Source organism: Pinus tabuliformis, chromosome 1_1 (genome assembly GCF_031772625.1).
Source record: "Pinus tabuliformis cultivar Carrire ecotype Pingquan chromosome 1_1, CPIR1, whole genome shotgun sequence".
In the NCBI taxonomy this organism is placed as follows: domain Eukaryota; kingdom Viridiplantae; phylum Streptophyta; class Pinopsida; order Pinales; family Pinaceae; genus Pinus; species Pinus tabuliformis.
Genome location: NC_142297.1, coordinates 831535449 through 831679627, shown reverse-complemented (window position 1 = coordinate 831679627; position 144179 = coordinate 831535449). Strand labels below are relative to the sequence as shown.

Here is a 144179-nt window from a genome sequence, read left to right as displayed (position 1 = left end):
ACGTGAAAACATAGGAAGCCTGGGAGCATTCTAACTATAATTTTCTCAATTTTTAATTGGATTGCGCATAAAATGGACCAAAATACACCTAGAAAAGGGCCAAAGGAAGCCTAATTTACATTCATTTATTGACATAAGGTGGCCTGATTTAAATTGACATTTTCGATGTTTAGAAAAAAAATCTAAATTCTGATAATATGATATGACATGCGATCCTATCAGTCGCGGACATTTTCAAAGTCACCCTTTTTTAAGTGGTCTAGCCCGAGTAGTGAATTCTGATCAGTATGATAGGATTGAAATGTTAAAGTCATTTGGAAATTTACATGGTTTGTTCAAAGCAAGTAAGATGGTTTGGTTGTACAAGATATGCAACATGGTTTGAATAGCTTCACTTGTCACTTCAAAGGCTGTATAAGATATGTAAGCCTTGCGTTTCAATCCATCACTCTCTGTACCATATATGTGCAGGAACTGGATTTTAATCCATACATACATTTGTGTTGTTGGCTCCACTGGTAGCCGAAGTTGTCGAGATGTCATTTTCGGCTGTTATAGCTGCGACCATCATGATTGCAGTAGCTTTGGCTGCCGCCGACGATCTTTCCCTCGAATAGTGAATGTAGGAATTGGATAATCTCGCTCATTTGTTAACCTCATTCCACGTAAGTTCCTACCACACCCCTTGCACAAAATCCCTAGGACCTTTATAGAGCCCAATATACACTTAAAAGGGACCTCGTACATAGAAAGCATCTTTGAGAGACCCTCTTTTCCTATTTTCCATATGGGAATTTTGAGATATTAAATGAATTTTTTATACAGGGACATAGAAAGCATCTTTGAGAGACCCTCTTTTCCTATTTTCCATATGGGAATTTTGAGATATTAAATGAACTTCTTAAACTTTCTTTAAAATTAATAAAATAACTGTAAGAATAATAAAATAAGAATTATGGATTTTAAAAAGAAAAGAAAGAAAATTATCTTTTTTATATTATATCTTTGATTTATCGGTTTATTTAAAGTGTAGGCACTCAATGCAAAATACAACTCTACATGCAAAGAGTATTCAAATTTTGAGTAAACCTATGAAGTGATAAGTCAAAAATACAATTAAAAAATACTCCCCACTCCCTCCAAAAAAGAAAAAAAAATAATCACCCCGGGGATGACATCATCATCATGAATCTTATTGGTTCTTTTAAAGTTTGATTTTGTTAGTACATTTTTCATTTTGAGGCCTATTTTCTACTTCAAAATTCCCCTAATGAGACCTTCAAAGTTTGACTTAAGGTATAGTTGCCCAAGGATAAAGCTTCATCTCTTTTAATTTGATGGGGTAAGATTCATAAACAGTGGGTAGGAAACCATAATGAGACCTTCAGAGTTTGACTTAAGGTATAGTTGCCTAAGGATAAAGTTTTGACTTAAGGTATAGTTGCCTAAGGATAAAGCTTCATCTCTTTTAATTTGATGGGGTAAGATTCATAAACAGAGGGTAGGAAACCATAGTGATTTAACAATTCATTAGACTATGAATGACCTCATTAGTCATCATATTACTAGTCTTCACCTTCATTCCCTTAGTGGTTAGCAACAACATGATCAAATTTATCCTCTTGGATTTTCCTTTTGGTGCATCATATATGTCCCTTTCCCCCTTAAGGATAACATTTGTTATTGAATCCATGGGGTCTTAATGTTGGATTTGTAGATCCACATTTTAAATCCATATACAAATATAGATCCACATAGGATTCACCATGTAAAGAGATCCTTCAAACATGGAAACAGATCCCATGTTCTTGAAATAGAGGATGTGCCAACTAGCTATCATAGGCCATATCCTAAGTCAAGGATATTTTCCCCCTGTTTGAAACATTGAGTAGTACCTATTCAGCTAGATTACTTATCACTAATTTATAGGTTTTATTATTTTACTTCCCCAACCCCAAAAAAATGAAAAAAACCTTCAAGTGATTACAAAAATCTCTCTCCTTGGATTAAACCCTAAGTTTTCACTTTTATTTGGGTGTTGGCATGAATAACGTAGAATAGGTTCATTGTGTAATGTTTGTGGTTAGCAGATCAATGTAATATCTAAGGAGACTTTGGTCTCACTCTATTGCTTTCACTTTCCAAACTTTATTGTTCCCCATTCATTATTTTACCACAACACTTCATTGATTCCCACCATAAGCACAAAGAACCCTACATATGATTAAAAAGATCACAAGAATAATAAGGTTTGTGAAATAAAAGGTTTTAAGAATCAAGACTAAATGTATAAGTCGCATGGCAATATCATCTACATTATACATGTAACATCTCTACCAAAATCATGACCATAACTTTAACCTCACCAAAATTTTTATAAAAATCTAATATATTTATAAGTGAAATAATTTTATCCTACAAAATATGAGAAAAAATAAGTTAAAAAAAATAAAATCTAATAATTAAATTACTTCAACCTCACCAAAATTTATATAAAAATCTGATACATTTACAAGTGAAATAATTTTATCCAACAAAATATGGAAAAAAAAAATTAAATTTAAATCTAATAATTAAATTTGACTCCTAAGATTTTCATGTGAATAAAATTTATTTGTCCCATATTTACTAAATCTTTATATTTCAAATATACAATTATATACATAAACCATGAGTTAAATAATTACGAATCAACAGCCCATCTTCCTAAAACATAATGTTCTTAATCATAGGATTCTATGCACTTTACCAAATCTTCAATCTAAGAGGTGTTCAATGTACTCCTAGACCGTCATCATAATGAAGACAAGGCTCACATTTAGCCATCCTGTAACAAGACTCCACTAAAGGAAAATTGGATACATCCACGTGTATCACTATTTTTATAATTATAATGGTCAAGCCTCATTACAAATTTGTAACAAGACTCCACTAAAGGAAAATTGGATACATCCACGTGTATCACTATTTTTATAATTATAATGGTCAAGCCTCATTACAAATTTCCCTTGGGCTAGTTGAGAGGAATGCTCAATGGACTCCTATTATTGTGTGCAAGAGAATTTTTCACTGTATATCGGTGAGTTTAAAGTTTTTTAAAAATTTAATTCTAAAAAACTATTAATATTAATTAAACAACTGAAGAAATTCAGAATAATCATCCAAACATACATGAACAATCAAGAACTTCTTCTATACTCATTCTTATTATTCTCAGCAATATTTAAAATACAGTCTTGTGCCTTATCACTGCAGCAATCACAGTAGGCAACTATAGCAAATAAATATTCTTCTGAATAAATAAATGTCTATCGAAACAGACCACCAGCAATATATTTATTCATGTACGGTAGATTTACGTCGATTGCATATTCAATATGCATGTCGAATGATATAAATGTGCATGCCGCATACATTGTCTTTTCTTATAATACCCACAACCAACGAGAATGCTGTAATTTATTTAATAAAAAATAACTACAACCAAATTCCAGATTAAAAAGGGCAAGGCACAGAGGAAATGATCAGGGGCAGAAATATATCCAACAAAGGATAGGTGCGTCTGAATATATCCAACAAAGGATAGGTGCGTCTGAGATCCAAACCAATAACCTTGGAAATTTGTGAAACAAGAAAAGCATCAAAGAGCACCCATAATGTAGTTTCTGATAATGAGTATAAAGAACAAAATGAATTAGATCAATTGGCAATAAAGTCACACTCAAATATCAGGGCCTAGAAATATTTCTAGCAAAGCATAGGTATGCAAGAGACCTAAATCAAGACCCTTATATGCTGGGGAAATTGTGAAACGAGGGGGCTCAAAAGCTAACTTGACACTTTTCAAACCCATGGTGTAGTTTCTGACAACAAATTTAAAGAATAAAATGATTCAAACTTCAAAAAACTGACCAAATTGTCAGAAAAATACTATTAAACAGAAAATTTCTACATGGTAAACTGGCAAATGGGGACAGGGTGGTAGATCACACAAATAACAACAAAGCAGAGAAAATACTTTTTAATAACTTTTTTTATTTATAAATATTATTGATTGAAATTATGACCAAGAATATATGCTAGTATGCTAGATAGACTAACAATGTCCACACTGACGTTCATAATATTTACAAATGTTTCATTATAGAAATAGACTTAACAATGTCCACACTGACGTTCATAATATTTACAAATGTTTCACTATAGAAATAGAGAGATTTCCCCATTGACTAAGGAACCATCAAAATAATTAGCTTTCCCTCAATCTACCGTAGAAGAGAAACGTCAATGTTAACAACAGGTTAACGCTAACGCATAGAAGTGATTTCCTTACCATATACAAATGGATGTCAAGGTGCAATATAAATGGATGTCAAGGTGCAATAAAGTATATATATATATATAGAGGTTGAAAGTAGGTTTTAAAAAAAGTATATTGAAAAAGTAAAATCGGTTGAGAAATTTAGGATAGCTATATTAAGGTGATTTTTCTTATTTTGATAAGTGCTTGAAATGTTTTTTTACTTAATTTGATGTACTTGTAATTGGCTTTTCCTTTCACTTGATTATTATTGTGCTCTTATCATCAAACAACTACCAAATTATGAAGATCAACGAGACAAGAGGACACAAAGTACAAGCTGCTAGCCAGGGCCAAAACCTCTCCTTTGAGAGAAAAACCCACTAAGAATTTTTCTCTTTTTATAAATTTTTCAAATGACGAATTCCAAGACCTAAGACTCAATACAAAGACCCCTCCAAGACCAAGTCAAACTTTTCCTTAATGAACTTGCTTCTAACAAAGTCAACCCAAGTCAAAATTGCTTCACAATTGTTGCAACTTGTCCTTCGACCTCAATTTCGGACCTGCAATTTATGACTGCAATTTTCAGCCTAAATCTAGAAACCCTATTTTGCACGTGTGGATGGTATATGGTAAAACAAGTCTCATTTCTCCTTTGCTTGGGAATTTCCTTTCTCCTTAGCAACTCAGCCTTCAAACTTGATCTTTATGAACCCAAACTTCGGCTTCTCTTGGCTAGTCTGCAATTCGGTCTTGTTGCAATAAGATGACGCCCTAACTCTTTCACACATGGAAGATTGTAGCCCAAAAACAATTCTCTAAAATTTGGTTTGTCTTCCTTTTATTCTCCTCTTCTTCACTGGTTATTCTTGTCCTTCTTGTAATGAGCTAGATGGATACTCCTTTGATGAGGTTGAGTTCTTCCTTATATATAGGATTCCTTGTGTTGCTCGAACAACCCTAATGAGGCTGACTGGTGTTCCTTGATGGCCCAGCCCTCCAACGTGGCGTAGGTTGGTTCAACTGTGCGGCATTTAATGTGATAAACGTTGGTAATAACGCGAATATACAGGCCCTCTCGATCTTTCGGAGAGTTAACTTACGGTACAGGTCATGAAACGCCACCTTCCGGTACTCCTTGTCAAGCCGCTCCCGCCTTTTGACAACCCTATTCTCGGTTATTGGTCATTTTCACCTGTTCACTGTGTTAGACTCTTGCTCTACTCTGTTGAGGGTTATTTGCGCCTCCGGCTTCCTCGTTCTGGTGTTGAGTTTCGTTGGTGTTTCCGGCCTCCCGCTGTTCTGTGCGTTGGGTTCCTATGAGGGCGATAGCGTCGTCCGCTCCTGCACTGTAATTTGTTATATTGGCTGTTTCTTTAAATATTCTCTGTTGAATGGGTTCGTTTCTCGCACTGTCAATTTGTGGCTCCACCTGTGACAGGGTTCCCTTCAGTTCCGCGCTTCTGGCTCGTTGTGTTTCAACTTTGCCTCTAAGGTAAGCTCTGGTTCGATGCCAGACTTTGCTTCCGCATCTATTATAGACTCTGACCCTCTCGTTCCTTGTCTTCAGGCTATGGTTATCGGTTTGGTTTCGCAGTGCCGCCTTTTCAACTTCAGGTGAGAACCAATGTAGGTTGTGACTCGTTCGTTTGCTGGTTTTTATTTGTTTTCTTGCTTCAGCTTGTGCTAACCCGCATCCACCTTCGTTTTGCAGGTTGTTTAAGGTGGCTGGCCGCCGAGGGTTTGTGCTCTCTGCAATCTCTGGAAACAGCTCGAAACCCTCCCAACCTTATACAACAGGTAGGGTCTTTCCGGCGTTGATTCGTTTGTTAACTTATAGAGGGGTTTGAGGTTCTTGTTTGTAAATAATCGCAGTCACCTGAATGGTAGACGAACTGTGCTCCTCTCTGTCGTTTGTGGCTCTTATAACCTGTTCTGTTGTATCTATATTTTTTTTTAAAAGCTTCGTTTGTAAGGGAACTCGTTTTGGGTGAGCGTTATATGCTCAGAAAACTCTTTTGTGCGCCTTGGTTGTAATGGACTAATTAGATTAAACTACTTTGCTTTCAATTCCAGCATTTGCATTATTTGTAATTAGTATGAGGGTTTATATTTCGTTACCTGGTCGTTTGTCAGCGACTGTAGTTGCTCTCCTTTCTTTGCTGGAAGTAGTTTTCTATAGCAGCGCTTTACTCTTCTTGTTACTGCTTGCTGTCTTACTATTTCAAATGTAATTTAATCACATAGAAAATAACATCAATGTATGAACTAATTTAGCAGTGGTGCTTCAATTGGCAAGATAAAAATAATTTTTTTTATTACAGAGGACTGTATCTTCTCTTCACTCCGGAGGGATCTCTTCACTATCTTTTTTCTCGTTTTTAACATCTGGAAGGCATAACTGCTTCCATTTCCGGTTGAACTATCCAACCAGAATTTGTACAACTGCCCACCAATTTCTTTTACCAAAATGTTAATTTACTGTTAATTATTTCCTAAACTAAAAACAATTCACAGTTTGTAATTTCTATGGTCTCTAACGACCTTCTGGGAAATGAAACAAATAATAAAGAAAAGTAAAACAAATGACAAGTCTAATAACCTATCCAGCTATGCATGTAGTCTTTGCTTGTTCTTGTTCTCTCCACGAGACCGTCAACCACCTTCTGTCTCCTCGGAGCTGGATGCTCCTGCATCAGGCTCCCGGGGTGGCAAAAAGTCATGGCTCCGTTCCATGAGGTCGTCGACAGAATAGCCTGCTTTCTGTATCTGCGTTGCGTTAAGCCACGAACTGTCCTCTATCAGACGGTCCTTCCACTTGACCAAGTACCGCAGATATTCTTTCCTGCGTGTGCGCCTAGCTACCTGTGTGTCAAGGATCCTCTCGATCTCAAGGGGTTGTGCCACTGGCATCTGTCTCATCCATGAACTTTCCTCACAACTGGTGTCCCGCGGTGGCTTTGTTGCTGTATCATCTCTCAGATCAGCGACATAAGGAAACAGATCTGCCACGTTAAAAATGGGAGAAATACCGATCCCTGGTGGCAACTGTAGCTCATAGGCATTTGCAGGAAATTTGCGAATGATTTTGCAGGGACCGATCTTTTTATACTTCAACTTGCTGTACTCCCATTTTGGAAACCGCTCCTTTCGTAAATACGCAAGAACTTCATCTCCAACGTTAAACTGAACTTCCCGACGTTTTGAATCAGCCCGCTGCTTATACTTTTGACTGTTGTCCTGTAATTTCAGCTTTACCTGCTCATGTAAGTTACTCATTGCTTGGGCGAAATCTTCCCCATCAGCACTTCGTTTTTCGAGCTTCCCCAAATCTCGTAACTCATGCACTCCGCGTGGATGCATGCCGTACAAAATCTGGAAAGGACTATAACCGGTGCTGCGATTAGGTGAATCGTTATATGCGAATTCCGCCTGAGCTAGTACACGGTCCCACGTCCGTGCATTCTCGCCTATTAAGCTCCGAAGCAAATTTCCTAAACTCCTGTTTACCACTTCAGTCTGGCCATCAGTCTGCGAGTGATAAGCGGAGCTGAACTGTAACTGGGTGTTCAACTTTTTCCACAGGGTTCGCCAAAAATGACCGGTGAACTTTACGTCCCTGTCGGAAATGATGGACCTTGGAAGCCCATGTAGTCGAACGATCTCAGTGAAAAACAAATGTGCTATATAAGTAGCATCACTGGTCTTCTTGCAAGGTACAAAGTGCGCCATCTTTGAAAATCGATCTACCACAACCATTACTGAATCGAAACCCTGCTGTGTCTTAGGCAAGCCCAGAACAAAATCTAAGCTGACGGAGTCCCATGGTCGGCTCGAAATGGGTAATGGTAAATAAAGACCTGTATTCTGACTATGACCCTTTGCCAATTGACAAACCTTGCACCTACTCACGTACCTTTGCACATCCCGCTGCAATTTTGGCCAAAAATAGAAATGCCGTACCTGTGCAATTGTCTTGTCTATACCAAAGTGTCCAGCCAGACCCCCACTGTGTTTTTCCTGAATAATGTTCTCTCGCATAGAACAGTTGGGAATACATAACTGTCCTCCCTTAAACAGCAATCCTTCCTGTAAATTATAGTCCAACCACAGGCTGCTGTTTCTCAACAGAGGGTTTTGGCAAGCCTCATAGGCCTCCTTAAAATCGGCATCTGTTTGATACAGCTCCTTCAGGTGCTCAAAGCCCAAAACCTGCATCGTACTTTCCTGTAAGAGTAGGGTCCTTCTACTCAGCGCATCTGCCACCTTGTTTGCTTGCCCACTAATATGTTTTAGTACAAACGTGAAATTCTGCAGGTACTCAACCCATGCTGCATGCTTATGGTTCAATTTATGTTGCTGCATAATGTACTGCAATGCAGAGTTATCCGTAAATAAAACAAACTCATTACCCAACAGATAATGTCTCCAGTGCTTTAATGCTTGTATAATTGCGTAGAACTCTTTGTCATAGGTTGAGTATTTCTGTCTACTCTCGTTCAGCTTTTCACTGAAATATGCGACTGGTCTATCCTCCTGACTAAGTACTGCCCCAATGGCTGTACTACTGGCATCACAACGAACCTGAAAGGGTTTGTTGAAGTCAGGCAGCCTCAATATCGGCCTTTCGGTAATCTTCCTTTTCAAAATCTGAAAACCTCTTTCCGCTGCTTCAGTCCAGTGAAAAGGCTGATTTGTCTTCTTGATCGTATCCAGCATAGGTGCGCAGATCTCACTGAAATTCCTGATGAATTTCCTGTAAAAACTTGCTAGTCCGTGGAAGCTTCGGACTTCAAATAAACTTCCCGGAGAAGGCCAGCTAACTATAGCTGCCACCTTTTCTGGGTCCATCTTTAATTCATTTTCTGCAATTACAAAACCCAGATACACTAACTCCCGCTGAAAAAAAGTACACTTTTTCAGATTGATCAGCAACTTGTTTTGCTGCAGCTTCCTCAACACACTTCGAACATGCCTGAAATGTTCTTCCTTAGTCTTACTAAAAATCAAAATGTCATCCAGGTAAACTATTACGAACTTCCCAATGAATTCCTTCAGTACCTCATTCATCAAGCGCATGAACGTACTGGGGGCATTGCTCAACCCAAATGGCATCACCAGCCACTCATATAAGCCTTCATTCATCTTGAAAGCTGTCTTCCATTCATCTCCTTCCCGAATTCGGATCTGGTGATATCCACTTTTCAAGTCAATCTTCGAGAAATAAGCCGCCCCACTCAAACAGTCCATCATATCATCCATTCTCGGTAAGGGAAACCTGTACCTAACCGTAATTTTGTTAATGGCTCTAGAGTCCGTGCACATTCGCCATTCTCCTCCTTTCTTTGGAGCCAAAACGGTTGGTACTGCACAGGGGCTCATGCTCTCTCTAATCAATCCTTTGTCTAACAACTCCTGGACATGTTTCCTGATTTCTTCATGGTCCTTAGGGCTCATACGATAAGCTGCTTTATTTGGCAGACTTGCCCCTGGTATAAAGTCAATGCAGTGACTAATACCTCTCCTGGGTGGTAGTTCATCCGGAAGGTCATCCACCACGATGTCTCCAAATTCCTGCAACATCTTTTGGATTTCCTCGGGCAAATCTGAAATCTGTGTATGCAATATCACTGCCTTTGGTCTTCTTATGACAGCGAAATTTACATCACTGTCCTCAATCTGTTTTATAAATTCTTTTCCTGCCATCAACAGTGCTTTTACCCCACTGGTTTCAGCTGCACTTTCCTCTTTGATGGGTACAAGCGTGTGCTTGATCCCGTCTTTGACAAACTTATAACAATTTGTTTTCCCGTCACGAACTGCACTTCTGTCAAACTGCCAGGGTCGTCCTAGCAATATATGACAGACATCCATTGGCATAACATCGCAGATAATTTTGTCCTTATACCTGCCTATCTGAAACTCCACCTCACACTGTTCATCAACTAACAGTTGATGTCCTTTCTGCAGCCATGACACTTTATATGGAGTGGGGTGTTTCAACTTCTTCAATCCCAGTTTCTCCACCATCTCTACTGCCACTAAATTGTCGGTACTTCCACTATCGATGATCAGCTTGCAGCACTTACCCTGTGACTTGCAAACAGTTCGGAACAAAGCCTTTCGCTGGTCAGGTTCTGCATTTTCCTTTGCTGGTTTTAACAACACTTTATTCAACACCAAAGCTTCACCCGTCTCTGGTGTGTTCTCCACTTCCTGAGGTGTTGCCTCAGCATCCTCTGGCTGAGCAACATAAGCTCCTCTTCCACCTACCGGTTCACCTTCAGGACAGTCATACGACTTGTGTCCTAACTTGTGGCAACGATAGCACTGGACAGTTCCCCTGCCCCGACCACTTCCTCGCCCTTGCTGAGCTGGTCGTCCTCCTCTAGTGCTATTGTCCCTTTCTGCTGTGCCAGCAGACTTAGAACTGCTGCCTTCTTCACTGGAACCTGTACTTCTACCTCTGCCAAAAACCTTACCTTTCCCTCTGCCAGTTCCGCCTCCTCTCCTGGCATTTTGTTTTCTGTTAATTTTCTCCTCCGCCTTTAGTGCAAACTGATAAGCTTCGTCCAAAGTTCTGGGCGAGAGGATACCGATTTCATCCAGTATTTCCCCCCTCAACCCATTTACAAACCGGGCTGTCTTTTATGGGGTATCTTCCACGTACCCTGCTCGCAGGTTCAACTTATAAAATTCTTCTGTAAATTCCTTAACAGTCATCCCTCTTTGTTTCAAATTCTGCACTTGCCTATACAACATGATCTGATAGTCTTTCGGCAGAAACTTCTCCTTCAGTTTTGCCTCCATCCTGGCCCACTTCTTTATAGGCTATTTGTGTAGCCTTTTCCTTTCCGCCTGAATGCTGTCCCACCACAAGGACGCATGTCCTTTTAGCTTTGTGGCGGCGAACTTCACCTGTTTGTCCTCACTGGTTTCCTCTAACTCAAAATATTTATTCACTTCACTCAACCAATCCAGTAACACATCTGCAGACAAACTTCCGTCATAAGTGGGTAGCTCATGCTTTGGCTTATGATTGGACAGCAAAACTGATTTTAATAACCGGAGTTCCGGTGTCACCCCTTCAACCTCATCTTTTGGTTCTGCCACATCTTCATCACTATCATCTGCTGGGTTCCTCCTTCCCCCAGCTTCTACCACTGCCAATCTTTCACGCAAAACGCGAATCTCCTCACGGAGTCCCTCTTCTGCTATCCTCCGGATCGCTCTTCCTCTTCCTCTTCCTCCTCTACCACCCTCCATTTTCTCCTATTCGACAACCTGCTCTGATACCACTTTTGATGGCCCAGCCCTCCAACGTGGCGTAGGTTGGTTCAACTGTGCGGCATTTAATGTGATAAACGTTGGTAATAGTGCGAATGTACAGGCCCTCTCGATCTTTCAGAGAGTTAACTTACGGTACAGGTCATGAAACGCCACCTGCCGGTACTCCTTGTCAAGCCGCTCCCGCCTTTTGACAACCCTATTCTCGGTTATTGGTCATTTTCACCTGTTCACTGTGTTAGACTCTTGCTCTGCTCTGTTGAGGGTTATTTGCGCCTCCGGCTTCCTCGCTCTGGCGTTGAGTTTCGTTGGTGTTTCCGGCCTCCCGCTGTTCTGTGCATTGGGTTCCTATGAGGGCGACAGCGCCGTCCGCTCCTGCACTGTAATTTGTTATATTGGTTGTTTCTTTAAATATTCTCTGTTGAATGGGTTCGTTTCTCGCACTGTTAATTTGTGGCTCCAACTGTGACAGGGTTCCCTTCAGTTCCGCGCTTCTGGCTCGTTGCGTTTCAACTTTGCCTCTGAGGTAAGCTCTGGTTCGATGCCAGACTCTGCTTCCGCATCTATTATAGACTCTGACCCTCTCGTTCCTTGTCTTCAGGCTATGGTTATCGGTTTGGTTTCGCAGTGCCGCCTTTTCAACTTCAGGTGAGAACCAATGTAGGTTGTGACTCGTTCGTTTGCTGGTTTTTATTTGTTTTCTTGCTTCAGCTTGTGCTAACCCGCATCCACCTCCGTTTTGCAGGTTGTTTAAGGTGGCTGGCCGCCGAGGGTTTGTGCTCTCTGCAATCTCTGGAAACAGCTCGAAACCCTCCCAACCTTATACAACGGGTAGGGTCTTTCCGGCGTTGATTCGTTTGTTAACTTATAGAGGGGTTTGAGGTTCTTGTTTGTAAATAATCGCAGTCACCTGAATGGTAGACAAACTGTGCTCCTCTCTGTCATTTGTGGCTCTTATAACCTGTTCTGTTGTATCTATATTTTTTTTTAAAGCTTCGTTTGTAAGGGAACTCGTTCTGGGTGAGCGTTATATGCTCAGAAAACTCTTTTGTGCGCCTTGGTTGTAATGGACTAATTAGATTAAACTACTTTGCTTTCAATTCCAGCATTTGCATTATTTGTAAATAGTATGAGGGTTTATATTTCGTTACCTGGTCGTTTGTCAGCGACTGTAGTTGCTCTCCTTTCTTTGCTGGAAGTAGTTTTCTATAGCAGCGCTTTACTCTTCTTGTTACCGCTTGCTGTCTTACTATTTCAAATGTAATTTAATCACATAGAAAATAACATCAACGTATGAACTAATTTAGCAGTGGTGCTTCAATTGGCAAGATAAAAATAATTTTTTTTATTACAGAGGACTGTATCTTCTCTTCACTCCGGAGGGATCTCTTCACTATCTTTTTTTCTCGTTTTTAACATCTGGAAGGCATAACTGCTTCCATTTCCGGTTGAACTGTCCAACCAGAATTTGTACAACTGTCCACCAGTTTCTTTTACCAAAATGCTAATTTACTGTTAATTATTTCCTAAACTAAAAACAATTCACAGTTTGTAATTTCTATGGTCTCTAACGACCTTCTGGGAAATGAAACAAATAATAAAGAAAAGTAAAACAAATGACAAGTCTAATAACCTGTCCAGCTATGCATGTAGTCTTTGCTTGTTCTTGTTCTCTCCACGAGACCGTCAACCACCTTCTGTCTCCTCGGAGCTGGATGCTCCTGCATCATTCCTGTAGGCCAACTTGGTCTTGGGGGGAGTCTTTTGACACAATAAATTTCTTTGACTTGATACATAATGCCCAATAGAGTCTTTACATATGACAACAATGTCTTCTTTGACTTCATGACAAAGCCCTAAATGCACACAATAGGTGCTTGACCTATAAATAAAATGACCTTGAACATGAAACCAATGCTATAAAAATGATAATAATAATTTTCTTTTCTCTTTACATCAAATACATAAAATCAATAAGATATTATGAAGACTGAACCTAGTCACATTTTCCAACAAAATCAAGTGTACTAACTTGATAAACCAAACAAAACTTCTTACATTTCCACGAGATAAGAAAACAAAGTATTATGATATATTATTTCAAAAGCTTCAAAATGATAAATTATTCCACGAAGACTTGTAAGAACAATGGCTATAATAGGTTTAACCTATAAGAGCAAAGGCCACAATAAATGTTTGTGAATGTTGGGGCACAAAATTAGTGCAGCCTATATAATTCAATTTCAAAAGTTGACAAGTTGTTCAGTTTAAACTTTTAACTTTTGGTAACCAAAATCAGAATTTAGTAGTGATGTGTTGCATATATTGATCACTAAATTTAAAGACACTGGTCCAAAAGCAAAAAAAATCTTATAAGGATATCTAGTTTATCCTTGCACACTGTTTTTAAAAAACTTATAACAAAAATATATAGTTCATCCTTGTAGCCTATTTGATTTAACGATATTTGATTTAAGGGATGCCAAGGCAAAAATGCTATAGGTTATATGTAAGATTTTTTGGAGGGTTTTTTTTTTTACACTTTTTCTTGTCAAAATTGCCCAGAATCTTGCAAGGATTAGCTGGAATCACAAGTTTGAATTGTGAACTCTTCATAATCCAAGTGCCTCGGGGATTTTTCATAGTGTTGAATTCATATATCTAGTCAAAACCCAGTTTAAACAATAAAAATTAAGATTTGACCCAAAAAAAAATCACCTAATTCTAATTAAAATATCAAAAATGTCTAGTAGTTAAACAAGGCAAAAAATAAATTGAGGCAATGGAATGTAAGTTAATTCCCAAAGTCTCATGAGCAACCAAATGCATTGCGACATAATAGTCAATTTATCCATTATAAAAAATGGATATTCAAATGTGCTCACAGATTTTGAAACAAAGCATTTCACCATAATTTAATTTCAATAAAAAAACAATTACTAAATTTTATTCTGAACATTTATAGACTATTTTCTTTTAATTCTAGAAGTTCTAAACATGTAAAAACTTTTTTTGATTTTATTCATTTTGTTTTATAAACAATAGCTGTACGCAGTGGTAGTCCCTGCCGGCTCTGAAATATTTATATGGTCTGAAATCCTTATATGTAAGATTTAAGACAAAAGACTAGTTAAAAGCAATAATAGCAATCCATGATGAGATGAGCTTTGGGAAGATAATACCTGCCAGTTTTTATATACACACGTGCAAAAGCAGGGATAGGGTGATTTTTAGAATTTTAACCCATAGTGATTGTGATTATAATTTAAAATTTTCAGTGATTTTATTAAAAATTATGTAATGATGGAGAACTCAACCTTCCAGCAAAAATACTAACTTACCAGAACATACTAGCAACCTAGCAATTTTACCAGATCATCAAGCCTTATAATATTGTGATAAACATGTAGCGAAACTTATTGCATGTAGACAGTGAGCTCATGTAAATGGCAAGGAATTAAATATTGCAACCTTAAATATGCAATCTCAAGGATGCATATTAGAAATGGATTAAAATTAAAATAGAAACATTAATATTCCCAAAAAGAAATAAGAAAACTCCAAAATTACATATTTTTTCAGTGTTACCAGATTACTTCAGATGTTGGTGCATGTTACAGCAAGTTTGAAAGTTAAGGGATTAAATGTACTGTCATCAACATCTAAAACAAAAGATTGGAATTATAAATGAATAAATACATAGCGTTTATATCATTGAAGGGGAAGGAGATTTAAAAAAAAAAAAAAAATTGTAGTTGGTTATATATCACAACATTTAGCAATTACACTATACACAGATGATATGATAGTCTCGACTATCATGTAATCACACTATACACAAATGATATGATAGTCTCGACTATCGAGGTACAAAGTCAATAAAAATACTACTTAAAACATCCTAATACACACACAATTTGCCATTGACTATTTCAAGTTGCCATAGACCTGCATTGTGGTGATTATTTAAGTATCTTTTATGATTTCATTTTTTATGAACCAAATCCATTGTGAAAACTAAAGTGGTATGATCATAGACAAGGTGCTCTTTAGTGGTATAATCACAAACAAAGTGGTCTCTCATATGTTAATTTGATAACTTGAAACTAGTAAGATTTGATTTTATTAATATCGTTTCATCTGCCCATAAATGGCCAATCCAACATGGTACACAATACAGTGCCTAAGGGAGAGTGATACTTCCAAACGTTAGTTGATACAGTTTTCTTTTGTTATGTGAAATTGCATATAAAAGTTTAATCTCCCTAGGCTTGGTCATTCTCATCGATTATGTAATCGATGGAATCTTTATCTAAACTAGTTATAATTCTTTCTTGGAATGTTTTGGAATGTTTTAACTAGTTATAATTCTTTCTTGGAATGTTTTGGAATGTTTTTTTCAAGACTGAATATCGAAAATTATCGAGAGTACTTCAGTTGTCGATATTCAACTTCGTTGTGACTATGGAAGACATCTCATTTCTGAGCTTCAATTTTCACCCTGAATCGAAAACGTATTAGGATAAACCACAACGAACATTTATTCCATGTATGGATCTACAGTAGGTGTTAGAAGTATAAATTTCAAAGATTTTTTATTTCAAGCATGTTAAAGATGCATAAAGAATATGTATATTCTTTGTTTCTTTTGGTGTTCTATCCCAACTGGGATATACAACAACCCCATATTCCTCAGGGGGAATAAAAAACTAATGTTCATTTCTCATGGTGAAATTAAGGATACCAGTAACATACAAAGATAAGGTGTACAATCTAGTAAATTCCAGGCAACCCCGTATTCCCCAGGGGAAATAAAAAACTAATGTTCATTTCTCATGGTGAAATTAAGGATACAAGCAACATACAAAGATAAGGTGTACGATCTAGTAAATTCCAGTCAGCTGAGGGGAAAGGAAATCAATAACTTCTATATCAATGAGGGAAAAAGAGATTAGTAAACTTTATATAGTTGTACATTCCAACATTTCATAACAACTATCATTTACACCATGGGTAGATAATTTGATAGGTACAAACACAATTTTGAATATTGATCCCATGCCGTGTAAACTAGAAAAAACAAAACAAAATTAATTCAATGCTTTAAAAATGTAGGTGGTCCATACCTTTCCGTGTGATAAGGCTTGAAGTAACGTTGAGCAAATAGATCTATCCCCTCCAAGTTCTCTCTTCCTAGTATTGCGCTAATGGTGAGATAACGTTGCTGTGGAAGGCCACCTTGGACAGTACAAAACATGGAATTGGTATATCCATCAGGCTTCTTTGATGGGGCCTCAAGAAATCACAAATGTGGTTGTGGTTTCATAATCAATCTACATCCAAAACTATCATATCAAGTCTCTTGGGGGTCTGGCACTGGAACAAACACTAAGGCGGAAGTTGTAGCCCTCTGGGGATTACTTTGGTTCACAAATTTTCTGGACATCCCAAATTTACATGTTTTTGGTGACTCCAAGGTAGTCATTGACCATGTTTGTCTACAGGACAATATCCAAGTATCTTCACTATAAGGTTGGCTAAAGCAAATCAAAAACATTTGGTGTTCCCTCAAAAATCCCACTATCTAGCATATCAGCAGAACTTTAAATTCTGAGGCCAACACTCTATCAAAAAATGCTCTGGACTTGGAGCTTGATGGGTTTCATATAACTATCAAATGGATGGAGACTTGGATCGATGCTGAAAACTTCTCAATCCCTTGTTAGTTCTTAGATCAATTCTCGCTAAATTTTTCCTAATTATCAACTGCATACTTTTTAAGAGGCTGCTGGCAACACACTTTTTGTTTAAAACTGATTGCGATATCCAGTCAGTTTTTTGGTGCTTCTGCGATTTTCCATAACAGGAGTTATAGGCTTGGCCACTGGGCTTACAGTGTCCTCTACCAGGAATAACTGCTCTAAACTTGTAAAATATTGCACTCCGTTTCCTCCTGGTAGATGGTGTTTTAGTTATTACACAAATACTCCCTTTTTATCCTCCACTGGAGTTCTTGCAACCAGATTCAGCACAATTCTCCTCAGATGATACAAAATATGCCCTTCTGATGCTACAGGCACCTATACATCGGCAGAACTTCCTATCTGGTATACACTTCCAACAATACAACATCAACACAGGTTTCCGGTCTATGACACAGGATTATTTTGGGTGAAACAAAAAATAGACTAATCCTGTAATTATATACTGTGCTGAAAAACGCATTGTATATCCTCAACTTGTCCTGATTATCTCAGGGACACAGTATATATTTCTGTATTCAAGAACTCCACTAGATTTCCCATTTTGTCAAATGGAGCATCTGATAAATATGATGATTTGTAATACAATTGCCAATATAATATATATATCGCTTTTTTCTTTTGAAAAAAAATGTTGCTGTGGAAGGCAACTATTCTTCACATACCATTTACCATCTCTACAGTTCTGCGGAATGCATATTTTTCACATAAATTTTACCATCTCTCAATCAATTAACATGTTTGATTAGTTGGGTATGGTTGCTATACATGTGGGCATCAACACCACTTATCCTTTTTACCATGACTTGTAACTAGTGTTTCGTGCCTTTGCCCAAACAAATACATCGCCCCACTATAGACAAATTTCTAAACGTCAGATAGGGATAATTTCCAAACACTGATAATTTCAGCTTGTATAGATGACAGTGCCCTAAATTCAATTCTAAGGAAGATGAATTTGGAATAGTTAACAAAACAAATAAATTAAAAATGTAATTTCCTTGCTCTCAAAAAATGAAGGAAAACTTTATGTTCGAAGAGACCTGCAACACGAGAAAAATCCCTCGCACACAAAAGTAACTAACTGAAACTAAAATTATCATTGTGAGGGATCCAACTAAATCTTAAATAGATGGATATGTAGTAATATCATCTAGACAACAACCAAGTTTTGCAGATAAGTTACCACCGATACCAAGTCTCTGTGTTAAACGTAGTGACATGTGGAACGTAGTGAGATGTGGGACCCTAGTATCCATGAGTAACAACAAACACAATATGTGTCGGATGTCAAATTTGCAAACTATTAACCACCCATAATTAGTAAGAGCACCCTTATATGGTATCATAAATGAATTGCATGAAGTTGTAATATGAATATTTAATGAAACTGGACCACCTCAACCAATGGATTATTTATATTGTCACCATAAAATTGATTAGTTGCAATAGGAAAAACATAAGTGAAGCATTGAATGTCGAACATGGCTCAATTAAGCTGAGAAATGGATTGCAACTCTCAATTATTTCAAACATGGTTAGCAAATGTATCAATGAATCAGTACAAATGTGACAAACTCTTACCGTTACTTATAAAGAATTGTTGGACTGGAACAGGGCCACACAAAAATGCAGTCATATCAAGACCTCTGGTTTGATAGGTGTTTATTGTCATCTAGTACCATTATCAATCACTCTACAATACATATACCCAAAAATTATCAGTAGTTTGTTTGCTAGTTAGTGGTTGTTGTGTCATTGCCAAATTTAGAAGCTTAAAAACCAAAAATAGAGATAGAGTCAGAGGAGGTAACATAGATATATGAATCTAAAAGCTCTGCATCACTGCATCATTAGTCAATGGGGGTCCGTGTCGACCATCCAACACCTGCAAGCATTGTATGACTATTTAAATTAAGGACTGCAAGTAGGAAACATCTATTTCTGAACAGATACTCCTTCGACATGCCTTTGTTTCATCACCTAAGAGAGCCTACGTAGAAAAAATTTCATAACAGGGTGCATCAGTCGATGGCTTCTTTTGCTTCGTTACTTTATGGATGGAGAAAATTTGGAGAGGGACAAGTTACTCTATGGATGAAGCACCTTTGGAGAATGACAAAGACAGGTATGAGGAACACGTGGAAGGAAAAAGATACACATGCATGGTCATGCTATGTCAGTGTGGACAAGTGGTCAACAGATGGGCGCATGCAAGACATCTCCTGTCACCTAATTTTGTGATCTTCATCGTTGGTTGATGGTTAATTAAGGGTTGCGATAATTTGAGGTACATGCATAGTCAATTCCAGCCATGTATTACGGTTTTTCTCCATCCCTGTTCTCTTACGACACCCACACCAAGCCCCTTAATCAAAATCAACAAGAGGAGGTCACGAAGACCGTCTGAGAATCCCATAGGAAGAAGATCCACTGGTTTAGGGGCTATGGTAGCAACTGATATGGAGGTTGGATTGGAATAAAGGTGGAGGCATCAAGGAAACTTGTTGCGGTAAATGCTAGTGGATCAATTTGACCAGTGAAAAGATACAAGTGTGTGGGGGTAAGCTCAACGAGGTTGCACTCGCCAGGTTACTGTATTTGGAGAAAAATGAAATATAAAAATCATGCAGGAGCCCTAGCAGAAAAAACTACTTTTAACCTTGCAATGGCACGAATTTATCAATATGGAATTTATCACTATGGAACTTAGGGATTCTGCAGCAGAGGCTCTAAGGGGTTCATATTTACATCTAGTCAGCACAATGGAAGCTCCCCCATGACGATTCTTTGCACTTTCTTCCACTAGCATTTCCATGGACTTTGTGCCACTGTCTTCTGCATTACTCACCCTCCTGCTCTACTCTTTCTCCTTATCATCTTGGGGAACCACAACAGGTCGCCTCACAAAGTCTTCCTTGGATACCTACGTCTCACTGGAGATCTCCAAAGAAAGCTTCGACTCAAACATCATTAGTAGCAGTGCATTAGGTAATTTTTTTGCAATCTCTGCTTCTCTTCCTACCTCTGCCTCTCTCTGTATTATCCGAGCTTCCCCTGAGGCTGTGCCTTTCTCTAAACCTGTTTATACATCCAAACCTTCTGAGAATAAATTGTGCAATGATTCCTCAATCTCTTTTTCTATGTCTTAAGAGATTATAGAGGGTATTGCAATCTCAGCTATTTACTGTTGATTTCTAGTAGCATCGGATGTGCTCTAAGTCTCAAATTTTGCAGGGAGGCCTGGGCACATGTATTCCAAAGAACCCAAAAAGCGTTTTGGGAAATTCCACCCGGAGAGAGTTTTATTAAAATAATTAATTATTTTTAATGGGACCCTAAGTCTAAATTTAGGAAAATTAAAATAATTAATGAGTATTAATCTAACTGTGTGTGTAACTTCTAGAAGACGACGAGGATCAAGCAGAAATGATCTTAGTCATTGATTAGCTTCTAATATGGGCCGTTGAATGTCAATGAGGATATTATTTAAGAAAGCTTGAGGATCACTTGGAAAACACACAGAGAGTTGATCTGTCATATCGAATTGCTAAAGCTAGAGGCAACGCAACGATTTGTAGTGATCACGCAAAGAGGTGAAGAGGGAGTTTTGGTTGGAGGATCTTCTTCGGAGCCAAGAATACTCAGCAGAGAGGCAGAGAGACACACAAAGGAGGCAACGCAGAGGGAAAAAAGGGTGACGCAGAGCCAGGAAGGGCTCACACAGGACCTGCGCAAAGCAGCGCAGAAGTCTAAGTTTGCGGAGGAGGTTGACGTTTCTGAGCCGCGAGAGCTGGAAAAGGCTTCTGAGGGAAAATCAATTCTCAATTGAGTTGACGCATTGCCCACGCAGGGGCAGGGACAACACAGAAGTAGCTGGGGAACTAGTCGTTCAGCTATTGGATCATCCGAGACTTGTAGTGTAGAGTGAGGTAATGTCACCAGTTTCTTCTGCTAAGTGATTTTCTCTATCACTGGATTGTCGGGAGGGCATCCAGTAGTTGTATGAAAAAATACTTCAGCGTAATAATAAAAACCCTCAAATCTGTTGCACTGGTTTTCCTGCATTGGGTTTTTCCAAGGACGTTTGTCCAAAAACAACTGTGTCATTTGTGTGTATCTTTCTCTATTGTTCAGTTTCTTGTTTCGGCATATTATCTAATTCGTGTAGGCTGCAGTGTATGTATTTCAATGTTTGTTGTAGAAAACCACAAATAACTTTTTCATGCAAATCTAACAAGTAGAAGAAATATCATCAATGCTACAGTAGGAATTCTCGGGTTTAAGGAATTTTCACATGGTATCAGAGCAGTGTAGGTGAGACAAGAAGAACAATGCCAGAGAACCCAACGCTGAGCAGAGAAAGAGGTCAAAATAGCTGCAAGAGGCAGCAGTTCGAATCCCCAAAGGGTTTTGCACAGTCCAAGCCAGGAGGGTTGAATTTCGAGGCAATCTCTCTCTGAGTGAGTCGACAGAGAAGGACTTCCAGATCGAAAGCTTATCGTGGCAGAGGGAGGAGCGTTGAGCCTCAAGCGTGAGGAAGAGTTGGTGGGACACATTTTTTTTCTGCAGACCATTTTTCTGGGCAGAAATACATCAAAAGAGAGAAGATAAGCACAATGAGGGAATTTTTCCTCAAAGAATTCCTGCGAAGAAGCCTGTTTCGTTATTGCTTGCGCAGTAGCAGTAAGAAACAGAGAGGAGCAGTTCGACATTTTCGTGGCAGAGATGGAAACCAGTGGGCTGAGAGATCAGGACAAGTTGGATGGGGCATCCAACTACGTCATCTGGAAGGCAATAATATCATTCCTTATAGATGAGCACTCTCTCAAGACCTATGTTGACAGCGTGGTGGTTGTGCATGCAGATCAAGATCCGCTGAAGAAATACAGAGCAGAAATGGCGAAGGCCAAGAGGATGATCTTAGATGAAGTAAAAGATCACGTGGTTTGTTGCATTGCTAACAGAGGGACGGCTAAGGAGATGTGGGATGCCTTGGCAACACTGTATCAAGGATCTTCCAAGCAGCAGAAGATGAACTTAGAGTAGAAACTGTGATCTGCACAGATGCAGAAGGGGGAGCCCATAGATCCGTTCCTCACGAAGCTTCACGAGACCCGTGACGAGTTAGCAGTTGTGGTGTCTACACCTCAAGGATCCAAGTTGGTTAGACCAGACCTCAATTCACTCTCAGATCCTGGGCAAAGAAGGAGGTCTTTGTCCAAAGTATCCTAGGCAGGGTGACTTTGCCAAATTGGGATGAGATGTGGGCCACTCTTAAGCAAGAGGAGCTGAGGAGAGACTTAGTCAAGTGAAAACTTGATGGAAGTAGCGACAGTGGGTTGAAGCCCAAGGAGGAGGAAGAGAATGCATCCCTTGCATCCAAGGGGCAACAGGAGCATCGGAGGCAGAAGAGGCAGGTGGGTTGATTTGGAGCAATAGTTCGAAAGAGCTACAGATGGGCAAGATCCTTGAGAGGCCCACCTCTCGGATCAATTCCTTGCTACGGGAGCCCAGATCAAGAGTAGCAGGATGGACGAAGTGTCAGATGGTGCAGAAGGGTGGTGGAGCGACAGATTCAATGGCTAGAACACTAAGTCTGAGCAACGTAGAGCATAGTTGCAACAATGCAGGGAGGCATAGTGCAATAGCAGCAGCAACGCAGTGGCTTCAGAGGGACAACGTGGGACTAGCAGCAGTCAGATCTTTAGTATCGAGATGCATCTATGTTGAACACATGTTCAGTAATTTGGTATGTTTTTCCATTACTGATGAAGTCGCAGCAACAGTGTGCAGTGCAGTGGCAGTTGGCAATGCCAACAGCAGCACAGATGAAGAAATTCAGCGGGAGTTGCAGTACGAATGCAGCATTGACACTGGCAGGGTCAGCAGTAGTATAGATGCATCAATTACGTAGAGGTTGATGGATAGCATGTCAGACATCAGCAGTGCAGAGGATGATGTTATGAAATCAAAGTGATGCTTCAGTAAGAGGCATTGCTAGAGCACATTCCTCGCTAAGAAGGAGTGTTGATTTCTGGTAGCATCGAATGTGCTCTAAGTTTCAAATTTTACAAGGAGGCTTGGGCACATGCATTCCAAAGAACCCAGAAAGCGTTTTGGGAAATTCCACCCGGAGACAGTTTTATTAAAATAATTAATTATTTTTAATGGGACCCTAAGTCTAAACTTAGGAAAATTAAAATAATTATTGAGTATTAATCTAACTGTGGGTGTAACTTCTAAAAGAAAACGAGGATCAAGCAGAAATGATCTTAGCCATTGATTAGCTTCTAATCTGGGTCGTTGAATTTTAACGAGGAGATTATTTAAGGAAGCTTGAGGTTCACTTGGAAGACACACAAAGAGTTTATCAGTCAAATCGAATTGTTGAAGCTAGAGGCAACGCAGTGATTTTTAACGATCACGAAAAGAGGGGTAGAGGGAGTTTTGGCTGGAGGATCTTCTCTGGAGCCAAGAATACTCAACAAAGAGGTAGAGAGACACACAGAGGAGGCAGCACAAAGGGCAGAGAGGGCGACGCAGAGCCAGGAAGGGCTCACGCAGAGCAGCACAGAGGCCTCCAGCGCAGAAGTCTGAGTTTGTTAAGGAGGCTGACGTTTCTGAGCCGGGAGGGCTGGAAAAGGGTTCTGAGGGAAAATCAATTCTCAGTTGAGTTGACGGAGGGCCCACACAGGGGCAGTGCAGAAGTAGTCGGGGAACTAGTGGTTCCGCTGCTAGATCAGTCGGGACTTGTAGTGTAGAGTGAGGCAATCTCACTAATTTCTTCTGCTAAGTGATTTTCTCTATAACTGGATTTCCGAGAGGGCATCCAGTAGTTTTATTCAGAAATACTTCAGCTTAATAATAAAAACGCTTAGATCTGGTGCACCAGTTTTCCCGCATTGGGTTTTTCTAGGGACGTTTGTCCAAAAACAACTGTGTCATTTCTGTGTATCTTTCTCTATTGTTCAGTTTCTTGTTTTGGCATATTATTTAATTGGCGTAGGCTACAGTGTATGTATTTCGATGTTTTCCGTAAGAAATTGCAAATAACCTGTTCATGCAAACCTAACAAGTAGAAGAAATATCGTCAGTGTTGCAGTAGGAATTCCCAGGTTTAAGGAATTTTCACAATTACCACCCTCCTCTCCAATAAGAACGCATAAAGGACTGAGGAAATGGCTCAGATATGGATAAATTTGAAGCGTGGACAAGTGGTGGAGCAACAGAGCACATTGTGTGGCAGTAGCAAAAAGGTGTGGTTGCTGCAGAATTAAAGATTCACATATTAATAGGGAAGTGACAGCTTCAATCATAAGAAATGTTATTGTGAAACTTTGGTTAAAAGACAAATTACCTTACGAATAGGCAACTTCTCAAGGAAACTGTGTAATAAGACCTCAAATTTCATCATCATAAGAAATGTTATTGTCAAACTTTGGTTAAAAGACACAATTTACCTGACGAATAGGCAACTGCTCAAGAAAACTGTGCAATAAGACCTCAAATTTCATCAGCCAATAATCTGTCAAATAAATAGTATTTAAAATTTAAGTTTAATTAATATTTTTTGAAACTTTGGTTTAGAAAGTGGACATGTCTAAATTAATAAGCGAGTCAATGTGGGTCAACGATCGAGTGATTGCTATAGTCCCTGAAGCCAAAGGCAAAGACTAATAATGGTATGTTATAAAAAGTTAACAAAGAATAAATGAAAAATATGTATTAACTGGCTGCCTACTTTGTGTAAAGGAAATGAATGATGAGAATCATTCTCATACGTTATTCTTGTCCTCTGAACTCTACATGTCATTTGATAATTTCTTAAACTGCAAGGCAAGCCAACACCGCCTTGTAAAGATTAAGACAACTCTTGAATAATTTACGCTATGTTATGAAATAAATTTCCTATAAAAACGCAAAATGTACACTTACTCATGTAGAGAGAAAGGGTGAGGAAACTCCACGGCTCTTCTCTTCCCAATACAAATGATGAGCTCACTGTTAGAACAAATGGCATTCAACGGGGAGAATGCTCTTCTTCCTTCTCTTCATTCCATGAAAAGGAAACTGTTAATTTATAGAAGCAAACATAAATATTAGCATCGTTGACTAGAATGAATAAATTTATGCTATTATATTAGCATCCATTGCTGATTCCTACAGTTGGGCAGTGAAACACTCAGTAACTGCCTTTGCACTGGACATCAGAGTCTTGATTAGAGGTGCAATCCATTGTTGATTCTAACAGTTGGGAAGTGAAACACTCAGTGACTATTTTGGAAGGCTTCTTTTGATTTTAAATGGTATTCATGTTCATCTTTGTAGGGAATGCTTCATGCTTGTAATCTGTTGTGTGATCCATGAATTAAATTGTTAATGAATAAATTATGTTTATAAAATAGTTATGTAGATAATATTGATGACATTCTCCTAAGTCATGCTTGTGATTAAATCTGATTGTAAACAAAGTAGAGTGCCTCAATGGCCAAGGAAGGCTCTGGGTATGCGAGAACTCAATTGGAGGATTAAAAAACAACATAACTTATTTGATAATATGAGCTGGTGCCTTTTCAAAACAATGTTTTAAAGGATTAGTCTGTTTTCTTAAGCTTAAGAGTGGTTGCATACCATAAAGATTCGACTCACAACATAATAGAAAATTACTCAAGAGTCAATACATACTTAAACCTGATAAATGATTTTGTTTCTCAATAACATAAAAGACTTGACTGTTAGTTCGCTTATTGATTGAAACACCATGTGTAAATGCCTAGGAGATAAACAATATTTTAAGAAAACCAAATAGATAATAATGGATGAGGGGTTGACTCTATAGATCCCTGGCACTTCCTTTCTGAACAAGGAAGGTCATTTCTTTCTTTATTTTGAGATATTACATGTTGGATGTTATTTTTTTTAATTATCTTAGCCACATATGGCATACAGACACGAAGATTCATCCACCCTACATTGCAAGACCAATTTACTTCTCTCAATGCACTAATACAATTTTTTAATATGGGCAAAACTTTTATTACATTAAAAAACATCCTACATCTTTGGCTTGTGACATTTGACCAACATAGACAATAACCCCCATTATCTTGGTATGCACTCCATTAAAGACTTCACCCATTCGCCACACTATAAGCTACTTGTTAACTCCACCCATCTCTCACTTGCCAATAAGTTTCACAAATAACTCTATAAGCATGAATCTGCAACTTGTAAACTAAGTCATCCAATATACTCAACAAGCTCACTGATCCACTTGCTACTGCCACTACCTTGCTACAAACATGATCTGTATATAGAAGAAAGCCAGTATCCCATGCTAGTCATTATTTTGGCTCTAACAGAGGGTCACACACTTTTCTCAAGCAACCCACTTTAACCCCATACATGAAGCCAAGATACAGAATCCCAATCACAATTTCACCTACTGCCCAAGAGGAACACCCTTCCCTAGTTGCAGAAACTAGTACAACATAGATTTTAATATATTTCGATACATATTAGTTCAAAAAAAAAAAGAAAAATGTCAAATTAGTTGCAAAATATATGAAAATTTAGATTTTTGTAGTAGATTAACCATAATCATTCAAGCATCAACCATTTAGTAGCTAAAACTTATAACATTGTCATCAAATGATCAAATATAGCATCAACCTTCAATTTTTAACATAACATTTGTCATCGATAAAATGTAACAAATGAATACTCAGAAGCAGGAACAAAGGAACAAACCCTAAACCCTAAACTTCTCAGAAGCAACAATAGAGTGTTTTGAACCCTACAAGCAAGACTATATAAGAAACACTACAAGCAAGTAGAAATCGTAACAGAGGGCAGAAATTCAAGTGTTGAAAAACACAATAGTGCAACAAGAGCTAAATTCCCGAATTCCAGACAGCAAATTTAAGTGTTGAAGAACACCAGAGTTGAATTCCTAAATTCCAGACAGGAAATTTAAGGAACAAATGAATACTCAAAAGCAGGAACAAAGGAACAAACCCTAAACCCTAAACTTCTCAAAAGCATCCTACCTTGGACCCACTAATTCAAAAGAAACTTAAGAAGCTATAAGATACAAGGATCATCTTCAAAATTCAACATTCTACCTGGGTTTCCAACCTAGTGCCTGTAAGGAAAAAGTCAAGAGAGGACAAATTGAATTAATTAAAAAGCTACCATTTTCCCCAAGTGGGTAACCTTCACATACCACTGAATGCCATTTTACTTGATTAATGTAGGGGAAAACTTTCAAATTCCCGAATTCCAGACAGAAAAATTAAGGAACAAATGAATGCTTAGAGGCAAGAACAAACCCTAAACCCTAAACTTCTCAGAAGCAGCAACGGAGACTTTTTAACCCTACAAGCAAGACTATATAAGCTACAAGCAAGCAAAGAAATCGTAACAAAGGGCAGGAATTCAAGTGTTGAAAAACACAGCAGTGCCACCAGAGCTAAATTCCCAAATTCCAGAAAGCAAATTTAAGTGTTGCTTGATTAATGTAGGGGAAATTTTTCAAATTCCCAAATTCCAGACAGAAAATTTAAGGAACAAATGAATACTCAGAAGCAGGACCATTTTTCTGGGCAAAAAGACGTCAGAAGAGAGAAGAGAAGCACAGTGAGAATTTTTCCTCAGAGAATTCCCGACAAGAAGTCCGTTTTCTTATTGCTTGAAAAGCAGCAGTAAGAAACAGAGAGGAGCAGTTCGACATTTCGTGGCAGAGATGGCAACCAGTGGGCTGAGACATCAGGACAGGTTGGATGGGGCATCCAACTACATCATCTGGAAGGCAAGAATGTAATTCCTTCTAGATGAGCACTCTCTCAAGACCTATGTCGACAGCATGGGGGCTGTGCTTGCAAATCAAGATCCGCTGAAGAAGTACAGAGCAAAAATGGTGAAGGCCAAGAGGATGATCTTGGATGGAGTAAACGATCACATGGTTTGTCACATTACTAATAGAGGGACTGCTAAGGAGATGTGGGATGCCTTGGAAACACTATATCAAGGATCTTCCAAGCAGCAGAAGATGTACTTAGAGCATAAACTAAGATCTACACAAGATGCAAAAGGGGGAGCCCATAGATCCGTTCCTCACGAAGCTTTAGGAGACCTGTGATGAGTTAGCAGTTGTGGTGTCTACACCTCAAGGATCCGAGTTGGTTAGACTGGACCTCAATTCACTCTTAGATGAGTGGCAAGTCTTTGTCCAGAGTATCCTGGTCAGGGTGACTTTGCCAAATTGGGATGAGATATGGGCAGCTCTTAAGCAAGAGGAGCTGAGGACAAACTTGGTCAAGTGTAAACTTGATGGAAGCAACAGTAGTGGGTCGAATCCCAAGGAGGAAGAGAATACATCCATTGCATCCAAGGGGCAGTAGGAGAAGCGGAGGCAGAAGAATGACATCTCAAAGATCAAATGCTTCAGGTGTGGTAAAATGGGTCACTATGCAACACAGTGTCCTCTCAGGAAGAAGGACAAAGATGAGAAGCACGATTCGAAGGTTGCACTCGCGAAGATCAAGAAGGAGTTTGCCATGACAGCCGAGATACCTCCAAGAGGGAGGTGGGCTAATTTGGAGCAGTAGTTCGAAAGAGCTATAGATGGGCAGGATCCTTGAGAGGCCCACCTCTCGGATCAATTCCTTGCTACGGTAGCCCAGATCAAGAGTAGCAAGATGGACGAAGTGTCATATGGTGCAGGGGAGTGTTGGAGCGACAAATGCAGTGGCTAGAACACTAAGTATGAGCAACGTAGAACATAGTTGCAACAGTGCAGGGAGGCGCAATGTAATAGTAGTAGCAACGTAGTGGCTTAAGAGGTACAACGTGGGACTAGCAGCAATCATATCTTCAGTATCGAGATGCATCTATGTTGAACACTTCTTCAGTAATTTGGGATGTTTTTTCATTGTTGATGCAGTAGAAGCAACAGTGTGCAGTGCAGTGGCAGTTGGCAGTGCCAGTGTCAACAGCAACACAGATGTAGAAATTCGGAGGGAGTTGCAGTACAGATGCAGCGTTGATAGTGGCAGGGTCAGCAACAGTACAGATGCAGCAACTGCGCAGTGGTTGATGAACAACATGTCAGACATCAGCAGTGCAGAGGATGATGTTATGAAGTCAAAGTGATGCTTCAGTGGGAGGCATTACTAGAGCACATTCCTTGCTAAGAGGAAGTGTTGATTTCTAGTAGCATCGGATGTTATCTAAGTCTCAAATTTTGTAGGGACGCTTGGGCACATGCATTCCAAAGAACCCAGAAAGTGTTTTGAGAAATTCCACCCAGAGACAGTTTTATTAAAATAATTAATTATTTTTAATGGGACCCTAAGACTAAACTTAGGAAAATTAAAATAATTACTGAGTATTAATCTAACTGTGGGTGTAACTTCAAGAAGAAAATGAGGATCAAGCAGAAATGATCTTAGCCATTGATTAGCTTCTAATCTGGGTCGTTGAATGTCAACGAGGAGATTATTTAAGGAAGCTTGAGGGTCACTTGGAAGACAAACACAGAGTTGATCAGTTAGATCGAATTGCTGAAGCTAGAGGCAACACAATGATTTGTAGCGATCAAGCAAAGAGGGGAAGAGGGAGTTTTGGCTGGAGGATCTTCTCCGGAGCCAAAGAATACTCAACAAAGAGGCAGAGAGACACACAAAGGAGGCAGCACAGAGGGAAGAGAGGGTGACGCAGAGCCAGGAAGGGCTCACGCAGGCCCCACGCAGAGAAGTGTAGAGGCCTCCAACGCAAAAGTCTGAGATTACTGACGACACTGATGTTTCTGAGCCTGGAGGGCTGGAAAAGGGTTCTAAGGGAAAATCAATTCTCAGTTGAGTTGATGCAGGGCCTATGCAAGGGCAGCGCAGAAGTAGTCGGGGAACTAGTGGTTCTGCTGCCAAATCAATCGGGACTTACAGTGTAGAGTAAGGCAATCTCACCAGTTTCTTCTACTAAGTGATTTTCTCTGTAACTGGATTGCCGAGAGGGCATCCAGTAGTTGTATTTAGAAATACTTCAGCTTAATAATAAAAACCCTCAGATCTACGTTGTCTCTGCTGGGCTCTGTGTGGTCTACTCTGGCTACTGCTCTCGCTCTCTGCGTCTGCGTTGGTTTCTTGGCATTGTATCTTCCTCTCTGTCCAATACTCGTTGCCCCTCGTTGTTGATTACTGATTCGACTTTGCTTAGCAACCCCACTCTAGCAAATCGAATGATTGTTCACTCTGGTGTGTTCTCCAACTGACCCTCAAGCCTCCTCTTATAATTTTCTTGTTGGTCCTTCAACGGCTAATATTACATCTCTAATCAACGGCTAAGATTAGATTTGGCTTGATCCATGTCTTTTGGAACCTTCTAACCCAGTTTTATATTAATACCCATTAATATTTTATTTTTCCTAAGTTTAGACTTAGGAACTCCATTGAAAATATTAATTATTTTAATATCTCCTAAACCGGGTAGAATTTGCCTAAACCATTTATGGGTCTTGGAAATCTCATGTGCTTTAGCCTCTCCACCAATTTTCATGGCTAGAGCACATCCGATGCTACCCCCCAAATCAACAGATAGGACCACCTTATACACCCAATTTAAGAAGTCTAGACCCTCATTCACAGTTAACACAGGTGATCTTGTAGCTCTCTTGTGGGAAATCACTTGCAGGAATGGAGGCACTTGGGTGGTTAGAACTCTAAGGGAGGTATCGTTAATGAGGTCTTAGCCTCCTTCCCATGGAATTCTCTCTACAACTTGCGTTTGTGACTAGCTTCAAAATAATTGAGAGGAAGGATTCACCTAGATTATGCATTTAATTAAAAATAACCAAGGTCTTGCATCTTGCAGCAACTGTTCATCCGGTAACTTGATGTCTTAATCTCTATTGTGCAAGCACTTCATAATTTCAAGGCAATGGTCTATCATTTATATCTTAAGAAATCTAATCTCTTTGTGCTTAATAATCTTACTTGTCACATAATTTTAACTTGTTGTGAGGACATTCATTTTCTCATCGTTTCATTTATAGGGACTACCCCCCTTAGCCTGCATTTAGGAGATAACTTCAACAGCGAGGGCGAGGATCATAGTGACAACCCCCACCCTGAGCATTGCCGCATTGGGTGTACAATTCGGGCGACAACAGAACCAAATCATAAAGGGTCTAAGAAAACAATAAATTAACTAGAAAAACATGCATTGCAGAAAGAAAAAAGCACACAACCATTATACTTATAAAGTGCCATATTTTTTTCAATGGTTAACAAATCTTAAAAGTCATGACCTTGAAAATGATGTGCTCAAAAGGCCTAAGGATAGAGAGAACAAAGATTTTCTTATTGCAAGAACAATTTGAAAGGAGAAATTTTGAAAAATATTCACTTTAAAAGGCCAAAATAATGCAAATGTTTTGTTTCCTAAAGTGATCAATTTTCAAATGGCTAAAAGAACCTAAAAGCAACGACTTTGGGAAGTATTACACACCACCTGTGGGTGACACTCATAGGAGATTTTTTTCTCCTAGATAGTCCTCATCCAGCAACCAGCAACCCCTTGCAGCCACCAGATAGCTCGATGTTCACTATCTCCGCCACCTGAGCCAACCATTATGCACCCTCGCCCATTTGTCATGATCGTATGTTTGAAGGTGGGCCTTCCAAGCCCGAAGGTATGGTTTTCATTATGTAGTTGGGTACTTTTGTTTAGTTATCATGGACACTTTTGGTCGCGGATTAGTAGGGGTATTTGGCAAAAAGGATGGTCTTAGATTGTACTCTTGTCTCCTCTATCCAACTTGGTGGTTAACCTTGTATCCTAGTCCCATGGGATCTCCTTTATTGGATATTAGCCTTAGGAATGCCACTAAATGGGAAATCCTAATTTCGGTTGTGTGGTCCTGTTTCGGAGCACATTGTTTGTGGAAAGAATGTCAAGAATCATTTTCCAAGCAATAAAAGTAGGTCCAACGAAATTTTGGATCTGGTTCTTTCTGATGTGTGTGGTCTAATGCCAGTGAAATATGTTGAAGACTCTTTGTACTTGTAACCTTTACTGATGTTTTCTCTCGCAAGACATGGATTTCCTTCATGAAGACAAAGGGTGAAGTATTTGACAAGTTTCGAGAATTTTAGGCCGAAGTGGAGAACTTGAAGGGAAAGAAAATCAAGATCCTTAGATCTGATAATGGAGGAGAATACACCTCCAATGAGCTCGTTGCATTTTGTAAAGAAGATGGGATAAATAGGGAGTTGATAGTCCCTTACAATCTGAAACAAAAATGGAGTTGCTGAAAGAAAGAACCAAACCATTGAAGAATCTGTGAAGACAATGATGCATGATCAAGATTTTCCCAATGGTAGTGGTCTATATTCAAAATGTAATTCTTCATCGAATTTTGAAAAACAAGACACCTGAAGAAGCTTTCACCAGACAAAAACCATAGGTTGAACATTTGAGAATAATTGGTTGTCTAGTTTATATCAATGTACCCAAATATAAGAGAAACAAGCGAGATCCTTCAGGAAAGAAAGGAATATTTGTTGGGTATAGTGAGTCATCAAAGGCTTATAGAATGTATGTCCCAGGACAAAGACAGGTTGAAGTTAGTAGAGATGTGACCTTTGATGAGAATGTTGCCTATTGGAAATCTAAAGAAGTTCCAATGGATTCTGATGAGGATGAAGAACACGAAGGTTTTGGTCCATCCTATTCTTCAAAACATCTCTTAGATCATAAAGAAGAACTAGAAGAGGCCAACTTGGCTTAGATCCACCTTGCAAGAAGCTTAAGGACATGAAACACCACATGGCGCCTTCAAGGAAATCAAGAGACCTAAGAGGTATTCTGGATATGCAACAATAATGACTAATCTTATTGATTTTGAACCTTCCACTTTTGAAGAAGCAGTTATCCAGCAAGATTGGAAGGATGTGATTTTGGAAGAATACCAATTGATTATGAAGAATGATGTATGGGAGATTGTGTCGAGACCTAAAGGAAAGTCTATTGTAACCTCCAAATGGGTATACCAGATCAAGTGTGTAATGGATGGAAGTATTGACAATTACAGAGCAAGATTTGTGGCTAGAGGGGTCTCCCAGAAAGAGGGAGAGGACTACGATGAGACCTTTTCTCAGGTTGTCAGGTACACTACCATTAGATCGGTTTTTTTCTATTGCTTCTTATATGGGTTGGACTTTACATCAGATGGATGTAAAGACTGCTTTCCTTAATGGTGTGATTGAGGAAGAAGTATGCATAGAACAATCTCAAGGTTTTGAGGTTCACGAAGGAGAGTATCATGTCTACAAATTGAAGAAAGCCTTGTATAGACTCAAGAAAGCACTGAGAGCCTAGTATTCACGAATTGACAGTTATCTGACAAGACTTGGTTTCTCTAAAAGTGATGTTGATCCAAACCTATATTTCAAGGCGAAGAAGAATGAACATGTGATTCTATTGTTGTATGTTGATGACTTATTTCTGACAAGTGTGGAACACGTTGATGACTTCAAGGACATGCTTGGACTTGTTGAGAATGCATCTCTCATTGAGAGGGAGTGCTGATGAAATAGCATTGTGGACTAACATTCTCCCTGTGTCATATACAACCAAAATTAGGGAGAATAGTATAGCAGAAGAAAATCATTCTCCCCATGTAAACTATATTGACCAGAATTTGGAAGAATGGTGTTGAGGCCCAGAATTACTCAAATAGAGTGTGGCCTTTAGAGATTTAGCATGTGTCAATTATTGACCAAAATGATGGTGAACCAAGACTAGTTTGTGTACCATGTGTTAGATAGACCATAATAATGGTGACTAGTTGATGCAAATGATGTACCATGTGTAAGGAGCAGGGTTACGAGGGAGTGCCCCCCCCCTTCACCCCCCCGCTCCGAATTCGCGCTCTAGTTGGGAGTGCTTTGGGAGCTAGTCGGGAGTGTGCTCCCTGCAAAAAAAAATGGTCCCTGGTTTTTCGGGAGCGTTTAGTCTTTTTTGCAAAAATAAATTTGCAGTAACATTCCAAATGCAATTTTTTTTCAAAGAAACAAATAATTTTTGAGTGGGACAGCCCAATGATCAAGCCTATGGCCCTAGTACTGATATGTGATTCATGGTAATGTTAAATTATTAAAGTAAAAGTGACGTTCTTCTTAATCTTCATTTTTATCCTTTTACTTAAATTTTTAACATTACCATGAAATGACTTAGGATGTTTGAGTGGTTCCAACCTCATTGGATTTCATACGAAAAAAGTAGAATTTTAGATCTCATTCAAAATTTAGCAGATTTATTAGTTTTTTAGGATTTCAGGATTGGGGGGATTGCAATGTTTCCATTGGATTTTGTCATGTATTAGGGTATGGAACTCGTATTTAATCAAGAGCACCAATCCCTCTATGTACCTTGATGTTAGTGACATTGGTTGTTGAACTCCTCTATCATGACCCTCCTAAAAATGTGCGCATCACTCAAACAAAATCTTGACTTGAAATGCTATGTTTTTATTATCTTATGTTAATGCTTAGAGGGTGATATTAATGACAAATATCCCTATACAGATCGAGAGGTAATGACAAAGATACCTCTGGATATAAATGCTTACAGGGTGATATTAATGACAAAGATCCTGATTTTCCAACAAGACTAAAAAATTAGACATTTCTCATGGTGGCAAGAGGCCCACGCATTAGCAATAGATAATAGATTTACTTGTCTTTTCTAGATTCTAGTAGTTTTTATAACTATTGACTCTTTCATATTTATTATGATATTTTTTGTAAACAATATATGACAATTTAAGTTTGAAGTTTGAAATAGGCAATTATAACTTATTAGTAATGAATTATGAATATGATGCTTCGTGAAAGTTGCAAGTTGTTTTATTTCATAACATTTCATTTCATGTTAGATATTATTTGTTGTAATGGTTACACTTAGCTTACAAGTACAACTTTGGTGATCAATGATGATAAATGTTATATATTGAATTTTGAAAGCTTGAAACTTTAAGATTGATGAATCATGAAACTCAATATGTTGTATGTTACTATGTTACTAACTTGTGGACGTCACTGATGAAGATTATAACTTATAGATGATTGTTGTTATATGGTTCAATCTATGTTTTTTATGTTTTTTATATCTAATTCATCAGTCTACATGCTTTTGTTGACATATATGCATAAAAATATTAAAAATATAAAATATATATATATATATATATATATATATATATATAGATTATATAAAAAATCACTCCCCGTTTTCGCTCTTGCTCTCCAGTAACCTTGGTCAGGGGTACCGACCAAGATTATGGTAATGATACACCATGGTTCAGAGGTACCGACCAAAATTAGGGTAGTCTATTGATGCTATTGATTTACCATGTGTCAAATTTATTTGGCCAGAATATGGTAGATGTTGATACTATTGATTATTTGCTATAACCTTTTGTTAATTTTAGTTAACGATGGTATGTTCTATGCTTGCAACAATTAATTCAATGTCCTTTAGATAACCCAATGGAAATTTCCAATAGAAATCACATTAACGATTAATCACATTGACAGTGACTGTAGATAGAACATAAACAATAAATGTAGAAGACAAGCCAAGAAAAGAAAACACCAGGATTTGGAAAATGTCAGGGAAAAACCCCAAGATGGGGAAACCCCTTTGATCAATTCTTCTTATTATTATATCAAATGTTCAACAGAGAGAAAGAGTACAAAAGTCAAAATTGACTTCCCAAATCAAAGTCAAAACAACCTTGCCAAATTTGCAGTCAACAACAGTCAAATTCTACCCTAACTAGAAAGTCAACACTGCTCAACGCAACAACAATCCACAATGTAGCTCAGTCAAACCCAGTCAAACTCAGCCTTTGTTGTTGGTCAAAGTCAGCCAAAACAACGATCAAACCTGGTCAAATTTTGCATTTTTGTCGTGTAGTCAACCTTGTGGTTAGCCCAGCCAACATGCCCAGAAAACCTCAGTTCTTGTGCCAATTAATGTGGCCCTCCAAAACATAAATTATGGCATAAACATCGTAGTTAAAGGAGGTCAAAAGAGCCCTAGTCAATGCTGGTCAAACCCTACAATAGATCCTTAAATTCGCCCCTGTAATTCATACTCTTTCAACCACACGTGTGATAGAAGAAGAGCTTCTCTTGTAATTTATACGACCCAATCAGATGAGGAGAGAAAAATGATGATGTGTAATGATGCCAAATGAGGTTTGAGTTCTCTCTTATTTATACAACTCATTGAGAGTCAAGAGACATGTCCATTGGGCTTCATCAGCGTACATGATGATGTGGCCGAGCTTGACAATTTGCACATGTGTGGGCCTGACCTCAAAAACATATTTTTTCTTGTCCAAATTTGATGATCTTTAGGTCTATTTTGGTCCTCTCGAAAAGAGAAATTCAATGCAACAATCATCTCCATCAAATGAGTTGTCCAAAGTGGAATTTGGCCCTAGTTGCCAATTTTAACGCTCCCTCTCAACTAGGGAGAATTCCACCTGCCAATCCATCCATCATGTACCATCACTGCATCTCATCTCAACTCTGTTGAACACTAATGTAATAATGAAGAAGAATCAATCAAGAGTCACAAGACCTTGCCACTCTCCACTGACCGAAATCAGTCTAGGGGCAGAACCCCAATCGGATTTGATCTTGAATGATCAAATTGTTGAACACCATGCATCCTAGACATAGGAAGTACGGCAGTACATGATTCATCCATCTAAAGTGTTACGGTCCCTATCCTCTTTTCCCAACTCATTGACCAAATGAGAGGTACTTCCCATGAGTCCCGAACTACATGGGTAGGATGTGTGTTGGGGCATCCGCAGGAGAAGGTGAACCACTCATCCTGCTCGTATGCCATAGGAGAATGTGAACTAGTCATCCTATGCATATATCATCAATCGTAGGGGAAGGTGAACCACTCACGCTACACATATGTGCCATCAATCACAGGGGAAGGTGAACCACTCACCCTATACACAGCGCACCTATAGGGGAAAGTGAACCACTTGCCCTATGGTCGCTCATAGCTCCAATAAATACCCCAATTCCCCCAGGAGCTCCCATACCTCAATGTCCAACACAAGCGGGGCCCTCATGGGAGGGTCCTTCCACGACTCTGAGTCTCTCTCGGAAGGATAAGAATTTGACCTTCCCCAAGGGCTTTGTGAGGATGTCAGCAATCTGCTCATCGATCTTGATATGTTAGAGCATTATTACTCCCTATTGTACCATATCCTCGATAAAGTGGTACTTGATGTCAGTATGTGATCGTGGAACACGAGATTCTCTGAAAGGTGAATCCCACTCGGGTTGTCGCAATAGATCACAATGGTATCCATCACGTGCTCAAATAGCTCACTAAAGAGCTTCCTTGACCAAAAAGCTTCACAACAGGCCATACTAGCAACAATATATCTGGCCTCGATGGTGCTTAAAGTAACTTATTTCTACTTCCTGCTCATCCATGAAATTGAAGCAGACCCCAATGAGAAGCAACATCTTAACGTGTTCTTTCTATCTATCACATTGCCAGCCCAATCAGCATCAAAAGATCCATGTAGCCTCAAATTCCCATCAATGTATCTCAGTCCATAGTTGATTGTGCCACGAAGATATCTTAAGAGATTCTTAGAAACAATCCAATGTATGTGATGCGAATCAACCATAATTGATTCGAAGTATTCACAATGAAGCATATGTCCGGTCGGGAGTTTACCAAGAACATTAGGGCCCCCACAAGTTGTCAATACTCGGACGGATTTGTCAATTCCGGCCCAGCAACACTTCCACATAGCTTCTTGAAGTTGAGTTCCATCAGAGTAGACACAGACTTGCATTCCACCATCCCACTTCTCTTTAGCAATTTCACAATGTATTTTCCTTGGGAAAGGAAATTCTTGTTTGGCTTTTGCCAAACCTCCAGGCCTAGGAAGTAACGCATCAAACCTAGGTCCTTCATCTTGAACTCGGAATTCAACTCCCTCTTGCATTAATAAATAAGAGGGTTTTCACCTGTTAGAAAGAGATCATCAACATAAAGGACCAAAATAAGAGGTATGTCCTTTTCAATCTTGAAGTATAAGTTAGGATCAACTTAGCTCCTCATAAATCCCAGCTTCATAAGATAATTGTCAATCCTTTCGGACCAAGCCCTAGGAGCTTGCTTCAACCCATAGAGAGCTTTCTTCAACCTGCATACACGAGTCCTTTGATCTTGAACCTCAAACCTTTGTGGTTGCTCCAAGTAGACTTCCTCCTTAAGCGAGCCATGCAAGAAAGCAGTTTTGACACCCATTTGATGTAGGCTCCATACTTGATTTGCAGCGAGATAAATAATAGATCAAATAGTATTATATCGGGCAATCAGTGCAAATATTTCGACATAGTCCACTCCTTCCTTTTGAGAGAAGCCACAAGCAACGAACCTGACCTTATATTTTTCAACACTCCCATCAAATCCATGTTTAATTTTTGTAAAGCCATTTAGAAGTGACCACAAACTTGTCCTTGGGTCTAGGCACCACATCCCAGACATTATTCTTCATGTTTGACTCATACTCCTCATTCATCACATCTTTCCAAACTTGGTGCTTTACGACTTCTTTAAATGTGCAAGGTTCAGCGTGAATAATAATACTCATAGCAGTAAAATAACCTTGATATCTGTTCGACTTCTTACTTTCATGAAATGTCCCTCTTGGAGCAATATGTCTTTCAACATCTTTGAAAGTATCTTTAAGCCATAGTGGATTTTTCCTTGAGGTAGAGGGATCACCAAGAGGTGGATCAATAGGATCCATCGGACCTTCAATATCGGGCATAGGCTCTTTTGTAGGAGGTTCATCCTATTTTTCGGTAGCATTATCATCCTTCCTTGGGATAGGGAGATCTTTGACTTTCCCAAGGGCAGTATCTTCATCAAAGGTGACATCACAGCTTACTTCCACATCTCTTTGACCAGGCACATAGATTTTATATGCCTTTGAATTTTCACTGTAGCCGACGAATATATCTTTCTTCCTGGAAGCTTCCAACTTATTTATTTTCTCTTTAGGCACATGAAAATATACTAGACAACCAAAGATTCTAAAATGAGAAACATCAGGTTTCTTACTAGTGAAAACTTCTTCAAGTGTCTTGAAATCCAATGCTTGATGAGGGCTCTTATTTTGAATATATACAACAGTGTTTGCAGCTTCTCCCCACAAGAATTTCGGTAGACCTTGTTCATGGAGCATGGCACAGGTGGCTTCCATGATTGTTCGATTCTTCCTTTTAGCTACTCCATTCTTCTCTAGAGTGTATGGAAAAATTGTCTCCCTCTTAATGCTAGCCTCTCTGCAAAATTCATTGAATTCATTTGATTCATATTCGGTTCCACTGTCGGTACTCAATATCTTGATCTTCTTCCTTGTTTGATTCTCTACCAATGCTTCAAAATAACGAAACCATTTGAACACTTCATCCTTCCTCTTCAAGAAATATATCCATGTTTTGCATGAGAAGTCATCCACAAAGATTGCATAATATGTATATCCTCCCAATGAGGTTACAAGAAAGGCACCTAATAGGTCGGAATGGACCAAATGAAGAATATCGGTTGTCTGGCTTTCACTAGAAGGGAATGGTCCCTTTGTATGTTTCCCAGCTGCACATCCCTAACAAACTCCTTCATGGTTCATATTAAATTCGGGCATCCCTATGACCATCTTCCTTACCCCAAGTAAGGCTTTGTAATGTAAGTGGGAAAATCTTTGGTGCCATAATTCAGATTGAAGAGAAGTATCACTTGCCAAATCTCCCAAAGGACTTCCACCAACTTGATAAAGACCATCAACCCTAAATCCAAGTGTAAATATATCTTTAGGGTTTCTTTGCCAACTACATATTTTTCCATCAATGAATGCTACCTTGAAGCCTCTATCTTCCATCGCTGAAATAGACACCAAGTTATTCTTTAAATCGGGCATGTACATTAACACTTCTTGTAAATGTATGGTTTGACCTTGATTCAAGTGGAGAGTGACAGTACCTATCCCTTTCACGGGGTAGGTGGCATTATCTCCAAGTATGATTTTTATATTAGTCTTATTTTCAACCAAATTTGAGAGGACCTCTTTGTATCCAGTGATGTGCCTTGAGGCTCCACTATCAATCAACTAATGATCCAACATATCCGAAGGAGAGGCAGTAGATAGAGCATAAATAAATAAAACTCATCTTATTTTTCTACAACATTACATTCATCATACCTGGCATTTCTTGTCCTCTTGGGAGGTTGACCATTTCCATTTCGAGTAGCGAGTGCATTCGACTTTCCTTTGTTGTGGAACCTATTGTTCCTTTGATTGCCATTTCCTTTGAAATTGTTATGGTTATTCTTGTCATAATCCCTTGGAGTATTCCTCTTGTGAGGATATTCTCTAGCATAGTGGTTGAACTTGTTGAAATTGTAGCACCTTCCTTGAATCCCTTCTTAGATCCTTGACCCTGTCTCCTTGGACCAGAATTATTCTTCCTTTATGCATGAGCGGAGAAGGAAATAGGTTAATTTCCATTGGAGGGCTTATCTCTCTCCGTCATCCTAGTCTCCTCTTGAGTGCATCTAGCCAATAACTCATCAAAACCAGGTATCCTATCATTGTTAAATATGGTGGTGGTAAATACATCCCATGGTCTTGAAAGACCTCCAAGTGCAATTAGAGTAAACTCCCTGTCAGCAATAACTTCTCCAATAGTTAGTAGATCATTCTTGATTTGATTTATTCTCATGAAGTAGGATTGGATAAACTCCCCTTTATCCTTATTGATATCCTTTAACTTGTTTTTGAGAAAGAATATTTGATTTGCATTGTTCACTTTGAACATCCCAACCATCTTATCATATATTTCCTTAGAAGTTCCCAAATCAAAAACATAGGCAACCAAATGATTTTGAATAGAGTCAATCAAAATTTTCTTTGCTTTGACCTCACCTTTTTTATACTTCGTTTTAGCAGCAGACAATGCATTTGAAGGACGCTCCACCACTTTTCCATGCACATAGTCCAATACTTCATGCTCCTCCAAAGCCAAATCCAAAGTCATCTTCCATGCATGGTAGTCAAATTTGACATTGAGCTTGTCCTCAGTCTTGAAGTAACATGTGGATGCCATGGAGACTTGTTCAATAGTCACACTGACATTAATTATAGATAAAATATAAACAATAAATGAAAAAGACAAGCCAAGATAAGAAAACATTAGGATATGACGAATGCTAAGGAAAAACCTCAAGATGGGGAAAACCCTTTGATCAATTCTTCTTATTATTATATCAATTTTTTAGCAGAGAGAGTACAAAAGTCAAAATTGATTTGCTAAATCAAAGTCAAAACGGCCCTGTCAAATCTGCAGTCAACAACAGTCAAATACTGCCCTAACCAGAAAGTCAACACTAGTCAACGCAGTAGCAAACAATCCACAATGTAGCTCGATCAAAACCAATCAAACTCATCCTTTTTTTCTGGTCAAATTCAGCCCAGAACAATGAATAAAACAACAATCAAACCTGGCCAAATTCTACACTTCTGTCCTACGAGCAACCCAGTCAACATGCCCAGAAAATCTCGGTTCCTATGCCAATTAATGTGGCCCTTAAAAACAGAATTTTGGAACATAAATCACAATCAAAGGAGCTCAAAAGAGCCTTGGTAAACACTGGTCAAACACTACAATAGATCCTAAAATTCGGCCCTGTAATCCACCCTCCTTCAGCCACACGTGTGAGAGAAGAAGACATGCCCCTGTAATTTGTACGACCCAATCAGATGAGGAGAGAGAAATGATGATGTGTGATGATGCCAAATGAGGTTTGAGGTCTCTCTTATTTATAAAATTTGTTGAGGGTCAAGAGACATGTCCATTGGGCTTCATGAGCCTACATGATAATGTGGACGACCAGGACAATTTTTACATGTGTGGGCTTGAACTCAAAAATATATTTTCCTTGTCCAAATTTGACCATCTTTAGGTTGATTTTGGACATCTCGCAAAGAGGAATTCAATGCAATAATCATCTCCATCAAATGAGTTGTCCAAAGTGGAATTTGGCCCTAGTTGCCAATTTTAACACATTTTCTTAGAGAAATTTGTCAATATGAAGAAAATTTGTCTAGTCATTATGATTACCTCCCTAGCTAAGAGGGAGTGTTGAAGTTCGTAGCTATGGTCAATCTTCATAATTTATATTTTAGCCCTTGTAATGTATAAAGAATTTGTAAGACATGTTCTTCATGTCATTTTCATTATTTATCCCTTGAAAGAATTTGTAAGACATGTTCTTCATGTAGGATTTAAAAGAGAAAAAATTGAAATTTTAAAATTTGAATTTTTAGCTTCCAACTTCTCAAGTCAGCCCTCCCTCAAGTGAAGTCAACCCTAGTGAAGATACGCACCCATTGGCAAAGGCAGAACACTATATTTAGAGCATTCGACCTCCACAAGGCACCATTCAACCTCACACAAGGCAAAATAGTTTTTGGGAATCCGAGCGAAAGAGAAGGACGAAGAAGGAAAAGAGGGACAAATTCATCTCTCTCTCTCTCTCTCTTGACTTCGCATGTGTGACTTTCTGGGTAGTTTCTAGGCAGCATATTTTAGATTGGCTAAAATTCTAAAGAGGCCAAAATTCTGGGTTGGTTATTTTTTGGGCATATTCTGGGAAATCAAAATTTGGCCTAGGTAGATCAGAGAGGACCGAAGTTGAAGGGCAGTAAGTTTGTCTTGACTTGACTTGACAAGAGGGTTTCTTGACCAAATTTGATCATAACTTGTTGGTTTTTTTATCTCATAGTTGACTAACAACATTAGATGTATTTCTTGTTGAACTGAATAATTTCTCTAAGGAAAAGGTTGTTCGGTTTTCCCCCAAGTGAGTTTCCCAGGGTAAATATTGCGTTCTCTTTATGCATTGGGATCTCTACTGTCCTTATACTTTTATGGTTGGATTTTTGAATTGTAATCGCTTAGTGATAAATTGGAATTGTTGAAAAAAAGCATCATTAGAAGTAATTATCAATATTTGGGAAATTTGTGCTTCTATCTACTGCACTGGAAAAATCAACAATACCACCATTTCAAAGATTTTGTTTAGAGGGGCAAGATTAGAATTCAATACATTCCTACAACAGAGCAGAGAGTGGACATATTGACCAAGGCTTTGCATAGAGGGAGCTTTGTTTATTTCAAGGACAAACTAAGTGTAGTTCAAAACACCTTCCTCTCTAAGAGGGAGTGTTAAATGGAGTCAGAGAGGGAAGGGTTCAACTAAATTTAGCAGGTGCAATAAATTTGGCAGAGGGACCCACAAGTGGGACCAAGGTACAACTATACTTTTTTATTATTTCTTAACTTAGGAAAATTTAAATTTTCCTATAGTCAAGAATTAGAGAGATCTCAACAGTCAAGGAGATTTAATCTCATCCCTTGGTGTTAGTGGTGGGCCCAAGTTGATTCCTAAGAGGAAAAAGGCTGCAGACTTGGTAATCATGCATCAAATCAGTGTGTTATTTCTTTAGCAATAGAGCAGAGCAAATTCCAGCGCTAGGTTTTTCTACTCATCACATACCAGCAAGAGAAAGGAGATTGTACAACCATCATTACTTCCAAAATCATGTTTCCAGCAACTGAGTAAGTGTGCTTGCACAAAGCAACTATGTAGAAGGTCGTACCAAACTGTATGGAACTCGTGTTATTAGAAGATGGAGGCTAAGTTGGCTAGACAGAGTCTAACTGGTGTGCATAAGTGTGTTGGTAATTTTCTGAGGGAAGGGAAGTCTTTTCCCTCCTCATGTAATTTTTTGAATTCAATTTTTTCGAAGAAAAATAAAGAGAACACACAGTTGCAAGTTTTCCCCATTTAGGGGTTTCCTAGGTAAATTTGTTGTTTATGGTTTTATGGTGTGTTTGTCTTCAATTGTTCCTTATTTTGACGACATGATAGTTAGTAAATTCAACAGCCAAGAATTAGAGAGATCTCAACAGTCAAGGAGATTTAATCTCATCCCTTGGTGTTAGTGGTGGGCCCAAGTTGATTCCTAAGAGGAAAAAGGCTGCAGACTTGGTAATCATGCATCAAATCAGTGTGTTATTTCTTTAGCAATAGAGCAGAGCAAATTCCAGCGCTAGGTTTTTCTACTCATCACATACCAGCAAGAGAAAGGAGATTGTACAACCATCATTACTTCCAAAATCATGTTTCCAGCAACTGAGTAAGTGTGCTTGCACAAAGCAACTATGTAGAAGGTCGTACCAAACTGTATGGAACTCGTGTTATTAGAAGATGGAGGCTAAGTTGGCTAGACAGAGTCTAACTGGTGTGCATAAGTGTGTTGGTAATTTTCTGAGTGAAGGGAAGTCTTTTCCCTCCTCATGTAATTTTTTGAATTCAATTTTTTCGAAGAAAAATAAAGAGAACACACAGTTGCAGGTTTTCCCCAGTTAGGGGTTTCCTAGGTAAATTTGTTGTTTATGGTTTTATGGTGTGTTTGTCTTCAATTGTTCCTTATTTTGACGACATGATAGTTAGTAAATTCAATATATTTGTGGGTTAACGTTAAATTTTAGTTTTCAACTCTTTGCTTAGTATAATTCAAAGATTAAATAGTTGAGTTCAGAGAAAATTGACACAAAGGGAAACAACAACAGCTCAAAAAGACATGACGAAGTTTTCCAATTAGAATAGGCTAGCTAGGAGACGAGAGGTACACATTACTAAATGGGGGCGATGAAGGAATCAAGGAAAAATGGGAGAGATAAGCCAAGACAAGAATTCTCCCACCCATAAGGAAAAAAGTGGAAAAGAGGATCTTTTGTAAGAAAGAGAAAATTGAAACAATGGAGATTGGATCCAACCCAAAGAAACCCATCAAAGGGATGAACTAAATTAGCACTATCCATACGGAAATGATGTGAGTTTTGAATATTGTTACCAATAATGTGAGCAATAACGTACATGCCACTCTCAAGAAGACGGGGATGACTCAAGAACCAAAGTAAATGGTATCATATTAGTATCTTCCTAAGGTATGCGAAAGAGAAAGAAAAGTTGGGTCAGAAAGAGAGGATTGTGCTTCTTTCAAAATATTTTGTTCTTATTCTATAGGATTTGGATTCATGTTTCACCTTTTTACCACATGAAAATGCAAGGATTATTTTTGCATTTTGAAGGCCATGGATGCTAACATAATCTTATTCATCAAACATGGAGAACATGGAGATCTATACATTTACATTTCTCTCACATGCTATGGTGCGCACATCTTTGGAGGCATGTTTGCTCGTTGAGTTCACACATTTGAACGCAAGCTTGCACATGTGGTCAAAATTCACCTTTTTGAGCCCTCATCCACATATTTTCATGCATATTGACTAATTGAGTATGCATATAATGTATCGAGGGGAAGAGCTTCATAGGTGAAGGTATGTTTCTGCATTGAATATTCAATGGTTAACACATGGAAAAGAAAGAGGAGTTCATGTGGAAGTGATGTTGCTTAATGAATGTTCATTTTGCTGGGATATTGATCACATTTGTGTGTGCTGCCACATCATTTTTTTATGCTATATTTCTAACGTTTTAGAACTATTACACCTTTTTGTGGGCTTTTTTGGCTATTTGAGACTGGTTTTATCAGAGGTATCCACAACTCTAAACCCTTTATATAACCAGAGTTGTTAATAAAGATATATTCTGCTTTTCTCTCACAATTTTGGTGACAATTTGCTGCTCTCTTTACATTGAAAATGATATCATTTTCTGGTTCATATTGAATTTCATTTGTTGGAGATGAAATGACATTATTAAGAGCTTTTACTAGTTCTATGCATCAATGTGATTGATTGGAATGATAAAATCTATAACTTGCTAATTTTTCCTTTGCATTCTAAGCTTCTGTTGAGATTGTAACTTGGAAGGTAATTATGCATGGATCAAGTTCCATGACATGCAACAAGCCACCTTAATTATCTCCTATGGTGGTTAATTAATGAATTTCCTAAGTCAAGATTTTATAGGACAAATCAATTTAATTGCTTGGCACTGTTAGCTCTACTATACACAACGAGGATTTTCTATGGTCAGAGACTTGGTCTACTTGGTTGGCCCGAAAAATGGACCCAAATATGCCCCAAAGTCTCCAATTTGCTTAAAATCATGCCAATGGATCCATATATGCTCTTGGAGTCTTCAAAATCCTCTTAAGGACCATTCAAAGTCAAAACCATCGCATGCCAAGAGCCCTCAGAAGGGCGGAAATACACTATCGGGAGGCAAAAACACTCCAAAACCATGAAAAACAGCCCAAATGCACAGCAGCCATTTGCTCTGGCCGATCAATGGTCCAGAAGTAATCGGCGGATCGCATCGGCAGATCTAATTGGCACAGGCAGGCAGTGGCAATCGGCGCAGGACACATCCGATCAGCGATTGCCGATGATCGGATCGGCGGGTCGCAATCGACAAAGGTGGATTGGCGTTATCGGCACAGACCATGGGGAAGGAGCGATTGCGATCGACGATTAAATGTGGACCGTCGATCGCGCGCGCAGATCGACGGCCCACATCATATCGCTATCGGCGGAAACCAAGGGGCACAACCTTTGTATGTATATGTGCGCGATGCGATAAGACCCGGACCCGATGGGTTTCCAGAATGAAATTGTTTAAATATTTGAAGCCCAGAGGGAGGCCTTTTTCATGTATTTCCGGTGTTTTTCAAGTTTTTCAAGGAACAAAGGGAACAAAGGGACTAGGCCGAGTGCGATATGCGACATCGACCTGAAGGGCGGACTTGATAAAGGAATTAATCAGGTTTATGGACTTTTTGAAGTCCGAAAAGGACAAAGAGGAGCGGGAATTCTCATAATTGCTCAGAGCAGAGGTCGAATTAATAACAAAGTAGTCTTGGCGACAGCACAACATGATGCAGCCCGCCAGTGTTACTCTTCAACCACTCCGCGCAGTTACTCTTCAACCACCGCTTTCAACAAACAGGATGGCCGAGAAGGGAAGAGGACGTGCCTCGAGCAGATCACAGCATTTATCAGTCATGGCATTCCATGCATATTACACTCCACCCGCTCGAGAAGGACAACAGAGCACCAGAGAACGTCAAATTCATTCATGAAAACAAGCAGATTGCAGCAGAGACGCCATCAGAGAGTTAAGGTGGTTGGTGGTCAATTATGACCCCTCCACGCATAGCACAGCAGCATATCTTTGTAATCAAACTCTATATATACCCAGAAAATAGATGTAATCAGGGTTGATGGTTGTTGTTTTGATGTAAGGTTCAACTTCTGGAAAATGTAACTACTTTGATACTTGCAGCGTCTCGTCTTCATTTTCAGCTAATACAAACTTCTTTTGTTGTTAATTGCTCACTTTCCAGTTCTACTCTATTCTAGGTTGTGCTTGTTATGCATTTGTTCATGTGCTCTTGATATTTAGCATTAGAGGGGCTGTCATCCCACCTCTGTGTTGAAGTCTAGTATGTATCATTGAATGTGTTATGCAAGTTTCTGTTTACTTAATGCCAGAGAGCTATCATCCTGTCTGTGCATCAGGAGATAGATTTGCAGACCTCTTTACTGGTTGCAGCCGGCCATCACATGGTCTTTTGCATCTGCTGGTGTGGTCAGTATTCTCCATGTTCACCTAATCCTCAAACTATGAGTAATTGGTGGTCTAAAGCCTTGTAGTATGGGGATGTTCACCCATGTCTAGAGTTAAGCATAGTAGAAGTGGTTATCTGGCTTGAATGTGCATCATTCCTTCCATTCATCCATTTCCAACATTTTGTTGAGTTTGTAATGTTCCCGAGGATCTCCGAGATACAACCTAGGAGAGTTTCTTGGGGTGATAACATTAATTGGCGTCGTTGCCCGGGAGAGGAGATTGAAGCTCAGCGTCCCTAGGAGACGACACAGTTTCAGATTTTGTTGATAGACAAGGTCTGGGCACATTTCTGGTTGTAATCATCTATCTGGCGACTCCACTGGGGGAAGACCAACCTTTGGCGACTCCACATTACAGTCGTGGCTCAGTTTGTGAGGCATACTCAAAGAAATCCTCAGAAATCACCAGTTGTTCCAGTGCCTGACCCTGAGAAGATCGTTAAGCAGAAGAAAACTTTGCAGAAAGGAGCATCAGGATCAGGGAAGCCTAAAAATCCCATGTATCTCCACTATTTAAGAAGTACCTTCATAGATTCATAGAGCTCCTTGTCCATTTAGTTCCCCTTTGAATCTCAGTCCAAAGAAAGCATCCCATACAAGTCCATCATATTCCTCTGTCTCTGTCATCCATTTTATTGTTCCATACTGCTCAATCTACCAGTGTCCTTTCACATACCCCAGTCATGGCAGGCCAGCAAACACCTACAAAGATAGAAAGAATCGTTGCTGCTAGGTATGGACCCTTGGTCTTGCCTGTTCCTTTGAATCCCATGCCTGCGGGAGAATATCAGAAATACATGCCTAAGTTTACTGGTACAGAGGGAGTATCAGCTGAAGAGCACCTTCAGTCTTTTTATAGCTATGCTGATAACTTAGACATCAGTGAAAATGATGTGTGGATGAGGGTTTTTGTCCAAAGCCTAGATGGGGAAGCTAGAAAATGGTTCAGAGAATTAACCCCTAGGTCTATAGCAGACATTGAGGCCTTAGATGATGTGTTCCTAAAGCACTGGGGGGATAATAAAGATCTGCTCTACTATTATACTGAATTTGGGAACTTGAAGAGGGAGAATGGTGAGTTGTCTGATTTCAACATCAAATTCAACCATATGTACAACAGAATACCAGCTGAAGTGAAACCTACCCCTACTTCTGCTATGCTTACTTATGCCAATGCCTTCGATTCTCGTTTCTGTTTGCTACTCAGGGAAAGAAGATGTGCTTCTTTGGCTGATATGCAAGATGCAGCCTTTGAAGTAGAATCAAACATCATGGCTGCAGAGAGGCTCGGAGGTAATGCTGATAGGAGAAGACAGAGGGGTGAGTCCTCATCATCCTCGGATCTGAAGATTGATAATTTGGCCAGGATGATAGAATCATTAACCTCTGAAGTTTCCAGATTAAGGGTGGAGCAACATTCTGAGGAAGCAGGAGCTCATTGTTCCTTTTCTCTTCCAAATCCAAATCTATATAGAGGAGCAAAGGAGAAATTGCAGATTTTGCAAAGAAACAAAGACGCAAATGAAGACCAAAGGGTGAAGACCCTTTTTCAGAGTATAGTCATGGAGGAAGAGCGTCTTGAAGAAGAGGATGAGGTCCATGGTTTGGAAGATAAGGGCAGTGCCCCTTTCTTAATCCGAGTTGCCTATGAAAAGTCATTATCCAGAGGCATTGCTCGTGAGTTTGTTGTACCTGCAGAACAACAAGCTTATCAGCAGAAGCAGCCAGCAGCAGGTCCCACCATCCTCGAGGAGTCTGAGCCCGAAGCCAGCCAAGCCTCTAATGACTATGCAAATCTGCAAATTGAACAACCTGCTGTTATCCCCAACCCAATGATCAAAAAGGGTGAAGTCAGTTGCCCATCATCTTGTGCTTCTCTGTCTGTTCAAAAGACAAGCCCTCGTAATTGCCCATTAGGCACTGAGGCAAGCCATAATTCAATGACCAAAACTGATACTGATAATTTCTGTCTTGATAGTGGCCTCCACACGGCTTGAAAGGGCAGTTTGCCAGATCACAAAGGAAGAGGATGCACAGTTTTGGGACACTTCCTTAGATGTGGACCATTCTAAGAAAGATGTAGGAGCAGATGAAGTCTTCGTGTCCCCCGCACAAGAATACATTGGTTCACCATTCATAGTAATTGTGCAAGCCACAAACGACTCAGACAAGTGCACAGCAATCATTGTTGTTCAGCAAGTGTACAAAGGCTCCCATGAAGAACATCCAAGGATGACAGCAAAGAAAAAGGGGGTGAAATACAAACCTTCTCTTCCTGATAAGGTCAAATGCTCGAAACTTTTTTAGGTAGAGGATCAAATAAATCCAATTTTGCAGATCTTTGATGAACCGGCTCGTAGGTCAGCCGAGAGGAGGAGAAACAGTTTTGATGGTCTAGTAGTTGGCCAATTTTTGAAAATTTATGTTGTTTAAGGTTCTCGAGCCTTAATGATTGTAAGCATGTTCTTTTATAGCTTTTAGCGTAGACTTAATTAGACTCCATGCCCAATGGAATACTATGCAATGTTTTTAAGCGTTTTGTATGAAGGCATTGGTCTGCAGTTCTTGAGACCTCACAGGGAGGATCTCATCTCCAGAAGGAGTCAGTGTTAGCTCTGTTATACAACGAGGATTTTCTATGGTCAGAGACAGGCTTGGTCTGCTTGGTTGGCCCGAAAAATGGACCCAAATATGCCCCAAAGTCTCCAATTTGCTTAAAATCATGCCAATGGATCCATATATGCTCTTGGAGTCTTCAAAATCCTCTTAAGGACCATTCAAATTCAAAACCATCGCATGCCAAGAGCCCTTGGAAGGGCAGAAATACACTATCGGGAGGCAAAAACACTCCAAAACCAATGAAAAACAACCCAAATGCATGGCAGCCGTTCGATCTGGCCAATCAATGGTCCAGATCTAATCGACGGATCGCATCGGCAGATCTGAATCGGCACAGGCAGGCAGTGGCAATCGACGCAGGACACCGCCGATCAGCAATCGTCGATGATCGGATCGGTGGGTCGCAATCGGCAAAGGCGGATCAGCATTATCGGCACAGACCAGGGGGAAGGAGCAATTGCGATCGGCGATTAAATGTGGACCGTCGATCGCACGCGCAGATTGACGGCCCACATTGTATCGCTATATCGCTATCGGTGGAAACCAAGGGGCACAGCCTTTGTATGTATATGTGCGCGATGTAATAAGACCCATACCTGATGGGTTTCCGGAATGAAATTGTTTAAATATTTGAAGCCCGAAGGGAGGCCTTTTTCATGTATTTCCCGTGTTTTTCAAGTTTTTCAAGGAACAAAGGGAACAAAGGGACCAGGCCGAGTGCGATATGCGACAGCGACCTGAAGGGCGGACCCGATAAAGGAATTAATCAGGTTTATGGACTTTTTGAGGTCCAAAAAGGACAAAGAGAAGCGGGAATTCTCATAATTGCTCAGAGCAGAGGTCGAATTAATGACAAAGCAGTCTTGGCGACAGCACAACACGATGCAGCCTGCGACAGGAGTGATCAAGGAGCATAGACAGCGCAACATAGCCATTCCATATTCCCGAAAGCACGCAGGTGGCCAGTGTTCACCACTCCGCGCAGTTACTCTTCAACCACCGCATTCAACAAACAGGATGGCCGAGAAGGGAAGAGGACGTGCCTCGAGCAGATCACAGCATTTATCAGTCATGGCATTCCATCCATATTACACTCCACCCACTCGAGAAGGACAACAGAGCACCAGAGAACGTCAAATTCATTCATGAAAACAAGCAAATTGCAGCAGAGACGCCATCAGAGAGTTAAGGTGGTTGGTGGTCAATTATGACCCCTCCACGCATAGCACAACAGCGTATCTTTGTAATCAAACTATATATACCCAGAAAACAGATGTAATCAGGGTTGATGGTTGTTGTTTTGATGTAAGGTTCAACTTCTGGAGACAGTAACTACTTTGATACTTGCAGCGTCTCGTCTTCATTCTCAACTAATACAAGCTTCTTTTGTTGTTAATTGCTCACTTTCCATTTCTACTCTGTTCTAGGCTGTGCCTGTTATGCATTTGTTCATGTGCTCTTGATATTTAGCATTAGAGAGGCTGTCATCCCACCTCTGTGTTGAAGTCTAGTATGTATCATTGAATGTGTTATGCAGGTTTTTGTTTACTTAATGCCAGAGAGCTGTCATCCTGTCTGTGCATTAGAAAATAGATTTGCAGACCTCTTTATTGGTTGCAGCCGGCCATCACATGGTCTTGTGCATTTGCTGGTGTGGTCAGTGTTCTCCATGTTCACCTAATCCTCAAACTGTGACTAATTGGTGGTCTAAAGCCTTGTAGTCTGGGGGTGTTGACCCATGTCTGGAGTTAAGCATAGTAGAAGTGGTTCTCTGGCTTGAATATGCATCATTCCTTCCATTCATCCATTTCCAACATTTTGCTGAGTTTGTAATGTTCCCGAGCATCTCCGAAATACAACCTAGGAGAGTTTCTTGGGGTGATAACAGGTACCTTTTTATAAAAGGGAAAATAAGTCAAAGAAAAATTAAGTCGTATTCGTTGATCTTAGTGAGTTGAGATATAATCTCAACCGTTGAGCTTAGGGATTCCACTTGAGATTAGGATTTGATCTTTTTAATTGTAAGTTTGAGCCAAAAGAGATACAAATTCAATTTGGTACAAGTTGGGATTCAGTGGACTGTAGGCTTAGCAGTGAGAGCAAGAAAATGCTAGATCGAGCTAGCTAGAATGAGATCAACAAAGAGGTTGATTTTGCTCTTTGGCCGAAAGGCCAAGTTTCTGTGTACGCATAAGTTTTCTACTAGGCTGCACGTGTGGGTCGCACAAGAGCCGAGTGTGAGAGAGGGTTGAGATGTTGTGTAACTATTGGAAGAAAATATTTCTCCTAAAGGTGAATAAGAAGCCCAATGTTTGTTGGTTTTCCCCACACTAGAGTTTCCAAGGTATACCTATGTTATTTTATGTAGCATGTGATTACATGTGATTGGTTTCGAGTATATTTCCTTCTGTTGTTTATTTGGTTAAAAACCCAGAAAATTTATTGTTTCAAATCATATTAGAAAGATTTAATTATTTTAGATTTGTGCTTCAAATCATATTAGAAAGATTTATTTATTTTAGATTTGTGCTTGTTTGTTGAGACAATAAATTTGTAACTGGGTTTAAAGAAATTAACATGGTATCAAAGCTCTAAACTTTGAATATGAAGCCAAGGATATTTGCAATAGATGGTTCGAATCTCAATTGTCCTCAAGGAGAACAATGTGATATTCCCACTTAGCAAATTTTTCTAGGTGAGAATACAATTTTGTTCGATTTTGATAATTTTGGATTTTCAACCTAGTAGAAGTGGGTTGGAGGACCCCACTTTCAAATTTTGGCTAAGGAAGGTTCCCACAAAGGGAAAATGAGGAAAATCGAACACTTGGTGGATGATGGGGGCCACCCCAAGAGGGAAATACCCACCCCTTGGGAAATTTGTACTTTTTGGAGGGAGAAAGTCATTGCATGGGACCCACATGGAGAGAATGAAGCTCAAGCATAAATAGGGGAAGCATACATAATTTTGGGGCTTTTTGAACCTTTGATAAACTCACTCACCTAGCACGCTTGAGCTGTTAAACCAAGTCTGCAAGTGTTGTTCAGCACAAGAGATTTCCGGGGAGAAATCTCAACTCTTCTTCGGTAGACTCCGAGTGCCATCTTAGGAGAGCCATTTTTATGTGGTGGAGTTGTTCCAAAGGTGTTTTCTCAAGCAAATTCATGGTTTTTTGGAACAATGTGGGCGCAGATAGGAGCTACGCTTTCTTGCGGAGAGCAAGTTGTATTATTGCATTCCTTTTGGGCTTTGAGGAGTAATTTCCATTGGGGATTAGCAGGGATTTGGTAGAGGTTTGCTGGGGGTTTGGAGAGGCCACTCTTCAGGCCGAATTCTACTCTTCTGGGCTAGCGCAAAAGTGACTAGTTTGGGGGTTGCGCAGTCCTTGGTGGAGGTCTCTCATTGTGGGGGCTTGGTCAGTGATTTTGGGGCTGAGGTTGTTTGGGGACATAAGGAGAAATTTGGGGAAGAATACTCAAGAAATTTTGGAGGCGATGAGCAGCAGTATTTCCAGGTGGTTCGAATTACCTAGTAGTTGGAGGAATACGTGGAAATTGGGGGTAATTTCGAGGGTCAAAACTAGGCCAAACCCTTTCTGGGTTTTGGTGGGTTATTTAAGAGGAGACTGGGGTTAATTTTCAGAAACTTTATGAACACTAAATGTGGGTCAAACAACAGTTCTACATCAGCCAGCAGTGTAGTTTTCCAAGGTCAGCGCAGGACTTATAAGGGAATGACTTTCCAGCATCCGGGAATTTGTCTTCTTCACCTGTAACTTGTTTAGCTCACCTTGGGAAAGGCCAGGTGCACTCACTCCATACTTATGTTGAATCCCTGCTGATTTATAATAAAATGGCTCAGGTTGGCACAATTTTTGGTGCATTTTTGGATGCATAATTTTATGTGTGGTTTGTGTATTGCATGTACCTATGAATTCTTTGTTTATTAATGTTAATTTTCCATTAGGAATATTGCAGTGGTATCAGAGCCCTGATCTTGGCTTAACCGTGGGATTATTTCTATGACCTTGGAGGACAAGCAAAATGTTACCTACTGAAGGTAGAGGTACCAGAGTAGGGAAAGAGAGTTGGAAATCACCCCTGACACTAAGGCCCCAGAGCAGGCAATGGTGGAGTGGTAGAATCTTAAATCATTGACGCTACGAAACCAAAGATCACAACGAACCTACTTTGCACAACAGAATATAAACAACAGTAAATATACTTGTGCATAGAATATAGACAAATTTTTACAACTTTGTACAATAACCCAACTTCGTTATATTAATCCAATTGAATAATACAACAATCTAGGGCTCCCATACCAGGGATAATGGCCCTTAAATATCCACTGATACAAGAATACAAAACTGGGGCTTGGTGTCAGTCCATCGACAACCAATCTTCCCTCAACAATATACTCTGACCACTTGGCTGTCGCATGCTCTCTCAGCTCCTCTCGATCGTACCATATACCTGCCTAGTCCTTCAGCTCTTGATCTGCAGCACTGCCTCTATCAACGATCCAAGTCCATTTAGCCAATGAACCTCAGCGATACAATCTGCTCACTAGTTGTGCCTTAGTCCATCAAGGGCACAACACAACGAGACTCTTGTTGAGTTGTTCACAACTCCGTTTGTGAACAACTTTCAATCTACCCACCATGGCTCCTCAACTACATTGGGACTTCAGCTCACTATGGTCTTCTTGCGATGCTCCAATGGAGACCAACATAGAGCACGGACGGCTGCCACTTATCACTGCACGATATCCATCTCCCACAATGAACACAGGCTAGGAGGACTGCCCATCATCTGTTGTGGAAGTCCTCCACACACAAGTCTAGGGATGCTCAACTGCTCCTCTGGCTCATCAAATCTTGAGCTCAACAACTGCCACTCTAGAAACCACCTAAGTTCATGAAGATGGTGCACATCGGGCTCCAACTTGGGCACTATCACATTTCCCTCCAATAGACCATAAATGCCCAATCCACTATCCACACTTAGTCCACTCATGGTGCCCTTCAACAGACCACGAGTGACCAATCCTCTCTGTAGCATTTTCTCCAAATTAGGGCATCCAATACCTATGGATACCCTTCCACATGGATGTTAACATACTTCTCAATATGTCCTCTCCTAGGACCCTCATCCACTGGCATCCTCATCACCAAAATACCATCTGATGCATGTTGTTGCTGATCTCTTGCCCTAGTGTTTTATGCACCCTTGGGCTATTGTTAGGGCACACTTCACAACCCTTAACCCTGCTCCAAATCACTGTGTTCCCTTCCAGACTTGCTTCCCTCCTTCCCTACCCTTACCAATCCTCTCTTCACACTATTATAGGCCTTGGGTACCTTCACAAAGATCTCTACGACTAGGGTATCTGCCTTCTAGCAAGGGATAGTACCCCTGATCCATCTGTGCTAAGCTTGGAGAGGTTGGGACTAGGGTAGAGGAGCCTACCTAGCCCTCTCGGCCCACTCAAACAAACCTCCCACACTTGTTTTAGCTACAGCTACCTCTGCGGGCCAGAACAGAAACTAAACACAAATTTTTATATGCACAGAACAGTCCCTTACCTCACCTTATACCTGCGGCCTAGCTTTGTAAAGGAATCCACACCCAAACCTGTCCAGAACTTGCCTTCTCAGCCTACTTGTTGTTTTCCTTAGACCTTAGACACCTGCAGCCTATATCACAAGAAATCCGCATCAAAATAGAGAAAGGATACTAGACAAATCATCCTCCTTGCTTCCTCGCTAGTCTGCCTCAGATCTGCACCAATTTCAGAGGTTATCTTGATGGATGATGCTCGTAGGATGCATCTAAATGACCTCCCAACGACTCTTATTTATACATGTCTCATGTGCAACGTCTAGCCCATTCTTGGGCTCTCCAACAACAAGGCCGACTTGTATTATGATGAACAAACCCACATGTAAACTTCAAAAAATCATAACTCCACTTTGACAACTCGGAATTCGATGATTCTCAATGGCATTGGATTCATCTCAACATCCTCTATCATCTCTATCCATCACACATCAAAGTATCATCATGATTTTGGCCCAAACATAGGCCCTATAATATAGGTAATCAAAATCTATCTCTCCAGTTATTTATTTTTGGAATTTGCTGGTAAAATTTAGCCTATAAATTCACCAGGTATTATAGTCTAAATTGTATTTGTACAAAGGTCTCAAATTGGTCAAGTCATTAAAAATATGTGTGTCAAAAGAGGTCCATTAGTCTTGATTTGAATTGTAAGGTCCCTAAGGGGTCATCATTGAGGTGTCATGAGTGTCTTGTCATGAGTGAGTGTTGGACAATTGATGGTGGTTGTGCTAGTATTGTGCATGAATGTTGGCACTGATGTCAACCAGACTAGCAAGAATGTGTGTTGCAACAAATGCATGGCTCAGAAGGATTTCTATGATAGCTGCAGACTTCATGTAGAGGATCATCATGGTGGATGTGATTTTAGCTGTCCAAGAGTAAATGAGCAGAGAATTTTGCAGTCATCTTACAAGCACTAGAAGGACTCAAAGCCTACTTCAGACCCTCTTCATTTAGAAAGTGCTCTAAACAAGCTTTCCAACAATATGTGGAAGTCCAAAAGTGGACTCCTGGATCAAAATATATGGTCTGCTGAAGTTCAAGGATTTGAAGCCTTAGGAAGGAACAAATATCGACATATTGGAGATCACAATGTTGGAGGTCCAGCATATCGGCACATTGGAGCATCGACACATCGGAGCATCGGAGTATTGGTACTACCTTTAAAAAGTTCTGATATCGATAAAGTGTTGATAGTATTAAAAGCGCCAAGGAATGTCAATAAATATAAACGAAGGATTTTGTTTTAAAACCAAAGGTTGACGGGCCCTCTTCTCTCTCCTTTGGCAGGACACATGGCAGCATATGATTGGCTCCGATAAGACATATGGCAGCATATGATTGGCTTCGATAAGACACATGCCAGCATATGATTGGTTTTGATAAGCTATAGCGGCATCTGAAGTCAGCATGATGTGGCAGTACGATAAGACACATGGCAGGAATATTCAACCTTATTGAGTAATCTAATGAGCCAGAATCGGGTGACACGTGTCACCTCTAAGGAGTCTTCGTGTGGAGAGATGACATCATATCGTAGGCCAGCATATCGGAGGTTGAAGACGTCGGCACTTTAGAACAGTGGGAGTTTGGAAAAGTTTTGATAAAAGGGGCTTCCAATATTGGGCTAGCACATGGTCGTGAGAGTTCAAAGAACCAAGGGCACAAAGTAGTTAACAAAGGAATAATGACCCCCGACAGGAGTCTGAAGGCTTAGCACCTTAAGGCTAAGCGGCAGGTCACAGCTCTCAGTCCTATGACAAGATGAAATCAGAACTTCGCAGAAGTTACAATACAAAGGGGGGCTCTGATATGGCATTAAGCCGATGGTCACTAGCCCGATCATATGAGAAATAAAATGCCAAAGGAGCTGAGCACCAAGGGACTGAGGAGTATCGAAACATAGCACCAATGTGAAGCAATGATGTGGAATTTCTCTGATAAGACAGTACAGAGAGTTAATCAAGTTTGAAAGGGCAACTAACAAGTTTTGTGAAAACAATTTCAACCAGTCCAGATTCCAAGGCAGAGGATCAGCATAAATGAATCAATTTCCATATTTGAAGGCTGAATATTTTCCAACAGTGCCAAATTTCCTGCACTTTTCTAGTGATTGTTTTTATCTTAAGTTTATTGTTCAAATTTTATTTTTTTTCTTCAGAAATATAGCCATAGTCAGCAATAGATTTCCTTCAAAGATTCAATAGAACAGCCGAATTTGTCTAGAATTCCTATTATTTAGTTTTGTTTCAGAAATATCTATATCTTTGTTAGATACTATTTTGTAATCAATTCCTTTTTGGAATCTGACGTTAGTTCAATAGGAAGTTTATAAATATTTTATAATAAGACTTAGAAAGGGTTGGATTATGTATGAACAAAAGGGCTCTACCTTGATGTAAGTTGTGGATTGTACTCAAAGTAATCAAATTTCAAAAATACAGACACAGTTTTGTTCCAGGATTCTTGTGTCAAACAAATGGCGATGTCTTCTCTCATGTAAAATTGTTCTTTTTTCTCAATTTCCATATGGTTTTCCCTCCTGATTGTTGCAAGAAGATTAAGAGTTTAATTTACTTAAGTGTACTTTGCTCTGGCTTGTTTTATTAAAAAATCTTAATGTTTTCCTCACGAGATTCAACATAAAATTCATTTAAATATTCTTTATATTTAATTGATCGTCCACTTTTTCATCTAAGCCACGCCATAAATATCTTAAGATCTGAGAGTTTTCCTACCCTTCCTTGTTACAGATACTTTGTCCATTTGTAATTGATTACCCAAAAGATTATGACACCATGCCCAATGGACTTTTCCAGCATTTTTCAACAAAAATTTTGTAAAACCCACCCAGAACTTCGATACCTAGCCTAAAATACTGAAAGCATAAATTAAATCATACAGAGAGAGCCCTCTTTGAAGCTAGAAGGGCTAGATCCTAGCTTTAAAAGCGGTTTGTGGTTACCTTTATAGTTTTCTTCCTCAACCTAGGAAAATTACAAAGTTCTAACATTTTGGCGACCACATTGGGGATCGAAAGGTTTCAACTTCCCTAGAAAGACTATCAAGTCTCAGATTTGACTGTTGATGGTGCACAACAATTAGACACATATGAAGGTTGAATCATTCACAGGGCGACTCCATTATCAAAGAATCCGGATTGTAGAATGCTCATGGAAACTCCACTAGCCGAAACATTCAGAGCTTAAACTACTCATTTGATTGCCTTTTAAACAAAATCGCAGGGTCTGTGGCAAACCCGAATTTCTATTGAAAGTTTCAAAGAATACTGAGATGATTGTGATGATGATCAAATGGACGAAGATTTCTCTAATTTACTGCTTCATTATTTGAGGGCATGTAAATGTAACCCTGAAGCTAAAGTTAACTTTTTAGACGAGTTTGTTGTTAAACTTGAGAAGGACATTCAGATCTTAAATGTTCAACTTCAGTCTTACAATTTTCAATATCAAAATCAGTTTTTTGAGGACCTTTTACAGTTGAAATCAAGGTCCGATTTAAACAACACATATGAGCAGTCTCATTTTGACAAAAAAATTACAGAACTTCTTGATGATCAGTGAATGAAATATGTTTTCTTTGATCCCATAGTTGTCTATATGGAGGAATTGTTCATTACAGAGTTCCAATTATGTTTCTGCTATGAAAGAAAAGTCTACAATCAATTGTCATTGCACTTACATTTTCCAGTTTCCATTTTGCTGAAACGCAGTTCGGGAATCACATCAAGTATGCAGCTACTTGATTGGTTGTTTTGGCATTTTTCTATTACTTAATTTTTCAGGGGTATAAGTAGCCTAAAGTAGGTAGGAGTGTGAATAAGCTCAACATTCTGAGCATATTTTTCAACCGTATTTTTCAAACTTCAGTTTGTAGCAGAGTTTTTAGTTTTCAGTGTACAGTTCAAATTCTAGTTTGAAGAATGGATTTGGTTCAGTTTGAGGATTGGAACAGATTACTAGTTGGGTTTCAGTTGCAGTGGTTTCAGGGAAGAGCATGTTGCAAGTTTGGGATCAACCCAATGGATCAAGCTACTAGTCTATGGTGTTATTGACACCTCACAGGGAGGATGTCATCCCCATTGGAGCCACTATTAGGGTCCTATAATATAGGTAATCAAAATTTGTTTGTCCAGTTATTTATTCTGGGAATCTGTTGGTAAAGTTTAGCCTATAACTTCACCATGTATTATAGTCTAAATTTTTTGTACAAAGGTCTCAAATTGGTCAATTCACTGAAAATATGTGTGTCAAAAGAGGTTCATTAGTCTTGATTTGAATTGTAAGGTCCCTAAGGGGTCATCATTGAGGTGTCATGAGTGAGTGTTGGACAATTGATGGTGGTTGTGCTAGTATTGTGCATGAATGTTGGCACTGATGTCAACCAAACTGGCAAGAATGTGTGTTGCACAAATGCATGGCTCAGAAGGATTCTTATGATAGTTGCAAGCTTCATGTAGAGGATCATCATGGTGGGTGTAATTTCAGTTGTCCAAAGAGTAAATGAGCAGAGAATTTTGCAGTCATCTTCCAAGCAACAGAAGGACTCAAAGCCTACATCGGACCCTCTCAATTGGAAAGTGATCTGAACAAGCTTTCCAACGATATGTGGAAGTCCAAAAGTGGACTCCTCAATCAAAAGATATGGTCTACTAAAGTTCTAGGATTTGAAGCCTTATGAAGGAAGGAATATCGGCATATCAAAGATCAAAATGTTGGAGGTCCAGGATATCAGACCATTGGAATATCGGAGATGGGAATTTTGGAGGTCCATCATATCAGCACATCGGAGCATCAACACATCGAAACATCGGCGTATCGGTACTTCTTAAAGTAAGCTACCTTTAAAAAGTTGCGACATCAATAAAGTGTCAATGGTATTAAAAAGCACCAAGGAATGTCGATAAAGATTAACGAAGGATTTCGTTGAAAAACCGAAGGTTGACGGGCCCTCTTCCCTCTCCTCTGGCAAGACACATCGTAGGCATATGATTGGTTCCGATAAGCTACAGTGGCATCTGACATCAGCATGACGTGGCAGTACGACAAGACACGTGGCAGGCATATTCAACCTTATTGAGTAGTCTAATGGGCCAGAACCGGGTGACATGTGTCACCTCTAAGGAGTCACCACGTGGAGTGATGACGTCATATCGGAGGTTGAAGACGTCGACACTTTAGAACAGTTGGAGTTTGGAAAAGTTTCGATAAAGGGGGCTTCCGATATTGGGTTGGCACATGGTCGTGAGAGTTCAAAGAACCAAGGGTGCAAAGCAGTTAACAAAGGAAGAATGGCCCCCGGCAAGAGTCTGAAGGCTTAGCACCTTAAGGCTAAGCGGCAAGTCACAACTCTCGGTCCTATGATGAGAAATGTGGGGAGGGCTAAGCAGAAGGAGCCAAGATGAAATTGAAACTTCGCAGAAGTTATGATACAAAGGGGGCTCCGATATGGCATTAAGTCGATGGTCACTAGCCTGGTCATATGAGAAAGCAAATGCCAAAGGAGCTAAGCGCCAAGGGACTAAGGAGTATCGGAACATAGCACCACTGTGAAGTAATGATGTGGAATTTCTCCGATAAGACAGTGCAGAGAGAGTTAATCAAGTTTGAAAGGGCAGCTAACAAGTTTTGTGAAAACAACTTCAACCACTCTAGATTCCAAGGCAGAGGATCAACATTAATGAACCAATTTCCAGATTTGAAGGCTGAAGATTTTCCAGCAGTTCCAAATTTCCTGCACTTTTCCAGTGATTGTTTTTATCTTTAGTTTATTGTTCAGATTTTTTTCTTCAGAAATATAGCTACAGTGAGCAACATATTTCCCTCAAGGATTCAACAGAACATATTTCCCTCTAGTGATTGTTTTTATCTTAAGTTTATTGTTCAAATTTTTTTTTTTTCTTCAGAAATATAGCCATAGTCAGCAATATATTTCCTTCAAAGATTCAATAGAACAGCCGAATTTGTCCAGAATTCCTATTATTTAGTTTTGTTTCAGAAATATCTATATCTTTGTTAGATATTATTTTGTAATCAATTCCTTTTTGGAATCTAAAGTTAGTTCAATAGGAAGTCTATAAATATTTTGTAATAAGACTTAGAAAGGGTTGGATTATGTATGAAGAAAAGAGCTCTACATTGATGTATTCCGTGGATTGTACTCAAACTCAAACTAATCAATTTTCAGAAATACAGAGGTAGTTTTTTTCCAGGATTCTTGTGTCAAACAAATGATGATGTCTTCTCTCATGTAAAATTGTTCTTTTTTCTCAGTTTCCATATGGTTTTCCCTCCTGATTGTTGCAAGAAGATTAAGAGTTGAATTTACTTAAGTGTACTTTGCTTTGGCTTGTTTTAAACAATCTTAATGTTTTCCTCACGAGATTAAATATAAAATTCATTTAAATATGCTTTATATTTAATTGATCGTCCACTTTTTCATCTCATCCACACCATAAATATCTTAAGATCCAAGAGTTTGCCTACCCTACCTTGTTACAACTACTCTGTCCATTTGTAATTGATTACCCAAAAGTTTATGACTCCATGCCCAATGGACTTTTCCAACATCTTTCAACCAAAATTTTGAAAAACCCACCTAGAACTTCGATACCTAGCCTAAAATCCTGAAATCATAAATTAAATTATACAGAGAGAGTTGTCTATGAAGCTAGAAGAGCTAGATCCCAACTTTAAAAGTGTTTTGTGGTTACCTTTGTAGTTTTCATCCTTGGCCTAGTAAAATTACAGAGTGCTAACAGCGTGCAAAACCCCAAGCTTGGGTTTCAAGCCCACAAGGCCACTAGGGGAGCTCCTTCCTCCAAACCCTCAATCCTCAAGGCTTGGAGTACCTCCCAAGCTACAAAAATCAACAAGCCGAAGAGCAAAGAGGAGGCAACATTTAACAGGCTCTTGAAGGCCCTAAGTGACTTGGCCAAGGGACAAAAGGAGAAGTTGGAAGAAATTAAACAGCAGAACCAAGACAAGGGCATTCACCGGGATTTCCTGTTTGGGGAAACTTTGAGGACTTCCCACCAGTACGACCACCATTCATCAATGACTTACCCACATGCTTTGAGTGGGCCAAGCAATACCACATTACCCACATTTTTTCCCTCAAGACCAGGTGAGCAGGGTGGACAAGACAAGATGCCCATGGGGACTATTTCCAGGAGTGGCAATGTATGGGGGATGATTTTAGAGTTGAAATATCCTTTCGAGACTTCTTCCAGCTCAAGAAGAACGAGAAGGGCAGGGGTTCAAGCGCACAGAACTCGGAGCTACAGCGTACCATAAGGAGGATGTACCTCCCCACATTTGATGGGTCTTCCAAGTGCACATCTAGGGGTTAGGTGGAGAAGAAGCTGGACACATACTTCCAACTCAGTCGAATGATAGAAGTGGAGGCCATCAAGATGGCTACATTACATTTGGATGGGGAGGCCCATGATTGGTGGTTCCATGGGCTGACTACACTTGGGCATGCCAACGTAACTTCTTATGAGGACTTCACACGGAGGGTTGTGGAGCGTTTTGACAGAAGGGACCCAGAGGCACACTTTAGGGAGCTTACACAGCTCAAACAGACCGATAGCCCTGAGCATTACATATCAGATTTTTTGAGGGTATCCGTGATGGTGTCGGACTTATCTGATGCCAAGAGGGTCTACACTTTTGTGGAGGGTTTACTTGAGACTTTACATGGGTTGGTGAGCTCTCGCGGGCCAACCACGTTGCAGGAGGTCGTGACTTGTGCCCGAGAATTGTAGGACACAATTCCCAAGACTAGGGCACCAATTCCACCACGAGTTCCTTTCCCTCTGGAGGGGCTATGACACCAAGGCCCCGCCACCGAGAGCTAACCAGGGGCGTGGACAATTGGATGAGGAGACTAGGAGAGATCTCTGGAGGAGGAAGTTGTGCTTCACCTGCCAGGAGCCTTGGGCACTAGGCCACAGATGCACCACGGGAAAGGCCCATTATATTGAGGTCTTCTCTGATAGTGACCAGGTATGACGTAGAGCAGGAAGTAGATGGGAATGACAGTGAGCCGCATGCAACAAGGGGAACACCTCCACCACCCCCGCCTGGGGGAGCACCCTTCGCACCTGTTGGGGGAGTACTTGCTTCATTACGTGGGGTCCCTAGATATTTGACCCTGAGGATCTAAGGCACAGTGCAGGGGCAATTTGTCTCAGTTTTGGATAGTGGGGCCACCCACAACTTCATTTATGCGCAGATGGTACAGAGGAGGGGTATCACTACAGAGGAGTTTGAGGGTTTTTCTGTCCTTGTGCCAGGGGATAGGACCATGCAATGCACCAGATATGTCCCCTCTTTGACGGTGACCATGGGGAATTACTTAGTGATTGACCACTTCTTCGTGGTGGATGTACTGGACACCAATGTGGTGATGGGTGTCCAATGGCTCTACTCTCTTGGGCGAGTGACCACTGATTGGTGGAAGCTAGAGATGGAGTTCATGGGGCCAGATGGGAAGTTAGTTGTCTTGAGGGGCATGCACTCATACCCACCACAGATAGTCTCGACACACTGGATGGAGACCGATATAAGACATAGGGACATTGAGTGGGCAGTGGAGTTAAGGATTTTGAAACCTGGGGGCCAGCCCCAACCACCACATCCAGATATTCAGGCTATCCTAGATAGATGCCCAGTAGTGTTTGGAGACATCCCACCAAGACGTCCACCTAACAAAGGGTTTGAGCACACCATTGAGCTAGATCTAGGGGTACAAGCAATCATCACAACCCCCTATAGACATCCCATGACCTATTGGGATGAGATTGAGCAAGCCATTCAAGAGTTGCTGGCATTGGGCACATGAGGCCCAGCTCTAGCCCCTTCACTTCATCATTTGTCCTAGTGAAGAAGAAGGATGGTGCGTTGGGGATGTACATTGACTATAGAGTCCTCAATAAGAAGAATTTGAAGAACTGGTACCCCATTCCCCTTATAGATGAGTTGATGGATGAGCTTAGAGGAGCCAAGTACTTCTCTAAGATAGGTCTACGTTCGAGGTACCAACAGATTCGGGTGAGGGATCAGGATATCCCCAAGACAACATTCAGATATCACTACAGCCACTTTGAATTCTTTGTTATGCCCTTTGGGCTGACCAATGCTCCTACTCCCTTCGAGTCTTGCATGAACCACACAATCCACAAGCAATCGTGCAAGTTTGTGTTGGTGTTCTTCGACGATATATTGATCTACAACAGGACATGGGAGGAGCACCTGCAACATCTAGAGGAGTTGCTTAGTATTTTGGAGGGGCGACAATTCTATGCGAAGTTGTCCAAGTGCGAGTTTGGGCTGACTGAAATTTGGCCAGTCCCACGGAATGTGACTGAGCTGAGGGGATTTGTGGGCATCTGCACGTATTACAGGAAGTTCATTAAGGGCTTCTAATAACTGGCGACACCCCTCACAGATCTGATGAAGAAGGGGGCGTTTGCATGGATGAACAAGGCGTAGGCAACGTTTTATCACCTCAAGGAGGTGATGACCAGTTTCCTAGTGTTGGCACTACCTAATTTTACACAATCGTTCACCCTGGAGTGCGATGCATCAAGTGAAGGCATTGGCGTTGTATTGTCACAAGGAGGCCACCCAATAGCTTTCGAGAGCCGGAAGTCCCTTAGTCATGAGAGGTTGTACTCGATCTATAACAAGGAAATGTTGGGCATCATGCATGCATTGGCCAAATTCTGACAGTACTTAGTGGTCAACAGGTTCAGAGTGCAGACTGATCACAACAGTCTTTGCCACTTTCTTGGGCAGAAGGGCCTTAATTATAGACAACAAAAGTGGGTCAGCAAGATCCAGGCCTATGACTTTGACATAGAGTATGTTAAGAGCTAGCATAACGTGATGGCAGATGTCGTATCCAGGAGACCCACGACACTTTCACTCATGAGCATCTGTCATGATTGGAAAGCACAACTTTTGGCAGAGTACTCCAACGATCAATAGGCGTGTGAGATCTTGGAGATGAGCATTACCAGGTAATGGCCGATGTCATTTACAACAAGGGGTGCATATTTTTGGTGCCTAGTTTACAATTGAGGGAGAGGATTCTCCATGCAGCACATGATTCACCATTGTCTGGGCACCAGGGGTTCCTGAAGACTTACAGGATGGTCAGAGAGCGTTTCACATGGAAGGGCCTCAAGGGGGACGTGTTGAGGCATGTGCAGCAGTTTGAGGCCTGCCAGAGGAATAGGGGGGGTTGACCCGTCCTGCTGGGTTACTATAGTCGCTCCCCATTCCAAAGGGGAAATGGGAGAGCATCTTGATGGAATTCATCACGGGACTTCCCATCATGCAAGGTCTTGACTGCATATACGTGGTAGTGGACAGGTTAACGAAGTACGCCTATTTCTTTGCTATCCCCACCAGGTACTCTGCCTCGCAAGTTGCGGAGCTGTTTTTTAGAGAAGTCTTTCGGTTGCATGGTCTCCTCAAGACCATAGTCAGTGACAGGGATAGCTGCTTCATGGGGGAATTTTGGCCAGAGCTCTTCAGGTTGGCGGGCACTGAGCTCACTCCCAGTACTACCTACTACCCTCAGACAGATGGACAAACAGAGATAGTCAACAAGTGGATGGAGGGACACTCGAGGAACTACGTGACAAGGAAACAAAGAGCTTGGATGAGGTGGTTGCTCTTTGAGGAGTATTGTTACAACACTATCTACCATATGTCCATCGATATGTCACCTTTCCATGCTTTATATGGGTATGATGATTTATCTTTTGCTAACCTTGTTTTTGGAGACAGCAAGGCCCCAAGGGCCAAGGATTGGATTCAGGAGAGCCAAGACATTCTTAAGGCTCTCAAAGACAACCTTCAGACCACCCATAATCAGCAGAAAATGTACACAGATAAACACAGGGTCGAGAGGCATTTTGAGGTAGGAGACTTGGTCTTTTTGCATCTCCAGCCGTATAGACGACCCACGCTAAAGCAAAAGGGGGCCGAGAAGCTACAGCCAAGTTTTTATGGGCCCTACAGGGTGGTCAAGCGAATTGGAGAGGTGGCATATGAGCTGGAGCTTCCACCCGGAAGCAAGGTTCATAACGCTTTCCATGTCTCATGCCTCAAGAAGGTATTGGGGCAACATGTGACAACAACTACTGAGTTACCCCCATTAGATGATGAGGGGCATTTAGTACTTGAACCAAAGGCCATTCTGGAGACGAGGCAGAGGAGATTGAGGAGAGGGATTAAAAGGGAGTATTTGGTCAAGTGGAAGAACTTGACAGATGAGGATGCCACATGGGAGGGTGAGCACATTTTACAGCATCTGGAATTATAGTTTCTTAGTGACGACTAACATTTGGGAGAGGAGGACTATGATATTCCCACTTAGAAACTTTTGTTGGGTGAGAATACAATTTTGTTCAATTTTGATAATTTTGAATTTTCAACATAGGAAAAGTGTGTTGGAGGACCCCACTTTAAATTTTTGGCTAAGGAAGATTCCCACATAGGGGAAATGAGGCAAATTGAACACTTGGTGGATGGTGGGGGCCACCCCAAGAGGGAAATATGCACCCCTTGGGCAATTCGTACTTTTTGGAGGGAGAAAGTCGATGCATGGGACCCACATGGAGAGAATGAAGCTCAAGGATAAATAGGGGAAGCATACATCATTTTGGGACTTTTTGAACCTTTGACAAACTCACTCACCTAGCATGCTTGAGTTCTTAATCCAAGTCTGCAAGTGTTGTTCAGCATAAGAGAATCCCAGTGAGAAATCTCAACTCTTCTTCAGTGGACTCCAAGTGCCATCCTAGGAGAGCCATTGTTGTGTTGTGGAGTTGTTCCGGAGGTGTTTTCTCAGGCATATTAGTGGTTTTCTGGAGCAATGTGGGTGCAGATAGGGGCTACACTTTCCTGGGGAGAGCGAGTTCCATTTCTACATTCCTTCCGAGATTTGAGGAGCCATTTCCATTGGGGATTAGCAGCAATTTGGTAGAGGTTTGCTAGGGGTTTGGAGAGGACACTCTTCAGGCCGAATACTTCTCTTCTCAGCAAATGCAAAAGTGACTGGTTTGGGTCCTGCACAGTCCTTGGTGGAGGTCTCTCATTATGGGGGCTTGGTCAATGATTTTGGGGTTGAGTTGGTTTGGGGGCATAAGGAGAAATTTGGGGAAGAATACTCAGCATTTTTGGAGGCGGTGAACAAAAGTACTTCCAAGTGGGTCAAATTGTTGTTTTTCCATGACCTTAGTGTCTGGGATAGAATCTTAAATCACTAACGCTACCAAACCAAGAATCACAACGAAGCTACTTTGCACAACGAAATATAAACAACAGTAAATCTACTAGTGCACGAAATATAGACAACTTTTTACAATTTTCAACCCAACTTCGTTATATTAATCCAACTGAATAATACAATAGTCTAGGGCTACCGTAACAGGGATAACGGCCTTGATACATCGACTAGTACAAGAATAAAAAACTGAGGCTTGGTAGAAATCCATCGACAACCAATCTACCCTCAATAAGATACTCTAACCATCTAGCTCTCGCATGCTCTCTCAGCTCCTCTCAATCGTACCATGTACCTATCGGGTCCTTCGGCTCCCGATCTGCAGCTCCTACCTCTATCATGCTCCAAGTCCATCTGCCTAGTGAACCTCAGCTATCAATCTACTCACTAGTTGTGCCTTAGTCCATCAAGGACACAACACATCGAGACTCTTGTCGAGCTTTTCACAGATCCACTTGTGAACAACTCTCAACTACCCATAGTTACTCCTCAACTACTCTGGGACTTCAATCCACTATGGTCTCCCTGCGTTGCTCCAATGAAGACCAACATAGGGCATGGAGGGCTGCCACTTATCGCTGCAAGATGTCCATTTCCCACAATGAACATGGGCTAGGAGGACTGCCCATCATCTGTTGTATAAGTCCTTCTCCACACACAAGTCTAGGGCTACTCAACTGCTCCTCTGGCTCATCAACCTTGAGCTCAACAACTATCACTCTATCAACCACCTAAGTCCATGAATATGGTGCACACCGAGCTCCAACTTGGGCATTATCACGCTGCCCTCAAGCAGACCATAAATGACCAATCCACTATCCACACTTGGTCCACTCTCATGCTGCACTCCAACAGACCACGAGTGATCATTCCTCGCTATAGAATTTGCTCCTAGTTAGAGCATCCAAAACCTATGAAGCCCTTCCTCTTGGCTGCCAACAAACTTCTCCTAGGGCACCCATTCACCTGCAAGTCACATCAACTCAAGACGACAACCATACCTGTTCTGCAACCTTTTGTTGCTCCTCATGACATGTCACATAAGTTGTTAATGTTATTTACTCCTTAAGATGCTCACCAACTGTCCTAATCTAGGATTTACATCCACCTAGCATCCAACCATCAAGAGACCATTTGCAACTTCCTTTACTGTTGCCCTCTTCCCTTGGTTTTTGTCCCTGTACAATATTGGTTAGGGCACACAACAACCCTAAACCACAGCTCCAAAATCATTGTTTTGCTTGTCTAAATTGTCACCTACTTTTTTGTTCGTTCCTGGACTTTTCAAGACCCCTTGGTCACTCCAAAAGGCTCTTAACCATCTCAGACTACTACAACAAACTAGGGCTTCCTTAAGGCACAAGAAAACCACTTATTGAAGTTGTCCCTACCTCTATTTACCTTCGCTGGACCTCTTAGATGTTTCGGCCTAGAGAGAGGCTCCTCCACAAGGCCTCACATCTCTCAAACCTCATCCGAACAGTGGTTGTTTGCTACAGAACCTTGCGGCTAACTGTAACAAAGGTTCCCACACATAAGCAAGAACAAAAAATAGATCTAAAACATACCTTCGACTGCGGCCAGGACCTGCAATAAAATCACACCACACTTTGGGAGATAAACTACCCCTAAACACTTCCTTGCCTCCACACAAAGTGCCTTAGAGCTGAGGCTTTCCCTCACAGAGAAACTCGCACCAAAAACATAACTAATCCTCCCAAAATCTTGTGCTATAGCCCTTGAGTCCTTGCTCTCTCCTTCTCTATCCCATTTCAGAGATCTTCCTTTTATTTTGATGCACTTGGATGTGAGAAATGTCCTCACACTTCTCCTCTTTTTATAGCCTTTATGTGGGTGTCAATGAATATCCCTAAAGGGCACCTCCAAACTAAGCCGACCTTAACTAGTAGGCTTCTTCAACCACACCACACTTTAAAAAATCATATCTTCATTTATACATGTCAGATTTCAATGATTTTCATTGTGTTGGATTCGTCTCAACGTCCTCTATCATCTCCATCCATCACATGTCCAATTTTCGCCATGATTTGGCCCCAACATTGATGGGTACAAAACCCCAAGCTTGGGTTTCAAACCCACAAGGCCACTTGTGGAGCTCCTTCCTCCAAACCCTCAATCCTCAAGGCCTGGAGTACCTCCCAAGCTACAAAAATCAACACTCCATCTTAGCGAGGGAGTTACTTCGTAGACTAGGAAGTAACCATCATCATCTCCGGCGACACTAGCCCATCTGGCGTCCATCACTGTAGCATGCTCTGTAGAATGAACCTGACAATCTTGGTAGTGCCTTTGCCTCATCACATCTAACCCTGAAGATCCCAAACCTCCATAGGGTTGCTCCCTCTGAAGTTAGACTCCCTCTGAGCCTACACAATCTCCACTGGCTCAGTCCTACAAGCACTCATCCTCCTGGATCAAATAACACTCGTGAAAATCCCTCCATTCTTATATATGCAACATCATGATCCGATGAAGACTCTAGCCTGCCAACCTGTAGTCCATCACATGAAGCAATCTTGATCATAATGATCTTGTCCATGCCAAAGAAGTCCTCGAGTTGTCCCAACCATCCATGAAAAGACATAGGAAGTTCATGATCTGCAAACCTCCACACAACATACTGAAGTACACCATGTCCACCACTGATCCACCAAAACTCCCAGCCCATCTCACCATGTAGTCTATCGAGACCACATCTCCATGTCTTCAACTGAACCCTATGCTCCATGATCTAGATACCCACAACTCCCTCTAAGTTGCTTCGATGTGCACACTTTGATTCACTGTCCCTCAAAATAGCTCAGACACCCTTTGATACCATGTTGTTTTTCCATGACCTTGGTGTTTGGGATAGAATCTTAAATCACTAATGCTACCAAACCAAGAATCACAACGAAGCTACTTTGCACAACAGAATATAAACAGTAAATCTACTAGTGCACAAAAGATAGACAACGTTTTACAATTTTCAACCCAAATTTGGTATATTAATGAAAATGAATAATACAACAGTCTAGGGCTCCCGTACGAGGGATAATGACCCTCATACATCCACTAGTACAAGAATACAAAACTGTGGCTTTGTGTCAATCAACCAACAACCAATCTACCCTCATAAAGATACTCTGACCATTTGGTTGTCGCATTCTCTTTTATCTCTTCTAGGTCATACCTTGTACCTTCCCAGTCTTTCAGCTCCCAATCTGCAGCTCTTGCCTCTATCGATGCTCCAAGTCCATCTGGTCACTAAACCTCGACTATCAATTTACTCACTAGTTGTGCCTTAGTCCATCAAGGGCACAACACATCAAGACCCCTGTTGAGTTGTTCACAGCTCCACACCTGAACAACTCTCAACTACCCACTGCTGCTCCTTAGCTACTCTGGGACTTCAACCCACTATGGTCTTCCTGCGTTGCTCCAACGAAGACCAAAAGAGGGCACGAAGGACCGCCACCTATCACTGCAAGATGTCCATCTCCCACAATGAACACAGGCTAGGAGAAGTCTCCATCATCTATTGTAGAAGTCCTTCTCCACACACAAGTCTAGGGTTGCTCAATTGCTCCTCTGGCTCATCAAACCTTGAGCTCAACAACTCCCACTCCACTAACCACCTAAGTCCATCAAGATGGTGCACACTGGGCTCCAAATTGGATACTATCACGTTGCCCTCCAACAGACCATAAATGCCCAATCCACTATCCACACTTGGTCCACTCTCATGCTGCCCTCCAACAGACCACGAGTGACCAATCCTTGTTGTAGCATCTGCTCCTAGTTAGGGCATCCAACACATATGAAGCCCTTCCTCTTACCTGCCAACAAACTTCTCCTAGGACAACCATTCACCTACAAGTCACATCAACTAAAGAGGACAACCATTCACCTACAAGTCACATCAGCTAAAGAGGACAACTATACCTATCCTGCAACCTTATGTTTCTCCTCTTGACATGTCACATAAGTTGCTGATGTAATATGCTCCTTAAGATGTCCACCAACTGTCCTAATCTAGGACTGCCATCCACCTAGCATCCAATCATCAAGAGACCATCTGCAACTTCCTTTGTTGTTACCCTCTTATGCCAGTACAATATTGGTTAAGGCACACAACAACCCTAAACCACAGCTCCAAAATCATTGTTTTGCTTGTCTAAACTGTCACCTACTTTGTTGTTTGTTCAATGACTTTTCAAGACACCTTGGGCACTTCAAAAGGCTCTCAACCATCTTAGATAGCTACAAAAAACTAGGGTTGCTTCAAGGCACAAGGAATCCACTTGTTGACACTGTCCCTACCTTTGTTTACCTTCGTTGGACCTCTTAGATGTTGCGGCCTAGAGAGAGGCTCCTCCACAAGGCCACACGTCTCTCAAACCTCATCCAAACAGTTTTTGTTTGCTACAACACCCTGCAGCTACATGTAACAAAGGTTCCCACACATAACCAAGCACAAAAAGTAGCTCTAAAACATACCTTTGACTACAGCACCTGCAATGAACTTGCACCACACTTTGGGATATAAATTGCCCCAAAACACTTCCTTTCCTCCACACAAAGTGCCCTAGAGTTGCGGCTTTCCCTCACAGAGAAACTCGCACCAAAAACAGAACTAATCCTCCCAAAATCTTGTGCTCTAGCGCTTGCGTCCTTGATGCCTCCTTCTCTGTCCCATTTCAGAGCTCTTCCTTTTATTTTGATGCACTTGGATGTGAGAAATGTCCTCACAGTTCTCCTCTTTTTATAGCCTTTATGTGGGTGTCAACGAATAGTCCTAAAGGGCACCTCCCAACTAAGTCGACCTTAACTAGTAGACTTATTCACCCGCACTACACATCAAAAATTCATATCTCCATTTCTACATGTTGTATTTCGATGATTTTCGTTGCTTTGGAGTTGTCTCAACGTCCCCTATCATCTTCATCCATCACATGTCCAATTTTCTCTGTGGTTTTGGCCCCAACATCGATCAGTACAAAACCCCAATTTTGGGTTTCAAGCCAACAAAGCCACTTGTGGAGCTCCTTCCTCCAAACCCTCGATCCTCAAGGCTTGGAGTACCTCCCAAGCTACAAATATCAACACGAGTTACGCAGCAGTTGGAGGAATATGTGGAAATTGGGGGTAATTCCTAGCTTCAGAACTAGGCCAAACCCTTTCTAGGTTTTGGTGGGTTATTTTAGAGGAGACCGGGGTTAATTTCCTGAAATTTTCTGAGCACTAGAAGTGGGTCAAACAACTGTTCTACATCAGCCAGCAGTGCAGTTTTACAAGGCCAACGCAAAACTTAGATGGGATTGACTTTCCAGCATCCGGGCATTTGTCTTCTCCACCTGGGACTTGTTTATCTTGCCTTGGGCAAGCCCAAGTCACTCACTACATACTTATGTTGTATCCCCGCTAATTTATAATAAAATGGCTTAGCTTAGCGAAGTTTCTGGTGCATTTCTGGATGCTTAATTTTATGTGTGGTTTTTATATTGCATGTAACTTTGAATGCTTTGTTTATCACTGTTAATTTTCCAATAGGAATATTACAAACAAGTTGTGGGATTGGGATTTTGTTAATCAAATAGTGGTTCCACTAGTGAATGATCCAATTCCTCTTGGTTTAGATGAGGTCTAGGAGGCCAAGGCGCAGAGGATTATTCTTGATGGGATCAAATATCATCTCATACCCCATCTTTCAAAGAAGGATAATGCAAAAGAAGATGCAGTTTGCGCTCATGAAACTATGTTAGAGCGACTATCATAATTGAAAGATGATGCTCAAGGAAAAATTGCATGGCACAAGAATGTCTAAGGGCATCTTTTTTGTCCAGGTCCCAGGTTGACATAGGTCAAGCACAAATTGGTTGTTATTGGAGAGACGATTGGTGAGGAGGAGCTAGTGGGTATAGCCTTGAATTTCTTTCCAAAGCATTGGGAGGTCTTTGTCAAGTGTGTTATGGGCGGGGATCACCTACCTAACTAGGCCACGCTTTAGGATGATTTCGTCCAAAAGGAGATACAAGAAAGTGGTCAGCAGGGAGATCAAAGAAAGAGGTTCGAAGAAGGGGAGAACCTTTCTTTGGAAACAAAGGGTAAGTAAAAAGCCAGTAAAGGGCCAAGCGAGGGGTCCTCTTCCAAGGGTGAGAAGAAGAGGGATCCAAGCAAGGTTAAATGCTTTGCATGCCATCAGCAGGGTCAGTACACTAGCCAATGCGAGAATAAGAAGAAGGGCAAGAAAAAGAAGTAGTTTGTTGCTACCACGAAGGTGGACGAGTTTGTTGCATGGTTTAAGAATGATTTTTCACTCATTTAATGTCTCTTGAGTTTAGTTGCCACTAGCATGTGGTACATTGACAGTGGGGCTTATTGCCACATGATGGGATTCAAATATTATTTCACTAGTTTTAGGGAGAAGGAGTTGGATGTCTACACAGAGCTTCGAGACGACGCCAAGTAACATCCAAATAGTATTGGCACAGTCAATATTTAGAGGGAGCTCGAGCAAATCCTTATCAGTGGAGGATGTGTTGTATGTTCTGGGTATTGTTACCCACCATTTTCTAGGTGATATCCCTAGGGGAAATTGTTTTCTCCATGACGGTCCTCAGCTAGCAGCCACTTCCAGCGACCAACTAGCTCATTGTGCCATTTCTCCGCCACCTAAGCAATCCATGTGGTCCCTCATCCATCTGTCATGATCGTATGTTTGAAGGTGGGCCTCCCAAACCTAAAGGTATGCCTTGTCATTTGGTAATTGAGTATATTAGTTTACTTATCATGGAAACCCTTGGGCACGGACTAATGGGGGGATTCGACGAAAAGAGTGGACTAAGTATGTGCTCTTGTCCCATAGATCTCTTTTAGGATGTTAACCTTGAACCCTAGTCCTGTGGGATCTCTTTTACTAGCCTTTAGGCTTCCAGGATGATATTACATGGGAAACCCGGATTTTGGATGTGTGGTCTTGATCCCTAATTCACATATATCACTCCACTTCCGCTTATTATAACCCTTTTCATCATTCCTCCACTGAGTCCACATAGGGTTATCCACCCCCTCCCCTTGCCCACATCTTGGGTCAGCCCTGGAACGATTCCACAGAGGTTGATGTAGCTAAAAAGAGAAGAAAAAGAATAATTGGCCACATTCCAAAGAAAATCGTACCACAAAATGCAAAAGATGGTCGAGATAAACACATTTAGCACGTGGGAAAAATCCATTACATGAGCTCTTCCCCTTCCATGGCCATCACCCTGGTTCCTAGAGGCCCTAGATGAGTCTCTTTCATCATTCAAGAACCCATTATTGTCCCAACCCCTGGTGGGCGATGAACTGACTCACCTTAAAAGGGGGTATCCACTGCTATACTTTGCACATCATGCTCTCATTCCTTTAAGCCCCGAGCAGTTAACCAAAGAAAATCATAAAAGGCAAAAGGCAATCAAATAAGGGTGGAAAAAACCAAGGCCGTGGTAACTCATGTACCATGATTTATCTCTCCTACACATTCTTTACCCAAGTGTGGGCTTACCTTTATTAGCTACCCTTATGCCATGGCATGTGACCCAGGTTGTTCCCCTTTGCCCCCTACTCCATTCCATCATTGTATCACATGCCACCACCATTTGACAGATGTACCATGAACATATCACCCCCTTTAGAAGCAGAAACCACCTAATAGGATGATTGGTTAACCCCTCTTGGAGCTTAGAGACATTAGCGCATGCCAAAGCCCACTATGGAAGGGCATGCCATTATGAAGTACCCACTTGTTTTCCATGGCTTTTAAACTCTTTTACTTGATTGCTTTAATGACTTGATATGTTGGAAGGTATGAGGACGCATTGGATCTTATGCAAGATTGCAGATGGTCTTCATTTTGGGTTTGGTCTCCCTATACGGGATCTTAACCCTCCATAGGGCTACATTGGCACATGTAGGGTGTGTGCAGAGAGCCATGGGCCTCTACAACAGCAGGTACCATTCCATGGATCCCCAGAGACATTCAGAGATCGCTTATGGTTGACCTTTTGAACAAGGAAGATGCACCTAGTTGACCATGCCCAGTCGATCCCACAGTCACATTACGCAATTGGCAAATTACCTAGGATTTGTATGGTGATGTGGCATCACTTATACCATCATTCGCACCCTTACATACAGTCTACAAGCATCTTCGATTTGTTTGGAGATCCATGAGGACAATTGTGTGCCCCCACACCCACTTGGGAGCACCACAGTTTTATTACTTGGAGAACAAGGGGCCACCCCCTTGTCCACTGCTTTGGGAGTCCTATTTCACATTTTGGCACCTATGGAATTCATTAGCCCTCCTCTAATGCCCAACGACATGCATTATTGATCATTCAACCTCTAGAGAGGCTTTTTCTTTTATTTTGAGCTAGTTTGGTGGGATTGCCACCAAAAGTTAGTTATCTTGTACATTATTTTATTTTAGGGGCTCAATTAGGCCTTATTACGCAAATAGAATTCATTTGGATATGTGTAAATACAAGTGATGTGATTTCATTTTAGGATCATCACTTGGATTGGATCATATCTTCTTGTGAGATTTTCGATATCTTTTGAGGATGAGACTTTTTGGATGAATGGATGAATTTCGATGTTTGGTTATTCTTATTTGTCTTGGAGCTTCTATGATTGGCATGTCTTGGTGATTGGATATATTCTTCTTACATGTAAGTATTATGTTAATACTATTTTGATTATTTATTTTGCTGCATTCATGATATTGGGATTTTTGTTATTCTAGGATTAATTTGTTGCTTTTCTTGGAATGAAATTGTGGAAATTAAATCTCTAAATAGTGTTGTATCATGATGGGGCCATGTTTGAATGAATGAATGTTCCTAGAGACATCCTTGTCTTGACAAGTCACCAAATATTATTGAACGAAGTATAAATGACCTTGAAGCTACTTCCATTAAGCCCTAATGCCCAACAAAGTTGTCTTTTAGGCCTCCTTGACACATGGAAATCAATCCAAACTCCAAATCTTCCATGACTCCACCTCTCCCAAAGGAAAAAGCATTGGTCCTCCTCTAGTGATCACCTAGGGCATCAATTATATCACAATCTAGCCATCCCAATACTTCAATTTTTGGTCCACAATTGCGTTGGTGTGTCTTCAAGAAACCCTCCAAATTTCATGAGATTCCAATGATGGGATCTTGATATATCGCAAGCCCTATCTCAAAGACCAATTCTTGCCCATCATTTCCGTTAGGCTAGAAACCTCACTGGGATCCTTGCATTTCCTTTCATTGAAAATTCATTCCTTGATCCCTTTCGCCTCCCTAATTAGGTCAAGTATATCATTGGTTGTTAAATTCTATCCTCTTGACCTAACCTCAGGTCCACTTGGTCCAATGTGGTCCAATGCACTATCAAGGTTAATTCTTCAAAGACCACCTAGAACCCAAGTTTCCACAAGAATTGTACGGCTTAGGGATCTCCTTTATAAGACACACACTCAAAACCTAACCCTTGAAATTCTCCCCAAGCTCTTCCTAGAGAGCCTTCCATCTTGTCTTCCAAGACAAGCAAGCCACAATCTTGAGCCTCTCTTGTGAATAGGCTTCTAGGATCACCCTTCATCCTATCTTTGATCTATTCATCTTTGTGATCCTTATCATACTGGGTCTCCTCCCATCAGTGAAAGTCCGTAAAGAGTAGGGAGCTTTATTTGAGGTGAGTCGGTGACAGTGGGCTATTGCTCCATTGTTGCCCTTGACCTAGCAATTATCCCTTTAGGATTCCCTCCTAGGACCCCCGCTAGTTTGAGTGGTAATAGGTATGACAAAGAACCTAATCGTTGTTGCTACCTTGGAGGACAAGGGTTACATTGTAACCTTTGAGGAGGGTAAATTGTATATTCGGCCCAGGAACTCCAAGATAGCAAAAGTAATAGGTGTCAGGAGAAATATCAAAACATTGAGGTCAAACAATGGAGGGGAGTACACATATAATGACTTCAAGGACTTTTGTGTGCAAGAAGGTATCAAGAAAGACAAAAAAACAAGGCTATTGTTGGAGCAGCCAAGGCTATGCCCCATGACCAATATCTAATTTTGTTTTTATGGGTAGAGGCTTGCAACGCTGTCGTATATCTACATAACAAAATCCCACACAAAGTGTTGGGCATATTGACACCGAAGGAGGCTTTTACAAGGAAGAAACCAATTTTGGGACACAATGACATCATTGGGTGCTTTGTGTATTGCCATGTACCCGAGGAGAAAAGGACCAAGTTGGAGGCTACCATAGAGGAAGGTATCCTTATGGGGTACAACGAGACTTCAAAATCCTATCAGGTTTATGTTCCTACTCTCAAGAATACAATAGTGTGCAGAGATGTGAAGTCTGAAGAAGAGAGGGCTCTTTGGAAGTCTGGCAACATGAGTTCTTCTACAGTTGCATTTCAAGAGGAACACACACCAAAGGTTTAGTCAATGTAGATTCCTATGACTATAGTTACGCATGTGGTGAGTAGAGTGAGTAGGCCAAGCAGAGAGATTAGGATGAGGAACAAGGGATCCGTCACGCCCAGCCTCAGACTCCAGGCACAGGGAGGAAGCAAGCCAAGTGGGCAGAGCGGACATTGAGAGAGGCCCAAAAGTACTTTGATGCTTCAAGATATTTAGTCAGACAGAAAAAGGCTCCTCAGAGCTATTCCAGGTCTATGGCGTTGATGAGTGAACTGATTGAGGATAAACTTGCCAGCTTTCAGTAGGCGTCCCAACATCTAGTGTGGAAGGATTCCATGCTGGAAGAATTTTCTCCATCATGAAGAATGACATATGGGATGTTGTGCCAAGGCCAATGGGAAAGTTAGTGGTGTGCTCGAGATGGGTGTACAAGATCAAGCATGTTGCGAATGGTAGCGTGAAGAAGTTCAAAGCCCATTTTGTGGCTGAGGGCTTTTTGTAGAGGGAAGGGATCAATTATGACAAGACCTTCACTCTGGTAGACAGATACTTAACTATTAGGGCTATCATTTCTATAGTAATGTAGATGGGTTGGAAGATTCACCAAATGGATGTGAAGATAGCCTTCCTCAATGATATTATTAAGGAAGACATCTACATAGAGCAACCAAAGGGTTTTGAGGTGCATGGGAGGGATTCCCATGTGTCTAGGTTGAAGAGAGCACTGTATGGCCTCAAGCAAGCTCCCCAGGCGTGGTATGCATAGATTGACAGTTATTTGCAGAGTGTGGGTTTCACCCAGAGTGAGGCAAAACCAAGCCTATACTACATTTAGTTGAAGGGTGAGCCTCTCATATTGGTGTTGTATGTTGATGACCTATTTCTCACAAGGTCTAAGGAGCTCAAAGTGCATTGCAAGCAGGATCTTGCAGAAGAGTTCGAGATGAAGGATTTGGGGCTAATGCACTACTTTTTGGAGTTAGAGGTGTGGCAGAGTGAGGGAAAGATTTTCTTTGGACAAGGGAAATACACAATTGGGATCTTGAAGCATTTCAGGATGGAGGATTATAGACCCATGGCTACGCCACTTGTGACCAACTAGAAGAAGATCAATACTTCCAAATCAGAGGCAATGGACCCTACCTTGTATAGATAATTGATTGGCTCTCTCATGTATCTGGTCAACACTAGGCCAAACATTTGTTTTTCAGTGAACACACTCAGTGAGTTTATGGTAGAGCCTAAGCAAGTGCATTGGGTAGTTGCAAAGCATGTTTTGAGATATCTCTCAGGCACAGTTGAGTATGGGCTAAGGTACATTTAGAAGGATGGAGTGATGTTGGAGTGGCACACTCATGCAGATTAGGAAGGTAATACAACTGATAGGAACAACACTTTTGGGTGCAGTTTCAGTTTTGGATCAGGAGCAGTGTCTTGGTACAACAGGAAATAGAGGTTAGTTGTGCTGATTTCTATAGAGGCCGAGTACATTGCTACCAATATGGAAGCATGCAAGGCTATTTGGTTTCGGAAACTCCTTGTTGGGCTTTTTGATCAGGTGTTCGATCTTATTTTCATTTGTCATGATAATCAAATTTGTTAAACTCTTTGAGAATCCAGTATTACATAACAAGTCGAAGCATACTGAGATCAAGTACCACTTCATCAAAGATTGTGTGTAGAAGGGGAAAGTAAAGCTACAATACATTCCCACGGGCAAGCAAGCAGCAAACATCTCGATGAAATCCCTAATGAAGGTCAAATTTGTATTCTTCAACGATGAGTTGGGTGTTGTGCAGAACACCTTCCTTGCTAAGAGGGACTGTTGAGATTGTATCTTGGAAGGTTATTATGCATGGATCAGGTGCCATGACATGCAAAGAATCATCTTAATTATCCCTTGTGACAGTTAGTTAATGAATTTCCTAAGTCAAGAATTTATACGACAATTTAATTCAATTGTTGGGTACCTTTTGATAAAATAGAAAATAAGTCAATGACAAATTAAGTCATAGTCATTGATCTCAGTTAATCAAGATCTAATCTAAATCATTGAGATTAGGGATTTCGTTTAAGAATAGGATTTGATCTTTATAATAGGAGGTTTGAGGTAGAGGCAATACACATTTGATTTGGAACAACTTGGGATTCAATGGAGTGCAGCATTGGGCAGCAAGAAAGGGAAAAGGATAGATCGAGCTAGCTAGAGCGAGATCAGGGCAAAGTGAGATCGACAGTGAAGCCGAGTTTTCTCTTTGGTCAAGAGGTTGAGTTTCTTTTTACGCAGAATTGTTTTGTTGGGTCGCGCGTGTGGGTCGTATAAGATCAGAGTGAGAGGGACAAGGCTGAGATCTTTTGCTGGGTATTTGTTGGAGCAAATTCTTGTGTAATTGTTGTAAGAAAATATTTCTCCTAAAGCTAAATAAGAAGGCCAATTTTTGTTGTTTTTCCCCACACTAGGGTTTCCAAGCTATATCTATATTACTTTCTATTGCATGTGATTGGTTTTTTTGGAAAAACTGAGAGGGGGGTGAATCAATTTTTCATTAATTTCAAAAATTTAAGCATCAAAAAAGTTAACCAATAACATCACATCAAAGGAACACAAGATATATATGAAAAATGTATTTATATTACAAGGGAAGCTACAACTCCCGGTTTACCAGCGACAACTGGAAAGGTCTACAACCCCCAGAGTTATTAGCTCCTACTGGAAGGAGGCTACAACTTCCTTCCCTCATACAACCTTGCTACCCTACAGAATAAAAGGAAAAATAAGATCTTCTTGGGTCCCCATACTAGGGACAATAGCCCAAATATAACAACACTCAAACAACTTCAGTTCTCTATAAATCAACTTCTCCAAGATGTTTCCAAAAACCTTTCCAAAGTTTGTTCCAAATACACTTCCAATGCTGCTCAATAAAGTCTTCAAGATCTTCTTCAAGTCTACTCCAAGAAAACTTTAAGTCTACTTCAACAAAGGCTTCCAAGGCTACTTCAACTGGTCTCCAAGACATTCCAAGGACTTCTTCAAACATTGATTCACAATAGTTGCTCAGAAGGTTCTGTTGTCGCGCAAGATGACACGACAACGCTCAGACCGGGGGCTGTCACTCTGATCCCCGATCTCTCCGTTTAAGCCTGTCTCCCACGGCTAAGGGGGGTAGACCCTGCGAGATGGTGAATGCCAACTGTCAAACAGTTGGTCTGGGAGACGAGATGCACGACTGAGATAAGCACTAAGATGATTTGATGAATTGAGCGGACCAGTGCCTTAAAAGATCTGAATGATTACTATCTAGGTGACCTAAGAGCATGAGCCACGGACAGCAATCATTTATTATCAGATGATCAGAACAATGCCTTAAATATCCAGCAAAAACCACAAAGCTCTTCGAATGACGATGTCCAGCAAAACTAAGAGAAATAATTTCGCTTCAAATAACAGTAAAACCAGATATCTAATTTGGATTCAGATCTCAGCGTAAAGATATGCAATGATAAACGACTGAATGCAGTAAAAGTAATTCTCCACACACAAAAAAGAAATTTTTATTTAAAAAAAAAAAAAAAAAAAAAAAAACTAAGAAAACTAAAATCTAAAAAAAAAAAAAAAATCTAATACTAAACTAAATCAAAATCTAAGTCTAGAGCCTAAATTTTTATTTTTTTTATTTTTTTTTTTTTTTTGTGATTTAAATCTAAAATAAATGAAACTATAGGATAACAAGCTAAAATCTAAAACGTATGCTGTCAAGAAATAAATTTTAACAAAACAAAATAAAATAAAATAAAATACAAATGCTGCACCCTAAATATATCCTACGCTAACCATCCGTTCCCTTTTTTTCTATATGATAAAACTAAATCAAAATAAAAAAGGGACAAACCCTAATTACACCGTATCATAACCACGCACGCAGAAGGAAAATGAAGCGACTAAAATTATAAAAAAACGATCAAATGCGTGACCCTCAGCCTCAAAAAAAAAAAAAAAAAACAAACACGAAAACGATTTTTTTTGTTACAGGTTTTGTGAATTTTTGAAGGGCGTAAACGTGGGTACGAATGAAGACTGAGCACGACCGCAAGGCTCAGAATGAAAGCACGCTGGGCAGACAGAAACAAAACGAAGTCTAAGAAGCGTAACTGTGACTACGCCCAGCCAACAAAGGTTTTACGAAAACAGTGGAAAGCATGGGGTGGACTGTGATATTGTGAGTTTATACAGAAGAGAAAATACGACTGCATAACCCTGAATATGGCATAGCAAATTCTTTGACAGCGAAAATATGAATCAGCTTCGAACGTTTCAGATTTCATTCATGCTAAGGACCCAAAACGAAAACGCAGTCAGGGAAAGAAAAGATAAAAAAATTGATCGTTTATCTGAGTAGCTTATGAATGGACGATTTCAACACTGCTGATATGCTGGTGAAGTATTATCATGGCAAAACGCAGCAACATTCGATCAAAGAGGAGCAAAACATGACGGCAAAAAAAAAAATAATAATAATAAAAATTAGAGCGCGGCTTGAATCACGGTAAAAAGACAACGAGAGAAAGCCTGAAATAGACCTTACGCCAGAAGAAATTATGCAGATGCGTTTCACCAGAAATCGAATTACAAATTAATCAAATCGAAACCCTAAGTTGTGTATACATTTATGCTTCCATTACGTTTCAGAAACCTTTCTGTCCTTTTTAGTGATGTGCTTGCAGGTTAATGAAGACAGCAGGTTTTTTTTTGGAAATACCTGGGACGATTTGAACCACACAGAACGCACCTTCATTCACGCTTGGCTCTCACGTTGGCACAATATGTTTCAGCAGCAGTTGGAAACATTTCACGCTGCCACTCTATCTTGCTAAATCAATCTATGCAGTGGAAAATTATACACTCCACCCACGCATAGTGCTTAATCCTTGACCAGGTCACTAAAGGTTGAACTGCAACATCACCTGATGACAGATATCCTGCAAAAAAGGGAATTTGGCAGATACACAAAATTTTGCAGTAAACCCTTCAAAATTTACCAAAAGTTACAGAAATTTTACAGCTCTAGAACAGCCAGATTTAACAATAATTGCAGCAATACTTTTAAAATATCAGAAAATTTGAACTTTACTGTGAGCAGAAAGAGAATTTCTCAATGTAAAACATGAAATAAACTTAAACAGATTAACCCGGGGCACAATCAGCTGGGCTCTGCACAGAACAGCCTGTGGGAGTCGGCTGGTTCAGCCCAGAACTTCCCCAAACGCCCACAAATAGCCTTCAGCTAAAGTTTTCCTGCACACCTCAAGCAAACATCAGCAAAGAGGGCAAGAAATGCTGCTAGATTTCAAGAAATAATGGAGATACCTGCCATTATTTCAGAAAACCCTACAACATTCAAACCCTAGCACGTGAGCAAGATACCTGTACTCACAATGCTCTGAAAAACCAGCTATTTTAACTGCTGAAAACTGAAATATGCAGAAAAGCAAAAATCTCACAGCAATTCCAGAGAGTAACACCAGCCAGTTTGAACCCCAAAGTCTTTTTATTAATCAGAAAATCAGATTACAAGAGAGCTTTCAGTACAGACTCACAGATCAGATAAACCTGTAAAATGACCCCCTAAGACCCTATAAGAAGGAAATGATCCCAACGGCTAGTTTTGGGTGATCCATGTAGAACTGATCTCGACCGTTGATGAGGATCAAGACATCTCTTGATCTCATCCGTCGATTTTATTTAAAAATGATATTTTGCATGTGTTCACAAAAAATATTATTATTTTATTATTTAGGGTTTTTGCTTTGTTTTATGAATTTTTTTTTATTTTTATTTTTTTTTAATATTTTATTTATTTTCTAAATGGATCATTTGAACCAAACCGTTGGAAACATCCCCTAGGACCTAGGACCTAGGACTCACGAGGGGATTTAAACATTTCTCAACCCTCAAGACACATTACATCATGACTTTTACAATTTACATCTTAAGGGGACGAACCCACTTTAACATAGACCCTCATAGACCACCCAGATCTGCGACACAACTATAATCTAGCAGATTAACACGCTAGGATTCTCCTAAAGTCCTAATAACGAAATGCATCCCGGCTTTGGGGTCGGGTTTGAAGGAAAACTCTGCCGATCCATGGATCGGTGAGACTAAAAACCTCCCGGGACGCAGATCGTCATTAGAAAGTTAGGTCCACCTAGGCAACTTTACATACATGACTCTGATCTGCTTAGATTATTTACAATTCAAACATGCAGATTGGGTTTACAACAGGAAAGATCAAGCTGTCGATGACTGTAGGCTGGCACGGACATGTCGCTCAGGAGCTACCCTTCTCTGCCAACAGAAAGGAGGTGTACTGCATGGGTAGTTGACCAGTAGTGGTCAACAGGTTCTTCAAGGGTTACTCCAAGGTCTACTACAAGACTGCTTCAAAGATGCTCTAGATTCTGCTACAAGGAAGGTCTCCAAAAGTCTGTTCTCAAAGTCACCTCAAGGTCTATCCAAAATTGCCTTCCAAATTTGGTTCAACAAATATTCTCCAAAGTTTCTTCAAATCCACTCAAAGTATGATACAAGGCTAGTCAATAAGTACTCAAGGCATTGATCCAAAGACTGCTCAGAAATTGGTATAAAGCCTACCCAACAATTTATCCAAGTTCTATCCAAAGATGCCCTCAAATGTCTCCAAAATATGCTTGAAACCTGAGGCAAGAAGGGTGTCAAAATTTGCTTTCAACAAGCTAAATTTCAAGCCTTTCCACAATCACAAACTTGTCATAGAGCGCCCAATACAAGCTCGAATCTACCCACAAGAGTCTGCATTCTACTCTAAAGAGGGCCAAGGTCTGTAGTTGCCTCAGGCTAAGACTTCCACAGTCTAAAACTAGGCCAATTTCACGGCTTATTGAATTTGAATCTGAAGGAGGGTCTTAAACTACTCTATGAATATTTTATGCCAAGAATTTATAAAAACCATAAAGATCAGACAAAAAAAAAAAAAAAATCATTAGAGCTTCTCCGTCACATTTCCATAGGGTTCATGAGAAATGAACCATTAGACTTCCTTCTTCGGGCCCAAATTGCCTCAACTCCTTCTTTATGCTTGCTTGATCGAGATGGATGGTCAAATGGAGGAGGAATGACTTGTATATATACTAATTCAACCTCATAAAATTGAAACAGCATGTCTATTGGGGGGGCCAACATGTGCTTAGGTAGGTAGACTTGACAGAGATTGAAATAAGTGGTTTTTTGACTTAAAAATCAATTTCTCTTCAACGATGAGGAGTTAGGAGCCATATAAGTACTCGTTCAAAAGGGCTTAAACTCCTCTTTAAGCCGATGCAATTTCTTCCTTCACCCAAATCCCTTTGACATCAACAACAATTAATTTCTCCAACACGCTGCTTATTGCCCTTTGACATCAATGACAATTTTTCCAACAGGTTTAGAGTATTTTTGCTTACGTTGTTTATTTAGTTAAAAACCAAGAATATTTATTTCAAATCATATTAGAAATCTTTTTTTTTTAATTTCAGATCTATGATTATTTGTTTAGAAAGTAAATTTGTAACTAGGTTTAAACAAATTAATAGCTTCTTCATCAAGTAGTGCTTTAATTTCATTTTCTCAAAGGAAAAGGCTCTTAGTCTAGCTTGTCCCCTCATCCTTTTATTCCAAAGAAAATCACTAAACTGATTTTCAAATTTTTAGAGGAAAGCTAGCCTAAAGTGAAGGGAGGTTCCTCTAAGGTGATAGTGACCTTGTCTTCTTATTACCCACCAAAATGGGTAACACCATGGGTAAAAGTTTTCTCCTATCTTTGACAGTCAGTTAGACAGCTAGTCAGCCAAGAGCACCTGACATCCGCCATTTAATGTTGATATGCCATGTACTTTCGCCATCTGCATCAACCACATGCCTCTCACCAGCCGACATTTCCACTTGGATAAAGATGTGTTGTTATTCAAAAGGTACTTTGATCATTTTTGCAATTGGGTGCTTATATTTGTTTGTTTTGGGTATTTAGTATGAATAAAGATGTGATCTGGAAGATTGATCGATCTTGACTATAAATTTGTTCTCTCACCTTACCAAGGGGTTTAATCTTTAGCCCTAATCCAATGGGACATCCCTTGAGGCCCTACGGTTATAGGAAGGGCATTCCCTGGAAAACCCCTATTGAGATAGCTTGTTCATTAAACCCTATTCCATGCTTGAAATTTTCCATGACACATTACAAGTCCCATATGCCACATCCACTATTTGGGTCTAACTTGTCATTGGTTCATTAGGATTTGGCACCCTTATGTTGACACTCCTTGAGTAGGGCCTGTGAACCACCACCAGTGGGTAACACCCATAGGAGAAATTTTTCTCCTAGATTGTCTTCAACCGACAGCCAACATCCCTTTGCAAGCCACCGAATAGCTCGATGTGCCACAATCTCTACCACCTCATCCATCCATTATGTGCCCTCTCCCATCATGTATGATCGTATGTTTGAAGGTGGGCTCCCAAGCTTGAAGGTATGGCTTTTTCGCCTCTCAACATCCAACATTTCCACTTGGATAAAGATGGGTTGTTATTCGAAAGGTACTTTGATCATTTTTGCAATTGGGTCCTTATATTTGTTTGTTTTGGGTATTTAGTATGAATAAAGATGTGATCTGGAAGATTGATTGATCTTGACTATAAATTTGTTCTCTCACCTTACACTTCGACCACTTCGACGTCCCTTGAGGCCTTACGGTTATAGGAAGGGCATTCCCTGGAAAACCCCTATTGAGATAGCTTGTTCATTAACCCCTATTCCATGCTTGAAATTTTCCATCACACATTACAAGTCCCATATGCCACATCCACTATTTGGGTCTAACTTGTCATTGGTTCATTAGGATTTGGCACCCTCATGTCGACACTCCTTGAGTAGGGCCTGTGAACCACCACCAATGGGTAACACCCATAGGAGAAATTTTTCTCCTAGATTGTCTTCAACCGACAGCCAACATCCCCTTGCAAGCCACCGAATAGCTCGATGTGCCACAATCTCTGCCACCTCATCCATCCATTATGTGCCCTCTCCCATCATGTATGATCGTATGTTTTAAGGTGGGCCTCCCAAGCTCGACGGTATGGCTTTTCATTATATAATTGGATATTTTTGCTTACTTATCATGGACACATTTGTACATGGATTACTGGGTGGATTCGGTGGAAAGAATGGGCTTGGTTTGTACTCTTGTCCCCATATCCAATTTGGTGGTTTAACCTTGTATCCTAGTTTCATGGGATCTCCTTTATTGGCTACTAGCTTTAGGAGGGGGACTACATGGGAAACCCTGATGTTGGTTGTGTAGTCCCGCTTCTTGACACCATATACATCACTCCCCCTCCGCTCATTATAACTCCTCACATATTTCCCATCCAAGTCCACATTTGTCCATTGGGTCCCACAAGGAGCTAGACTCCACCCTCCCCTTGTCCACATTTTGGGTCGACCACATTGCCCAGTTAGCTACAAAGTTGCACCATAAATTTGGCACTTGATCCGGGGCCCAGATGGGGTCTTGTCTCACCTAAGGAAACATGGGTGGGTTTGTATCATCTTTCCAACCCTTATTGATGGAGCACATGCTTGTTTGATTCAATTGGAGCCCATGAGATCACTCTTCATGCCCCCACACCACTTGGGAGCACCACAAATTACTTGCTTGGAGATTAAGGGGCCACCCCCTTTATTACTATTATTGGAGCCCTCCTATTCGTTTTGGCACATGGACTTCATTTTACCTTCCAACAACCTTTCTAGCTACTTTTCTATCATTTTGGCCCTCTTGAGAGGCTAATTATCTTTATTGTGGAGCTATTTGGTGGGTTTGTGACCAAAGTATTGTTATTTTTCACATTATTTTATTTTAGGGGCATTGTTAGTCCTAATTAGGCCATTTGAATCCCTTAGAGGATTGTATAAATAGAGGAGAGGCATCCTCTCTCATTCATCATCACTTGGATTGGTATCTCTTTGGAGAAAAGAACTCGGACCTACCATTGATGGACGAATTGGAAGTTTATTGATGCATTTTGATGTTTAGATAATTGTTATCTTATCTCGGAGCTTCAATGTTGCAAATGTAATAAATGGATATAATATTTTTGTCATATAAGTGCTATATTATGTGAAATTTTTCATGTTTTATGTCTAATGTATTGAATGCTATGCTTTGATTAAGTTTGTGCCCTAATTATTAATGTGAAGTTCATGAAACACTTGTGATCTTGGCTTGTTTCATATGTTACTCACCTTGACAAGAAGATCAAACCATTCCTAGGGTGGGTTGCTTACCTTTCACCTTGAAACTCCATTAATTTGCAAAGTGAAGTATAAATTTTGTGTTGTGACCTAGTAGTTTCCTCTCTAGGGCTAATGAAGTTGCAAAAATGACTCCTTGGTAGGGAAAAATGCTAAAGCGATTTCACTTTGACTCCATTTTCCACAACTGGCTAGGCACTAGTCTAAAACATTGGTGATCACCTTAAAATTTTCCCTCTTTCACAATTTTTCTGTCCTAACTCTAGATAGCCTAGCTAGGGCATCCAACGAATTCCATTTGAGTCATCATCTTGCTAAGCAAGTTGGTGAGGAACTGCATTAGGGTGTCTCCTACAAGCCCTCCAAAACTGAAGCCAATCCCACGGTTGGTTTGTGAGAAATACCAAGCCCTTGCTCCAAAACTGTATTTGGTCTAGATCTTCTTAGGTTAGCAGCATCCCAAGGGGTCTATTATGCTTGAAAACTCAAAGGAAGTTCATCTATCATTGTTCCCTCCACTAACCCTTACTTGACCTAGACTCTTAGTTGAAAATCACTCCAAACCCTAGGTCTTGTTTAGGTCCTATTGGTCTCCTTTGTGGTCTCATTCCTTGATTGACAAATCACCTCACAAATCTACAATAGAGGTCATTCTCCTTTCTTTGGGAAGCCTTGATCTAGGCATAGCCACCATATTGAGCCATCTTTCCCTAGGTCTTGACATTCCCAAATTGGCCTTTCTAGGAGAGCCCTTTAACTTGCTTTTGAAGAAACCAAGCGTACTAGTTGAGCCTCTTCTATGAATGGGCCTTAGGAATCACAATATACCTTATCATTGATCTCATCATCCCTAGTGACTCCCCACTGGGACTCCTCCCTTTGGTGAAAATCTGAGAAGAGAAGGGGACATAGGTTGTGGTGACAGTGGGCATTTGTCCCAAATTGTTGTTGTACCCTCTAGCATTTCCCTATTTACTACACCTGCTAGTTTATGCAACAACATTTTTTAGCGTCGTTGTCAGGGAGGAAGTAGGTCTCATTCCCTAGTGAATCATTAAGGAATTGATTAATTGGCGACATTAAAATATTCCTCTAGCGACTCTGTTCATTTTCAAAACCCCTAGTTTGCTTGAAGAAGAAAATATTCCTCTTATAACTAGGTTTGCTGCAAGAAGGGGAGTAAGAACTACATCATCTATTAAATCTAATCTTCTCCCTGAATTTGAAAAGGTTGGCCATTCAACTGCTAAAATGTTAACCCCTTCCAGTGCCAACTAAAATCAAAACCAGCCCGAAATCCCAAGAAGCAAGAGGCATCTTGCTAGTGTTTTTGAACCTTTGGTATTAAGTGACAATCCCAAACCTTTGCCCAAAAATTGTCATGATTGGTTGCCCAAATTCAAAGGGGATGCCACCCAAAGTGCTCAAGATCATGTTGAAGATTTCTATTGGATGATTTCTCCAAGGGCAATTGATGATGATGACAGGATCATGACGCTATTTGATTTGTCTTTTGAAGGGAAAGTAATGGAATGGTATCTTAGCCTCCCTCTTGGAATCATAGGTTACTCTAACCAATTTGAAAATGCTTTCAGGAAAATGTGGTCATCTAATGCCCTAGGGTCTTTCAATATCAAAATTTTTTACCACATAGCTAAGGGAAGAGAAGACACCAAATAATCCATCCAAAATTTTGAAAATCTAATTAAGGATATCCTTGATCACCTTAGGCCTCTTGATACAATCATCCTTGATAAGTTGACTAAGTCCATGGGTGGTCACCTAATATATGCAGTGAAAGATAAGAAACCTAAGAGTCTTACTAAGGCCAAAGAAATTGTTACGAAAGTTGAACAAAACTTGAACATTTCTAATTTGGAGATGTTTGAGCATCCTAACGCAAAGGTGGAGGCCAAGAAGAGTAAGTCCAAAGACCAAACCGAGGAAACCCTTGTTGTGGTCCTTAAGAAGCTTGATAAGCTATTTGAGGAAATGAACTCAAGGGATAGGCTTTACATGAATAAGTTCACCGCCCTTGAAAAGGCTCAAAAATCAAATGTCATTCCCAAGACCAAGCCTTTTCATAAGAAAATTGATGATGAAGGCAAGTCGAGATCATCCCAAGTTCCTAACACTTTAACAAATGTTGTGGAACAAGAATCATCTTCCAAGAATGAACAAAGTGATGAAGAAGAAAGTGAAGATGAGGAGGGTGATGATCAAGCAAACATTGTTGAATCTCACGCCTTCAACATTATGTTAGGTGGCACATACAATCATCCTTCAATTAGTGAAATAACCCTCAAAGAAGAAAAGGATGATCTAATCCTCAACGCAGATGATAGTGGGAAATTTTAAGGAAGTCCAATACTCACATAAGAACAACAAAGACACTCCTAGCAACTCCGAAGAACTTAACAAGAAGGAATCTCCTCCTAAGCAGTCTCCTCCTAAGCAACCTCTTCCTAAAGAACCTTCCAAGAAGGATCCTCCCAAGAATATTAAAGCCCAAAAGGATCCTCCAAAAGAGGAACCTAAAAACAAAGCTAAAGGTAAGGAGGTCCAACTTGATATTGATGTCGGGACTTCCCTAGGGAAGATGATTATGCTAGTTCCCATAAAGGAGCTAGTAAAACTCCCACACCAACAATGGCAAGCAAAGAAAGCTTTAGGGTTTGAAGAAGAGGACACACCAATCACATTGCAAAACATACACCTCTCCAATACTAACTCTAGCCATGAGCCATTTTTTCTCACCTTAGCTAACAATGACCTCCTCTTGCACAATTGTATGTTGGATTTTTGGGCTTCCACAAACATTATGCTATTAAAAGTCATGAAGCAACTCAATCTTAGCATCACCCGAAGGTACAGGAATGTATGTGGTTTCAACTCCCAACCGATTGAAGTAGAAAGCCTTATGAAATATCTCAAGGTATCATTATCTATGAATCCAAACGTATCATTGCTCATGGATGTTGTGGTCATAGATATACCTGATGAATGGGGAATGTTATTGTCTAGGAAATGGGGCACTACTGTAGGTGGTCAACTTCTAATGGATTTATCTTATGTCACCATTCGGAATCTGATGGTACCCCTTTCATTCTCTATAGGGAGCCATTATACCCTACTCATGTGGTAAAGTCAGGACCTATTCCATATTATAAGATTCCCCAGGCTGAGAAACCATCTCCTATCCTTCCCTCCCAAGAGGTTTGCATCCTCAAAAATCCCAACCAAAAGCAAAACAAAAAATGGAGGCCCAAAAGGGAATTCAAAGTAGGGGATGTTGTGTTGGTCAACAAAAACCCTATTTCTGTCAAGATTCATGGTAAGGTAGGTGAGGATTACTATTATATTGCTAGACTTGATGACAAACTTTGACCTGAGCCAATCAAATTAAGTTTTACCACCCCTTTCATTGATACTTGACACTGTATTATATACATATTAGGGTAGGATGCATTGCATGTTGATTTTGGCATTAGAACTAATGTCATATTCTTTAATCATGCTAGAGTAGGTGCATTTAGCTTAAAACTGCATTTAGAGTTAAAAATTCTTTCTGGTTAATTTCTATGGCCTGACATGTCATAAGACGTCGTAAAACCATGTTACCCCGTGTGCTTAGTCTTTGATGTGCACGTAACAATTCTACGGTCCCAAGACATTGCTAGTGCTCTCATGACCTCCCTGTTCGTACGTTCATGCGTTCTACTAAAAGATCATGTCCCAGTTGGAGCCAAATGTTACCCACCACTAGTGGGTGACATCCATAGGAGAAATTTGTCTCCTAGATTATCTTCAGCCAGCAGCCCCTTGCAAGCCACCGGATAGCTCGATGTGCCACCATCTCCACCACCTAAGATAACCATTATGTTCCCTCGCCCATCATGTATGATCTTATGTTTGAAGGTGGGCCTCCCAAGCCTGAAGGTCTAGTTGTTCTTATGTAAATGGGTATCTTTGTTTACTTATCATGGACACATCTGGACATGGATTAGTAGGGGTATTCGGCAGAAGTAATGGGCTTGGTTTGTACTCTTGTCCCCTTGTCCAATTTTGTGGTTAACTTTGTATCCTAGTCTAGTGGGATCTCCTTTATTCGCTACTAGCTTTAGGAGGGACACTAGATGGGAAACACCGATTTTGGTTGCGTGGTCCCACTTCCCGACACCATATACATCAATCCCCCTCTGCTCATTATAACTCCTCACATATTTCCCATCCTGGTCCACATTTGTCCATTGGGTCCACAAGGAGCTAGCCTCCCCGCTCCCCTTGTCCACATTTTGGGTCAGGCCTGAAATGATGCCCTGGAGGTTAATGTAGCTAAAAAGAAAGTAAAAAATAATAATTTGGCCTCTCTCAACAGGAAATGTACCATAAAATAAAAAAGATGGTTGGGACATAAAAAATTAGCACGTGGGAAAAAGTCAAATGTGAGTTCTACCCCTATCATTACAGCCATCACCCTGTTTCATAGGGCCCCTTAGGTGAGCCCCCTACATCATTAAGGAACCCATGATTTTCACAACCCCTGGTGGGCAATGAACTACCCAACCTTAAGGGGGTATCACTTATTATATCATTCATATCGTGCTACCCCAAGCAGTTAAATAAATAAAAATCAATCAAAGACAAAAGGCATATGAAAAAGAGTGGAAAAACAAAGGCTAGGGTAACTCATGTGCCACAATTTCTCCCTCACACATCTATACACCCAAGTGTGGGCTTCCCTCATTAGAGTTACCCTTGTACCATGGCATGTGGCTTGGAGCCTCCCCTGTTGCCCCACTATTCCATCATTATTTCACATGACACCTGCCATCTGACGAATGTACCATGGACCTGTCGCTCCCTTAAAAGTTGAAACCACCTAATTGGGTCCTTGATTAACCTCCTTCTTGAGCTTGGAGACACATATATATTATAAAGTCCATTATGGAAGGGCATACCACTGTGAAGTGTTCCATGATTGTAAGCTCATTTTCTCAATTGCACTGGTGAATTGTTCTACTGGATGGTGAGGGGACGCATTCGATCTTATATAGGATTGCAGGTGGGTCTTCATCTTGGGGTTTGACCTCCTTATAAGAGAACCAAGCCCTCTAGAGGGTCATAATGGCACTTGTAGGCAGAGCATTGAGAACCATGGGTCTCTACCATAGCAGAGAGCAAAGAGCCACACCAAGGGAGCCTATAGCAACACCTATTGCTAGCACGTGCCCCAGTTATTCGATGATGATCATGCACCTAGACCACATTGCCTAGCTGGCTACAAACTTGCACCATACCCTTGGCACTTAATACAGGGCCCACATGGGATTTTGTCTCACCTAGGGAGACAAGGGAGGGCTTGTATCATCTTTCCAGCCCTTATTTATGGATCACATGATTTTTCGATTCAATTGGAGCCCATGAGATCACTCTTCATGCCCCCACACCACTTGGGAGAACCACAGGTGACTTGCTTGGAGATTAAGGGGACAACCCCTTTATCACTGTTATTGGAGCCCTCCTATTCGTTTTGGCACATGAGGGACTTTATTTGGCCTTCCAACAACCCTTCTAGCTACTTTTCTATCATTTTGACCCTCTTGAGAAGCTAACTATCTTTATTATCGAGCTATTTGGTGGGCTTGTCACCAAAGTATTATTATTATGCACATTATTTTATTTTAGGGGCATTATTAGTCCTAATTAGGCCATTTGAATCCCTTAGAGGATTGTATAAATAGACGAGAGGAATCCTCTCTCATTCATCATCCCTTGGATTGGTATCTCTTTGGAGAAAAGAACTCGGACCTGTTATTGATGGACAAATTGGAGGTTTATTGATGCATTTTGATGTTTGGATAATTGTTATCTTATCTGGGAGCTTCAATATTGCAAATGTAATGGATGGATATACTCTTTTTGTCATGTAAGTGTTATTTTATGCGAAAATTTTCATGTTTTATGTTTAATGTATGGAACGCTCTGCTTTGATTATGTTTGTGCCCTAATTATTAATGTGAAGTTCATGAAACACTTGTAATATTGGCTCGTTTCATATGTTACTAATCTTGACAAGAAGATCAAACTATTCCTAGGGGCGGGTTGCTTACCTTTGACCTTGAAACTCCATTAATTTGCAAAGTGAAATATAAATTCCTTGTTGTGACATAGTAGTTGCCTCTCTAGGGCTAACGAAGTTGCAAAAAGGACTTCTTGGAAGGGAAAAATCCTAAATCAATTTCACTTTGACTCCATTCTCCACAACTGGCTAGGCACTAGTCTAAATCCTTGGTGATCACGCCAAATTTTTCCCTTTCACAATTTTTCTACCCTAACCCTATACGACCTACCTAGGGCATCCAAGAAATTCCATTTGATCCATCATATTTCTCAGCGAGTTAGTGAGGAACTGCATTGGGGTATCTCCTACAAGCCATCCAAAATTGAAGCCAATCCCACAATCAGTTTGTGAGAAATACCAAGCCCTAGCTCCAAAACTAAATTGGTCTAGGTATTCTTAGGTTAACAGCATCCCAAGGGGTCTATTGTTCTTGAAAACTAGAAGTTCCTCTATCATTGATCCCTCCACTTACCCTTACTTGACCTAGACTCTCGGTTGAAAATCACTACAAACCCTAGGTTGTGTTTGGGCCCTATTGGTCTCCTTTGTGCTCACATTCCTTGATAGACAAGTCATCTCAAAATGCCACAATAGAGGTCATTCTCCTTTCTTTGGGAGTCCTTGATCTAGGCATAGCCACCATATTGAGCCATCTTTACCTAGGCCTTGACATTCCCAAATTGGCCTTTATAGGAGATCCCTTTGCCTTGCTTTTGAAGCAACCAAGCCTTTTATTTGAGCATCTCCTGTGAATGGGTATTAGGAATCATAATATACCTTATCATTGATTTCATCATCCTTAGTGACTCCTCAATGGGACTCCTCCCTTCGGTGAAAATCCGAGAAGAGAATGGGACATAGGTTGTAGTGACAGTGGGCCTTTGTCCCAAATTGTTGTTGTGCCCTCTAGCATTTGCATATTTTCTAGGTCTGCTAGTTTGTGTTGTGACAAGTTTGAAAAAGATTTCCCTGGAGCTTGATGCATCTAAAGGGAATGGAAAAGCATATCATGGCCACACTGAAAGAAAAAGATGAAAATTAAAATTCAAAAGAATGTGGGCAAAAGCCTAGCATGAGATCTACCCTCCTCATTAGCCATCGCTCGATTCCTGAGAACATGATGCTCATTCACATCAAAAGGAACCTTTTCATGTCCCAATCCTGGTGAGCGATAAACTCTCATCTTACAAGGTAATATTAAATGCTACAACATGAAGAACAAGCTTTAACCCCTGAGGTATGCACCGTAATATAAAGCTTTGTCAAGAAAAAGTAAAAGGCGCACTAGAGGGGTGGAAAAAGCAGGTTGAGCAAGGTAACTCATGCATCCACAATTTCTCCCTCCTTACATTCATACACTGAGGATGTGTAATCCCCATCAATTGGTCCCTTTGACCATAGCACTTGGACATGAAGCCTTTTCCCCTTCATTGCCATATATTTGCACTAACACCTATTGATTGAGGGGTCGACATTAGAAATTTCACTTCCCCTTGGTCCAGTTATATTCTCATATGATCTTAGTCTTTGATGGATGATTGCTTTCACTTGAGTTCACGTTGGTTTTGTTAGGTGGTCCAAAGCATCCCAAGCCTTGAGGGAACCCACTCCACAGGTACCCAGGCCTTTTCAGAGAGATAGAAGGCTTAACAGATGTAGTGTTAAGACCCAAGACATTGATCTACTTTGGCCCAGCACAAACGATTTTTTATGATTGCACCACTAGACCCAATATGCTTCCAAGCTGGCCTTGACACAACTTAATGGGCAGGACTTGATTTAGAGCCCAAATGAGGATGGTCTTCCGTGAGAGAGTAGGGAGGGCTTGTTGCACCTGAAGAAGCCCTAACGCTGGAGAGAGGAGGCTCTGTTTTAATAGATGGAGACCCATAGAGATGACATGGTGACACCTCAATTGGATTTGGGACCCCGAAGGATGATTTGAGGTGGATTTGAGGGACACCCCTCAAATCTTAGATGATCCTAGCACTCAGACACTTCTTCAACCTTAATCACACCTTGGCATGGCATTTGGAGCCATAAAATGGAATGACATCAGCATTTATGAGGCTAGGTCTCACACGTGTGGGCATTGAGCTAGTGGGTTGACTTGTAGCCCAAGGATTCTTTTATGTCAAACTTGTTTTAGGGGCTTCATTAGTTAGAATTTTTCGAGGTAAACCTTATATATATAAAGGTCAACTCATTTTCATTTCTCATCATCACTCCTGGAGAATTCAACCTATTTGAAAATGTCTTATATACTTGTGGAGATGTGATCTATTATGGAAATTTTTCTTTTGGAGACTCTCTCTTGTTGTCAGATATTATTTTGGGATGATAAATGATTGGTTCATGCATTTCTAATAAGTATTCTACATGTTGATTATATTTTAATGGTTATTGCATGGAATGGTGTTGTTAGGGTTTATATATGCTAGTTTTATTGAACATTTTTCTATGAAATCTTGCCAAACTATTCTATGTCCTAAAGAATGTGTGACAATCCCTTCAATGAATCTTCATGTTAATATCTCTTCAATTACTTTATCCCCTCATAAAGTGATAGTTAGGGTTTTGAAAACTAGGGTTTTTTTGCCCTTACTCCATCCTAGGGTTTGATTTTCCCACTAGTAGGTCACCCTGAGACTGCATCACCCAACAATAAAGCACTAGTCATCCACATAGGTGGTCACACCATACAAACGTTCTTTAAAACTTATTGTTCTCTTTCTTTCTCATATTTTCGACCCTTCAAGGCAAGCCATTAGGTTAGGGATAGGGTTGAATTCAAATAGGAGGAGTGCATTGGTTTGTGGAAGGGTTTTGCATGTGGTTTGTGGCTCATTGTCTCAAAATCAACCCTTTCCCGCTATAAATTCTTCCATTTTAGGGCTAACTTCACAAGCCCTAGGTAATTTCTCCTTAGGATAAATGTTAACCTAACCCTAGGCTTCAACTTGGGTCTTATTGAAGGCTTGTTGCTCCAATTGTTGATCATACCTATCTTTACCAAGTTGTTTCTTGACCTTGTTTAGTTGTTAAGCCTTTCTCCTTGCCTAATCATTAAACCCTACGTCACAAGTGCCCTAGATAGGCCTCTTGGAGGGCACGCATTTCCTTGCCTTTGTTGGATTAAGCCTAGTCCTTAAGTTGAGTGTCATTCCTAAGCCTACCCTTGTCACCTCTAAGTCATACACTTTGAATATCTATTAGGTGACCTACATAGGGAGGCCTTCCTTGTGGTGAAAGTCAACTAAAAAGGAGGAGGTGGCAAGTCGTGGTGACAATAGGCCTCCACCTCATAGTGTTTTCCATTCCACTGACTGTTGTCCTGTGAGCCCTCTCACAAGGCCTACTATATTTTGAGGCAACAATGCCATTAAAAAGGAAAAGGAAATAGTTCATTTCTTCAATTTCATTCATGTGAACCTACTTTCATATATTCTAGTGCATAAAAGTTTAAAAGAGAGGAAAGGAAGAGATATTATTTCACATACCCCAAAAGTTTCCAGAAAATAAAAGTTCAGTGACCCATAGTCTATGGTGATATCAATAGTTATTTCTTTCCTAATGGTCCAAGCGCCACTATATTGAGTTCCATGGGAGTCACAACGCAACTCCTCACTCCTAGACATGAAAGATAAAGCAAGATTACAAAGAGTAAGTGCCATTGATGACCAAGGATCTGTTACAACAAATTTTTCCCTTGCAAAGATGCTGCCCATTGGAGTCTAACTAATCAAGATGAGGTTGGTGGTGTACCTGATTGAAGAAGTAAAGGTTCTCTAAGTGATACAGCCTCCATGACATTGAAATCATCAAAAAAATATGGAAGTGGATTTTGAGAAAGAAGCATGGTCAAATATTATTGAATGTAGAGTGTTAGACCTAACTTCAATCTACTAGAAGATTGTAATGATGACTAGTGATACACAATTTTCAAGGAGATAAATGTGTATTACCAGCATGGCTTCACAATATTATTTGAGTATGCATATGTTATCTTTGAAGGCGCCCATAGTTTGTCAAAGTGGATCTGTGTAAGAGTATTTTGGCCAATGATAGTTTGAATATTGATCAACTTGGGAAAGATCCTAGAGATCCTTTAACTTCGATGAGCTGGTGTTTATGTTCTATTTGATTCCAAACTCAAAGAACAGCCATTAAAACATAACCTGTAGCAGCAACAAGACATTTTGGTTTAGGAGATATAACAAATCAGGGGTACTTCCTTAGATGTCATCAAACCAGCAAAATGTCCATGTTTTCTAGAGTGTTTCTGAGTGCTTTCAATGACCCTTTGCGTGAATTATTAACAGTAGAGGCAGGGATCTATTATCATGATTTTTCTAGGTGGTTACTTCTACCCTCAATCAGCAAAATACTTATTTTGGATGACAAATTTTATAGCCATGAGAAGGTGCAATAGTTAGGATATCTTACCTCTATGCTAAAGTGCCCAACTGGGACAACGATTTAGAAGCAAGTTTGGTAATTGCAACAGCATTGGATCTCTTTTAGGTGACTTGTTCAACTCTTAAAGTTGTTGACAAGTCAGAATGTATGCTTCCAAGGAATCGCGCCCTATTTTGGATAGTATGTGAATGCAAATATTAGGTCCATCATTTTCCATATCTGGGGCTTATTCAAGAAGAGAAAATGCTAGCGTTAAGGGCATGTTGCTGCAAATTTTCAAATGTTTGCAATCCACAATCACATTGTTTCCAAGATGGAGGTTCCACTTGGGTGGAGATGCACTAGCAAAGGGGGATATATGTTAGATTTAACAAGTTAACTAAGGTGTACCCCTTGTAAAGAGGTGATAATATGAAACAATAGCATACTTATCCTTTTCCCAATAGTTATAAGGCACACACATGTAGTGGCATTACCTTATATTTTATATTTTGCATGAGGCTACACTCCCATAGTGACGTGTTTGGTTTCTTTTGGTTACTTTTAACATATAGACAGACTTGGGATTAAAGTGTTTATGTTAGACGGTACCTCTTTGTTTTGGAATATGGAGAGTTTATAGCTACTAGGAAATGCTACATGCATGCATGGAACTCTTAGCATATGGTCCCTCTTGATATATATTTCCCATATGTGTTGGTTATGAATTGGAACAAAGGGGATACATCACCTTTGTTCATTAGGGGAATTTTGAAGTCTAAAATGGGCCTCCTAAGGAAATTATAAAATAATAGGGAAATAATAAATTAAGATTACATTACATCACCAAAATTTAGAGGGAAAAAAGAAAAACTATTTTTTCAACTCGTATTTTCAACTTATCTCCCTATGGGTTTACTCAAATTTCAAGCAGGAACACTTGTTAGATGCAAAATTTGATTCCTCATCCAAGGAGTACCCATGTTGCATACTTTCGATAGACCCTGCTACACAAAAAATGAGAAATACATAAAATTATGCAACATGGTCTTGGAGAAGGACAAATTATGGTCTTTATGTAGTTTTATTATAGGCTGAATCAATGTCTCTTTTTTCGGGGTTGACTTGAGTGAGTAAAGAATATGACTTGAGTATTTTAGGGGCTGACCTCACTAGGAGGAGGCCACAAATTCTATTTAAGAAAAAAAAATCAAATTTATTTCTTTCGAAATTCCAAATGGAATTTGACACAAAATATTTTTCTTTAGACAATTACCATTTAAATATTCTTTACAAATTCATTTATGATACAGGAATGCATTATGATGACCGACCATTGTTACAGAAATCAACACCCTCTTAGCTAGGGAGGTTTTCATAATGAATATCTAGATATTCTCATGTTCACATAATTTCTCTATAAAAAGATTAGAATAAAACATCAACAACCTTGTAACATCTTTGACATCATCAACAGCATCTCATCAATATCCAGTAGTTAGAATCTCTGACACAGTATCAACATCATCTAGTAGGCATGTTTGACATTAACATCATCATTATTAGCATCATCATCTATCATCAGCATCCACCAGTGGTGATATTTGGGATGGTACCAAACCCATATCATTGTAATCAGCATATCAAGAGTCACATCTATAGAATGGTCGGTTCTCAAATACAGGGGCCTATCCCTAGGCTAAAATGATAAGGCCCTTAACTAGAAAGCACTCACTAATGCTTCCTACTGAGCACTTTGAGCCAAGACCTCACTCAACCCTTCCTTGGTTGGTGATTGGGTCTAGATACTGAAGCACCTCACTGCACCATTCCCTAGTGTGTGATTGCGTCTAGGACCTCCCTACACCCTATGAAAATTTGGAATCCCCAATCACTACTGCAATAACTGATTATATTTCTCCTACTGAATCAAGTTATTTACAGTATTATACTGTAAACATCGAAATAAATATAAATGCAACCTTCACTAATTAAATTATATGCGCAAACAAGAACTGATCAAGAAGAAATAACACACACACAAGTGACACCTTTGTTTTTGGACAAATGTCCCGGGAAAAACCAAATGTGGGAAAACCAGTGCAGCAGCTGAGGGTTTGAATTATTATGCAGTAATTTCCAAGTACAATTCTTCGGATGCCCAGACTGGAAATCCTATACATAGATCTAACTGGACAAAAAGATAGTGAGATGATCTCACCCAGTCACTAAGAAATCCGGCACTGATCTGCGCTGGAGATGGGCCTTTGCGTTGTCTCTACGCAGTACTGCGTCACTGATATTAGGAACTGCTTGTTAGAAACTTCGGCCCTCTGGTCTCACACCCCGACTCCGGCACTAGATCCTGACTGTTCCGGCGCTACACTACCTCTGTGTGGCCCGGTGTTGCCTCTCCGGACTAGTCTCTCCCTTACACTCTCCGGATCACGAAAACTTCCTCTGGAAAAATTATCCCTGCCCCTCACTACAAGAAATATCCTCGACCACCTTAACAGGCAACTGTTGCGCTGCTCTCTTGAGAAAATCGATCTCTTATCTCTCACCTGATGTGTCTTCCAAAGGCCCATCAAGCCTCTTCTTATAATCCTCTCGTTGATCAATCAACAGCCCAGATTAGATTTTAATCAATGGATCAGATCATTGTGACTTCATCCTCATCTTCTTCTATAAGTTTCACCCACATTTTAATTAACACCCTTTAATTATTCTAATTTCCTAAGTTTAGACTTAGGCATCCATTTAAAATAATTAATTATTTTAATAAAACCATCTCCAGGTGGAATTTCCCAAAACGATTTCTAGTTATTCTAGAATACATGTGTCCTAGCCTCCTTGCAAATTTTGAGGCTTAGAGAACATCCGATGCTACCCTAAATCAACACTCTCTCATAGAGAAGAATGTGATCTAGTAATGCAACATATTGAAGCATCACCCTAACTCTCTAACATCTCCCTTTGCGTTGTTGATGTTTGACATCGCTGCCCACCAACTACTGCGCAAATGTTGCATCCGTGTTGCTATTAAATCTGCATGTTGCTGCCAACTGCATCTGCACTGCAACTCTGCTCCAACTTCTGCTACTGCCTTCTCCAACAACTGTAGCAGAAAAACATCCAAAATATTGAACCAACTATGTTCAGTATGATGCATCTGTCGTCTGAGTTTTGATTGCTGCTAGCCTCTGCGTTTTCACTGAAGTCTCTACGTTGTTGCTGACTCTGCTCTATGCCAACTGCACTATTGCCAACACTAGCTCTACGTTGCTCAGTATTTGATTGTTACTAGCCATTACATCTGCCACTCTGGCACCTGAATGCACCACCTGACACTGGTCCATCCTGTTACCGCTGACTATGTGCTCCCGTAGCAAGCTCTTGATCCAAGAGGTGGAATCCTCAAGGATCTTGCCCATCTGTACTTCTTTCAAACTACAGGACTAGATCGCCCCACCTCTCCCCTGGAGGTATTTAGTCAATCATGGAAAACTCCTCCTAGATCTTTGCAGTTGCAACCTACAGATCATGTTTCTCGTCGTTGTCCTTCATCTTGAGAGGACATTATGTAGTGTAGTGACCAAATTCACCACACCAGAAACATTTGATCTTTGCGACATCCTTCTTTCACCTTCACTGCTCCTGTTTCCCCTTTGATGCAAGGGTTGCATTCTCTTCCTCCTCCTTGGGCTTCGTCCCACTAGTGCTGCTGCTATCAAGTTTTCACTTGACTAAGTCTCACCTCATCTCATCCTGCTGAAGAGGGGCCCACATCCCTTCCCAATCGGGCAATATCTCTCTACCCAGGATACTCCAGACAAACACTTGCCATTCTTCTGAGACTGAATTTAGGGCCAACCTCACCATCTCAGTAGGCTGAGGTATTCATCTTACAACTACCAACAAGTCTTGGACCTCTTGAAGCTTCAATAGGAACAGATCAATGCGTTCCCACTTCTACATCCTCATAGATCTCATTTTATCCTCCAAGTACATCTTTCGTTCCTCGGAAAATCCTTGATACAACGTAGCCAAGGCATCCCACATCTCTTTTGTCGTCCCTTTTCCAGCAACAAGACATACAACGTGATCCCTCACTTCGTCGAGGATCAACCGCTTGGCATTCGCCATCTAAGCCTTGTACTTCTTGAGTGGATTTGCATCGGCAAGTTCAACTACCACACTGTCGACATAGGATTTGGGATCATGTTCATCTAGAAGGCAGCAGATCCTAGCCTTCCAGATCACATAGTTGGATGCTCCGTCCAATCGATCCTAATCTCTCAGCCCATTAGCTGCCATCTCTGCCAAATAAATGTCGAATTGCCTCCTCTCTCCTCTACTCAGCTGCTAGGTTGTCCTACGCACTCCTTACTGGAGTTAGTAGATCTGCTCCTCTCTACTGCTGCTCAGTAATTGAGAAATCGAATTCCATGGTTAGCAATTCTCTGAGGAAGAAATTCCCTCAAAAAGTGTCTCCTCCTTTCTTCTGATGTTTTTTTCCCCTAACAACTGCTGCAGAAAACTACATCTCACCTGAATACTGCTTTGCGTTGAAGCTTTTGTTGCGCTGCTCCCTTTGCCACTGACAAATCTCGATCTGGAAATCTTACCTCTCTGTCAACTCACTCAAAGAGAGATATTTCTTGAGAATCTTGTCCCCTGGCCTGGACTGCGCAATCCCTCTGGGGATTCGATCCGCTGCTTACGCAGCACTTCGATTTCCCTCCTCTTCAACGCTATGCTCTTCCGTTTCGCTCTCTTGCTTCACCTACCATTCTAATACCATGTGAAAATCTGGTGACCCAAATCCCCCACTGCAGCACACTGATCTTACTTCTCCTACTTGTTAATTCATGCAAGTTATTTACTGTGTTACATTGTAAACATCGAAATAAATACGACCGCAACCTTCATTAATTAAATTATATGTGGAAACAAGAACTAAGCAAGAAGAAATAACACACACAAAAGTGACACCATTGTTTTTGGACAAATGTTCCCGGAAAAACCCAATGTGGGAAAATCGGTGCAGCAGCTGAGGGTTTGAATTATTATGCAATAATTTCTGAGTACAATTCTTCGGATACGCAAACTAGCAATCCTATACAGAGATCTAACTGGATAAAAATTTAGTGAAAAGATCTCACCCTACCACTGGAAAACACCGCGTCACTGTTTTTAGGACTGCGCTGCACCTCCTCTCGATCCTCTGCTCGTTGGAAACTTCAGCCCTCTAGCGTCCCAGTCTCACACCCCGCCTCCAGCGATAGATCCCGACTGTTCCCCAGTAGAAATACGAACTCCCTCTAAAGCTCTGCAGTGTTTTAAAAACCGTTTTTAAAAACCGGTTACCGGTCTAACCGGCCGATTAGCAAGCCTGCCGGTCTAAACCGGCCAAAAAACCCGGTTTGAATGCTGACTTCTCCATTTTTGTGCCCTAACCAGTGAAAACCGGCCGGTTTAGGACGAAACCGGCCGGTTTGTAACAAACCGGCCGGTTTTGTCCTAAACCGGCCAGTTTTAGGCACAACCACCATAAAGTTAAAAAAGCATGTTTTTTACTGTGTTTGAGGGGTTTTGGGGGGGGACTAAGGGTGTTTCAACCCTAACAATGTTGGCAATTAATGGTAATGTTAAATTCTTAAAGTAAAAGTGACATTTCCTTTAATTTTCATTTTCATCCTTTTACTTAAATTTTTAACATTACCATGAAATGACTCAGGATGTTTGAGAGTGGTTTCGACCTCATTGGATTTCATATGGAGAAACTAGAATTTTAGATTTCACTCAAAATTCAGCAGACTTAATGGTTTTCAGGATTTCATGGTTTGGGGGTAAACAATAAATGCAATTAGAGCTCCAAATGATGAGAAAAACTCCTGATCTAGATCCCATTGTGTTGGATGATATTGATCCAACATCAGAATGGGTGGAGGAGACTGAAGAACCTGTGTTTGAGGCTGATTTTGATATCGACATGGCTTTGGCGGGGGATGAAGCAGATTATGTGGTGGCATCAGAACCAGGATCAATAGCGGCATCAAGGAAAGGCAAAGAACCAATGGAAGGCACTAGTCATGCAGGTCGACAAACTCGTGCTTCCATTAGGTCCACTTCTATTGTCATTGGTGGCATTGATACTGAGGTTGCAGATCAGGCTGAGGCATCCTCAGACTCTGAACCAGATGATGTCTATGTAGCTCCTGGTGATGATCTTGTGTCTAGTAGTGGTAATGAACTTGATGATTGATCATGTGTATACTGTAGACTTGTAGTAGGCCAATGGCCTCATAGCTTGCAGCATTGTTTTTGGACTTTATAGGCCATTTAGAGCCTCATTTCTTATGTATTTTGCTATTTTGTTGATGATATGTATTGCACTCGGTGCCATTTTGATGTATTCACCTTTACATGGTATATAAATGAGCAAACTTTGCATATTTTGTCTCTATTGGCTTGGAATCATGATTTTACATCTTAAAAATAGTTTTGTTTCATTAAAAATTAATTATTTAATGTATTTTTTTAAAACCGGTTCGTTTAGACCAAACCAGTCCCGGTTAGACCGGTTCCGGTCGGTAAACCGGTTCATTAGGTGGACCGGTCCGGTCACCGGTTCCGGTTTTAAAAACATTGCTCTGCACTGCCACAACATAGCTCTACGTTGTCTCTATGTGGCCTAGCACTGCCTCTCCGGACTACTCTCTTCCCTCTCAGTTTTGCACTCTCCGGATCAAGAAAATTTCCTCCGGAAAATTATCCCTGCCCCTCACTGCAAGAAATTTCCTCAATCACCTTCTCCAGCAACTACTTCACTACTCTCTTGAGAAAATCGATCTCTAATCTCTCACCCAATGTGTCTTCCAAATGCCCATCAAGCCTCTTCTTATAATCCTCTCATTAATCAATGAACAACGTAGACTAGATTCTAATCAATGGTTCAGATTATTTTGACTTGATCCTCGTTTTCTTCCCTCTCAGTCTTGCACTCTCCGGATCAAGAAAATTTCCCCCAGAAAATTATCCCTGCCCCTCACTGCAAGAAATTTCCTCAATCACCTTCTCCAACAACTACTTCACTGCTCTCTTGAGAAAATCGATCTCTGATCTCTCACCCGATGTGTCTTCCAAATGCCCATCAAGCCTCTTCTTATAATCCTCTCATTAATCAATCAACAACGTAGATTAGATTCTAATCAATGGTTCAGATTATTTTGACTTGATCCTCGTTTTCTTCTAGAAGTTTCACCCCCAGTTTAATTAATACCCTTTAATTATTTTAATAAAACTGTCTCCAGGTGGAATTTCCCAAAACGATTTCTAAGTATTCTAGAAAAAATGTGTCCTAGCCTCCTTGCAAATTTTGCAGCTTAGAGCACATCCGATGCTACCAAAAATCAATACCCCCTCTTAGCGAGGAATGTGCTCTAGTAATGCAACCTGTTGTAGCATCACGCTGACTTTGTAACATCTCCCTCTACGCTTATGATGTCTAACATCACTGCCCACCAACTACTGTGCAAATAATGCATCTGTGTTGTTGTTGACTCTGCATGTTGTTGCCAACTGCATCTGCACTGCAACTCTGCTCCAACTTCTGTTATTGCCTTCTACAACAACTGCAATGGAAAAACATCCAAAATATTGAACCAACTGCATTTAGTATGATGCATCAGTTGTCCGAGTTCTAACTGCTACTAGCCTCTGCGATGTCACTAAAATCTCTACGTTGCTGCTGAATCTTCTCTATTCCAGCTGCACTAACGCCAAAACTAGCTCTGTGTTGCTCAGTATTTGACTGTTACTATCCACTGCCATCTGTCACTCTGGCACCTGACACTGGTCCATCCTGCTACTGCTGACTATGAGCTCCTGTAGCAAGGTCTTGATCCAAGAGGTGAACTCCTCAAGGATCCTGCCCATCTATGGTTCTTTCGAACTACAATACTAGACCATTCCACCTCTCCCCTGAAGGTATCTGGGCAATCATGGCAAAATCCTCTTCCTCGATCTTTGTAGTTGCAGCCTGCAAATCATGTTTCTCGTCCTTATCCTTCTTCTTGAGAGGACACTGTGTAGCGTAGTGACCAAATTCACCACGCTGAAAACATTTGATCTTTGAGACGCCCTTCTTTAGCCTTCATTGCTCCTGCTACCCCTTTGATGCAAGGGATGCATTCTCTTCCTCTTCCTTAGGCTTCATCCCATTTTTTTTGCTGCTATCAAGTTTGCACTTGACTAAGTCTCGCCTCATCTCTTCCTGCTGGAGAGCAGCCCACATCCCTTCCCAATCCGGCAATCTCTCTCTGCCCAGGATACTCCAAACAAACACTTTCCATTCTTTTGAGACTGAATTCAGGGCCAACCTCACCATCTCGATAGGTTGAGGCATTGATCCTACAGTTGCCAACGAGTCTTGGACCTCCTAAAGCTTCGATAAGAACGAATGAATGTGTTCCCCCTTTTGCATCCTTACACATCTCATTTTCTCCTCCAAGTACATCTTTCGCTGCTCAGAAGATCCTTGATACAACATAGCCAAGGCATCCCACACCTCTTTGGTCGTCCCTTTGCCAGCAATGTGACATACAACGTGATCCCTCACTCTAACCGCTTGGCCTTCGCCATCTCAACCTTATACTTGTTGAGCGGATCTGCATCGGCAATTTCAGCTACCACACTTTGACATAGGCTTTGAGATCATGTTCATCTAGAAGGCAGGAGATCCTAGCCTTCCAGATCACATAGTTGGATGCTCCGTCCAATCGATCTTGATATTTCAACCCATTAGCTGCCATCTCTACCAAAAAAGTGTCGAACTGCCTCCTCTCTCCTCTGCTCAGCTGCTAGGTTGTCCTACGCACTCCTTACTGGAGTTAATAGATCTACTCCTCTCTACTGCTGCTCAGTAATTGAGAAATCAAATTCCATGGTTAGCAATTCTCTGAGGAAGAAATTACCTCAAAAAGTGTCTCCTTCTTTTGACATTTTCCTGCCCTGGCAACTATTGCAGAAAACTGTGTCTCACCTGAAGACTGCTTTGTGCTGAAGCTTCTGCTACATTGCTCCCTCTGCCGCTGACAAATCTCAATCTGGAAATATTACCTCTCTGTCAACTCACTCAGAGAGAGATCTTTCTTGAGAATCTTGAATCCTGGCCTACACTGCGTAATCCCTCTGGGGATTCGATCTGCTGCCTACGCAGAACTTCGATCTCCCTCCTTCTCTTCAACGCTCGACTCTTCCGGTCTACTCTCTTGCTTCACCTATCGCTCTGATACCATATGAAAATCTAGTGACCCAAATTCCCCACTACATCAAACTGATCTTACTTCTCCTACTTGTTAATTCATGTAAGTTATTTATTGTGTTACATTGTAAACATCGAAATAAATACCACTGCATCCTTCACTAATTAAATTATATGCGGAAACAAGAACTAAGCAAAAAGGAATAACACACACACAAGTGACACCATTGTTTTTGGACAAATGTCCCCGGAAAAACCCAATGTGGAAAAATCGGTGCAACAATTGAGGATTTGAATTATTATGCAATAATTTTTTAGTAAAATTCTTCGGATGCCCAAATTGGCAATCTTATAAAAAGATCTAACTGAACAAAAAGATAGTGAGATGATCTCACCCTGTCACTGGGAATCCGGCACTGATCTGCGTTGGAGATGAGCCTTTGCGTTGTCTCTACACAGTCTTTGCGTAGTACTGCATCACACCCATGCAATTATTGTGTCAATACTATTGGGATTGCGCTGCACCTCCTCTCGATCCTCTACTCCCTGGAAAATGTGGCCCCCTGGCCTCTCGGTCTCACAAATTGGCTCCCACACTAGATCTCGACTGTTCCCCAGCTGAAATACAAACTCTCTCTGAAGCTCTATGCTGCCACATAGTAGTTCTATATTGCCTGTGTGTAGCCGAGCACTGCCTCTGCGTAGCCAAAGGCTGCCTTTTTGGACTACTCTCTACCCTCTCTACCTTGCACTCTCCGGATCAGGATTCCTCTCCGGAGTACTCTCTACCTTGCACTCTCCAGATTAGGAAAACTCCCTCCAGAAAAATTTTCCCTGCCCCTCACTACAAGAAATCTCCTCGAGCACCTTCTCCGGCAACTGCTACACTTCTCTCTTGAGAAAATCGATCTCTGATCTCTCACCCAATGTGTCTTCCAAATGCCCATCAAGCCTCTTCTTATAATCCTCTCGTTGATCAATCAATGACCCAGATTAGATTCTAATCAATGGCTCAGATCATTTTGACTTGATCCTCGTCTTCTTCTAGAAGTTTCACCCCCAGTTTAATTAATACCCTTTAATTATTTTAATTTCCTAAGTTTAGACTTAGGCATCCATTAAAAATAATTAATTATTTTAATAAAACCATCTCCGGGTGGAATTTCCCAAAACGATTTTTGAGTATTCTAGAATACATGTGTCCTAGCCTCCCTGCAAATTTTGAGGCTTAGAGCACATCCGATGCTACCAAAAATCAACACACCTTTCCTTGATTTGTGATTTTTCATGTAGCGGAGTCCATCGAAAGTATGCAACATGGGTAATCTTTGGATGAGGAATTAAATTGTGCATCCAACGAATACTCCCACTTGAAATTTGAGTAAAACATTAGGGAGATAAGTTGAAAATACAAGTTGAAAAAGTAGTTTTATTATTTTATTATTTTTTAATCTTTTTACCTTTTTACTCTAAAAATGGTGAATCATCCCCCATGGTTGACATCATCATCTTGATCCTATTGGTTCTTATAAAGTTTGTTTTGGTTGTACATATTTCTTAGGATGCCCATTTTAGACCTCAAAAATCCTCTAATGGTTAGTTCTTGTTTTTGTTGGGTTTTCACCGCAGAGAGGAGGGCACATTCCATGCAAACCCTCAGATCTATTCATGCACCTACTTATCAACAATTATGGGCATAATTTTCGAAAGTCAAAAATGCATACTACTTTGCACTGAAGACATATTGGAATACTTCATGAGAGAATGAGGACACATTTAGCTGGCAATGATTTCTTATTTGTTGTTTTTATCACATCAAAGTATGTGTTGTTACCCTATTCTTAGGCCCATTCATGTGTTGAGCTTACAGCCTGTGTAAAGGAAAGTCAACTAGGGAGGTTGATCATCATTTTAGCACCTAAAGGGAGGCACACTTTAGGCCTACAATCAGATCCTTGCATACCCCTACTTTTCAGTAGTTGCATAAACATTTTTAGTAGCTAGTAAGGATGCAACCATTGGAATAGTGGCACATCTATACTGGATGGCATGCATGGTACACTCACTTTCAGACCTAATCACATGAGGGCACATCCTTCATAAAGATCTATGGTCTATTAAATGATGCAGAACTAACTATAATAGGTTTTGATAATATTCAATGAATTTTAATCTTTGTGTTTTACTTGTAATTGCCTATTGAGGCTTTGACAATGAATGATAATGGAATACTTTCTATTGGTTGATTTTTTTTTGTTGATATTACAACACTCTCACTCAATCAAATTAAATGATTTCAATGGGTTTTACTTGCCTAGATTAATGAAGTTTTTGTGAACCAAAATGGTTTCTTTCAACCCCAAAGTTTCATAGGGTAAGAAATTCTTTCCCTTGGATTGAATAAGATATCAAGTCACAAAGATAGGTCCATAAGCAGATTTTTTTCCACTAATGTAGGAATTCTCTTAGCCCAATATCAACATAGAGATTAGGTCATTTTGCAACAATGAGATTCATTTAGAGCAAATACCTCACTTGATGTTTCCACTACCAAATGGAAACTTGTTAAGTTTTCATTTGACCCCATAATCCAAATGGCAAACATTGGCTTTTCAAATCCATCCTAACCTAGTAAAAATGTGAAATTTGTCTACTTATTTATCTAACTTACTTTGCTTGACCTAATCAATAGACGAGTGGCAAGATATAGGAATACCCTCCTAGAGTTGGGCGGAATCAACCCAACGTGAGAAAAGGTCATTACAAATCATTTTTTCTTGAACAACTCAACCAAGGCTCAGTTTGGGTGGTAACAAGGTCATACTAAAGCCATAAAACAAAAAGGATGAGTGAGGACTCTATGTTGAGATGGAAAGCTACATGAGAGGAAAAAAGATAGAAGACAAAATCAAAGAAGAGTGCCCACAACAAAGAGAACGAGCTACCAAGATTAATTGAATGCTCAAAAGCAAGGGAAAGGAAACCTAAGCTAAAAGAAGCATGCAAATTTCATATAAAAATAGCCAAGTAAATAGTGTCAATGGACATAGTTGTGAGATTTGGTGAAAAATGTTGTATTTCATCATATGTGATAGCTAATGGGAAACGATCACAATTAATTGCCCATCTTGTGTGGATTTAGCAATATGTCCTAGGAAAGTGGAAGAGAAACTTACAAATAGGAAAAATAGTGCATAAGAATTTGTGGGTTTGCAAACCAAAAAAAGGAAGGTTGGAATTCCCAAATCAAAAAGGGCAAGCCAAAGGGCAAAGGATGAAGATTTGATCCCCGACATAACAATAGGGCATGTGTGCCCCAACAAGGAATGGGTTTGCTAACAAAGACTCTGGATAAGAAAGGGAAGGAACCCTTCACAAAACTAATTAGATTAGATGAGTGTGGCCTCCACGTTAAGCTTGTTAGTCATTCTCAAAGACCTAGATTGGCCCTTCCTGGTGTAATCTAATGAAGGTTCCAAGCAACAACATTAACAAATTGAACACTAGATTAGAATTATAATCAAAGTTGTTAAGGGACAACTATAAAAGTGGATCCCAATTAACTAAATTAAGTTGAGGATAGAAATGGAGATGGAAAAGAAAGGATGAATTACTATGGAGGGTTGGAGGACCCTTTAAAAGGTCATCTCAGGGGTATGTAACATTAAAGCATTTCGTGTTATATTTTTCCCTCATCGCATGAACAAAGGGGAGGAAGATGTCCCAAGAGGAGTTTGAAGCCTTGAAGTGAGGAAAATGATTCCTAAACTAAAAGAAGTGCACAAAAACTAGAAATAAAGTGTACAAACTAGTGAATTGATGTGATTTTGAAGAAAAAAAAACTTTATTATGTAGGTAACATGACAAGTACAATGCGAAGCGATCCCAACCAATTATATGTTCTACATGAACCTAGCAAATTGTTGAAGAAAAATTAAAATGAAACTCGTGGATGGGAAAGATCACACATAAGAGTCCATATGCTTGCAAAGATGAAAGTACACAAAAAGTGGGAATTTCCAATTTATAAAGGCTAGGGCATAAGTAAAAGGACAAGGGTTTGACTCCTAAAAGAAGGAAAAAGCAAAGGGGCCGAACTGAGAGGATTCATAAACAAAAACAAAAGCAATATAAAGGCAAGGAATGCTCTAATAAACTATTTCAATTAAATGCATGAGTCATACACATCAAATTGAGTTGTGAAATTCAATACTCTTGGTTTTCCCCACTTTCTGAAAATACTAGTGACAACAATACTATGGGGATGACTAATAATATAATGTGATAAGTTAATGTGTAATCGCCAACTACAAAGAACAAGATAAATTAAATAAATTAAATTGTGAGTGGAAAAAGAAAAATGAACCATTGTGCAAGGTTAGAGAACCTTGAAAAACTCATTGGACAAAGTATCATGAAATGTCAAATTCTATGCTATATTTTTACCTACATCACGAAAGCATGCCCTATATAGTGAAATCATGGTTTCCACCACTAATGAACCCAATTATTTGATTCTTCACATGTAGTTCTTTCATATAATGGGGAAATGACGAAGACACATGACAATTGGGGTGATTATAGAACCAAGAAATGATGTGCATCCCCTTTTACCAACTAGTGAACTAGGCCCGTGTTATCACACTCGCTGGTTCGAAACACGTCGACAAAATTTTCTCCTATGTGATTTCTACCAAAAAGACTCTTCTTAAAACAAAAACATTGTTAGAAGGAGAATAGGGATTGATAATAAAATTCAAACGTCCAAAAGTCCAAAAATATTGTTGAGAGGCCAAAAGAGAGGGCCAAGTGGCTAACAAGAGGTCAATAGGCCAAAAAAGGGGGAAATATACCAAAAAGAGATGTCATGAGGTCGAAAAAGGGCAATAGTGAGATTTAAAGGGAGTCAATGACACCACAGTGGGAAGAGGCCAAAAGAAGAGGTGAGAGGTTTAAATGGAGGTTGGGAGGTCGAATGAACGAGTAGGAGCACCAAGCCCCCAAGTCTTTCTAAGAAAACATTCTAGAAAAGAACCAATGGATTTGTTACTCAATAGCATCCGTGTTGCTATTGAATCTGCATGTCGCTGCCAACTGCATCTGCACTGCAACTCTGCTCCAGCTTCTACTACTGCCTTCTCCAACAACTGTCGCAGAAAAACATCCAAAATATTGAACCAACTATGTTCAGTATGATGCATCTGTCGTCTGAGTTTTGATTGCTGCTAGCCTCTGCGTTTTCACTGAAGTCTCTACGTTGTTGCTGACTCTGCTCTATGCCAACTGCACTATTACCAACACTAGCTCTGCGTTGCTCAGTATTTGATTGTTACTAGCCATTGCATCTGCCACTCTGGCACCTGACTACACCACCTGACACTGGTCTATCCTGTTACTGTTGAGTATGTGCTCCTGTAGCAAGCTCTTGATCCAAGAGGTGGAATCCTCAAGGATCTTGCCCATCTATACTTCTTTCAAACTACAGGACTAGATCACCCCACCTCTCCCCTGGAGGTATTTGGTCAATCATGGAAAACTCCTCCTAGATCTTTGCAGTTGCAACCTACGGATCATGTTTCTCGTCCTTGTCCTTCATCTTGAGAGGACATTGTGTAGTGTAGTGACCAAATTCACCACACCAGAAACATTTGATCTTTGCGACATCCTTCTTTCGCCTTCACTGCTCCTGTTGCCCCTTTGATGCAAGGGTTGCATTCTCTTCCTCCTCCTTGGGCTTCGTCCCACTAGTGTTGCTGCTATCAAGTTTTCACTTGACTAAGTCTCACCTCATCTCGTCCTACTGAAGAGGGGCCCACATCCCTTCCCAATCGGGCAATCTCTGTCTACCCAGGATACTCCAGACAAACACTTGCCATTCTTCTGAGACTGAATTTAGGGCCAACCTCACCATCTCGGTAGGCTGAGGTATTCATCTTACAACTGCCAACAAGTCTTGGACCTCTTGAAGCTTCAATAGGAACAGATCAATGCGTTCCCACTTCTACATCCTCATAGATCTCATTTTATCCTCTGAGTACATCTTTCGTTCCTCGGAAGATCCTTGATACAACGTAGCCAAGGCATCCCACATCTCTTTTGTCGTCCCTTTTCCAACAACGAGACATACAATGTGATCCCTCACTTCGTCAAGGATCAACTGCTTGGCATTTGCCATCTAAGCCTTGTACTTCTTGAGTGGATTTGCATCGGCAAGTTCAACTACCACACTGTCGACATAGGATTTGGGATCATGTTCATCTAGAAGGCAGCAGATCCTAGCCTTCCAAATCACATAGTTGGATGCTCCGTCCAATCGATCTTGATCTCTCAGCCCATTAGCTGCCATCTCTGCCAAAAAAATGTCGAATTGCCTCCTCTCTCCTCTGCTCAGCTGCTAGGTTGTCCTACGCACTCCTTACTGGAGTTAGTAGATCTGCTCCTCTCTACTGCTGCTCAGTAATTGAGAAATCGAATTCCATGGTTAGCAATTCTCTGAGGAAGAAATTCCCTCAAAAAGTGTCTCCTTTCTTCTGATGTTTTTTTCCCCCAACAACTACTGCAGAAAACTACATCTCACCTGAATACTGCTTTGCGTTGAAACTTTTGTTGCGCTGCTCCCTTTGCCACTGACAAATCTCGATCTGGAAATCTTACCTCTCTGTCAACTCACTCAAAGAGAGATATTTCTTGAGAATCTTGTCCCCTGGCTTGGACTGCGCAATCCCTCTGGGATTCGATCCGCTGCTTATGCAGCACTTCGATTTCCCTCCTCTTCAACGCTATGCTCTTCCATTTCGCTCTCTTGCTTCACCTACCATTCTAATACCATGTGAAAATCTGGTGACCCAAATCCCCCACTGCAGCAAACTGATCTTACTTCTCCTACTTGTTAATTCATGCAAGTTATTTATTGTGTTACATTGTAAACATCGAAATAAATACGACCGCAGCCTTCATTAATTAAATTATATGTGGAAACAACAACTAAGCAAGAAGAAATAACACACACAAAAGTGACACCATTGTTTTTGGACAAATGTTCCCAGAAAAACCCAATGTGGGAAAATCGGTGCAGCAGCTGAGGGTTTGAATTATTATGCAGTAATTTCTGAGTACAATTCTTCGGATACGCAAACTAGCAATCCTATACAGAGATCTAACTGGATAAAAAGATAGTGAAAAGATCTCACCCTACCACTGGAAAACACCGCGTCACTGTTGTTAGGACTGCGCTCCACCTCCTCTCGATCCTCTGCTCGTTGGAAACTTCGGCCCTCTGGCGTCCCAGTCTCACACCCCGCCTCCAGCGCTAGATCCCGACTGTTCCCCAGCAGAAATACGAACTCCCTCTAAAGCTCTGCACTACCACAACATAGCTCTACGTTGCCTCTGTGTGGCCCAGCACTGCCTCTCCTGACTACTCTCTTCCCTCTCAGTCTTGCACTCTCCGGATCAAGAAAATTTCCTCCGGAAAATTATCCCTGCCCCTCACTGCAAGAAATCTCCTCAATCACCTTCTCCAGCAACTACTTCACTGCTCTCTTGAGAAAATCGATCTCTGATCTCTCACCTTATGTGTCTTCCAAATGCCCATCAAGCCTCTTCTTATAATCCTCTCATTGATCAATCAACAACGTAGATTAGATTCTAATCAATGGTTCAGATTATTTTGACTTGATCCTCGTTTTCTTCTAGAAGTTTCACCCCCAGTTTAATTAATACCCTTTAATTATTTTAATAAAACTGTCTCCAGGTGGAATTTCCCAAAATGATTTCTAAGTATTCTAGAAAAAATGTGTCCTAGCCTCCTTGCAAATTTTGTAGCTTAGAGCACATCCGATGCTACCAAAAATCAATACTCCCTCTTAGCGAGGAATGTGCTCTAGTAATGCAACCTGTTGTAGCATCACGCTGACTTTGTAACATCTCCCTCTACGCTTATGATCTCTGACATCACTGCCCGCCAACCACTGTGCAAATGATTCATCTGTGTTGTTGTTGACTCTGCATGTTGTTGCCAACTGCATCTGCACTGCAACTCTGCTCCAAATTTTGTTATTGCGTTCTACAACAACTGCAACAGAAAAACATCCAAAATATTGAACCAACTGCATTTAGTATGATGCATCAGTCGTCCGAGTTCTGACTGCTACTAGCCTCTACGCTGTCACTGAAGTCTCTACGTTGCTGCTGAATCTTCTCTATTCCAGCTACACTAACGCCAAAACTAGCTCTGTGTTGCTCAATATTTGACTGCTACTAGCCACTGCCATCTGTCACTCTGGCACTGGTCCATCCTGCTACTGCTGACTATGAGCTCCTGTAGCAAGGTCTTGATCCAAGAGGTGAACTCCTCAAGGATCCTGCCCATCTATGGTTCTTTCGAACTACAATACTAGACCATTCCACCTCTCCCCTGAAGGTATCTGGGCAATCATGGCAAAATCCTCCTCCTCGATCTTTGCAGTTGCAGCCTGCAGATCATGTTTCTCGTCCTTATCCTTCTTCTTGAGAGGACACTGTGTAGCGTAGTGACCAAATTCACCACGCTGAAAACATTTAATCTTTGAGACGTCCTTCTTTAGCCTTCATTGCTCCTGCTACCCCTTTGATGCAAGGGATGCATCCTCTTCCTCTTCCTTAGGCTTCGTCCCATTTTTTTTGCTGCTATCAAGTTTGCACTTGACTAAGTCTCGCCTAATCTCTTCCTGCTGGAGAGCGGCCCACATCCCTTCCCAATCCGGCAATCTCTCTCTGCCCAGGATACTCCAAACAAACACTTGCCATTCTTTTGAGACTGAATACAGGGCCAACCTCACCATCTCAATAGGTTGAGGCATTGATCCTACAGTTGCCAACGAGTCTCAGACCTCCTAAAGCTTCGATAAGAACGAATCAATGTGTTCCGCCTTTTGCATCTTTACACATCTCATTTTCTCCTCCAAGTACATCTTCCGCTGCTCGGAAGATCCTTGATACAACGTAGCCAAGGCATCCCACACCTCTTTGGTCGTCCCTTTGCCAGCAATGTGACATACAACGTGATCCCTCACTCCGTTGAGGATCAACCGCTTGGCCTTCGCCATCTCAACCTTATACTTGTTGAGTGGATCTGCATCGGCAATTTCAGCTACCACAGTGTTGAAATAGGCTTTGAGATCATGTTCATCTAGAAGGCAGGAGATCCTAGCCTTCCAGATCACATAGTTGGATGCTCCGTCCAATCGATCTTGATATTTCAACCCATTAGCTGCCATCTCTGCCAACAAAATGTCGAACTACCTCCTCTCTCCTCTGCTCAGCTGCTAGGCTGGCCTACACACTCCCTCCTGGAGTTATCTGCTCCTCTCTATTGTTGCTCATTAATTGAGAAATCAAATTCCCTGGCTAGGAATTCTCTGAGGAAGAAATTCCCTCAAAAAGTGTCTCCTTCCTTTTGACATTTTCCTGCCCTGGCAACTATTGCAGAAAACTGTGTCTCACCTGAAGACTGCTTTGCGATGAAGCTTCTGCTACATTGCTCCCTTTGACGCTGACAAATCTCAATCTGGAAATCTTACCTCTCTGTCAACTCACTCAGAGAGATCTTTCTTGAGAATCTTGCCTCCTGGCCTACACTGCGTAATCCCTCTGGGGATTCGATCTGCTGCCTACGCAGCACTTCGATCTCCCTCCTCTTCAACGCTCGACTCTTCCGATCTGCTCTCTTGCTTCACCTATCGCTCTGATACCATATGAAAATCTAGTGACCCAAATTCCCCACTGCAGCAAACTGATCTTACATCTCCTACTTGTTAATTCATGTAAGTTATTTATCGTGTTACATTGTAAACATCGAAATAAATACCACTGCATCCTTCACTAATTAAATTATATGCGGAAACAAGAACTAAGCAAAAAGGAATAACACACACACAAGTGACACCATTGTTTTTGGACAAATGTCCCCGGAAAAACCCAATGTGGAAAAATCGGTGCAACAATTGAGGATTTGAATTATTATGCAATAATTTTTGAGTAAAATTCTTCGGATGCCCAAATTGGCAATCTTATAAAAAGATCTAACTGAACAAAAAGATAGTGAGATGATCTCACCCTGTCACTGGGAATCCGGCACTGATCTGCATTGGAGATGAGCCTTTGCGTTGTCTCTACGCAGTCTTTGCGTAGTACTGTGTTAAGTTATGGTATGTTCTATGCTTATAACAGTTTACTTCTTTTTCTTATTATATTCCACCGATTAGCAATCACATGTACATAAAGTAAAGTGCAGATAGAACATTAAACGATCGACAGAAAACAAGCCAAGACAAGAGACACAAGATGTGGCGGCTAGCCGGGGACAAACCCCACAATGTGTGGGGAAAACCTTTGATCAAATCTTCTTTTATCTTCATTAATTCAGCAGAGAGAAATAGTACAATAAATCAGATTCATATCAGAAGTAGCAAACCCTAGATCAGCAGCATCAGCATTAGCGGCTTCATTATCAAACTAGGGCAGACCATATCTCACAAACCGACCGTCGGATTGACTTCATTCCACCACCAAAAGTTTCGGCTTCTAGAGGAGGTTCAGTTGAACCTACAGCGCAGTTCAGATGAGGAGATCTTCTAGGCCACGCAAGTCAATCTTTACTTCTGCAGTTGCAGCTTCAGTTTCAGTAGTTTCCGGCTTCAAACTAGGGCAGTCGATATCTTGCAAACCGTTCGTCGGTTTAACTTCATTCCACCACCAAAAGTTGCGGCTTTCAAAGGAGGTTCAGATGAACCTACAGCGCAGTTCCAAAGAGGAGATCTTCTAGGCCACGCAAGTCAATCTTTACTTCTGCAGTTGCAGCTTCAGTTTCAGCAGTTTCCGACTTCAAACTAGGGCAGTTGATATCTTGCAAATCGTTCGTCGGATTGACTTCATTCCACCACCAAAAGTTGCGGCTTTCAAAGGAGGTTCAGATGAACCTACAGCGCAGTTCCAAAGAGGAGATCTTCTAGGCCACGCAAGTCAATCTTTACTTCTGCAGTTGCAGCTTCAGTTTCAGCAGTTTCCGGCTTCAAACTAAGGCAGTCGATATCTTGCAAACCGTTCGTCAGATTGACTTCATTCCACCACCAAAAGTTGCGGCTTTCAAAGGAGGTTCAGATGAACCTACAGCACAGTTCCAAAGAGGAGATCTTCTAGGCCACGCAAGTCAATCTTTACTTCTGCAGTTGCAGCTTCAAATTCAACAGCTTCCGGCTTCACATGTGTGAGAGAGAGAGACCCATTTCAGCGCAGTAGAGAAGAGACTCATATCTGCACAGTAGAGAGAGAGATGTGATGAGATGAGTGAGTCTAAATGAGGAAAAGTCCTCTTATATTTATACACAATGTTGGTGGGTGAATAGATGCGACTGTTGGGCTTCTGAGCCTACATGAGTTGTAGGTCGGCTTGATAATAATTCCATAATCAAAATAAATTCATATCTCCATGAATACTTATCGGAATCGGATGATCTTTATATCAATCCTACACCTCTCGACGAGAGGAATCTAATAAAAATATTATCAGCCATGAATAAGATGACCCACATGAAGTTTTGCCCTGGTTGCCAATTTTAACACTCCCTCTCAACCATGGAGAACTTCATCTGCAATCTGTCTATCGGTCGTTACTATTCATCCATCAAATGCACTGCCCTGTACAGCCTGACCCTTGCCCTGCTCTGCTCTATTCTGCCTGTTCTGCTTTGTCTTGTTCTGCCCTGCACTGATCTGTACTGTTTTGCTCTGTTCTGCTCTGCTCTTGCATTGTTCTGTTCTGCTCTGCTTTTGTCCGAATTATGAAGAAGAAATGATCGAGGATGTATCATACTGACTCAAAGTCAGTCTCAGAGTATGTACCACTGGTCCCAGACCAGTCTCAACCAACCCAAAGTCAGCGTCATAGTGAGTACAACTCCAATGGTCCCAGACCAATATCATCCTCCACTGACTCAAACTCAGTCTCAGAGTATGTACCATTGATCCCAGACCAGTCTCAACCGACCCGAAGTCAGCGTCATAGTATGGTACAACTCCTACCACTGGTCCCAGACCAGTATCATTGATCCCAAATCAATGGAGGTCATCCTAGCGTAGGGAGTACGGTAGTTACAACGATGCGTCCATCGGTACTACTATGGTCCCTAACTTCATTTCCCTACTCATTGATCAGATGAGAGGTACTTCCCATGAGTCCCAGACTGCATGGGTAGGATGCCTCGACAGGAGAACTAATCAATCTTGTCCTCACAGGAGAACACATCAATCCTGCTACAATTGCCATGGAGAACACATCAATCCAGGCCTCACAGGAGAACACATCAATCCTGCTACAATTGCCGTGGAGAACACATCAATCCAGGCCTCACAAGAGAACTAATCATCCTGCTACACAAAAGAGCGAATCATCATGTTCCACAAGAGAGCGAATCATCTTGTCCCACAAGAGAGCGAATCATCTTGTTCCAGTGTGCACCACCAGGGGAGGGTGAGTCACCCTGTTGTCATATGTTGCTCCAGTAATAACCGCAAGCCCTTAGAGCTCCCAGAGCTTAATGTATGCAACATGCAAGACCCTTGTACAAGGGTTTCTTGCCGACTCCAAGTCGTTTGGGAAAATCACAGATTAGATCTTTCCTCGGGGCTTTGACAAGGTGTATCAACCTGTACATCATCTTAATGCGATGGAGCCTCCTTGCTCATCAACTTACCATATCCCAGATGATGTCTATCTTCTAGAGCAATCGACGAATACGGGATTCCTCAATAATCGAATCCCACCTCTGGTTGTTACAAAGAATCACAGTGGTATCCAATGTAAATCCAAACAGCTCACTGAAGAGCTTTCGCAACCAGACTGCCTCACACGAGGTTATGCTAGCAACAATATATCCTGCTTCGGCGGTGCTCAAAGCCACCGACTTCTGCTTCCTGCTCATCCAGGATATCGAAGCAGATCCCAAGGTGAAACAGTACCCGGAAGTGCTCTTACGGTCCACCACACTGCCTGCCCAATCAACATCAATATATCCAAGTAGTCTCACATCTCCGGCAGTGTATCTTAATCCATGAGAGATTGTGTCCTGAAGACATCTCAGAAGATTCCTGGCATCAATCCAGTGAGGCTCAACCAAATATGAGCTCACAATGCTAACTGCAAAACATATGTTCGGACGGAGGTTCACCAAGAACATCAATGCGAATGAGTTTTTGAAACTCAGAGGCATTTCCCAAGTCTAGTCCGACATCACTACCATATAACTTCTAAAAGTTAAGATCCTCGAGGTAGTCACAGGCTTGCAGTCCATCATACCGAATCTTTCCAATATCTTCACCACATATATTCCTTGAGATAGGAAAGTTTCTCCTGGCTTCTGCCACACTTCAAGTCCTGGGAAGTAGTGCATCAGTCCTAGGTCCTTCATTTCAAATTCAGAAGCCAACTCCCTCTTACATTTGTGAATGAGAGGGTCTGCACCTGTTAGAAAGCGGTCATCCACATACAACACAGTTATGAGAGGCTTGTCATCTTCAACCTTAAAGTAAAGGTTAGGATCGGCTTCACTCCTAGTGAATCCCAGCTTCATCAAGTAGCTATCGATCCTCTCATACCATGCTCGGGGTGCTTGCTTCAGCCCATAGAGAGCCTTCTTCAACCTGCATACATGAGATTTTCAATCATAAATCTCAAATCCTTCAGGTTGCTCCACATAGACCTCTTCTTTGATAGAACCATGCAAGAACGTGGTCTTAACATCCATCTGATGTAGGTTCCATCCTTGTGAAGTGACAAGGGCTATGATCAAGCGGATGGTCGTATATCTGGCAACAGGTGCAAATATCTCATCATAGTCTATACCTTCCTTTTGGGAGAAACCTCGAGCAACAAAACGAGCCTTATACTTTTCCGTGCTTCCATCTGCTGCATGCTTTATCTTGTAAAGCCATTTGGAAGTAACAACAGTCTTGTCCTGGGGTCTGGGAACTACTTCCCAAACATCATTCTTTATGATAGACTCATATTCTTCGGTCATAGCATCCTTCCATACTTGATGCTTGACGGCATCTGAGAATGACGAAGGCTCATTTTGTATGATCGTGCTCATGATGGTCAGGTATCCTTGATACCTATTAGGTTTCTTACTTTCACGAAAGGTTCCTCGGGGTGCAGCATGTCCTTCAGCATCATCAAGTAACCCCTCAAGCCATGAAGGCCTCTTCCTAGAAGAGGAAGGCTCATATGGAGGAGGATCAATCGGATCCATGGGTTCTTCTACATCAGGCATTGATTCATCATCCTTTTCTTTCGGTTCCCTGGTGTCGGCTTCTTGAGAGCTCCTCAAAGTCGAAAGATTGATCACCTTGCTGAGAGCCATATCTTCGTCAAAGGTGACATCATGACTAATCACGACTTCCCTTTGACCGGTGGTGAACATTTCTTCAGGAGTTTAGGAACCCAATGCTTGATGAGGGCATCGATTTTGTACATATACGGCGGTGATTGTAGTTTCAGCCCATATAAACTTTGGAAGTCTTTGATCATGTAGCATGGCCCGAACAACTTCCATCATCGTGTGGTTCTTCCTACACCATTCTGCTCAGGAGTATGTGGTGTAGTAGTCTCCCTCTTAATGCCAACCTCAGGTACGCCTGAGTAAACCAATTGTAATATATCGGAGGTCTTTCTTTGGCTTGAGGGGAATGGTCCCCTTTTGAGCTTTCCTTTGGCACATCCCGGACATACACCTTCTTTCTCTACTTGGAATTCGAGCATCCCTGTTACCATCTGTCTTACATCGGGTAGAGCTTTGTAATGAAGGTGGGCAAACCTCCGATGCCAAAGTTCGGACTAAGGAGTTGTGTCACATGACATGACACCTAGCGGACTTCCATCGACCTGATATAATGAATCAACACTAAACCCAAGAGTAAAGGCATCTTTAACATTATTTTTCTATATACATACCTTGCCATTGCTGAAGGTTACCTTGTAGCCTCTGTCTTCCATTGCCAAGATGGACACTAGGTTCCTTTTGAAGTCAGGTGCATTTAATACATCCTAGAATTTCTAGCCTTCTTGAATGCTTGTCCTCTTCCTTGATTCCCAGCTCTCCTCTTACCTTTGCTGTTGAATTTGTCATTCCTTTGATTGCCATCAGAGGGATTTCGAGTTGCACCACTGCATACGGTACCATGCTTCTCTAATCATGATTATCATCGTGCTGCCCATGTCCATGATTTTATCCATCATAATGCTGCTCAAACTAGTGTGCATCATCATCATGCTATCCTATATGTCCATGATCTCATGTTGCCCTTTATGTCCATGATCTCATTCATCGTGATGCTCATGATCTCATACATAGTGACTTGCTTTATCGCAAATGTAACATCATCATTTTCTTCTAGCCTTAGGTCCAGCCTTTCCTTTTGATTTAGTCCCGAAATTATTTCTTTTCTTTGCATGAGAAGAAAAGGCAGCAGGAGGACCTTTAGGCATGGGCATTTCTTGCACTTCTTCCCTTGTTTCTTCTTGAATGCATCTAGCCATTAATTCCTCGAAACCAGGAATTACATTATAGAAGAGTAGTCCTGAACACGTACCATTCAGATGGTAATCCTCAAACAGTTGTGAGTGCCATCTCTCTGTCAATAATAGTTTCCCCAATAGATAGGAGATCGTTCTTGATCTCGGTGATTCTTAAGAAGTATGCTTGCATACTTTCATCTTTACCCTTCTTGATTTCCCACAACTTATTTCTAAGAAACAAAACTTGATTTGCATCATTAACTTTAAATAAACTCACCAGTCTGTCGTAGATTTCCTTGGAGGTGTCCAGTTCAGAGATGTAGGCCACCAAGTGCTTGTTGATAGAGTCCTGGATGATCGTCTATTGTTTTGACTTCTCCATTTTTTCATTTGTTCCAGGCAGCAGCGGATGCATTTGATGGAGGCTCAACAATATTGCCTCTTACATGGTCCAACACTCCTTGATCTTCAAGGGTTAGATCGATAGACATCTTCCATCCGTGATGGTCAGCTTTCTCACGGAGCTTGTCTTCGGCAGGAAAGAGTTTGAGGACCCCATAGTTCTTTTAGGATAGCCTTGCCAATCTTCTCTTCAATGATTGCTCTTGCTCTTGCTCGGGCTTTGTCTTCACCTCAGCTCTGATACCATGTTAAGTTATGGTATGTTCTATGCTTATAACAGTTTACTTCTTTTTCTTATTATATTCCACCGATTAGCAATCACATGTACATAAAGTAAAGTGCAGATAGAACATTAAACGATCGACAAAAAACAAGCCAAGACAAGAGACACAAGATGTGGCGGCTAGCCAGGGACAAACCCCACAATGTGTGGGGAAATCCTTTGATCAAATCTTCTTTTATCTTCAATAATTCAGCAGAGAGAAATAGTACAATAAATCAGATTCATATCAGCAGTAGCAAACCCTAGATCAGCAGCATCAGCATTAGCGGCTTCATTATCAAACTAGGGCAGACCATATTTCACAAACCGACTGTCGAATTGACTTCATTCCACCACCAAAAGTTTCGGCTTCCAGAGGAGGTTCAGATGAACCTACAGCGCAGTTCAGATGAGGAGATCTTCTAGGCCACGCAAGTCAATCTTTACTTCTGCAGTTGCAGCTTCAGTTTCAGTAGTTTCCGGCTTCAAACTAGGGCAGTCGATATCTTGCAAACCGTTCGTCGGATTGACTTCATTCCACCACCAAAAGTTGCGGCTTTCAAAGGAGGTTCAGATGAACCTACAGCGCAGTTCCAAAGAGGAGATATTCTAGGCCACGCAAGTCAATCTTTACTTCTGCAGTTGCAGCTTCAGTTTCAGCAGTTTCCGGCTTCAAACTAGGGCAGTCGATATCTTGCAAACCGTTCGTCGGATTGACTTCATTCCACCACCAAAAGTTGTGGCTTTCAAAGGAGGTTCATATGAACCTACAGCGCAGTTCCAAAGAGGAGATCTTCTAGGCCATGCAAGTCAATCTTTACTTCTGCAGTTGCAGCTTCAGTTTCAGCAATTTCCGGCTTCAAACTAGGGCAGTCGATATCTTGAAAACCGTTCGTCGGATTGACTTCATTCCACCACCAAAAGTTGCGGCTTTCAAAGGAGGTTCAGATGAACCTACAGCACAGTTCCAAAGAGGAGATCTTCTAGGCCACGCAAGTCAATCTTTACTTCTGCAGTTGCAGCTTCAAATTCAACAGCTTCCGGCTTCACATGTGTGAGAGAGAGAGACCCATTTCAGCGCAGTAGAGAAGAGACTCATATCTGCGCAGTAGAGAGAGAGAGATGTGATGAGATGAGTGAGTCCAAATGAGGAAAATTCCTCTTATATTTATACACAACGTTGGTGGGTGAATAGATGTGACTGTTGAGCTTCTGAGCCTACATGAGTTGTAGGTCGGCTTGATAATAATTCCATAATCAAAATAAATTCATATCTCCATGAATACTTATCGGAATCGGATGATCTTTATATCAATCCTACACCTCTCGACGAGAGGAATCTAATAAAAATATTATCAGCCATGAATAAGATGACCCACATGAAGTTTTGCCCTGGTTGCCAATTTTAACATACTGCATCACACCCACGCAATTATTGTGTCAAATACTATTGGGATTGCGCTGCACCTCCTCTCGATCCTCTGCTCCCTGGAAAAGGTGGCCCTCTGGCCTCTTGGTCTCACACATTGGCTCCCACACTAGATCTCGACTGTTCCCCAGCTGAAATACAAACTCTCTCTGAAGCTCTACGCTGCCACATAGTAGTTCTATATTGCCTCTGTGTGGCCGAGCGCTGCCTCTGCGTAGCCAAAGGCTACCTTTCTGGACTACTCTCTACCCTCTCTGCCTTGCACTCTCCGGATCAGGAAAGCCTCTCCGGAGTACTCTCAGCCTTGCACTCTCCAGATTAGGAAAACTTCCTCCGAAAAATTTTTCCCTGTCCCTCACTGCAAGAAATCTCCTCGATCACCTTCTCCGACAACTACTACACTTCTCTCTTGAGAAAATCGATCTCTGATCTCTCACCCAACATGTCTTCCAAATGCCCATCAAACCTCTTCTTATAATCCTCTCGTTGATCAATCAATGACCCAGATTAGATTCTAATCAATGGCTCAGATCATTTTGACTTGATCCTTGTCTTCTTCTAGAAGTTTCACCCCCAGTTTAATTAATACCCTTTAATTATTTTAATTTCCTAAGTTTAGACTTAGGCATCCATTAAAAATAATTAATTATTTTAATAAAACCATCTCCGGGTGGAATTTCCCAAAACGATTTCTGAGTATTCTAGAATACATGTGTCCTAGCCTCCCTGCAAATTTTGAGGCTTAGAGCACATCCGATGCTACCAAAAATCAACACACCTTTCCTTGATTTGTGATTTTTCATGTAGCGGAGTCCATCGAAAGTATGCAACATGGGTACTCTTTGGATGAGAAATTAAATTTTGCATCCAACGAGTACTCCCACTTGAAATTTGAGTAAAACATTAGGGAGATAAGTTGAAAATACAAGTTGAAAAAATAGTTTTATTATTTTTATTTTTTAATCTTTTTACTTTTTTACTCTAAAAATGGTGAATCATCCCCCATGGTTGACATCATCATCTTGATCCTATTGGTTCTTATAAAGTTTGTTTTGGTTGTACATTTTTCTTAGGATGCCCATTTTAGACCTCAAAAATCCTCTAATGGTTAGTTCTTGTTTTTGTTGGGTTTTCACCACATAGAGGAGGGCACATTCCATGCAAACCCTCAGATCTATTCATGCACCTACTTATCAACAATTATGGGCATAATTTTCGAAAGTCAAAAGTGCATACTACTTTGCACTGGAAGACATATTGGAATACTTCATGAGAGAATGAGGACACATTTAACTGGCAATGATTTCTTATTTGTTGTTTTTATCACATCAAAGTATGTGTTGTTACCCTATTCTTAGGCCCATTCATGTGTTGAGCTTACAGCCTGTGTAAAGGAAAGTCAACTAGGGAGGTTGATCATCATTTTAGCACCTAAAGGGAGGCACACTTTAGGCCTACAATCAGATCCTTGCATACCCCTACTTTTCAGTAGTTGCATAAACATTTTTAGTAGCTAGTAAGGATGCAACCATTGGAATAGTGGCACATCTATACTGGATGGCATGCATGGTACACTCACTTTCAGACCTAATCACATGAGGGGACATCCTTCATAAAGATCTATGGTCTATTAAATGATGCAGAACTAACTATAATAGGGTTTGATAATATTCAATGAATTTTAATCTTTGTTTTTTACTTGTAATTGCCTATTGAGGCCTTGACAATGAATGATAATTGAATACTTTCTATTGGTTGATATTTTTGTGTTGATACTACAACACTCTCACTCAATCAAACTAAATGATTTCAATGGGTTTTACTTGCCTAGATTAATGAAGTTTTTGTGAACCAAAATGGTTTCTTTCAACCCCAAAGTTTCATAGGGTAAGAAATTCTTTCCCTTGGATTGATTAAGATATCAAGTCACAAAGATAGGTCCATGAGCAAATTTTTGTCCACTAATGTAGGAATTCTCTTAGCACAATATCAACATAGGGATTAGGTCATTTTGCAACAATGAGATTCATTTAGAGCAAATACCTCACTTGATGTTTCCACCACCAAATGGAAACTTGTTAAGTTTTCATTTGACCCCATAATCCAAATGGCAAACATTGGCTTTTCAAATCCATCCTAACATAGTAAAAATGTGAAATTTGTCTACTTATTTATCTAACTTACTTTGCTTGACCTAATCAATAGACGAGTGGCAGGATATATGAATACCCTCCTAGAGTTGGCAGGAATCAACCCAACGTGAGAAAAGGTCATTACAAATCCTTTTTTCTTGAACAACTCAACCAAGGCTCAGTTTGGGTGGTAACAAGGTCATACTAAAGCCATAAAACAAAAAGGATGAGTGAGGACTCTATGTTGAGATGGAAAGCTACATGAGAGGAAAAAAGATAGAAGACAAAATCAAAGAAGAGTGCCCACAACAAAGAGAACGAGCTACCAAGATTAATTGAATGCTCAAAAGCAAGGGAAAGGAAACCTAAGCTAAAAGAAGCATGCAAATTTCATATAAAAATAGCCAAGTAAATAGTGTCAATGGACATAGTTGTGAGATTTGGTGAAAAATGTTGTATTTCATCATATGTGATAGCTAATGGGAAATGATCACAATTAATTGCCCATCTTGTGTGGATTTCGCAATATGTTCTAGGAAAATGGAAGAGAAACTTACAAATAGGAAAAATAGTGCATAAGAATTTGTGGGTTTGCAAACCAAAAAAAGGAAGGTTCGAATTCCCAAATCAAAAAGGGCAAGCCAAAGGGCAAAGGATGAAGATTTGATCCCCAATATAACAATAGGGCATGTGTGCCCCAACAAGGAATGGGTTTGCTAACAAAGACCCTGGATAAGAAAGGGAAGGGACCCTTCACAAAACTAATTAGATTAGATGAGTGTGGCCTCCACGTTAAGCTTGGTAGTCATTCTCAAAGACCTAGATTGGCCCTTCCTAGTGCAATCTAATGAAGGTTCCAAGCAACAACATTAACAAATTGAACACTAGATTAGAATTATAAGTCAAAGTTGTTAAGGGACAACTATAAAAGTGGATCCCAATTAACTAGATTAAGTTGAGGATAGAAATGGAGATGGAAAAGAAAGGATGAATTACTATGGAAGGTTGGAGGACCCTTTAAAAGGTCATCTCAGGGGTAAGTAACATTAAAGCATTTCGTGTTATATTTTTCCCTCATCGCATGAACAAAGGGGAGGAAGATGTCCCAAGAGGAGTTTGAAGCCTTGAAGTGAGGAAAATGATTCCTAAACTAAAAGAAGTGCACAAAAACTAGAAATAAAGTGTACAAACTAGTGAATTGATGTGATTTTGAAGAAAAAAAACTTTATTATGTAGGTAACATGACAAGTACAATGCGAAGCGATCCCAACCAATTATATGTTCTACATGAACCTAGCAAATTGTTGCAGAAAAATGAAAATGAAACTCGTGGATGGGAAAGATCACACATAAGAGTCCATATGCTTGCAAAGATGAAAAGTACAAAAAAAGTGGTAATTTCCAATTTATAAAGGCTAGGGCATAAGTAAAAGGACAAGGGTTTGACTCCTGAAAGAAGGAAAAAGAAGAAGAGGGGCTGAACTGAGAGGATTCATAGACAAAAACAAAAGCAATATAAAGGCAAGGAATGCTCCAATAAACTATTTCAATTAAATGCATGAGTCATACACATTAAATTGAGTTGTGAAATTCAATACTCTTGGTTTTCCCCACTTTCTGAAAAATACTAGTGACAACAATACTATGGGGATGACTAATAATATAATGTGATAAGTTAATGTTGGTAAGCGCCAACTACAAAGAACAAGATCAATTAAATAAATTAAATTGTGAGTGGAAAAAGAAAAATGAACCATTGTGCAAGGTTAGAGAACCTTGAAAAACTCATTGGACAAAGTAGCATGAAATGTCAAATTCTATGCTATATTTTTACATACATCACGAAAGCATGCCCTATATAGTGAAATCATGGTTTCCACCACTAATGAACCCAATTATTTGGTTCTTCACATGTAGTTCTTTCATATAATGGGGAAATGACGAAGACACATGACAATTGGGGTGATTATAGAATCAAGGAATGATGTGCATCCCCTTTTACCAACTAATGAACTAGGCCCGTGTTATCACACTCGCTGGTTTGAAACACGTCGACAAAATTTTCTCCTATGTGATTTCTACCAAAAAGACTCTTCTTAAAACAAAAACATTGTTAGAAGGAGAATAGGGATTGGATAATAAAATTCAAACGTCCAAAAGTCCAAAAATATTGTTGAGAGGCCAAAAGAGAGGGCCAAGTGGCTAACAAGAGGTCAATAGGCCAAAAAAGGGGGAAATATACCAAAAAGAGATGTCATGAGGTCGAAAAAGGGCAATAGTGAGATTTAATGGGAGGCCGAGACACCACAGTGGGAAGAGGCCAAAAGAAGAGGTGAGAGGTTTAAATGGAGGTTGGGAGGTCAAATGAACGAGTAGGAGCACCAAGCCCCCAAGTTTTTCTAAGAAAACATTTTAGAAAAGAACCAATGGATTTGTTACTCAAAAAATAGAAAAGGAACAAAAAACTTTCCCCCTAAGCATTGAAGGTATCTAAAAAAGTGTCACGATAACTCAAGGCAATGGAGCTCAAGTACGAAGGCTTACACTCAAGGCTTGGAGGGGAAGAAGTGTCAAGAGAAACACATAACAAAAGAAAAAAGGAATAATGTAATTTTTGGTACACATCGATCACAAACACTTTTGACAATAAAGGAAAATCAATTACAAACAAGGCAAAGCCATCAAGCTATGATGGGCAATGCCACAAGTGCAATGGTTCACATAATGGCTTTGAGTCAAATGCTAGTTAGGTTTGGGAACACCATTTGGGATGTGCAAGCGGACAAGCTATTGCAAGAAAAGAAAAACCAAAGAGGGGAGAATGAGTGGATAGAGGAAGCTTGGAAAAGAAAGTTATACCATCTCCTAGGCTATTAACAATGACAGAAGGATATATATCCTCCTATATAACCTTCATGAACAATCAATGGATCAATGGAAGCAATTTAGCAAATTAGAGTCATACAAAATTCCGTGCTATTAACAGTGATAGGAGGATGTATCTTTCCTATAAAAAAAGAGCTACTAAACTGACCCTTTTCCTAAAAGACATGTAGAATAAGATAAAAAGAAAAAGGGAGCAAAACAATGTAGTAGGGGGTTCCCCTACAAAAGTTAAAAAGATATGAAGAGAGCAAAACAAGGAGAAATAAAGAAAAATTAGAGAAGCAAGATGAAGTGAGTATCAAATATTGTAGCAAAAATTGTTTAATAAATCAAGAGAAAGGAAAAGAGACCCCACGAGGATGGGGTAGGACTAGGCATGCCAATTGCTTAGGTAACAACAATGCTAATGAAAAGAGAGGAAAGGCATTAGAAATATGACGCACCTCAGGGCAGTGGAGAGAAAGAAGGTCCCCAATTGAGAAGGAACAAGAAGGCGTCTTACTCAAGAGAATCCAATGTGGACCTAACACAGGAACCACTTAAATAAAGAACTAGATCAAGATTTTAATGTGGGGTGATAGTGGAGTAACAAAAAATGTAACAAATAGTTCAATGGTCAAAATACTTGTCATAGTATAAAAGAAGTGAATGGCTCGAGAACTAGCTTGAGCTAGGTAAGGTCTAGGGCTAATATTGGGAAGAGGCAATGATAAACCAAAAAAAGAAGATTTTAATAATCTAGGTTGTTGGAGTTGTACTTGTTTCAATGTATTTCACTACATGCTTTACATGTTTTACATATGTCTTAGTAAAATAAAATAAATGCTTCAATTATCTCACTCCTTTCACGTTTGCCTATTTAGTATGTTTAGACTAGATAGCAAAAGTACAAAAGCAACAAAACAAAATTGAATTATTTCCTTATGCTAGTATCTTTGGGTACTTCATATGGAATCTAGTTCTCCTTTGTGCACCAAATAATCCAAACTCTCACACAAAGTAGCACTAACTAACATCATCCCAATCATGACCGCAAACCCACACTATTTTGTGACCTAAGGAGGGAATACAGGCTGCTAAGGAATCAAGGACATCGAGAAATCTTTGTGGGAAGCATCCCAAAAATGAAGGAACAAAATGAAATTTGACATGCACAGAAATGACATCAATACACTTACATAGTTGGCCAAAGTAATCATCTATAATAACATAACTTTCACGTAACTTTACTTGTAGCCCCATCTAGTTCTTTTAATGAAATTTTGGTGGACAGATTTCTACCTAATATTTTTCAATAATCGATAAATTAAAAAACCGGCACAAGGGAGAGTAACCATATAACTCATGGCATTAGTTATAGAACAACTGAAAGAATGTGTATCTACCTGATTTAGACTTGTATTCTGGTCGTATTATTCATCATCATCTCACCTTTCTGGACATGTGATCTCATCTCTACAATGACTGCCAACAAATATTGAAAAGGAATTAGTTTCTGATTATATATAAATGATATAATCAACCCAAACAAACAAATCAGGTGCCTCTTAAGTTGAAACAAAAACATCCACCCCCAATGGCGAACCCTTGTAAGTTTGTAACATATTGCAAATGCTCAATTCAAACCATCCGTCAAGCCAAAACATATAACCAAACACTCTCAAAGAAATTAAAAGCAAACAAGTGTCATTCTAAAATCAAAATAATCAATAAAAGTTTAACCTATCACTAAAATAATCAATTAAAAAAATTTAAACAACACCTACAGAACTCTTACGGCTCTCCCAACAGGCCGCTTCACCTTTTCCTTCCGTCGGCTTTATCACCCATCCTGACCGCATTCACCTACAGAACTCTTACGGCTCTCCCAACAGGTCGCTTCACCTTTTCCTTCTGTCGGCTTTATCACCCATCCTGACCGCATTCATATTATGTCCTTATCGTATCACATCGATTACTGATCTACTTACCTTATACTGATAGATATGCCTGCCAGAGGCGGTGTAATAGTCAGGATACTGTCAGTGTGCTCCAGCAGCTCCTCCACTCCAATGGGTTTCTTCTCTACCCATTTTTCTTCTATTCTACTCATAAAATCTCCAAAGCAAACAAATGCAAACACACAAGTAACAGAATTAATCTGATCATCTATAGGACTGTCGACTAACCTTATTTAAGAATCATCTTTAGTGAAAATTGGAAAAACAGATTTCTATATGGTTATTTCACTAATGTTTAGCAAGACTTTCTCATTGGGTTCACCCCATCTTGGACAGGGTTAGCGGCTGACTTAAATGGAAAGTAAGAAAAAGGCTATACGAGCGACCATTCAGTGATATGGCACATACCTACGCCAACTTCACACAAAATGAGCAGGAAAAGACCTCAGGGAGACCACCAAGATGTTGTGATTTCATACCCTCTCCTCAATTTCACAGACAAAATAAGTACGAAGGGCCCTCGTATCCTCTTTTTCCTCCAAGCGACCAAAGTAAGTATTCTCCGCCCTTTCTCCTGCAATCTAGCAAGCATTTTTCGTCCTTTTTCCTGCAATTCAAGCGCAAATGATTTGTGAGAGGGAGAGACAAATATATAATCACGGATCAAATAAACCAAAACAAACCTAAACTCTGTCATGTTCAATTCCTTGTAGCGAGCCCCACTCTTCACTACTTTATCTGTTACAAAGAATTAAGCAACAAGCAAACAACTGCCAAAATATATAAAAAGTTGCAGATAAACCCCTTATAATAAGTATCGCTACTCTGGGCCAAAAAGTAAACGCCTTAAGAGCGTGAAATAATAAATTAAAACAGTTAACCTCTAATACCGTATCAAGAATACAATAAAACAACTAATCTGGCTTTATACAACAAAATAAAATAAAAATGCCGCATCGAAGGATGCGCACAGGGAAATACCGAATTATTTAATGTTAATCATCATCGTCCAGGGGTCAGATGTTTACATGTGGCATCGTTATCAATTAACTCAATTGTAAGTAAACAGATAAATGATCGAATGCTTGCCTACAGACTGACCGAATTTGTACCTGCAGAGAGAATGACCGAATGATTTTTGAGAACGGCAAAAAGGTGTCCGAACGTCCTTTGGCACGTTCGAACTTTGTCTTGCGTGTCGTCGCCCCAAATTCACTGCAAACTTTTAAGCACTGCTTTCGCAATATTAACAGGATTGAGACGGTTAAACAGATATAGAAAACATAACACAAATTCAGAAATCGTAGCTTCTCATCTCATATTCTCCCTCCATGGGGAGCCTATAATTAGGCAGGTCAAACCCATTAAGCAAAGAACTAACAAATAACCTAAAAGTACAATCATTATGGAAAATTCCCTTGAGATTTGCCACGGCTTCACTGTGAAATGGAAATAATGAATAAAAGTTGTTGAACAGTTGCGCTTCGATACATAGCGATTATCTACCAGGAGGTTTTTCACTGTACAAGCTAATTAGTAAAAACTATTTGTATATATTTAAAAACAAACGCATACCTGCTCCTCCACTTCAATGGATAACAAGGGTTTCATCTCTAGCGATTCTTCTCCTCTGCATACGACCAACAAAATAAAAATGCACAGACAAACAATGCAAACACACTGGAAAAAAAACACCAATTACAATCAAACCAACGAAAATAAAACGCTGAAAAACGCAAAATGCATGGCCATGCAATGTAGGAAACAAACATACACAGAAAACAAGACAAACCAATGCAATGCAGAGTACCAAAAAAACAGAGATGAGACGAGAACGTTGCTCCTCTTTGTGAGAGACTGTCCTCTATTCTCACTTTCAAGCGGTCACAATCACTCTGAACTGACAGCTTTTTAGGATGGGGAGGGGACACGCCGATTCCCATCAAGCTCCCTCTTTCCATGTATATATTTAGTAAAGATTGCTTTTATTTCTTTCAACCATTAGACATTCTTTTAATTTGAATATATTTTTCAACATTTTTTTTTTGTAGGCTAGTGGGGGACCTTTACATTTTTCAACATACAACATTATACACCTGCCGCAGCAGGACTCGAACCTGGGTGGGGGTGCTACAGCCATCCGCCCCTACCATTACACCGTGCACCTCATGTGCAATATATTTTTCAAGATTAAGAACTTATGAGCTCATGGAAAAGCAAATACATACTATAAATAGAAGCTTAAAAAGCAAAAAGCAAAACCATGCTATAAATAGAGGCTAAAAAATCAAAAAGTAAAAACACGCTCAAAAACAAAAAGCAACCCATGCTATAAATAGAGGCTAAAAAAGCAAAGAGTAAAAACATGCTATAAATAGAGGCTAATGGTTGAATATTTCACCAGCGACTCAGGGTTGTTAATGAAGGGAATGGAGTGTTTTTTGGGCCAATTTAATATCCCTAATTATTTATTAGATAATGACAATTGGTAAATTGGGTTTTATTTGTGTTTTTATGTTATATACTTTTAATTAAAATTAATAATAGTATTTATGTTTTTAAATATAAAATTTCCCAAAAAATTAATAAGTTTGGTAATATGAATGATGAATTATATTAGTCGGTTAGAAAAACATTGACCAAAAATTTTTATTATAAAATTTTTTTAAAAGAAAAACTTTTTTTTATTATCATAACTATGAATATAAATTTAGAAATTTAAATTAATTATACCAAAATCTTATATTTGAGAATAAGCTCTTGCCCAAAATGTTGTACCTGTACTACTTGTTCTACGTTTTTTCGTGTGGACTCACGGCTCGCGCCAAACCGTTTACAGTTATGTGTAACTGCTCTTTGCATGACGCAGTGCTACTCAAGGGGTTTTGCTTGCGTTGTGAAAGAAATAACCGACCGAGGGTGTTTCATTTATTTGGTTTGAAAACAGTACTAATCAATCATAGTTTAGTCTGATAATTAAACTGCTTGTTGCAACAAGAGGTTTTTTATGCTGCAATTATGAGATTCCATGAATCTAATGATTCGTTTTATATGATTATACTTTTCATGGCATGGGTCCGCAACTAAAATTTAGTTGTTTATAGACTTATTAATGCGTTGAGTTGTATAGGTTTACTCTTAAATTTAAGGAAAGACATAATTGAGTTATATAGGTTTACTCTGAAGCAAAGACATAATTTAGTGGTGGATATATACAGTCCACACATTAATGAACATATATAATATCACTCAAGGTGCTCCAAGGCTTCATGTACAGGGGGACAGGAACTTAGATTAGCTGGTTACTTTCTATACCTTGCCTACTCGCTTGGAGTTGAGAAGCCATCCCCTTTGTCTGTCATCCTCTCTCAGGCCCAAAAGAAAAGAGTCGTCATTTTTCCTCTCCCGTTGGTCGAGCCCCTCACCATATGAATAGTGAGTGACTCCGTCCCTACGGTCCTCTCCTTATCAGTCGAGCCCCCTGTCGGGTCCTTGCCCGATGCGGACAAGCGACGTAGTTGAAAGAACATATATAATATCACTCAGGACCTATAGTTGAAAGAGTAAGTGAAGTAAGACTGTTTCAAAAAAACTTCCAAAAAATCACACTAAAAACAACTCTAAAAAACAATTTCCAAAATCTTTTAGCATTGGTTGCCAACCTTATGACACCATTGGAATTTAATGTGGCTGAGTGATCGTGTCAGCCAATGTGGCTATATTTTTCGGAGGCACTCTAAGCCACTTAGCCCCAATACAATTACGACGACCATACTAAGGTTCGCCGCCAGCCTCTTGACTCTATTAAGCTATGATGCCTGCATAGCTCCACCACTGGGACAATTTATTTTCAAAAACTATAAATTAGGTGTAAACTCATCGTGTTACTATGGAGCTTAGAAAATGGCGTGTTTCGGTGTTTTGATTATTTTTTTAAGTTTGGTAGTTCTTTCGGATTTTCTAGTTTACATGCCCAAGATCTCTCCCGTGTGGTAAGATTTCATTCCACCGCAATAGCCACTTGAGCTATTTTATGTGGACTTTTTTATTAAATTATAAATTAGTTTTATATATTATATATTAATTTGTTATCTTGGAATCGTAAAATTCGATAAGCAGTTGTCTATAACGTGATTTTTTGAAAGCTTTTCCGGCGGGTTTTTCCGGTCAAGGCAGGAATTTATTGGAATCGCAAGTTTGATAGCTAGTTTCTGCACAATGAAAGCGTCCCAGGTTTTTCAGGGTGTTGAATCCAAATATGTAGTTAAAAAACCATTTTAACTGCAACAAACCAAGATTTAACCTCAATTTCTTCCACCGGATTCCATCACCGGAATCTCCAAAAGTCGCATTATAGACAACTCCATTAGATAATAATATAAATTTTATAATATTATTTATCTAAAATATAATTTAAAAACATTTTCTACATAAATTATAATTTTTTATTTATAAAAATATAACAAAAATTATTATTTATTAAAAATTCTAAAAATTATTTAAAAGCTAACCCAAGGTTGATTTTAAATATTTTTTTTTAAATTATTTTCGATTCATGTTAAAGTCAATTTACTAACCATTTGTAAAATACAATTACTAATTATAAGATATTATCATTAAATCTGAAATTTATACAAGGCTTTATCAAATTTAGACACTCACCCAATAATTTCTTTCTGGCACCATTAACTCTCAACCTCAATCCCTTCCTATCCAATAATTTCTTTCTGGCACAATTAACTCTCAACTTCAATCCCTTCCCATAAAATTTCAACCTGAGATTTGATAAAAATCAAGTAACGCTTAATATTAATATGTGTAATTTAGATTTTATGATGTGAAGAGTTCTTAGTTCAATATTGAATCAACTATTGTTTTTTCATTTAATTTGATTTTTTTTGTATTTTAATATGATGTTGTTTTTTATTTAGTTTAATATATTTTATATTTTAATGTAAAAAAAATATTCTATGTAATTATGTGTGAATTTTTAGTTAAATGAGTGGAATATATTTTTTTCAATTTAATTTAAAATATTTCTATATTTTAATATGAGATTCTTAGATGTCATTTATTTATGTGTATGTGTATTTAATTTTAATTATATAAGATTTTCATAATTTATTGAGTATATGGGATATATAAGTTTTGTATTTAATTGAATATTACATTTTTAATTTAATGTTGATGTGATTTATTTTTAAAATATTTTAATATATGATTTTTTATATATTAAAATGAACTATAAATTTTAATTAATATATTTTTCTTTCTATTAAATTAGGGAGGTGAAATCTATTTTATATATATATATATATAATTAATTGAAAAAATATATTTAATTTATTTGAAAAAATACATTTAACTTTAAATTATTGGGGTGAAAAATATATTATATTAGATAATTTAAAATTATATATATATATGAATGAAATTTAAAAAGGTTCTTTTAATTGTTTTTGTATTTTTTGTTAAAATCTTGTAGTGTAATTTGAGGTTAAATTGTGATTTTCTATTATTTAAAATGTTTTTTTTGAGTGTATAATGGATTCATTGTCTTTAAAAACCCTAAAGAAATCAAATTCTATAGAATACACAACTCAAACACTTTTAAGTTTTAAAAAAAATTGATAGAAATCCCCGCCTCATAAATAAAATTGACATGAAAAAAATCAATAAAAGAAAGAAAAAGGTCTAGTAATTAAATTAAAGTATCTCAAAATTATTAATATTCCATTTTATTAGTTTAATTTAAAATATATTTTTTTCTTTTTCATGTAATAATAGCGGAAAATATTTCCCCCAATGGGATGCCTCTCGCGACTCTAGGTGGTGGGGTTGTCGTCGTCCCACTTGGATGATAAATCGGGGGACATGGTAGAACAACCTCAAGAAGTTTAATGCACCTTAAGGTCTCGAAGACCAAATCATTAATTTGAAAAAATATGACAGTGTTTGTTACAGGTGAGAGGAGGTGGTGGTTGCATCGTGCAGTTTTTGAATATGATACTTGTGTGACAAAAGGAGTTATCAAGGCCTTCTTCATGGCGCATCCCCTGAACAACATCCATGCATTTGGCTTGATGACAATATGCCTGTAGAGCCTAGTGAGGACAACGAAGGAAGGTGCAATTATGATATGGTGGTATTTCAATTTTGCTTGTTTTGGGTCTATGTTCAGTGAGGAAGCACTAGTCTAGTCGGTTTTTCAACAGTCAGTTTTTCAGCAGTGCGAGGCTATTGTTTCCTTGCATTTTCTGCAAAAGCACCGAACTCTAGGTAATATAAGTATGATTCCCATACTAGCTTTTGGTATTTTATATTTCTTTACCTACAGGTTCATCAATGTTGGCAGTGTTTGAGGGAGGAAAACTATGTTGTTTCTTAGCTTGGTCCAGGGTGGTGGGGTACCAATTTCATACCATCAATCCTGTGTTTAAAGATGGAAGTTCAAGCCCCCAATGTCGACGGTATAATTGTGACCACTGCCCTCAATTGTATCTTATCTATGTTATTTTGATTCTCTTTTTTGTCACCTCATGAGCACAATTTTTATTCTCTCTAGGGAGTTACAGGTTCACCTCATACATGTTAATTGTTTAAGGGGATAACCTCCCAAGGATTTAGGCATGGCTAATGTGGACTAAGTAACTAGGGAAAACCTTTAGAATCGATTTTACCAGACCAAAGAAAACAGAAACTAAGTTTTCTGATATTAATAATTCTATTTGGACTTAATGCAGTGGATATCCAATATATGATAATACTTTCCAATAGCACCAAATGTCCTCTCCTATAGAGAAGGCAGTTGTGTTAATTTCCCACTATCCAATATTGTTACGATTATTTTAGCCCAATTCCAAACTTAAATCAATCTTCCAGTAGTAAATAACAACTGTAGATAGAACAGTAAATGAAATATACAATAGAGGACTATTATCACCCCAAGAAACTCTCCTAAGTTATATATCAGAGATGCTCGGGAACATTACAAACTCAACAAAAATGTTGGATAAATGGTGGATGAATGAAACAAATGCTGCATATTCAAGCCAAATAACCACTTCTACTGTGCTTGACCCCAGACATGGGTGAACACCCCCAGACTACAAGGCTTTAGACCACCAATTACTCACCGTTGAGGATAAGGTGATAATGGAGAAGACTGACCACACCAGTAGATGCACAGGACCCTGTGATGGCTGGCTGCAACCAATTAAAAGGTCTGTAAATCTTTTTTCTAATACACAGATAGGATGACAGCTCTCTGGCATTAAAACAACATAAACCTGCATACAAATTCAATTATGCATGCTAAATCCTAACACAGAGGTGGGATGACAGCCCCTCTAATGTTAAACATTAACAGCACATGAATAATTGCAAAACAGGAACAGCCTGGAACAACAAGAAGAAGTGGACAGTGAGCAATTAACAGCAAAAGAAGCTTGTATTAGCTGAAAATGAAGACCAGACGTTACATGTATCACAGCAGTTACAATCTCCAGAAGTTGAACCTTACAGCCAAAATAACACTCATCAACCTATTACATTTGTCTTCTGGATATATATAGAGGTTGTTTACAAAATATCTCTGCTAAACTATGCGTGGAGGAGTCAATAAATGACCACCAACCACATTTACAATTTGAAATGGACCTGTGCTGCAGTTTGAGAGCTTTAATGAACAAAATCGACCCTTCTGGATATTCTGTTGTCCTTCTCTGCTCAGATGGAATGCTAACCGAAAGAATCCCCATAACTGATAAATGTTTTAACTGCTCGAGGCAGTCCTTTTTGTCCTTCGGTCATCTTGTCTTCAATTGCAATTGTTGAACCCTTAACTGTGCAGAGAGTAGGTAGATCATCCCCTTCATCCTTCGAGAGCACAAAACAGGTTACGGGCGAGAACTGAATGGTGGAAGCAGACTTGGATCAGAGGAATGAATCTCAACCTTCAGATCATAAAGATCAACGGCGGAGATGACTTAACGACGGGTATCGGGAGATAGCGCAGAAGGGTGAATGAACATGGGCTGTTGGATGATAAAAATCAACGATGGAGACCGTGTGGGAGGAGCTATCGGGAGGCATATGCACAGGAACAACTAGGGCCGTCAGATCAAGGGAACGAACGGCTGAGATTTCACGGAGAAAGCCATCGGGAGGACGTGCGGCGAATTGAATAAGGGTCGTCGGATCACCGTTGGGCAGATCCGACGGCCATCGCACGAGGAAGATGCACGAGGTTTAAACAGCGGAGAGTGGTTTTGGGAGGCGGGCGGTTTTCACCTCAACCCATTAGCTAAATGGGGAGGTTCAATCCCAGCAAGCCCAGCTTGTGGGTAGGATGCCAATTGGGGTATACTCTATCAAAGCGATAATAGGTGAGATCGACTTACCACATGGGTAAGCATACACACCCTATCTTATTGTCTAGAGGTCCCTCAACCCTAGCGGCATTTACTACTACATTCCCACCCTAGGAGCTCAATAAGGGGGAATGGCACACTTAATATTCTTGATTAGCCTAGAACCTTACCCAAGAGGGTCACATTCATCACTCCAAGTTGTTATTTGAAGACCAAGAACTTCCCTTTCAATAAAGCCTTGGTGAGAATATATGTTATATGCTCATCAGTCGAAATATGATGGGGCCTCACTACTCCTCTATGCACCATGTTTCGTATATAATGATACCTTATATCAATATGCTTGGACTTATCATGAAATACAGGATTCTCTTCCAATCGAATCCCACTCTCGTTGTCATAGTATATCACTGTCATATCTAGAACTTGGTCAAATAGCTCTCCAAAGAGTTTTCTCCACCAAAGTACCTCACAGCTAGCCATGCTAACAACAATGTACTCTGCCTTGGCCATGCTTAAAGCTACAAACTTTTATTTCTTGCTCATCCAAGATATCATCACAAATCCCAAGCTAAAGCAACACCTTGATGTGCTCTTCCCGTTAATAAAAATTCCATCTGCGTTAGAATAAGTGTAACCATGAAGTCGTACATATCCAACATTATATCTCAATCCAAGGTTAATCGTTCCATGCAAATATATTAGTATGTGATTGGTAACAACACAATTTTCATGAAAGAGTTTAGTCATGAATTGACTCAAAGTATTTATTGCAAATCATATGTTCAAACGAGTTTTCACAAGGAACATCAATGGCCCAATCAATTGTCAATACTCAAAAGGATTTACCAAATTAGGTCCAACAACATCTCTGCATAGCTTTTTGCAGTTCACCTCCATCGATGTGGTCAGGGACTTGTATTCTACCATTCCAAATATTTCTAACAAGTTCACGACATATTTTCCTTAAGAAAGGAAAATTTCTCTGAGTCTTTGCCATACCACTAGTCCTAGAAAGTAATGCATTATACCAAGATCCTTCATTTTGAATTTAGAGGTCAACCCGCTCTTACACTCGAGCATCAGGGGCTCACTATCTATCAAGAATAAATCATCAACATATAAAACCAAAATTAAAGGCATACATTGGACCACTTTGAAGTAGATATTTGGATCAACACTGCTTCTTGTGAATCCAAGCTTCACCGGGTAACTATCAATATGGGCATACTAGGGTCTGGGAGCTTGCTTCAAACCATATACTTATTTATTTAACCTACAAATGTAAGTATTCTTGTCCTTCACCTCAAAACCCTGAGATTTCTCAACATGTACTTCTTGTAGTATGCCATCAATAAATGTTGTATTTACATCCATCTAGTGAAGAGTCCATCCATGACAAGCAACATGGGAAAAAATTAATCTAATGGTAGTGTAGCAAGCAATGAAAACAAATATATCATCATAGTCTTCTCACTCTATCTGGGAGAAACCTTGGGTCACGAACCTTGCTTTATACTTCTCAGTGCTACCATCAGCTCCATGCTTGATCTTGTATAGCCATTTTGAAGTAACAAGAGGCTTTCCTTTAAGTCTCGGAACAACATCCCATACATCATTCTTCATAGTCAATTCATACTCTTCGTCCATGGCACCCTTCAAAACCTACTCTTTCACTACTTCTTCAAAAGAAGGAGATTCAATTTGTATTATGGAGCTCATTGCCACAACATATCCTTGATACCGACATGGCTTATTGCTTTCTCTAAAATACCTTTTGGAAAAAACATATCTTTCAACATCATGTAATGTATCACCAAGCCATAATGGACTCTTCCTAGTAGGGGGATCACTTGGAGGAGGATTCGAGGGGTCCATAGGGTCCATGGGATCATCATCAACCTCCTTTTTCGACTTA

At 40.2% G+C, this 144179-nt stretch overlaps 1 long non-coding RNA gene across 2 annotated transcripts; it reads right to left on the bottom strand.

Moving 5' to 3' along the window:
* Positions 1-25300: 25300 nt before the first annotated feature.
* LOC149216693 (uncharacterized) lies at positions 25301-134588 on the bottom strand. Of its 2 annotated transcripts, none has more exons than XR_016250586.1 (4): positions 134298-134588; positions 133716-133938; positions 133335-133413; positions 25301-25404 (listed from the first exon to the last, which is right to left on the bottom strand). It is a non-coding gene; the product is annotated as an uncharacterized LOC149216693 (long non-coding RNA). The 2 variants fall into 2 exon arrangements; XR_016250585.1 differs by having other exon boundaries at positions 25306-25425.
* Positions 134589-144179: the final 9591 nt, after the last annotated feature.